General features: G+C 45.3%; 1 protein-coding gene and 3 long non-coding RNA genes across 7 annotated transcripts; 2 read left to right on the top strand and 2 right to left on the bottom strand.

Annotated features, from left to right (window-relative positions):
• Positions 1–3800: 3800 nt before the first annotated feature.
• LOC136791002 (uncharacterized) lies at positions 3801–95769 on the bottom strand. Its single transcript, XR_010832040.1, has 3 exons — positions 94836–95769; positions 41384–41627; positions 3801–4274 (listed from the first exon to the last, which is right to left on the bottom strand). It is a non-coding gene; the product is annotated as an uncharacterized lncRNA (long non-coding RNA).
• LOC106044062 (uncharacterized) lies at positions 45804–48852 on the top strand. Its single transcript, XR_001212102.3, has 3 exons — positions 45804–46035; positions 46328–46479; positions 47337–48852. It is a non-coding gene; the product is annotated as an uncharacterized lncRNA (long non-coding RNA).
• Positions 95770–97643: 1874 nt separating the features above from the next.
• Positions 97644–104115, top strand: OTX2 (orthodenticle homeobox 2). 4 transcript variants are annotated; one of them, XM_066998514.1, is made up of 5 exons: positions 97644–97780; positions 97975–98054; positions 101185–101402; positions 101781–101953; positions 103132–104115. In XM_066998514.1, the coding sequence occupies exons 3-5, from the start codon at positions 101306–101308 to the stop codon at positions 103750–103752; spliced, it is 891 nt and encodes a 296-aa protein (XP_066854615.1). In that variant the 5' UTR covers positions 97644–97780; positions 97975–98054; positions 101185–101305; the 3' UTR covers positions 103753–104115. The 4 variants fall into 4 exon arrangements, with proteins under 4 accessions (XP_066854615.1, XP_066854617.1, XP_066854616.1 ...); XM_066998516.1 differs by having other exon boundaries at positions 101802–101953; XM_066998515.1 differs by lacking the exons at positions 97644–97780; positions 97975–98054 and adding an exon at positions 100545–100618.
• A 25585-nt stretch (positions 104116–129700) lies between these two features.
• Positions 129701–140464, bottom strand: LOC106044005 (uncharacterized). The gene is made up of 4 exons (XR_010832044.1): positions 140285–140464; positions 139937–139987; positions 137760–137824; positions 129701–131491 (listed from the first exon to the last, which is right to left on the bottom strand). It is a non-coding gene; the product is annotated as an uncharacterized lncRNA (long non-coding RNA).
• Between the last annotated feature and the right edge of the window lie 3715 nt (positions 140465–144179).

Genomic DNA, 144179 nt, shown 5'->3' on the forward strand with positions numbered 1-144179 from the left:
TGTCTAATCTTTGTCATGTGCTCTTTGGCATCCAGATTCAGAGTAGCAACCACCCAGCGCTTTGATATTTATTCTGTGTCATTCGATCAGTTTGGGGGTTGGGGGGGCAGCCCTTTCCTCCCCCTTTTCTGCTCGGCAATGTGGTGGCAAATAGGCTGGATACAAGGAGCCAATCACAAAATTGCTGCTGGGAGGAAAGGAGGAAAAAAAAAAAAACAGAGACAACATATACAGCTATATTTTATTGAATGAACAGGGTGTTCAGCTGTGGACACATCCCTCTGATGACAAAGCCATGGAAACATTCACCTGCCACCCCTGCTCATTGCAGTGTCTCCTCGGATGCCACCCCAGCATGGTCCCCGCCAAGGCATGCGGTCAACCCCAGCCCTCGGCCAAAAACTTTTGCAGTCGTATCACAGGGCATGGTAATCTCCCGCATCCCATATCTGTAACCCAGAAGCCACCTCCCCCTAATATTTTACGTATTCCCGAAATTCGTTTGCAAGGGGGCAGGAGAGGAGATAACGGCGGTGAGTTGAGCCGAGTGGGAACTGCTGACTGACAAAGTGTGTAGTGCAGTACGGGTGCTTTCTGGCTCTCTAATTATCCTTTTCCTTCTTGACTCCAGTATCACATGTAGCCATGTGTAGAATCATAAAATAATTATGCAGTGTACAAGCTTTCTGGGAGCATGTACCACTGTTTTCCTAATTCTTTATCGCTCCCATTGATCGTGGCGTGTGTGCATTGATCCAAGTCGGCCATCTGGTTGGGGAAGATAAGCGTGCGAGTGTCTTTGCATTGCACTGTCACTCAGGGAGGGGGGTACATTTTGGCTGTAGGGAATTACAGGGGCAGGATTAGCCCTCTTCCTAGGAGTAAACTGAATTTTAAATGTAGTGTTGCAGCTGCATGGACCATGTTGCTAACTTCTGTTTTTGCCCATAGACTGGGTAGATTTTTATTAGTATTATTACTATTATTTCCTTCTCTTTCCTGCTCAGACTATATTTGGAGATAGATATATGGCTTGCATTAAATGGAGGGGAGAAAAGGGAAAAGGAGGAATGTCCTTCTCTGCACATATTAGGCTTGTGTGTGGCTGCTGTGTTACAGGATTTTTGAAATGGCAAAACCAGCTTTTAAATGCAGGTGAGAACCCACTGGATTGAATGCATTTCACAATAAGAATCATTGGTCCAAAAAAGGAAAAAAAAAAAGATGAAGTTATCAGCCTATGACAGGAAATTAGAGAGTGGATGTTAATCAGCTCTCTTAACTTCTACTAATCAAGACAAATAACCCTAATCATGCATTATCGGGATGTGTATGTATCAGCAACAAAACAATGGAGATTTTTTTTTTTGCTTCATTTATTTTTTCTTGCCTGCCAGCTTCCCCCCTAACAATGGCCGTATCCTGCAATCACTTCAACTTAGCTGCGATATTTTATCGAAATGGCCGTTGTGTGTGCGTGTGTGTGTGCTCACACCCCTGGTCGTCCTTTTGTAAACTGTGATCGTGGCCATTGTTGTCTCATATTCTGCAAATGTATGGAAGGTGCCTCAAAAGCCTTTCCCCTAAAATTGAACAATTCTGTCAAAAAAGATTAGTTCTATTTTGTCTGCTGCTTGCTGACTATTCATGAATGTAAAGAGAGAGGGCTTGGGTGTCATACTAAGTTGCTAAGGTGGCTGGCTTTCGGCTATTGACTTGAGGATACCAAACCAGAGCCTACAAAAGAGCAGCCAGAAGGAGAGGAGAGAACTGGTCTGCCATGTGTTTCAGCTATACCTTCTTTAGCTGCCCATTTATTTCTTTTGTTGCCACAACTTTTATTGTCATACAGTTGAAAAAAATGTTAGACACAGGCTTCAGGCTGCACCAAGCAGAAAAAAGGATTAGCATATCACTAGGATCATCTTACACTGAACCAAATTCTTTTCAGGATGTATAATTAGTGAATACAGTCTCTCCCCCCCCGCCTTTTTTTTTTTTTTTTTTTTGAGGGGGTGGGGGGAGCCTATGGATAGGGAAAAATAGCTCAGATCTCTGGGTAGGAAATGAGAAGAAAGGAAAAGAAAAAGTTCCCCAGTTTCAGGCAGGATTTTATGCAGGCTTTTTGCTGAAGTGAGACTCGTGTGTCAGGTTTAAGAAGCATTTTGCACAAACGTGGGAGTTGATGTTTAAGAAAACTACTTTTTTTTTGTACATGAGTGTTCACAGTCACCTTCCCAAGGGGACCAGGAGCAGGGCAATTGTTCACGGAGCTGGCCCCAAATGGGAGCAGCCGGGGGCGGGCAGGGGTTCTGTGCCCATGCTCTGTGACAAGGGCTTGGTATAAGACATGATGCCGAGGATGTATTACATTTTTCTCCCCGTGTGTGTTCACAGCTCCCTTCTGCCATCTGGGAACCGCATTTCTCCATGCACTACAACAAAAAACTGCTGCTTCTCCTAATGCTTGGACTTGGATTGCTCATAAAGCTGGGGTTGCTACTGAGCTGTAACTTATAGTGGTATGTGAATTTTTATAATAGGAGGGAGCTGGACAGTGGGATTAATAGTCATTTTTTTGAAAGGGAATAGGCCATTTTTGGTGATGGCAGAAATACGTGTGAACCGTGCAGCAGGACCATGTGCGGTGTGCTCCTTGTCTGCACAGAAATGGAAGAGCTCCCGGGTGCTCCTGATACCAATGGAAAAGGCATGGCTTTTGGCTGTTGTCTTGACAGTTCAACCCCCAGATTCTTGGCCCCAAAACTCACCAATTCACATCACATTTGCAGCACCGTGTGCTTACAAAATGTGCCTCTGGGTTGCGCTGCCAGGGGTAGAAGTGTGGCTCTGCATGAGGGTCAGGGTGAAGAGGTTGCATTCAGCTCTCTGCACCCATATCAAAGCTCCCGTGCAAGTCCCGGTCCATGCTACCTCCAAAGCTCAGCTACACCTTTGCAGTGAGCAATTTGGGGGTGCAGGAGGAGGCCACCTGAGGATGTTGTTTCCTGCTCCAGCCAGAGCAAAATTTGAAAGCAGCGTTGCCCTGGGGAGGGAACAGAGCTTCTCTTTCAGCTACAACGGCTGGTAATTTCACTGTGTTTAATCACGCCGCACGTTTGACATCATTGCCTTTTCAAACTGTTCAAACCAATTGTTCCACCAAAGTAGCAATTGGGCGTGAATATTCAGAAGCTGCTCTGGGGTGCTCGGTCATAATTGGTCACATCACTCACATGGTCTCCTTCTCATTCTGATTAGAAGAGGCTAGGAATTTGCTTCATGCGGATACTTAAACACCCACACATAAAAATCTCATTAAGCACCACTTTTTTTTTTTTTTTTTTCCTGGGGGTTACTACAGCCACTTGAACATTTGCAGTCGGAGGGCACCAAAGGGGAACAAATGAAAGGAGAAGTCAATTAAAATGGTGAACACAGGAAAAATGGTTTCTTTCTTCACCCGGTTCAGTCCCTGCTGTTGGCCCCGCTGAAACGGGGGATCGTGCACAGGTTTTGTGTTGGATGGAGGCAATGCAGTTCGCTGGAGCCAGGTGAAAGGGAGCAGTTTTAGGCTATAACCCCAGCTGCAGCTGTACCAATGTTTTCAGGGGTCCAGAGGTCCTCCTGGGAGATGGTCGTGGCAGCCCAGCTGGAGACATGAAGTTCAAGAGAGGGAGCATGATGAATACCAAGTATCCCTCAGTGGCTGTGTAACTCCAGCACCGTGGAGCTAAAATAATGTGATTAAGATCCAAGAAATATTTAGGAGAAATCATCAGTGGGTGGGTATCATCATTTATCATTTACATAAACTAATCATCATTTTATGACTGGTGAGTAACATAAATAGTGGGCATCCATTGCTCATCTCTGTGGACCTTCTCTTGACTTCAAAGGGAGGATTTTTGGTGAGGGATGTCTGCGGAGCAGACCGTCATGTCAAGCAGCCTTGTCAGGTGCTGTGGCTTATGATCTTAATTATGATCTGCTACATGTGAAATTATGAACATGAGCAACTTAAAATTAACCATTCATTTAGAGTACAAAATAAAAAGCCCAGTGTGATGTTCCTAGACCAGAAAACATTACTCCTGGTGGCCACTTCATTTAGGGAGTGGGAAATAACCCAAGATAGTCAGACGAATCCAAGAGTCTTGTTTTGAAAGACTGATGAACATTTTTGGGTAGCTCCTCACTGAAAAGTCAGGAGTGGCTCTTCGTACTGAACTCCGTGAGCTCCTTCCTGCTCCTTGCCTTCCAGCAAAACCTAACTGAAGGAGAAAAAAAAAAAGTAAAGAAAAATCAGATAAAACTAAGGACAGAAACTGCAGAAATATTGGGATGATTGTCATCTACCTCCTGTAATTTTGCAGCCCTGCTAAAAATGCAGTCAGCTGGCAAATGACCTAATTTACCAAGACCCAGGCTTAGCTCCGTGGTAGCACCTAATAAAAGCCAGGCTGCAGCAGTCACCTTGGAGAGGCTTGGTTGGGGCTTGGAGCTGTGCGTCCCTAAGCTTGCCTGTGAGCTGGAGCAGCCTGCGGGGCTGCCTCTGAAGCCTGCGGGATATATTTTCTGTAAATAAATGCTGTTTAATAAGTATTCTATGTGCATTTTGTTATTAGCTTGGTGCTATAGAGCCACGCAGACCCAACCTTGATTTATAAAGCTGTTAAAATGTTTGACCTTGTTTAAATAAAAGCCTCAAGGTTAATTACAACAAGCATTCTATAGACTCCCTCCCTTTTTCAGTTGCCCTAACGATTTGTGGGAGGAAAGGGTAATAAATTCTCGTCTTTTAAAAGTGGCTGCAGTGCAAAAGTGTAAGAGTTTGCTTTTCTGCCATTTTCATGTTTTACCACACTTTGATATGTGATATATTGAGCGATGAGCTGTCTCTTCCTAGGCAGCACTAGAAATGTGATATTTTTACCTAGAGTGTAACAAGAAGCAAGTGAGAAAGGAGAAAAAAAAAAGCAATTGTTGGGAATACAGAGTTGGAGCTTTGCTCCTGGATAGGATGTATTCATAATGAGGTAAACAAAGGGAATCTTGGTTTGTTTTTCTTTTTTTCTTTTTTTCCTTATTGCACTGGAAACAAATTTCACAAAATAAAAACCAATTTAAGTTTCTTTTAAAAGAACTAGGAAATATTCAGGAAAGTTAATTGAAGCACATTCAAATTACAATAAACACATACAGGCACAATTATCTTCTTTTGACTAGTGTGTGGCTTAGAGATGTTTTTATCTTTTGTTTATTGCACTATTAAAAATATGGAGAGGCACCAAGAAAGGGTAGATAGCCACCATATGGAATTACATATTTCCCCTATTTATATTTAAATAACTATCCATGAGAAATTATGCACAAATCATGCAATAATTCCCAACCAAAATGACTGTTTAGAAAATAAAAATTCTGAGGCACAATATTCTTTTCATATTAAATTGCCCATTTTCTGTACATCATATACTTTTATACAATACCAAAAAAAATGCTGCCTTACAGCCCAATACAATTTGTTCTCAATGCTAATGAAGATGGATAGAGGACATTGTAATACACTGTAGTAATTCATAAGCAGTGTGGGAAAACAAGACAGGCTCAGAAAGCTGGAGCATAATTTTTTGTTCCCATTTTCAGAGTGAATAGTGGTAATTTTAATAACCTGCTGGTTTGACAGATTTAATGATGTCGATTAACTTTTATTGCTCGATTCATGCCACGCTCACATTTGGGGTGAATATTTGCACTTGCAAAGTTTGAGTGGCTGTTTTGAGGCAGCAAAAGAGAAGCTCCTAACACCCCGTGGAGAACTTGGCAAGCCTGAAAGCCTTGTGCTTGGGATGCCACCCTCTCCCCAAAGAGGCACATTTCGAGCCCACGTCTCACTTTGCCACAGCATCGTCCCCCCTCGTTTGGGGACACAGGGGCCAGCTGCACACCAAAAGGCTCCTGAACCTCACAGGAATATTAACTGAATATTCAGTTAATAGGCTGAAATGTGACTTGATTTCTCCAGGTGCAACTTCTGATGAATTGGGCCTAAGCTGTGAATGCCCAGAGCACTTTCACTTGTGAAAAAGCCCCCCAGAAGGAAATATTTTATCAGCAAAATATCCAGCTGTAATTTATGCCTCCTTCAAAAAGGAAAACTATAAAATCTCTGGACTTTCTATAACAGGAGTGAAAACTTGCAAGTCAGCTAATGTGTCAGGTTGCTTACGTGCTCAAGACGTGTCAAATTGTGCTTGTCTGTCTGTCTGTCTGGTAATTCTTTTAATTTTTATAATTCATTCACATCTCCTACCCAAGTCCTTAAATTAATCAGGCTTCCCCAAGACCTGAAAATCAAAGGGAGGAGGAGGACAGGGAGCACAACTCCAAGGGACTCTGGCAGCTGCTGTGCACCCTGAAAAAATAACTCAAAATACCTGCAGGGTCTGCTCCTTTCCCCATAGCCACTGCACATACCTGATGATGGCCACAAGCATGAACCCGATCTGGAGGACAGCAGTGGTCACAGTAAAAATTTCTTTTAATTTCAGAGGATTTTAGGTTTTCTCTAAAAATTAATATAGTTTCAACTGTACATTAAGGCCCAAAGGGAACCTTGCATCAGAGCTGATTTACTGCAAGCATTTTATTTGTGTATATATGTACATACAGGTGTGTTTGTGTATCTTTTTTTATTTTTTCCTGCTGTGGTGCTGAGGCAGTGGTTTAATTTAGAGGAAACTCTTCCAAGAAATTTTTGGGTCTGTCAGGAATAGGCAAGAAAATTCAGAGAGTTCAATATGAGTTTTACGCCTCATTTTCTTTTTAAAATTTAGTTATATCTCCTCTTTGATACTGTCTCGTAGATCAAAAGGCTCATCTGCTGGGAAAACTCTACTTGTTTTCCAAGGGGTGCTTCTGGCTGGTATATGGGGAATCATAAGGAGTCCTTAGTATATTAGCACTAAGGAAAAGAGTTGTCAGTCCAGTAAAAGGTGGCTTTCATGGCTTGCTGCTGTCTGTCTTGTTCTTCTGGCAAAATACATCACTGTGCTCTGAAAAGTATGGCTGATAAAGGCTTCTGCTCCATGTTAAACTCTTAGTTTTCATCTTTTCCTTGTGCTTTAAGCTCTCGTTCATTTAATTCATGTTCTGCCTCTCCATTCATTCCCATCAGCTCAAACGTGAAGTCAGGCAGAAGCTAGGATCATCATTAAATACGTATGAGGTGCTGCAAGGAGGTCCTCCCCGGGGCACAACTGTGCTGCGTGCCACCTTTGGGAACAGGGCACAGCACGGATGTGTTACGCGGAAGGGTGCACAGAAAAATGAATTTCTGAACTCACCCCAATAGCTTGCCTTTGGCCTCACCAGAGTTGTTCTCTATGTCCATCTGTAAAAACACCACAGCCCTCTTTCCTCCCACATTTAATTAGCAATTATCAAGAGTGTCATTATGACCATGGTGGTATAAAGAGGTAAATGGAACAAGGTTGTCACAAAGGAATAACACCATTTAGAGAGCAACTGATAACAGTTTTCAGTTTTAAAAGTTGCCATGAAACACTAGGAATTATTTTAAGAGATGACACCACAAAATGCGCAAAAAAAAAAAAAAAAAAAAATTTGCCACAAGCTTTTAGACTTTATTTAGGGTATTTTCTATTTTGTTTTGGTTTATTACCTGTATTATTTAATTTGTATTTCAATAAAATCCAGAATCTTGTCTGCTGCAAAACTAATTTACTAGGGAAAGCATGTTTGGGTTGAAAAATTTGAACCAGCCTATACCAAATCTTGGGAAAAGTACAGTCAGTGTATTGCAGAATAAAACTATGCTTATGTTTTCATCTGCCTTTAATATCAATGAATGTCATGGGTGGAGAATTTCAGAGCTGAACAATGACAGTCCTGCCATGCAGCTGGATTCAGGCTGCATCTCTTCTCCTTCCTTCTCTCACATTGCCCACTAATGCTGATGATCCCATTACTGGTGGATGCAACGTAGTTTGGATGCAGCCTGAGCAAGTCTGAGTTCATTGCTTCACCTCTGTGTTCTTTGGTTTCTCCTGCGACCAACCAGGAGAACAATCTTACAGCACACCAGAAGCTCAGTGTAGCATCCACGGCTCATCTGGGAATGGCCCAGTGTGATGCTTTTGGTGACCTTCGGGTCACCTTTGGGTGTGAAAAAAGCTTGGTCTGAGCAACAGTCCTGGCCTTTTGGTTCTGGTTTCTGCACTACCTTCTGGCTAGAGAGCAGGCAAGGACAATTTGAGTGGGAGATGGTGATGGGGAACCTTCTCCTTCCCTCCACCATGGCAAGGACACAACAGCAGCATCTATAACACACTGCTCTTAACGTCTTTGCTAGGCACACCTTATAGCTCAGCTTGGGAAAACATACGGGAGACAAATGCTGTTGGCATGGCATTGGCATCGGAAGGGCATTGGCATCACTTCCAGAGTGGTAGTTTCCAAAGAACTCCATGTGAAAAGTTGTCCTCACCCTCTTTTGGACTGTGGTCCCCTGCCACACGAGAAGGGGATACGCCTGGTGCCATTCAGGCAGCGAAGGGACCAGGGCTGTCCTTTGGCACTGCCCACCAAACCTCCAACTGGGAAATGTGGCGGGACGAGCAGCCAGCATCCCTGCCATCCCCTTTCCATCCCAGCCCTGCAGGCGAGATACAACCTTCACGGGATTTATTTAGCAGTTTATTCTATTTAGCATTTACCTTTTTATTTTTCTTCCCCGGGTTGAATTTTCTCTGTTCATCCACAGCTCTGTTAGGGAAGGACCTGTGTGCGGTAATTTTTAATGTTTCCCTGAACAAAATTAAATCCAAGAATCTGCCCTGCAGGGCACAGAGCATCTCGTTGTCCTGTGTTTGGGCAATGCAGAGCACAGGGGGGCCCTGGCCTCCAGGCTGGTCAATACAAATAAATAATATGAAGCCCTGGAATGACTCATTTATCGGGAGCACACCTGCATAACCCATCCCACAGCTGTGGGGCTGGAAAGGCAAATAAAACAGCTGTAACCCAAGCCTGGAGGGTGCTGGGGACTCAGGGGAGGGAAGCTGTTCTTTCAAACTGTTTGTAACCCAAGGAAGAAAATCATCAGCCTATATGCCTTTCACAGCATTTGATGACAAAATGGTTTGTGGCTTAGCCATTGTTTGAGGGCCATTCCTCAAATTCCTTGTTTACTGTCAGCAGGGTGAGTTGTGGACTCTGTGACTTTAGCTGTTAATGGGCCTAAACACTTCTGCCAACAGATTAAGCTTTGCTGAAACATTAAGAAAATTGGCCCAAACAGAGGTAGGGAGGATTCTTGTTTAGCTGTTGTTTCATTTGCATGAGAATCATTGTCTCCAAACAATAGCATTTCCATATTGCCCAAAGAGCGGGCAATTGGGTGAAACTCATTCAATTTCTGTTAAATGACATAAATTGTTTGTTTGTTTGTTTCTAGAGAGAAGGAAAAAATGCTCATTTTCAGCTGCAAAGACGAGTAGATCAGAAGTGAAATCCAACCCCCAAATACCTCCAGCTCCTGAAGGACTGGCAGCTAGCAGGCTGGAATGATGCTGAAAGAAAACATGAAAATCAACAGTCGTAAGTGTGCTTAAACCAACTGCTGGCTGTGGGAAAAAATAATAAGCAAAATTTGTTCATTTGTCTTTTGTTCACTTCTTCATTGAAGAACAAGAACAAAAAAAAAAAGAGAGAGAGAGAGAGATGTGCTTTTGCTATGACTCACGCTGATGAATTTCCCAGGTGATCCATTTCCTCCTGTTGTTTCCATAAATGCTGCCCTACCAGGTACTGCCACTGCCTGAATTTCTCCTGCGTTCACTGTTCAGGAGAGGGTCAGTTTGGTGCTCAGGCAGCATGTTTTCTTTCTCTCTGTTGTTAAAAATAATAGCCTGGATTCTACTACTATTATTTGAATTATAGCAGCACCTGGAGTCATCAGCCAAGATTGCAGCCCCCTTGCAGGAGGCAACGGCCAAAAAAATAGCAAGGTGGCTCCCCAGCAAGCTCCCTGTCCCCATGGGCATGGCCAGCAGAGAAGGAGCACCGTGGGGACACAGAGGGGTGGCTCCAGGCCTCCACCAAGCCCAGGGCAGGGGGAAGAAAGGCTGGAAGCTGCCCCAAGGCCAGGCAAATCTTTGCCCCAGGTGAATGTTTGTGGTCAAACTGCATGCTCCAGGCCAACACCTACCATGTGTTGCTGTAAGGAAGGGTAGATCAGCTCGATGCCTTGGACCCAATTTTATCACTGATTAGCACCATGAGATTTACTTAAATCACCATCCGGCATTTCCTTGCTTTGGGAGATCCTGCTGTTTTCTTTATTTTCTTTTTCTTCTAGACCTAATGCTTTTGGCCATTGCTGCTGTTATTGGCAGTTACCTGTGGCTGCTTTAAATGCCACCGGATGCGAGGGGATGTTTACATTTCCCCAATTACATTGTCTTTGAACGGTTCTAAACTTGACTTTGATTAAACATGCTAATAACAAGAGAGGTTCCTTTTTTTTTTATGAATGTCACTTGCTTGAGTTGAAAAGACATGCTCTTAATACTTGCTTTTCATCTAAATCAAGAAAGCAACACTAAGCAAAAAAGTATTTAACTGTAGCATATAGGATTGTAAAGATGGTAATCAGGGACACTGGTAATTGAAGCTTTTGGGGGAGAACCTTTTTTCTGAATCCTTCAGTCTGTTTAATAGGATAAAATTAGCTTGAGTGGCTTGGTGTTTGAAGAGGTTATGATATAATTGGAGCTGCCTCCTGGGTTTGCTGCTGGACAAGGCGATCAGGTGGAGACATGGGAGGGCATGGGAACCTCTGAAGTACAAGACTCAGCTTCTGCCATACTAATTAGCCTAAATTAGCTATGCCAGTTTTCTGCTTGCTTTTGAATTTCCCTGATAATGCTTTTATCAGGAGTGTAAGAAAAGGAATATGAAAACGCGCACAAAGTTCACTGTGGAATGGCAAAAGCGGTGGCGACTGCCGACATAAGTCGCAGGCTTATTGCTGCAAGCTTCAAAAAAAAAAAAAAACGGGGAAAAAAAAGATTGAATAGTATTAGGAAATAACAAATGGATATCAAGTACAACCCCTAGGGATTTAGAAAGTACTATGGCTTGCGCTCTTGAACACGAAAGTTTACAAAGCATCTGTAAGAAATTGATTATCTTGAGGATTATATACATATTACTTTGAGGCCAAGCCCGCCCCCCAACACCCAGCTTTGCTCTTGAGTGTCTAACCCAAGGTGAAGGAGGCAGGTCCTCCTCGAGGCAGAACCAGCTCAGGCATCCCGTTTTGTGCTCCATCATCTGCAAGGCCTGGGAGAAGCTATTTGTATTTTGTTAGCTGTTGCCATTTTTAAATTTTCACTTCCGACCCCAATTAATCAACTTTAACCATGCAAAAAGATTTGCGGCGCGTTCAGTATAGCTTGCACAAATCTATTTTAATTGAAAATGTGCGAGGGTGAAAGAAAATAAGGAGGGCTTGTTGGTTTTCTTTCTATCCTGGAAGGGGTGGTTCTGTTGCCAGTGGACAAAGCAAGTCAGGAGAGCACTTCACGTTTGAAAGGTATCTTAGGATGCACTTTTACAGGCAAAGAGATCTCTATCCCTGGGGAAATCTTGAGGTTCTCGTGAGCTACAGATTTTTCCTTCACAAAAAGCACCAGCCTTGTTTTGGAAAGTTGTATGGGGCCAGCATTGCCCACGCCTCTAATTGCACTTGTAGATATTAGACACACATAAAGCTCAATCATCAATGACTCATTGCAGGAGCAAGCCTCATATCAGCAGTCTGCTCTGCTAATAACCACTGGGGTTGATGGGCTCTCAGAAGCCTCCAGTAGCTGGATGAGAGGGTGAAGAGAGGTCCCAGAAGGTCTTCTGGACTAGCTCTGAGGGCCTTCTAGTTCAAGAGCTCTCAGGCAGGAGTTATTTTATGTTTTCTATCAGCCCTTCTTCCATCCAGTGCCATTGACTTCTCCCCATAAGGATGTCCTAGGAAAGTTTTACAAAGAGCTGTGTGAATTTAGAATTGGATTCTGACCTCATTTGAAGAACAGAATTTGCAGGGCTTACCCATCTTTGGCTTGGTCACAGCTTTCCACCACATCTCTTGGATTATCTCAGAGACCATTAAACAGATCTGCAACAACTTCGTACTTCAAGATACAATGGGTAAGCTAGCAGAGTAGTGAGCTGGTCTGAGGGACGATTTGTATAGGGGTGACTTGTGCTCCAGAGCACAATTTCTAGAAAAACTAAATTTACTTAGATACAGTCTGCATCTCGGTACTAGAAAACCAACCTGAGGGCATTGCAATGTTACTGTTCATCACTGTCTGCTTTCCATGGAAAATCAATAGGGATATCAGGGTTTTAAAAGTCTGCTAAGCCATTTTATTGTATTTTACCTTATTCTTTCTGGGGAGGGAAGTGGTTGAGCTTGCATTTCCAGCCTCTGCTTGAAAGCAAATTTGAAGGACCTAAGAAAATAAGTTTGCTTCACTGTCTCCTTCATTCCCATGTACAGGATACTTGCAAGTGGGTCCCCCTCTTAGCTGGGGGATCTGATCAGTGCAAAATACTGTTCAGATTCTGCTTTTTTTGGTGGGCAATGAATCATTCAGGGAAAGAGATCGAATCTTGTCTTCTCCTCTTCAGACTCCCGCACTCTCACAGCACTTCTCCTGGCTTTTTATCAGGTGCAAACACCTGGGTCCTGTAAGCCCTTCAGCTCTGGCACACACACTTTATATATTCATTCGAGTGCCTGCACACAGACAAGTGTTCGAACAGCTTCATCTCCATCCCTGCAGGCCCCAAGGCACAACGCTGGGTATTGCCTGTTCAGCTCCTCCACGTGCTGTACTGAGGTCTGGATCTTGCAAATGCCTCTTCACAGGAATAACATTACTCCTGTGACCAAGTCATCTCAACACAGATCTTGCAGTAGTGGATTTATATCAGTCCACTCAGTATCTTTACATTCACAGGGTTTTCTTGGCTTATTGGCTACTCCAACTGCAGAATAAATACAGTGAAATTGTTTTTAAAATCACCTCATTCCAAAATACAGGTTCTTAAGCTTGCTGCTCTAAACTCCACAAGGAAAGTATTCTGCTCTTGCAAAGTATTATGCTTAGATTAGAGCTTTGAGAGTTGAGAGGACTTGTTTTTAATTAGAGAAATCAGAACCAGGAGCTCTTCTGCCAGACTCTCCTCTTTGGAGCACTAGCCTGGTCTGATAGAAATATTTAATAGGTAGGAACCATGAGGCAAACTCCCAAATGAAAGCTGAAGAAGGGACCTCAAGATGTCCTTGAAACCAGTGAAGAATTTCTCCCTGACTTCATGGGGCACAGAATCGAGCGTAGCCCGAGTCCAGACATTGTTTTTCTGCAGCTAGCCACAGTTCCTGTTCAGAAAGGACATCCTGTCCCACAGAGATGTGCAGCATGGAAAAAACATTCTACTGGTTAAAGGAATGGACCAAACACCCATCAGAGCCAGCACAGAGCCTTTCAGCAGTCCCAATGGAAGAGGAGTCAGTGCCCAGACCCCTGACCACACTAATTTCTGCTGCAGATCTAGGAAAAATGTGGCTGAGCATAATGCAGAGCTGACCCAGTCTCACACCTATTTGAACACAGGGGGTTTTTGCTCTGTCCATGGCACAAAAGGGTTTGGCTCTTCAGCACTTTACTCTTGCACTTGCCCAGGAGAGACATGAGCTGCAGAGCACGAACCAGCTCTTCTGGCGAGCTCCCCTTCTGTGTTGGCAGTGCCTCCAGCTCCTCTGACAAGAGAAAAACATTTTTGCTGTGATTTGAGGACCTCTTCTTGCTTGTCCTTGCAATGACTTCTGCAAGGCAGATCTGCTTCTGTTCAGACAATGTGATACACAACCAAGTAATAGTCACTTCAGCAGTTTTTATCTACCTGTAACCTGAAGGCAAATCAAAATCACCCCCCAAACCTGGCAGCTGGGTCACCTGCATGAGGTCTGATCTGCAAAGAACATGCCTTTGCCTGGGATGTCCCAGGAGCATGATGATGTCAAGTAAGGATTTTTCTGGAAAACAGGAGAAAAAAAAAAAAAAGGGAAAAAAAAGTCAACACATTTCAGGCTAATAACACCCACACTCTTTGAAACCAGTCCTGAAGACCAGACTGTAGCTGCAGAAGGGCAGGAGATAGGGCTCTGCCTGGCAGCCACAGCAGCTTCCCTTCCTCCTGGAGGAGATGTCCCAGACCTCGCCTTCTCTCAACCACCCACAAGAAACAGCCAGATGAAGCTAGTTTCCATTTTACACAAGGTGTCTGCTGGCTCATGCCCCTGGCTGCTCAATATCATTCCACCCAAGGCCTTTGAGAGACAGAGGTGATGCATCACCCTGCTGCAAAATGTTCCCTGCTCCTTCCAGGAGCAAGGGGTTTCATTCACAGTGCACCAAACCTACTGGGTTGGGGGGAGAAAAACCCCTTCTGCTTAAAGCAATTCCCCCAGGTCTCTGAGGAGTCAGCCACAGCAGTCCCAAAGTGTCTGCTGTACCCCAGAAGCTTTCAGCTGAGCATAGCAGAGGGAGGGCTGTCTCAGGGAGCGCTGGTGACGAGAGTCTCTCTTTGGCTCCATCAGGCAATCCTGCAAACAAGTCATGTCTCACAGAAGAGGAAAAATCTATTTTAGAGCTCTCTCTTTTTCTGTGTGGGTGCTTATCTCTGGTCACTGCTGTTCACCACGTAGAGAAGTCTCTGTGGCACGCATTTCTAAGAGTGCAAACTGTCTAAAATTAGCTGTTTAAAATAAGAGACTGTATAGTTCTCCAGGGAGGGGCATTCATCCTCCAAAGGAAACTGTCAAGGATTGTTCAGGATTACTCTCCAGCTGTTCAGAACTGCTGCATCCTTTTAAATTATAATGTCAACGTGTCGCAAATAATATGGAATGACAATGTCTAATTTCTGTCCTATGAGAAATGAAAAGGAAGGAAAATTGCTAGCATACTAGATACATAGCAGATTTCAGAGATCATGTAACCTTTCTAGGTGGCTGTAGGAGAATAATTAGTCAAAATATTAACGGAAATGTAATTTTCTAGCTAGCCTCTGCAATCTAGAGGCTTTACATTATGAATTCCAGGCAAACACTCTCCAGAATGGATTGTGTCATCTCTGGGGCCAAGGGATGCAGCAACTTCTCCACTGACTGGACTCTTCATGTCAAGTAGCTGTGGGGTTTTTTTCTCCCAGAAATGTTTGTTCTGGTTCCACCAGCGCTGCTGGCTTTGAGGAAGGAATTTCAATGCCAAATTGCAAGGGCATGTAAGGGGCCAGGCCAACGTCATAGTTATTCCTGTCTTAACACTCATGAGCAGCCTGCAGTGAACTTGTTCCAAAAAAACGGGATTGAAATAGCCAAATGATGGAAATAGCCAGCCTGACTACGTGGGTATACAACTGAAAGCCACAAGGTTATAGCAGTTCATGTGCAACTTTCACCATGCACATGCATATACGCTATCCAAATTTTAAAGTAGATCATCAAAAGGAGATAGATTTTTAACAGACACATTTTTTACCTATTTGAGGTAATTTTAGCTCTGAGGACTGTAGAAGGCACCTATTTGGGTTATATTTGGGTAGCAGTGACTTTCTAATGCGTGGTAAATCATGAAGCTGTGGTAAAGTGATTGCTTCAATCAGATGCCTACATCCAGAATTTAAATATTCTCATAAGCTTTCAGGGTGGCTGGCTATAAAATACAAACTATGCAATATAAACAAGAAGTGTCCCAAGGTATACATTTTAATGCTCAGATTCCATATGGCACTGTATATTTTTCATGTTAAGTTAAAAAAGTACATGAAACAGAAAGAATCCAACATTTTACATTCCCTTGCAACAGGAAGCTATTTTGATAAAACCTACAAATGATCTGTATTGATATTATTCTTTCCTTTCTTTTTTTTTTTTTTTTTTTGTTTTGTAAACTTAATTTGAATTTAGAAAGTCTCTAAATGATAATTGAATCACAAGTCTGGATTAGGATTCTAGCAGCAACACTTGACTTGGTCAAAATCACTGTTATGAAGAGATGCAATTTTTACACAGTACTTCACATTGATTAAGTAATGTGTGAAAATGGAAAAAAAGTGTTCGAATCTTAATCATAGTAATTTGCATGAAATAAAAGTCTCTGTCAAGGGAATGCACATTATAATAACTCCTGGGTGTTTTGGTTGCATCAGTGAGCAAAGAAGTTGTATGCTTTTTTTTGTCCTAATACACAAGAATTTCCTCTATTTTTAGTGTACCTTTGATTATTCTAGAATTTAGCAATGTGTCATTGTAGTTAGTGAGGGACTCTGAGACAAACGGGTGTTTTAAGAAAAGCCAAAGTTTACAGATGACTGATAATGTATATACCCGAATTAATACAGAAACATAAAGCAGTATGTTGTAAACATGGGAACTCTGTTTGAAGCTAATTAAGGCTCATTTGGTTTTGACCTGCATCAAACAATAGCACTAAATCAGAAAAGCAGATGCATTTTGGAAGCTACTGAACTGAAGAACCTTATCTGGAGCCCAGTGGAGTCAGCAGAGACCTTCTCGCTGACTTCAGTCAATCAAACCTCAGAAATGTTTGAGTCTGTTTGCACAAATTGGTCTGAAGTAGAAAGGGGTTTTAGATGTGGTCCCCGGCCCATTGCATGCGCACATCAATACTGCTAAATGCCGTGATGGTGTCACTGTTATCTGTTATTGAAGCAGACCCGAGATCTCAGGAGCATTTCTCTGGGCCAGTGTGACCATTGTGCAATCTGTTCTTATTTTAAAGAGCTGCTATTTCAAAAATCAATGAGCATCAGCTACTAATTACAGAAAATCTATGTCTTGTCCCTTCAGCAGGTTTTACATTTTTCCCATTTGTCATAGTAGCTTTGCTATGGATTGACAGCATGGTTTCATAGCAATAACCCATAGCCACTGCCACCCCCCAGGCTCCTTTTGCATTCACCCCAGGGTAGACTTTGCCATGCAGAGTTTCTGGTAATGATCTTTACCGTACCAGATCTCAGCCCCCACACTGACCTTGCAATCAAATTGGTGCTGTGTGTTCTAAGAATGTTTTTTTTTCTTAAAAAAAAAAAAAAAAAAAAAAGAGGCAAGCTTTCATTCGTTATTGAAGACACTTCTCATGTTGAAGCTCATTTTCTCCAGAAGCATGGTTTGGGGTATGGGATACATCTGTTATGAATGAGCATTTGAGATCTGAGACTCCTTCTCCACCTACCAATGATCACAGAATGGGACAGGGACTCCTAGACATTTATGAACGCTCAGGATAACACCTTCCTTACAACTTAACAGAGAACATAACAACTGGTTCAGATGCTCCTGGTCAAGGAACTGAGTTTTCTAGGCATGAGTTTTTGCTATTCCCTCTCTCATTTCATCAAGTTTTGCTTACAATGGGGGACAGACTCAAAGACCCCTTGAGGGCCTTTTTTTTTTTTTTTTTTGAGGCACATTGTATCCATTGAGACCCACCCACAGAAGTTGGTGTGATATCTCTGCATTATATCAAGAGGGATATTCAGTTATCCCCAGCCACAACATCATTTGGATAATTGCTTCTTGCAGGGGATCGAGTCAGGTAAGGGGGAAGAAAGTGCTGAACAACTAAGCTTGGAGACGAAATGTAGGCAGAAGTTTATCTCTCATTGCTGAAGCTGCCAGTAAAGCTAGGCCCAGGAGGGGGGTTTGTTTAGGATTTATTCTGGGGGAGAAAGGCCCTGCTGTCTTCAGAGTGAGATGAGATCAAGTTCTGTTTTCAATACCTCTTACATGTTACAGATGCCGGCCAGGAGATTTTTTACATCAAAATAAAGGCATGGATGGGCCTGCACTTATAAGAGAGTTGGCATTCCTACAACAAGCATGTAGGTTGATAAGGATTTTCTTTATTCTTTTCAAAAATAACCTTTCCTGTGAAATGCACGCTAAATAACATTATTGGTTACACAGAGAAATCACATGAAAGGCTGTATTACAATAATGAAGAAAAAAGATTCTGAGACCAGAGCAACAGCAAAGGTACTCAGCGCCTCCTTGGCTTGAGGTGCTACTTCTCTGCACAACTGATGTTTTAAAACCTTGTGTTTTTTTTTTTTGCAAAATCCTATTTGCAGGGAAACTTTGTGCACAAAAAAGCACACACTGGGTGCGACACTGGGATCATTTGTTGTTTTCACCAGGAACATCCAATGCTTGGGGGCCTTCTTGATGTGTGGGAGGTGTGTTGTAGTGACGGGGCCATCTCAATTTATGGGATAAGGAGAATGGTAACACACCATCCTCTATCTCTCCTCATTTGAGAACATGCCCCATATTGTATGCTATTAATGGGGAGGTGGTAGCTGTTGTCATATCCCTAGCCCTACAAGCACACCACTGGCGTTTTACCGAAGGGAAGCCAAACCTACCGCTCTCTTAAAACATCCTAAGGAAAACAGAAGAAGGAATTCATAAGAAATAATCCTATTAATTACGGCCCATATCCTGGTCCCTGTGCACAGCCTGGAGAAACACTGTGTGTGTGAGGGAGTGGAGGCAGCAGACGGGAGGGGAACACAGCCCCTCCTTGGCTCCAACCTCCCCAGCTCCGCTCTTCCCACCATGTTCGTGGCAGCTCCCACCAAGTGTCACCCACCCTCACAGCCAGCCCTGGGTTGTCCCCGTGGAAACGTGGCCATGAGCACGTGAGGAATCACAGTGACAAAATATTGGTTCTTCTTCCCAAGGCAGTGATGAACGTGTCCTTAGGGAGACGGGCTGATACAATCTGTGCTTTCCTACTCTTATATTCTGTGTTTTGTTAACACTACTGAATTAACAGGAGCCCTGAACAGTGTCCAAGGACCTTGTGGGTGGATTTTAAGGTCAGTTTGGAGAAATATATATCAGGAACGGTTAGCTAGCACTAACCCTGCCCTAAGGCAGGGGATGAAAGAGGTGGCCTAATGAAATCCCCCTGGTCCTGCATCTTGGTCTCCCTGGTTTTGAGCATTAAGATACTTCCCCTATAAACAGAGGGAGATACCACCAAGAGCCTGTGATTATTGTTGTGATGACCTCTGGGCTGGCTGCCCTCTTGGAGTTATGGCTTTGCTTCTTCCTGTACATTGTCAGGAACTGTGGACCACAAAATGCTTGTGCACCAGAGATGCTCTTAGATAAAATAGGTGTTAAAATGTTTTAAAACTGGCTAGGACTCACTCTACAACTGCGCCCCAAAGCCTAAAGAGGGGGAAAGACTTTCTCAGCAGAGAGTCCTCTGCTGTGGAAATGAAACCTCCTAGCAGCCCATCAAAACTCATGCCAGTACAAGATGCCTCAGTTTCGCTGTGTTTGCAAAAACAATGCTGACCTGTGCCTTCTCCATCCACTATTTTTTAATCTGTGGTCCAGTTTTAACCAAATTGATGGATGTGCACTAGATCTTAGGCATACTCAGTCCTTACAAAGATTGTGTAATTTGCCAATTAGGACTGTCCATGGGGAATGCAAACGGGAGCCTCAGTGGAAAAGTGACCAAATGGGAAAGGGACCAAGGACATGGGGGACCAATCTGCAGGAATCCCAACTTCATTCCCTAGATCCCAGGCTGAGGGAAGAGCTTCTTTAAATGGCTTTCCTTTAATTGCATGGAATTTCCACGAGTCCTGATTTGTTGGCAGCTGGATTTAGCTCAGAGAGTGATCTTTAACCATTTTGAACCATTTCCATGCAAGGAAATCATGGTCTTTAGATTCCCAGATCTGCAGTGCTGCCCTGCTATGGTTGCGTGTATTGCAGGAAGAGCACAAGAGCAATCCCTGTAATAAATAAATTACCCAGAGAATTTAAAGTCAGAGTGGCTATAGAAAAGGAGAAATACATCTTCCCTGTGCATAAATACAGACATGCTGTGAGAGCAGCCACACCTGCGTGGACATATATATGAGCAGCAATACATGCCCATGGCATAAAGAACAGCAGACAGAGTGCTGGTGATACTTGGCTTTTCGGTTTATATTTAGGAGAGCTGCATGTCTCATTCATAGCATCCATCTTTCTTTTCATACTCAATTTTTTCTTCTTTATACTAATCCACAGATTCCTCCCTTTGCTAAACCAGGAATCTGAGGCACATCCCTGGAGAATTGCTTGAGTCTTGGATCCTCAAGCAAATTCAAGCTGTAGTTTGCCGCAAGGGCAATGTTATCCCTACAGAGCTTTTAGCAGCATGCCTTCTAACCCTGTTTAAGCAGCTTCGTTTTTAAGTGATGCAGCTAGTGGTATTAAGATATTCCGAACCATCATTAGTTCTATTTACTGAGCCTTTAGATGTGTGAATCACTGCAAACATCTGGAATGAACAGGTGGAATTCAACCGCACTTACTGTACATTTCTGTTTTAATGGTGTTTGGCTTCTCTTTTAATTGAACACCGATTCTTCCTAGAGACCCAAATGTTACTACAGGCATATATGAATTTAATTTAATTGGCAATGAGTTAAAAATGATTATTTCAGAGGAATTTTTGATGTTAACTAATGAGGCATCATATTCAATACATATTCTTGCCATTTTAGCCTGCCTCCCAGAGGAAGCAGAGGCAATGCAATTGCATTGTCTGTCTGTCAGGTTGCCCTAGAAGCTTTCGACCTTGTAGGTGAGCAAGTTGGGGCCGGGGTGCAGTGGATCCTCTTCTTGCATGTGGGCACAGGGTGCAGCTGAGCTGGGGTGAAACCCACGCCGGGTCAGCCTTCCCTCCGACCAGCCCCGCTCTCTCCCAGGCAGCTCCCCTAAAAATCTCTGCCTCCTGCCTGCCCTCCCAACTCTCCTCCTTTCAGCTGCCCACAGGGCAGTCTCAAGGCTGTTTCACAAACTGATGCTGCCATTTTGCTGCAGGCACCATGCTGCTGAGCACCACTGAGGGGGCTGAGGCACTGAGGAGGTCTGTGCCATTCTCCAGGCAGCCCATGCCCCCAGGGAACCAAGTCTGCATCTTTGCAGAGACCACAGGGGTTGGGAAAACCTGGTGCCTGAATTACAGGTCTCAAATGAGTGGCTAAAACCAGCAGGGCTGGCCCCATCCTAATCCACAACAGTATTTTCTGGTCTCAGGACACCTTTTCTTCCACAACTGTTTCAGTTGTTTGAAGCTTTTTGGCAGAGACTTGAGCCTGATGTTTCTTCCAAGGTGAAAGCCCTGATCCCGTGTCCATTGGTCCCACCAGGCTGAACTCAGAATAAATAATCCAAAACAGAGATGACCCGGTCTTCAAAATGTCATCTCAGATTCATTCATTTTTACCAGTTGTAATAATTTTGATTCCTACAGAAATAAGTTATGATATAAGTATAATAACTAGCAAATTATGAGAACTTCAGGCTCAAGTCCCTGCCAAAGTCCCTCCACTGCCTCTTCCCCTGCACAATAGCAATGTTGGGCTACTCAGCACAGCCTGATAGATGTGTATGATGGCCAAAAGCCTACTTTTGAAGGCAGGATTTGGAGGGGAAGGGGAAGGATGAGAAATGCAGCCATTACACCAGCATTTTATAACATCCATCCTGTAAAATTATCATTAGATGGGTAGCGCATGCGATGAAGCAGCCAGGAGGGTGCTGTCTGTCCTGCTGATGGGATGTTAGACACAACCTATGGGAATCTTCCTCCTGTTTGCAGTGTGCCTATTAATATCAAGCCCTCGGAAGTGCCGTGACACCTGATTAATTCATCGTACTAAGTTACCTTCAGATCTTCAGCTGAACAGTGCATGAGATGCAAAATATGAATCGCCGATGTGATAACAAGTTCAGATGCAAGGGGAAAAACATGAATCTCTGGCCTCTTTGCTTGGCTGGATTTTCACTGTTCAGTGAAAATCACCCATATGTGCTGAAGAACATACAAGTTTTCTCCCTGCAGATGACTCGCTTGAGTCATTTTTGGCATTCAGAGGAAACAATTATTTTTTCATGAATATTTCTTATCCTTATCATTGATTTTTATTTTTTATTTATTTATTTATTTTTGAATTAAATTGCCAGGTTTGCCACTTAGAATCATTTGGAATTCTGATTCTAAAAAGGATTTTTTTTCACCCCTGCATACATAGTTCAGTTACTACTTCATGTATTGAGTTAATAACAGCCCCAGTTCACAGTTCCAGTTTGTTGCCTCACTTTGGCCAAAGGATTAAACTGCGGTGTCTCACACTGAGCACAGAAATAACTCACCAGTGGTCTTCAGAATTGGGCCCATCTTAGTTTCTCCTTGACATCTGCAGACTCAATTGTTTATTTGAAATAAATGACACTTCTAGGCTGGGTTGGGAGACCTCTAGCTCCAAGCCAGTAGTTTGGCAGTCAGCACACTCAGCAGGCTGGGGAGACCCCAGTTTGTGTCTTTCTGCTGCCTAAATCAAGCTGAGGATTTGAGCCTGCAGGTTTCATGAGAAACTTCTGAAGGTGAAATCAAGAAAACCATCACATTCCCCAAGCTGGCTGCCAGGCAGATGTGAGCAGTCCCCCAGCACCCACACCTGCTCCCACACACGTCGGTGCTCCCCCAGCAGCCTGGCCGGGGAGGTATTTTTGTGTTTGCACAAAAAAAGGCGAGCAATTACCAGGCCACACCTCCGCACACAACTTCTCATGCCTCTAAAGTTTCTAAAACTCCCGAGAGTATCAAGTATCAGGTTCCCCAAATCCTTGCTGCTCAGGAGGGAGGCGTTGCATGAGCTGCAGGGATTTTGGTCCCAGGTTGACAGAGCTGGGCTGCTGTGGGCTATACACTACTTCTGTACCATCATGACATTCATGCCTCTCTTTTTGCCCTTTTGCCTTGCTTTTCAAGACCATCTATATGTTTAAGGCCATTAATTATGGTGCCTTTTTCCCGAATTTTCAGTGTAATGCCATGTCAGGGCTCAATTCCTATATTTATATATTTATTTATTCATTTTTACCCATGTTTTAACACAAATGGTGTCCTTTCCTAGTAATAGCGATTGGCATCTGGTTTTCCATTTCCCTGAACCCAGCAGTGTTGCTGCTCCAAGACTCATCTGGTTGGAAACATATAGATGGCAAACATTTACATTCAGCACATCTAACATCATCAGGGACTTAAACCCACAACAGTGGCGATGCAGACAGATAGATATTTAGTCACATCAAAGCTTTTTGCTAATTGCAGACACTTCATTCTTGTTTAATGTTTCGTGTGCAAGATTAGTTGGTTGATTTAATTGGTTCAGCAAAACTTATGTTTTAAGGCAAAACATTAGTTAAAACATAATGTATTCCCTCATGGAAAATTCCCATAAAACTGAACACATCAGAAGTCAGTTTGTGCTTTGTAATTCTGTATTCAGTTCTGTAGTCAGTCTGTCTTCAGAATTGGATAGAAAACTCCACTTTCCTACTGAATCATTTGCCATTTAATAGTAATCCAGCAAGGTATTAGATCTTGCAGGATTTTTATACATGCAAAAAAACATAGGGTACAGTTATAATTGTCCTTTACAGTCTGTTTTAGTTGGGTTTGTAATATATGAATGGGTTTGTAATAGAAGAGGAACAAAAGGAGCAAAAAGTAATTGCAGGTTGAAATTTTTATAATTCTTATTTGTGTACAACCAGACCTCCATATCGACATGAATATATTGAATTTATGCACAATGTTCATGTGTGTCTGTGTGATGTGGCATGTGTAGCATAAACATTTACACGTGTATATGTCTCTTCATATATTTATGCTCACAAACAAGCTAAGGCCTGTTAGTGCAGGAAGTTAACTTAGAGTTATGCAGACACCTCTCAGTGAGTCACTATTTCACCAGAAAATACCCCAAATCCTTCCCCAGCCCTTGGGCAGCAGCCCAGCAGCGGTGCTGCCCAACTTGCCACCAATTCAAGGATCTGAATTTCAGGCCTGGCTCCCACACAAAAGGGGATGAGCAATTCAACCCCAGCACAGGAGCTAATCACAAGCAATGAAACCACGGCATAGATGCCAAAAAACATTTAAAGATCTCTGATACGATTATTTTTACTGAAAAGCTCCAAGAGGTTTAGAACTCAGTTTGCTGCTAAGGGAACATTTTTGACGCCCAAACCCTCTGTATGTTTGCATGTATATATATGAATATTAAAATGTTACGCACAAGGACCACCAAAAGTTTGTTTAGCTTGAAATTAGAGATTTGTTTTGCTGAGAATTTAGTCTCTTGATACTTGGCTGATCTCTTTGTACTGGCTTTTATCTTAATTGCTTTCTAAACTATAATTATGGTGCCACATCCACACTGCTATAACACCACTGTAGTATAAGTTGAGTGTGTTTCTATTATAACTTCCATTTCTTTTTTTTTTTCTTTTCAGTGCAGATCTAAAATTTATGTACTTCAGCCATGAAAATTAGCAAACAATCCTAAGTCGGGAAGAAAATCCTTTTTTACAGTATTTGATAAAATAAAATAGTTCGCTGAATATTAAATTAGAGGCAAAAATAATTAATGTAGTTCTCTCAAATGCTGCTGGAGTAAAAGAGGAAAAACGTACCATTTAAATATCCAGCTGAAATTTTGTATGCTATTACCCCATAAATAGAGATTCATGCATAGGAGCATTTTAATGTGTATATACCAAAGCCATATTGACACTGCAGACTATCATCACTCCTTAAGGAAATGTCATGGGCTTTCCTTTCTTATTTGAACTAGCGGTGAATTTATAATTCTTTCAACCGGTTGGTTTTAATAATGTATCGCTCTGTTATTCGCGCTTTATCCTTTCTCTAAATACCTATTTGAAGACTAAACCATATCAATCCATTAGGCCAGTAACACAGCCCAGCTTTTAAAAAGTCCACGCAGGGCTGCTAACGCGGTGTCCTATCAGCGCTAATCCCCCTCTCGGCAGAAACATTTGTTCTTTTTCTTTCATTGGAGGCTAACATTTGAGGGAAAGAAAAACACGAGCTGCTGTTTTGTGGCATCCCTTTCTCCACGCAAACATGCACAAATAACATTAGGACTGTGACCGGCGTGGATGAAAGCGGCAGGCAGCACATTTCACCTGCCCTGCTTCATCCTCGGTTATTAATCCCGCGGGTGCGTGCACCATACGATTGCTGCCGAAGTCTCGGGGTAAACTGAGGTTTATCCAGCTATGGAGCTGGGCAGGGGGCTTCTGGCCACTGTAGCGTGGTCTGAAGAGCTGTGTGTAATGTTCTGTGCAACACTCCGTGCAGTGTGGGACCTGGCGCTGAGCAGATCCTCTATGTGCAAGCCCACTTAATATCGCATTTCCACGGTGAATGTGCTCCTGCCACAATTTTACTGAAAAAAGGAGATCTGTTGGGCTCGTGTCCACTTAGGGGCCAGATCAGTTCTAAGCGAACAAAAGCTTATTATTTTTATTTTTATTATCGCACTAATTTAACGTTGTCCTAAGAGGTCCCAAGGTTATAGGCAAGCTCCCTGTTAGAGTTTTTTTTGCAAAAAACATGTTAAAAAGGAACGACAATAAATATTACAGGCCACACAAGTGAATGGGAAATCTCTTGTTGCACATGGTCTGTTCAGAGTGAAATGAGAACAAATACATCACCCTCGTGTTTTCCTTCCAGCAGAAAATTACTCTGAGCAGCTTCTAACTCTCCCAGCCATTATTTTCTGTTCCTTATAAAAACAATTTGATTTTCGGAAAAAAAGGGAAAGGTGCCTTCCCTGCAAGCACGGGTCTCAGCAGAGCAAAAACAAAACCCTGGCCCCCCATGGCTGGAGCCACTTGCCCCAACTCCTCGCGGTACCGCGCTGGCAGATGACGGAGATCTGAAACCTTTACAACAACATATTTCTTGAAAGCGCCGTCGCTCCATAACTCTCCCAGCCATTTCCAGCCCCGCGATATTTCCCCCCGCCGCCACCTCCTTTGTGCTCCATTCAAGGTTTTCTGAAGTGAGACAATCTTTCCCATTTTTTTTGTCTTCTGTCTGCATCAAAGTTAGGACTTTGTTAGGGATTCTTGCTATCGGCATCTGTTACCTCTTTTTCTCAGGGGCTAAGGAGGAGGCTGCTGTATGGCTGAAAAAGGCTCTCATTCAGCCTGCAATTGCTTCTCTTTGCTTCCCTGTCACACTGTCAACCTCAATCAGAACGCAATGAAAGTGATACAGAAGCAAAGCTTTGCTGCCTCCTCCTAGAACAAAGAGCGTCCCATAGCCTAGTACAGATTTCACATCCAATTTAACTCTTTGGAAAAGGATTTCAGGAAATACATAGTCAAGAGTTGAAAAAATGGAGTTGGGTCTACTATAAAGGCTAAAAGTATTATCCTGGCTTAGATAAGCTACAAAGATAGGTTGATACTATTTTCTAGCATAAACCACATTAGCTGGCATTACACATTGAGCTTTCTTTACTCGTTAAGTTGCAAGGAGATTTGAGAGGAATTTAGCAGCTACATAAAATGACTCTTTCATGATTCTAGCTTTAACAGTCATTTTAGTTGTACAAGGTGCATGAATAGCAAGGACCTAAATCATGTTGTTTAACAAATCTGGTATTAGAGGGTTAGTCTCAGTTTACTTATTAAGAATTTAGTTGAGTAAAGGATTTTAGGACTCAGTTCTTTGTGTGGATGACAATGAAACAGGCCAGGACTTGTATTTTTGGGAACCTAAATCAGCTACACATGTTTGAACTATGCTTTCGGGCCTAGAGTTGCTGTTCTGCATCAAGAATATTTTTCTGTTTGGATTCGCACTTCTGAAAATAAGCCTCATTGGGTAGGTCATAGAGTAAAGAGGTATTTCACCAGGTTATCTCAAGGCACTATTTCTCAAATTTACAATAAGCTTGGGGTCGGTCCATCAACTCCCCTTTGCCTTCAAACACAGTCTCAAGAGCAAAGATAAACTTTTTTTTTTCTTTTTTTCCACTGGTCCTACTGGGAAAAAAAAAAAAAAAAAAGGATGAATTGTTACTTCAATGCATTTTTCATCCTTAAAAATGGGCTTTCTTTAGAGAGGCAAAGTCCACACTAAACATGTATTACCAATTTCTGCCAGGCAGTTCTTTCTAGCAGACAACCTTGATCAGCGTGCTTCAGCATAATAACCCAGCTGCTAATAACACAGTCCAGAGCAACTTTTAATGAACTCACAGAAAAAGAAAAAAAAAAAAAAGAAAAGAAGAAGAAAAAAAAGGAAAAAAAAAACTTTCCTAGCTAATGAAACATTTTGCTGCACAAAGGTAGGAAGGGGAAGCTGCCTTTTTAGATTTCTGTATACAAACAGCCCAGTGTGTTCTCTGATTCAGCAGCTCTGCAATCAGTAAAATGTTTAAGGAATGCTGACATCTCTTCTCTGAATAACTGAGACAGGTTTCATACATTATGATTTTGATGGAAATGCCTCTCAAACAGCTTCTAAAAGTCATCTTGCTAGGAGAGAACACATCTCTTTAGAAATTCCCCATGAACAAGAGATGATTACAAGGAAGCAGTATGACAGACACCAACATTTCATCTCTGCATACAATTATGGTACAAATTAGAAATGCTATTATGTTAGTGCTCCATAATTAAGTAAGCAATTAAAAACAAAAACAGTTCATTAACGAATTGTCATAGCTGTGCAGACAAGTGCCCAGCAAGGTCATGATAGGCAATTGCCTGAGACAACTAAATGCTGGGAGTGAGCGGCAGAAATCTGAGCACAATGACATTTGTGGGGTAGAACTCGCATATTTTGCAAATTACTTTCACTTAGGCAGCATGAGATATATGAGAATATTTGTCATTATTCCTTGAGAGAGCTCAGTAAAAATCCAAATAGAGATCGTTTCAGAAAGTTACAAGAGCAACTGGTAATAAACCTTTTTCCCTACTAATTGTACACTATCTGGGGAGGAAGACCCTCAGGAAGCTGAAATGAATATGAGCCTGTTTTTCACCATACCTCATTGTTATCTTATGATTATCTGATAATTTAATAGATTTATCTGCTTTGCTCTATTAAAAAAAATGTTCCTCTGGATATTAAATTCATTAGCTCGTTGAATAAATGTAGTCGATAGGGTTGTAGGGTCTGATTTTTTAACCTTCTGCAACATCAGCATAATATTTTCTCTCATCTACATCAGATTTATTCTCCAATTCCTTTTAAAAATATTTTTAGCTATGTCAACAAAGGGACTTAAAAAAAGCCCTATCACTGCTAAGTAGATTTGGTAAAGAAGGACAATAAAACAGCGAAACAGTTAATCGCCGTGCTAATTATTTGTCCTATTTTTCTTAATACAAATTAAATGTTTCACTTGGTTAATGACAAGTTTGATCAAACAGTTTCATAAACTGATGGATTGACTTTGAAATGAATTCAGGGGGAAAAAAATGACATGATGCAGATTTGGCAGAGGGCCGTCTCTAGTGGGAACAGATGCCCAACAAATTTGGCGACTAGTTTTGTTCTCTTCTATCTGTTGCAGTTCACAATCCTAATGAATGTTATGTTTAAATAACATGAATAAAGATAAAGTGAAAATGAATTCAACTCCAGTTTGAGCAGCAGAATAGAAATGAGCAAACTGTATTATCTTCTGCCACCTAATCTGGGTTGAATTTCCTCTGTATCTTTTTTTGTTTGTTGAAGAATCCTTTTCTTGAGTCTCCTTGGCCATTGACAAGGTCTTTTGAGATGAATATGAAAAGATAGATTTAAAGGTTAAGGCCAGGGTCAGATGGTTGCAGATGTTTTGTGAGAGATTGTTCGGTTCAGTTGTGGTACTTCTCCTGACTAAGGTATTTCAAACAGGCAGAGTCATGGCCAGCAACTGTCAGTGAATTCTGTTTGTTTCACAAATGATCCGTGCAAACACAAACACAGATGAGATGAAGTGTTTGGAGGTTTGGCGTTGTATTTTTTTTTTTTTCCTGAAGGCAGGCAATGGTTTGGGTGTATTTTTTTCCCCAAAGAGTCGCCTGCGTCCAGAGCCCTTGCTGGTGTTTTGTTTCTGGGGAGAAAGGGAGGGGCGATGCCCAGCTACCCATTCGCACATCTGTGAAGATGCATTTAGAAATGTGCTGCCTGCTTCTGAAATTAGTTCAGCAGAGATGCTGGGCTGCCCCAGCCGAGGTAGGAAGAGAAGGTACAGAAAAGATGCACAGAGGCTAAACCCTCCCAAACTTCACTCAGGTGAGAAAATGCTGATTGCCCACAATTGCACCATCAGAGAAAAAATACTGCACTAAGGGATGCTGATTTGTAACTGTCACAAAGGAAAAAAATAATAATAATTAAAAGAAAAGCTCTATAATGATTTATTTTGATCAGCGGTGCTGAGCTATATTCCTGTGAGACCACGGCTCTTACTCAGCAGAGCTCCCAGTGAAGTCGGGGGGGATCTGTGCTAGGATCCTGAGCCACCCATCCGACACTTGGGTGCTACACAAATAGCTGGGTTTTGCCTGCTCTGAAAGTGAAGGCCTACCTGTTTGCTACAGGGTTTAAAATGAATTCTTCAAGAAAGCATAAAGGCTTCTGTAATACTCGAGGACTAAAATTCTCCCTCCATATCATCGAGTTCTTGTCACTTCAACAGCAGCCGTGTAATAATAAAGATTATTTTGAAACAAAACCAATTGATTACCTCCTTGAATTTCTTCTGGAGGCTGATCTTTCCTGCCCTAAAAAAAAAAATCAGTTCTATTTCTATTTCAGCTGCCTGATGCAGAAGAGAAAGGGAAGTTAGAGTATCAAAAGGTTGTTTTCTCAACACCTTCTTATAATATACTGTATGTTGCAACAGGTTTTAAGCCCAGCCCTGCCAGCCCTGCTTGTCTGCACAACACAGGCAGTGGTTCCTGGGACAAACCTGTGCCACACTGGGCAGCTGCTCTCCTTTTCTCCAAGCTGCTAAGATGGATTGAATATCCACGTGGTTTCAGTATATGTTCCTAGCATGTCCATGGCCAGTGCATATTTCCAGTAAAGTAAATATACTGAGGATATGCCTCCCTTTAACAGGGTATCTCCTGGCTTGCCAGATTGGAAATTAAAATTCTGCTGTCTGTAACGCTCCCCTTTTCCTTTGGGCACAACCCCACCTGGGATGTGAAATACAAGTTTTTGTGCTTTTACTTGATTAAATACTGTTGCACAGCCTCTGTGTAGAAGTGGAACATCATTTGAAGTAGGGTTGATTTCTTTTTTTTCTGCTGTGCTAGATTCATAAAATGTATGTTTTTTAATCTGTAGCTCAAGTAGTCAACCGCTTGAAAAAAAACGTCACTGACAGTTGTGGGTTTTATGCAAGTGCCAGCATTAAATAGCATTATTTAAATTTGCTTCTAAATACTTGTTTGATAAGTAGGGATATGGATGATTTATTCATATCATAATTTACTAAAGCATGTTAGCTGGTGGATTTTTTTTTCCTAATTTCTACCCCACTGTCACTCTGTTTTTATATATGTTAGTTTAAAAAGATTTGCCCAACATAAATAAGAACAATTACAGAATTACAGAGCAGGATTACTTCTGAGGGGGAAAAAAAAAAAAAAACACACAACTTGTATTCTCAGTGGCTATTCTATTTGACTTCATCATTAAGAAAAGTATTCAGAGTGTCTAAGGGGTGAAGAGTGGAGGAGTGTGTTTTCTTTTCGATATGATAGCTGCATTCAAGTTATTCTTTCCTTTACAATAGATTTTACCTAGCTTTATCTTCATAGGAAGCTGCTTTCAGTTGAAAAGCAGAAGTGAATAGGAGTGTCATGACATAGGATTAACAGTACAACCGGATAGTAAATCAAATGTTTGAGATGAAAAAATGTAGAATGTGACATGCATCAGGAGAATGAACCGGCAGCATTTTCGGAGACGAGTGAAAAGATAATATATAATTATCTGTGGAGGTTCTTGAGACCTGTACTTTAATTCAACTTCCAGAAACACACAGCCCATTTTAACCAGTCAATCTCTGTAATGAATCTAATCACAATGTAAAACATTCCCAGGAACTGTGGGCCTTGCAGAGTGCTAATTACAGACGAAACTAGTCTAAGCCTTTAAAAAAAAAAAAAAAAAAAAAGGGATATAAAGAAGGAAATCCACAGTGTTTAACTGGACCTCCAATTCCAATTCAGGGTGAGTAATGCAATTAAAAGAGATCCAACAAGTGCCAGAATTAAAAAATGAGCAAAATTAAGATTTCAAGTTTTATATATTATATTATTAGACAACTGCTTAATACCCTTGCAGAAACCAGAAATGATGACCTCTTGCTTTGATCAACAATATCTACCAGAAAATATATATTGCCAACAGATCCTTCTGCTACACGGTGCTGCTCTCTCAGTAATGAACCTCCACCAAAGATAAATACATTTGGACGTGTATTTGATCTTGCTATATGATTTGAATGCATTTGCAATTCTGTACTTATGGTTTAAATTCACTGTAGAGAGCAACTTGCAATACTTTTAACAGGCTCTAATCTCTCTGGTTTCAGTTTGAGACCAAGAGGCATTTCATATCATCAGCAGTGGATTTATATTGTATGCTTAGAAAATAGAAATGGATTTCCAGGGGGGTTTATTTATCAATATCTAGTCTTTATAGGAAACATTAGTTTGCATAGGAAAAGGGGTTAAAAGGAGGTTTAAATTATGTCTCTAATATTTCCTGAAAACTTTGTACAAAAATATTCTATGCCACAAAAGCCCATTAAATATTCAAACTTTAATATACATTCCTCAGTAACAAATGTACAGTTAGATAACACATAAAGAATTGTGAATGACTAATTATATTTTGCATATTTACAGCAAAGACAATTAGCAAATAGCTTTTATATGCAAAATAAATGAAAAAGTAATTAAGATGCACTAACTAGAGCAGCAATATCAAGTCTGTTGTCTTGTGATTCATTCCTAACAAACATAATAATTATGCATTCATTGTCATATAATTAAAACAGCTCTGTCCTTTAGAAAACTGGTTATTTACTGTATAATAACCTGAAGAGTGGCAGAAGTTCCTCATAATGGTGAGAAGGATAATTAAATATTTCTTCCCGGTGTCTGCTCACTCAGTAGAGTTTATTATCTTAAACTTGTGGGAGAAAACATTTCCCCGGTGGTTCCAAGCCCTCTCCCAAGCTCACCTACTGACCGCTTGGGAAAGTTGTGCCTTTGCCATTCCCTTATCCCAAACCAACTGGTCCAAACCTCCACGAGTGCTGCCGAAGTGGGCACGGTATTACAACCCACCCCAGGATGAGAAAGCTCAAGGGTCCAACCTCAGGAGGATGGGGATGCTCTGGTTGGCATCTCTGGGCTGTGACCTTGGTTGAACTTCTCTGGTGTCACTGCCGGAGGTGGCCACGTGTTCCTTTTTGTGCACGTGAACATCCCCTGGCCTGATCATGCCGTGCTCTGTGCCTGGAGGCACCAGCAGACCTCCGTCCTTGCAGGACCGGGGCCGCATTCACACCCCTCAGCTCCCAGCGTTGGGGCACCCCTGCTCTCCCTGTCTCTTCCTAACTCCTTTCATTCCCCAGCTCCTATTAGATCTGAGTAAAATATAATAAATCGTCCAGCCTCAACTGGAACCGTTAATCACTACACAACACAGCAATAATATCCAGTACTGTAAGCTGTCTTTATAATACTAAAATCATCAACCACTCTTTTTTTTTTTTTTTTTGTCTGAAAATTCCTTTTTTTCCTGTAAACCTCAACTGCAGAACCCGCCGAGCTGCAGTGGAGGGAGAGCAAAGTAATTGCTTGGCTGCACGTACAGCTGGCCTGGGTCAGTAATCGGATTTCAAGGGACTTGGTAGGTAAGGAGCAGGGCAAAGGGAGCCAGTCACCAACAGGAGCTGGGACGGACGGACGTGCTGCCAGACAGACTCCATCCTCCTCTCAGAGCCCTTGATGCTGGGCTCTTGCTCTTGTCCCAGCCACTTTCCCCCATTCCTCGCAATGTTTCTCTAACAGACAGCATTTTCTCTTCTTGCTTGGGCAAATGCAGGTGTTTCTCTGGTGGAGGGGCACGGCAGGAGCAGGAGGGTCCCCACCAGCCTCCTGTGGCCCCACACAGAGGAAGCCGGGGTGGGTTTCACTGCCTGCAGTCCCCGCTCACCTCAGCCCATTGCTAGGAGTATTTGGGGAAACCTGATACTCGCCCCGAAGGGACTGAGATGCAAAATGCACAGAAAGAAAGGAAGAAAAGGACCACAGCTCCTGGACATACACTGGAGATAACACCGAGGTTTTCGCCTCTGCCAAGAGGGTGACTTTTGCACATAATTCCCAATACTCCAGCGGAAAAATGTTAAAGTCCTTACAGGCTTTGTTACTCAATCCATTTACTCAGACATCCCCACCTGCTTGTTTCCACGTCGGGAAGCAGTGGGACTTCACCTGTCTTGAATAGAGGGACCCCGCGCTGCACTCCTGCAGCACGAGGGATTTCTTTTAAGGGAATTACACATCTTTCTAAGCTCCAGTCCCAAGGAGGTCCCCGTTGCACCCTGTTTATAATTCAGCCCTTAGAACACAGAAGGGGGATGGGGCGTATTCTGTATTACTTCCTACAGAGCAAATCTTTGCTGGGCAGAGATTTCAGCACGTTTGGGCCGTGCTTACACTCCCTAAGGCTGACCTGGTGCTTAGGTGCATTCCTCAGTGGTTCTGTCTTTCTCCTTTACCCCCTTCCTGCTGATGCTGAGCACCCAAGGTTTCCTCTCCTCTTGCACAGCCAATGCCTAGCCCACTGCCTGAGTCTGAGCAAGGATGGAGGGGAAATACATGTTAGTATGGGCAACACAGTTGAGTCCCCCTCGAGATATGACCCATTTTCCCCCCTTAACCCTTGCCATAGACAGTGCTGTAAACCATCTCTACCATGTGTGGAGGAACAGGGACCATTAGCCACCCTCTAAGGAGCATTAGCCATCCTATAGGGAGCAACAGCCACCCTATAGGGAGTATTAGCCATCCTATAGGGAGCATTAGCCATCCTATAGGGAGTATTAACTATCCTACAAGGAGCGTGAGCTCCAAGAGCCTGCAAGGTGTCAGGGCAGAGCAGCTCTGTGCCCAGCTCTGTGCAGAGCTGTCAGGAAAAGAGATTTAACCTCCCTCTGTCCCTGTTTACCCAAAGTAAGAAGATTGCAAGGCTTAGCTAATGTTTGTAAGTGCCTGAGGGTTCTTATATGCTAGGCGCTATGTACATGCAAGTGTATTATAATGCATGTCATAAGTAGAATTAATAAGCCATAATGTATTAATTTATAGGTAGCACGCACTCCTGCATGATGGCCTTTCTAGCTGCTTCTTTACATCTAGCTGCTTTTGCATACAGAAAATGACTCCTGAGTTAAAATCCGGTTAAGAAAAAAGAATATAGTCCATCACTCCTGGATAGTGAGTCAGTAAATATCACTTATATAAGATGAGTCACCAGTAAGAGCTTTGATAAAAACAGGTGTTAGGGAAAGGGCAGAAAGACAGATGTGACACACGCACTCATTGCAGAAGCTGTACTTCTCTTTCTGGAAATCTGGCCTTGATTTGGGGCACTTCTATTTTCTGCATGCCCATCTGAAATTCTGGGGATCCCAGCAGCAGCTGGGCACAGAACCCGAAGGGGGGACTTTTTACCTCAAAGCTTTGATGAAGAGCAACCTGAGCCCCCAGGAAAGAGCGAGGAGGTCCTCTGCGGCCTTATGTGAAGTCAGGGCACAAGCCCAAAGCCTTTTAAGCATTCCTGACCATAGAGGCATCAATGTGTTTTAAATACCTGGAGAAGGGGAAATATGGGCAAAGCAGGCTTGTAATGCAGTAGTGGCTGCACCTGGACCCCTTAAGTGAGGGGTGGCACTGGAGGAAGCCTGTTGCAGCCTGTTACCTGCTGCAGGAAGCAGGCTGGATGCCCTAGGATTTGCCAGTGGCCCAGATTCAGGCAGGTGGTGACGTCCAAGCACGACTTCAAGTGCTGGAGGAGCCTGTGGAGAGCCTGGGGACCTCGCTGGTGCTGACAAAGACAAGTGCACGTGCTTGAAGACCTTCTCCAAGAGGAGCCAAGAGGCCAAGCCGCCAAGACATGAGTGCTCACCCTTGCACTGATGTGTTTTGCATGTGCAATTCACTCCCAAATGCAGAGCTACTGAGGCTGACCTGCTACCTCTACCCCAGCAATGAGCAAAGAGGATGCAGCAAGGCCAGCTCCAGCTTTTTCTTCGATCTCGGCTTGAAGGCAGGAAAGGGGAATGGTTTCTTTTACCTTTCCAAGGTGCCGCACCTCCAGCACCTCGCCTTCTGCTGCAGAAGCCACCCCAGCCACGTCCCCCCCAGGCATGATCTCAGCAAGGCAATGGGCCAGCAGCTGGGTTTGAACAGAGCAGCCTCGCAAGGGGGGAGGAAAAGGTGTGCTTACGTGGAAGGGAATGAATGTTCTCGGGCAGGGGTGGGAGGCAAAGGAATAAAACGCTCTCTTTCTCTCGCTCTGCGTCAAAGAAAGAGAGTAAATAAAATTCCAGCAGCTACAAGCTGGCTACATTATGCTGTCATAATCCAGAAATGAACATTGATTCTGAAGAAGTCGCTTCTTCAAACTTTAACGCAACAATTAAGTATTCCATTGTCATGGCTCAATTAAATGGTATGGCCTGAGAAAATTGGGGATTGTAAAGTGAGGATGGAATGTGCTTTGATCCTCTTTCCAGGGTTATTGTTTCATTAATAAATGAACATGTCATTTGTCTCACCAGAGGGAGCTCCTGCCCTCCAGGCTTTTTCCCTTTTTTGTTCAGGTTTTATAAAGATGAATTTCCAGTGCTCTGAAATACCATGGATTAGTAGTTAAGCCTGACAGCACTTCGGGGAGTAGTGGGCTTAAAGTGCCTCACACAGGTCTCCAAAGCACTTGTTTACTAATAGAGGAAATCAGCGACCGTCTGCAGCTGCTGATATCGCATTACCATTTGGAAAGACAGTAGCTGAGATAACAAATCACACAGTTTTAATAATTACTCCTGCATTCCAGTTTTTTGTTTCCTGCGTAACTGCAAAGGCTGGATTTCTTCCAAATAAACAGATAAAAACAGTATGGAACTTTTATCTTTTAATGATAATGACAACACATCATGTTTCACTAAAAGTTTCCTGCTGAATTTTTTTCTGATTTCTAGAGTTTCAATAAAATGTAATTATACTTTATAATTCCACTCTTTTAATCTTCACTTCAAAAACTATTCACGGTTAGCAAGTTTGCTAGGCATGGAGAGTGGGTGAGAAGCGGGAGTGGACGTCCCCCACATCGGGCTGCTCAGAAATTCTGTCTTGGGGTAAACCTGTCAGGAAACAGCGCAAACCAAGCTGCTTTGCATTCAGATTAATACCTAGTTTAATTTGAATAGAAAATAGCTCCATTTATGTGGTTATTAAGGAAAAGTAGCAAAACCATTTGGCAGTGAATGGATGTTTAAGCTAGGGTACACTTGCAACCTATGCCTTTATAATTCTTGTTTCTTTTTTCTTCTTCTTTTTTAATCCTGAAGGGGATATACTTTGGTATCAGGATGCTTTCCTATCAAGGCATTAAAACAAAGCAATACCTATAAAATCCAACTGGTTAATATGTAGGGAGTCAGAAAGTTCCCATTACCCCAACACCAAATTAGATTTCAGGGGTTTTGTTCAAGTAAATCTTCACATCTTGTCCTTTGCTCTGTTCAGAGAAATGCCAGCAATTTCATTAAGAACTTCTGCTGCTAAATGATTTCATGGAGTTGTTTAGGAGGGCAGAGAAGAGGAGGAGGAGAGGAATGCCACAATTATACCTTCCTCTTCCAGCTCAGAAGGGCCAGACTTAAAGGTAAGGTAAACTTTTCTCACAGCTTTTAGTTTGCTTACCATCAGCCCATGTTCCACTGGGTGATTAAAGAAAGCTTTTTTAAAGCATTACTTCAGAATGATCTTAATTGGTGCAAGGTTGAGCCCTTTCTAGGAGGGGAGGGAAAAGGTTGAATAGCCTTTTCAAGTCACATGAAAGTTTCTAGGATGAATGTACGATAATTAGATTAATAAGTAGCTTAATTTATCACAGCTAAGGATTTCAACAGCCACACATTAGAGCAAGAAAAAAAAGATTAGTGTGGTTCCAGTTTGTAAAAAATTGTACTGAAACTTGATTAACCTTAAATACAAAGTGCCTTTCTTTTTGTGTGTAAATTCAGTAGTTAAGGGGGGGAAAAAACACTAAAATAATCAGAAAAGTCTTGTTCCATTCCTTTGTGTTTGCTGGCTAATGAGAGATATCGGGGCTGTACAAAACAACTTTTCCCTGCGAGGTTATGCTTCCCAGAATGTGGATTTACATGAAATCTGCAATCCCTGTGCCCGTTGTGGACCCTGAGGATCTGCGAGAGGTGTGAGACAGTACATACAGGGGTGGAAAATACCTCTAGCATCAGCCTTTTTAATTTTAAAATAAAAGGAAATGAAGCAGCAAGAAAACAGGTGAAATAGATATTCTGTCCGAATGCGAAGTTATATTCACCTTGGTGCTGGCAATGAAAAGGCAACGGCACGGAGCTATGGAAAACAACTGTAGCCAAAGCTAAGGCTGAGTACGCAATTACCAACGCCAATTAGCCGTGCAGGATTCACCCACGCCTCCGAAAGAAGGCATTGCTTGGGTCATGCTCGCTGTTACCAGCCCAAAACCACACGTGGCAGAGGCAGGAGCGAGTCCACCCTGCTCTCCCTGCCACCGCCGCTGCTCCCGATGGGGCCATCTCCTGACGGGCAGCGAGCCCCGCTGCGCTTTTCGCCGTCCCCATCCGCGCCGAGGTCGCTTTTGGCGCTGTCGTTATTTAGCAGAGCTCACGTCAGGTTGCATTAACCCACCCCCCCGGCGGACAAAACTTCCCCCTTGTTTTTTTGGGAAGGCACCGGCAGCGCAGCCAGCAGCACCCGCCGACGGGCCTGGAGGTCAGGGTATGGCTCCTGTCACCGCTCACAGCCGTCGTCACTTGGAGGAGGCCCTGATGCAAGCCCAGCGGTAGCGAGCTGCCTTGCCTCTGTGCTCGTGACTCCCCGCGCTGAATCCCTCTTTGAAACAGGATGATAAGGGGAAGGTTTGTTCCTCCTCTAGGAAACCGCGAATGAAACGACTCGGAGCCTAAAAAAAATAATAAGGCTGTAATGAAACGAGAAAGGAGGACGGCTTCTTTTAATTTTATCTCGCACTTAAGAGATGCCTGTGAGTGCTAATGAAAGGGAGGGAGCGGCGAGTGTAATTACAGCCCAGATAGCGCGTATTGCACGCGCTGTAATGTCTGAAAGGTTAGCTCCAGCAAAGAGAGATCATCCAAATCAAAGTGGCTGAGGGCACTCGTGCATCAGCCTGTTTGATAAGATTGATAACTGCAACCAGTAGCTTAGGAGAATCGATTTCCACCGCCGGAGATCTCCCCGGATGCTCTCATGCTTTCTTCTGTTTATATGAAAGTGAAGCTTTAAAGATGCTTTATCATCTAATGGCAAATATGACACAGAGTTACAAACAGCATCTTTTTTTTTAATCTCAGAATGGAAAATTTAATCGGGGCAGTGATTTGCTTTAATTATGTATATTGAACAAATCTGAAGAGATGAGAAGAAACTTCTTTTGCAGCCCACTGAATCCAAGTGCTTGCCTGTAATCTAAAATGGATATCTAATTATTGTTTAACATTATTTATTTAGGAGGAGTTACGACCTCTAATTTGCCTTTAAATGATTAATTTAGTGTTTAAATAAAGCTCCTTTTATTTAATAGTGTTTTCTTTAACCAATCTTCACTAATGTCAATAAATTCTTTGTTTAACCTTCTTAAAGGAAACATTTTCTCAGCTCTGAGACAATTACGAATTGCCAAAACCCATATAGAAGAAAGAGCTAAGTAATTATCTAACACTACTGCGGTGTGCTTAAGAAGAGAATATTCCACACCAGCAACATAAAGCAGGAGAGGGGAAACAAGCTCGTCTGAGCACCGAGCTCCCCACCCATGGGAGCAGAGCACCCTGCTGCTCCCTCACCGTGCAGGACCATGGTGGCGAGCTCAGACAAAGGGCAAGGGACAATCGGTCACTGCCCCGAAGCTCGGCTCCATTGCTCTCAATACAATGTGTCTGCGGAGCTGGGAAGATCACAGGTAGTGCAAATGAAGGAAAGTGGGTGTCCAGGAGGCCAGGCAGTGGCAGGAGGCAAGGAATGGGGGAGAGGAAGGAGACACAGGGCTTCTAGCAGGAGCCAGACGAAACAAAAAAGCCAAGAGTGGGAGAAAGTGGTGAGAAGCCACAAGGAGCAAGGTTACAGAGGGTGCAGAGATTGGAATAAAAGACTAAAATCCAGGGTGTGTGAGAGGTTCATGGGACCGCAAAAGCATTGAGGTTGTTAGAGGCATCCAGGAGCAGCCTTTCCCACCTCCTGCTCGGGTAGGGAGGCTACAGCAGGCTGCCCAGGACTGCCTCCAGTCTGGTTTTGAAGATCTCCACGGATGGAAACTCCACAACCTCTCTGGGCAGCACGATCCAGTGGTCAACCACCCACACGGCAAATAACTGTTTTCTTACTGATTTTTCTGTGCTCGTGGATGGGATAAGTTCCCAGTCTTTGACTTGTTAGATTACTGACCCAAAAGCTCACCGTGGGACCAAGGAATGTCCCCTGCAAGTGAATGCATGGCAGGCTCACTGTTATAGTGGGAGCACTGCCTGAAGCTGCTCAGGAGCTGTGGGCAGCACTGGGGTGGAAAGCCCTGTCTCTTCCAGGTGTGCTCTGGAGAAATGCCCTGTGTGGGAAAAGAAAGGATGGACAGATGGGCCACAAACTGGGAAGAGGAAAAAAATGTAGAAAACTCTCAAAAGAGAGCAATAAATACTAGGAGAAGCCGTGAGTCCTAGCCAAGCATCAGGAGCATAGCTACAGGAGGGACTGGAAGAAATGTAGGGCCTTTCCTTAACCACACTGATAATCACCTGGAGCTCAAATGAAGGAGGTCTGAACAAGAGCTATGATAATTTCTAACTTGGGAAACATTCTGCCTAGATTAAAAGGGTCTTCCCATTCAAAGCTGTACTCTTCCTACAGCAAAAGCAGCAGCAAAGCACGGATTTTTCTGTGCAATTACTCCTTCCAGGTCCTGTGAAGATCCCAGGTAGAAGAAGCGGAAGAAGTGCCCAGGTCTGAATGGTGAGGGCTGAGCAACAGAGCTGAGGGCAGCATGAAAGCCCCAGCATTGCAGATGTACGTGGAAGAAGGAAAGGAAAATGGCTGTGTAATAAGCATCAGTAGGAGCTCCTGGGATAGAGAAAGGAGAAAGAAAGATTGGGAGGGGAGTCTGGTGATCAAAAGACTGTATCTAAATGGTCCAAGAAGGGAGTTGAGAACAAGATTATCTGTACAATTCTTACTTCAGGGCTCCTGCAAGGTGTACTGGGGCAGGCTGGGGCAGGCTGGGGCAGGCCCCAGGTCAGGCAGGCCCCAGGCCCCAGGGGTGAGCTCATGGCTCCATACTGGTGGTAATGTGCCCACCAGTATGTGGTGGCAGCACATATACATGTATATGTGCTGACACTACTCTGGAGTCCAGGAGGAGCAAAGCTACCTTGGTGGGGCTTGAAGCTCAGCAAGCATTAGGTGTCCATGGCTTCTTGTCCTTTTTCTGCTTTGGGAGAGGGTGGGAGCCTGGGAGCAGTATGATGGCACTGGCTCTCTGCCTGCCAGAGACAAAGGAGTCCCCCAGGGGTGTCAGCACTGCTGCTCCCAGCACCTGAACACACCCTGCAGGTCCCTTCTCTTGCTCAGTTTCTCCCTTATCTGCTGTAAAATATTCCCCTTTGGTTTCTTCTATTCTTAACACTGGCAGAAATCTTCTGATTATTTTCTGAAGTTTTAAAGTAAGAGTTTCAAATTGTTTCCCAACAGTATAACCAAGACCTGATCCAAGTTGTAGATGGCTAAAACACATGAAATCTCTACCCCCTGATCCTTAGCTCGTTACAGTACAAACCTAGGTTGACTCACTGGGATTGCCAATTTGCCAGGGATTAGGTAAGAGGAATATCCGTGCTCAGCTTCTTCCTTCTCTTGTCCTGACACTTGTTGTACCCCACCCCTGGAAACTCAGAGCATCTGAGGCCACACAGCAACAGAGTCCAGCCGAAGCCATCAACACAACCAGGAATCTCTTTCAACACTCACCCGCACGCTGACCTCCATGTAAGTGATGAGACTGGGGACCCCCGAGCTCCCTCCCAAAGCCAGCAGAGTTGGGTGAGCTGCTGCCTTAGCATCCCCTCAACATTGGGCCAGCACATCTGGGACAAAGAAGAGTTGACTCTTGCCTTCAGCTTCGCGCCTGGTTCTCCATGTGGTCTTCTTTTCCCAGTGAATGCTGCTGCACACCAGTCCCGATGTTCAAAGAGGGACAAGGCTCCCACAGCCCCTGTGTGAAAGATGAATGAAAGGACAGTGAGAAACTATGACTCTTAAAATCTCCAGACTATGACCCACCATGAAATGTTGGCCCTGCCACACAACAGGAAAGAAAGCATAATCTCAGCTGGATTAGAGGTAAATGAGCAGATGTGGTTGCCCTCAGGCAGCTTGAGGACACACCATCTCCTTCTGGACATGGTGTGTTAAAGACAGACCTTCTTTAAAATAACTATTTACCTTCAGGCTGCTAACTCCGTGAACAGCCAGCTGCTCAAGAAATGGCTGGTTAAATGGAGGTCAAGAAGTGCCTGGTTAAAAGGTCCTGCCCCAACTTCCATGCAGCACGGCCAAGTCCCTTGGGACTTCCTTGGTAGCACGACATACAGAGCTGACCTGCAGTACTCATTCCTCCACTCGAGTCCTCCTGGTTTTAGAGACAACATGGCTTGCCCCAGTGGACATGGGAGGAATTTTCCCAAGAAACACCCAAAAATGTCTGCTGTGATGTAAAGAAAGCAAGTCATCTCTGCCAGCCTATGTACAGTCATCAAATAGAGATGGGATGCATCCAACCTTTTATTATTATTATTTAAAAACCAAGGCATTGTGCCTTCTTTTTTAATTTCAAAGAGTTTAGAATAAAGCAAAAGATTCCCTGCACCAACCACCTCTTTGCACAGCACTTTCAGCTGCTGGAGAGCCTCACTAACCTGAACTAAGTGAAAACTTACAAATGAAAATAAATTATAAACTGCCGGTTAGCAAAGAACTTACTTTGCTTTTTCCCTGCTGCTTGCTTTTCATCAGTCCTGCAGAATTCCCCCAGCTTGCAGCGCAGGCCAGTATTACCCCCCTACAGGAATGGGTGATATTGTTTGGTGAATGAATAAAATATCAGGTCAAAAGTGTCTTGTTTTTCTGTATCTTCATTATCTCCTACATCCTCCTGAACTAGTGTGTAGCTTGTGTCTGGGATGGTGTTTTTCCTTACTGGTTATTCACTGTTTGGCTTGTACGAGCAGCTACTACCTGGGAACCCTGGCCATAGGTTAAGGTTGAAGTTGTTTGACCTTGTGCAAACATCAAATAGAAAAAAATACTCCAGAATGAGTTCAGAGTTTTGCCAGATTTTGTTTTTCCCTGAGCATCTTTCCTTGCTAGACCTTTCATACAAATGTTAAATCTGAAGCAGGGAATGGTTCAGTTGAGAAAACATATTTTTTCCCTTTTTTCCTTTCATCTTACATCATTATTTAAAGTAACAACATTATGATTTTTGCTGTGGGGCTGCAAATTGATGTAGATTATGGTAGTCAACTTCTACAGTAAAATGCAGAACCTGTAGCTTTTTTTTGGGGGGGGAGCCAATTCTGGCAATGGGAGAGGAAGATATGGTAGAATATTTTTTAATAGATGGCCTTTCTAAAGATGAGCAAGATGCCTTAAGAATTGTAACCACTCTCACTAGAAGAGGTGTACAAGCATCCTTTGTTTCAAACCCCGATTTATTCTCTCCTTTTCCTGTGAAGGCAGGTAATCTCAGATTATTTACCAGCGTCTCATTTCCACCTCACAAAAACAACCCTCAGAGACAGAAAAAAATACTCTCCGTGATGCTGTTTTTGTTTTGCATGTGTTTATTTTCATCTTAACATTAATTGCCCCATAACGTCTGCTTGGTTTTATCAATTAGCTTTTGCAGTGGGAAAATATTTTAGCGCCTAATACATCGTAATGATTTTTTTCCCTATTTGCCGAGGGGGTTATTAATAAATGTCCCCACTGGGGTTAGAACTCTGGTGCTCTGGTGTTTGCTTTAGGGGAAATGAGGGATTGGAGGAAAATCCTAACCAAACGGAGCTGTAATTAGAGGGAAAGCAGCTGCAATTAGAACTATATGTTAGACTACACCCACTGCACGTGGGGACAAACCTCCCCTTGACTCGGGCAGGGGTGGCAGCAGAACCTCTGCCATGGCAGAAAGGGGAAGGCTGTGGGTTTTCCTTCACTCCCAGCTGTTTCACCGAAGACTCAAACCGTGCACTCAGCATATTCTCTCCAAGGAAGGCTTTTTCAGTGGAGGAAATCTGGCCTGGCAAAAACCAACGGCAGACTCCTCCAGGCTGGGATTTCACCCTGATCCCTCGCTCCTCGCTATTTATTTAGCCTGAACCGCTGCCACCAGCGCTGCTGGACTCTCTGGTGAGCTGCCAGCGGAGCAGGTCCTTCAAACGCCGCAGCTCGGTGCCCATCAGACACTCGCGTGATTCCCTGCCGAGCCCTCTCCTGCGGCTGCAGATACTCCGGGGCTGGATGGGGAAGCCTGGAAGACCTCATTCTCCTCCCTGCTGCCTCAACGGGCTTTGTTCACCGAAACGAGGACCAGACGCCGCCGTCCCTTTGGCTTTTCTGGCTGTTACGAATCTACATTCATCATCGCCGGGAAATGAAGCAGCTAACAGGCTGTCCTAGCAAAATCCAATCTTGTCATAAGATACGGGTTTCTGGAAAGCCAAACTGGAAGAAGTTGTGCAGCCTGAGGGGAATTCAGGCTGAGCTAAAATATCCGCGCTTGATTTTATCAATTAGCCAAACAACACTTTTAACATTAACCACTTTCATATACCAAGGACACATACGGAATAAAAAAATGCAACAGATGTGCAATGTTGCTTAATATGGCTTGTAGCCTAATTCATCTCATTGCAGAAATCTGTAATTCTCATGGTTTCGTTTCTGAACACCAGCTACTGTTGTAACCTGTTGTCCTTCCCTGATTTTTTTTTTTTGGTAAAAAAAAAAAAACACACCAAAACAATTACTATTATAGCACTATTAGCTTTAAGGATTTACAGCTTTACTTCTTTCACAGCAGAGCTCAGAAATAATATAATTTGCTCTGGGAAAACCTGGCCACGTCCTTACAAACCTCTATAGGGCACCTTGTTTTGGGGCTCTCTATAGGTGCTCCAGATAGCTATTTGTAGGAAAAGGGTTGCTGCCAGCATCAGCTGGCTGGCTACGGAGAACCATGTTTGAGTGAAGCCTCCAACCCATCACACCCTCAGAAATTAGCAGTGAGGTGCAAGGACTTGCCACACTCCCTTCTTCCACCACCTACATGGGATAGAGGAGGATTTTAGTCCATCAGCAAGCTGCATCTACAAGAAAGAAGATCTTGCCAAGCCCCCAAAAGATGCAAGCTCATCCCTGCAGCTGTTTGAGCACCCGAAAAGTCACCTAGGAGAGGATGGGGCAGGTTGTTCCCTCTGAACAGGGACAGCAGCTCCTCCAGACCCTGAATCTCTGTGTTTTGACCAGAAGGAGAGCTCTGGTGGACCTTGGGACTACCAGTTTTCCAGCGTGGTAGAACAGAATGAGTAATCTAGAGATTCTTTGTGTTGCAAAACTCTCTGAGAACCTAGCAAAGCAAAGCAAAGACGATGTTTCTACCGACTTCACAAGGGCTCGGGCTCTGCTTGTATCTACTCTGATCCTTGGCCAGGCATTCACCACAACTAAGTATTTATTCAAAAGCAGAACCTTTCTGAATTACTGTGAAACTTCTCATTCTTAAGACGTCTGACCATTTGGTTTCTTTTATTCCTTCCTTAACCTTTATGTGCATATGCAATCACATCTCCCCACGTATACCTCTAATCACACACACATTATGTGCACCCTCTGTACGAGTATTACAGATCTTTAACACTCAGAAAAAAGCTTATTATTTATTTGAAATGTTGTTTTAAAGGAATATGCATTATACTAGGGAAGTAATGGCATATGTCTATGCATACACACCAACAGAAACACGTGTATTAGCAGATCTATCTATAGCATATATACACACACACAAGACAAACTTGAGATGCTCGTTAGCTAAACACAGAGGTCAGTGCTGCACCCTTTCCTCCCTGTGCTTAGGGGTGTAAAATACAGCCCTGGCTTTTAGAGCCACTTGTATTATCCCAACAGCACCCGAAACAGCACTACCTTGTGTGCCTCTGCTTTGACACAGACGTTAATTTTCACTTGCAGCTGTGGCAATTAGAAAGTGTACTTAATAGAGTGTCATGTTAATTGTTGCAGAGTTAACCAATTTCTCCATTTAATTGTCAATTGATTAACCTATTGAAATGGTAAGTGACTCAGTTTCCTTCCAGAACAAACAGCAGCCACATATTGTAGCTTCATCCAGCTGGAGGGGGTACTCTGTGATTTGCTCAGACTCAATGTGCTGGTATTTTTCTACACCTCCCTGAGCTTTTAATTAGATGAACCAATTTTACATGTATTTGTCTGCTGGAAAGGTTATCTGTGCTGGAGCTGACCTGCAGAGACAAGGTTGAGCCTAGCGGTCTTAATAGAAAAGGTTTTCAGCTATGACTGCTGTACTTGATTGCATTGTAATGGTAATTAACTTGAGACTTTGCCTCCCTCAATGTTTTTTTGTAGCTTTAACTATGCAATGAGATGTTTCCTCTGTCATATATATGCACTTATTAAGCTCTCATTGGATTCTAATATGCATGCAAATAGTCAAGAGTTTCTTAAGGCTAACACTACGCTATGTAGATTGTAGTGCCATTAAGTCACTACAAAGATGTAGCCTGCAGCAAACTTATAAGGCTTTTTTTTTTTTTTTCCTGTGAGTATATGCGAGGGCTTGATTTTTCATTTTTTTTGCTTTCCTTAAACCTAAAGGAGGAAGAATTCCCTCTACGTACTTCTGTTCCTTTTTATCTGGAGGATACTCCATGCAAGAGCACATTTTAATGCTGTTTCCTTCCAGAACGAGCCTAAAACTGTGCTCTAAAAGGAAGATTGCGACATTCTTAATTCAGTTTTTCAAGTCGGTTTGTAATCCATCCCCACCCCTACTCCTTTTTCTGCGCGGCTCGTTTGAAAGCCCTCGGTATCTCCTGTGTTTCTGCATGTTCTTTTACAGTACGGCACTGTCATTTAATTACGAGACAATCCACCACAACTGAGCAAGCATTTTCATCATTGATAATGTTGGTAGCAGGCAACTGAGACAAAATGATTACAAACCTATGTTGCGCTCAATAGTCCTTTAGAGGATTTCTCTCTTAATAGCGCTGGCTCATTCATGTTTGGTTCAGTACATTTGTTCTTTAAAAAAGGCATAGATTAGAAGAGTTTCAGGGTAGGTTAATAACTCAACTGAAAATGGCTGCTTGCATTGTCAAAGTCTGTTCCTGCAGTTGCCTGGTGCTTTCTTCAGTTCTTCCACACTGCAGCTTTGGCCCAGTTGGTAAACAGCTTAAGTCCAGACATCTTTTCATTCTCTGCGCAGAGGATTGAAATAAAAATGCATATAAGTGGCGACTGACTGGCGCTGGCCTGACAATAGCCTGTAACATTATGCAAGGGTATTTACATAGGAATAAGGCCTTGGTAAAGAAGACAGGGGCAATTAATGACTAGGGCCACACATATAAGGAAAGTTTGTCCAATCCTTTCTTCAATAAAGATCTTTTGTAAAGTGCTATGGAAACTCATGGAGGCCCCCAAACAGATTAGGAGAGGGACTTTTGTGGTGTGGGTGTTTTTCCTTTTTTTTTTTTTTTTTTAAACCTGAAGTTAAAAGGGCCAAATTTTGTAAAGGTAAAATGTAATTCTTCTGCAGTTTAGAATTTTTTCCATTGTAATCCCCTCACACTTCCCCCCCCCCCTTTTTTTTTTTCCACAGGAATTGGTTTCGTGTGGTTACATTCATAGGAAAAAGCGTGGAAAAAAAAAAGAAAGAAAGGGAACGGTGTGCCTCAGCTGGGGAGCGTGGTGGAGGCAGACAGCTCGGAAGAGACCTGTCGCAACGCTTGACTCCTTCTGCTCGTGCAGGTTTGGCACTTAAGCTAATTTGTAAGCATTTAGGGCCGGACTCTGATCTCCCTCCTGCCACAGCCGCTCCACAGAGGCTGGCGAGCGCTTCCCGGCAGACGTGAGGTGGGGAACCCTGCCGGCTGGATTTGGCCCCGTCTCCGCTGTTTTGTGCTGCTGGGTGTGGGTGTAATTCTGACAAAGCGAGGTGCCGAAGGTGGAGCATCTTCAGCAGTGGCACTGCACAGCCACAGGGATTAACCCCAAGGCCTCATCCTGCCAGACGGGATGCTCTCCCCGAGGCTGGCAGGCAGGGGAGGGCTTTCAGTACTTTCCTGTGCCTCCTGCAGGGCTCAGCTTGAGGCTTGCAGACACCAACAATGAGCCCATTTCCCTGGAGACACCAGCCCATGTCCCTCCAGGGCAAAGCTGGCACAAAAGCCGCAGCTGATGGTGCCTCGCCAGGGACATGAGTGGCTGTGTTGGCACATTGTGGAGCATTGTGGACACCCATTGTTGGGTCTGAAGCCGTCGTGGCAGGCCAGCTGATGGGGCAGAGCTCCTGGGAACCTCTTCATCGATGCTGTGCCATCCTTTGGGGTCTCCTTTCCTTCTCAAGAACTCCAAGCTGCTGCCCTCTACATCTCACCTGCCCCCCTGTAGACCTTCTTTTCCTTGGTGGTCATGGCACATCTGTTGATGGCAGTTTGAGTACGCCCACACCGGTTGAGCAGTTTCACTTCCAGGATCACACATTGGTGTTCAAAGACTTTACCCTTATTGTGATGACTGATGGAGGACCCCCTGGTTGGGCTGATGCTGAAACATTTTAAACGTGTTCTCCAGAAAGCTGTAGGTTTCCATCATGAAAGTAGAGCAGGGATCCTGCTCTTAAACCCATCGCATATGTTCAAGAAATCAAACATTTGGTGGACATCAATGAGGAAAGCCCCAGTGATGACTCTGCCAAGTTTTAAGCTGTCTATTGATCTACTCACTGAATGCTTTTCCTCTTAGAGATTTTTTATAGCAGAATATAACTCAAAGAAGAGAAAAGTGCACTTCCTGGGAGCCCGTCATGTCGCTTTCTTAAATCAAAATGATTTATAAGATCAACTCTTCCATGGGAATTAATTCCTATAACACTTGCTGGACATTGAAGGGGGGGAACAAATGTTAATAACACAAGTGTGTGGTTCCTATGAGAGAAGTGTGCATGAAACAGAGGATGTGAATCTGCTTCAGCCCCAGAAAGCTACAGAAATCAATGCTTCATTCAAGGCTATTGATCAGTACTAAATTAATTAGACTTCAAGGCTTATGGCAGTTGATAAGACAACTTGTTAATTTAGTCAATGATAGTGTTTTCCCTAAAGCAGCAAATACCCTCTTTCTCAGAAAAGACATTTCTAGCACTTGCTACCCGACTTTCCCCCCTCCCCCTTTTATTAAAAAAAAAAAATCACTTTACATTTAAATTAAGATAAGAATTGGACGGGGGAGATACTTCCATTTACCCCTATTTGCCTTCTTTTGCTCTAACGTCGGAGCAGGGTGTTGATAACATCTGATGTAATTTAATAGGACGGCAGCATAACATTTAGCTTCTTCGACCCCGGCCCATTGACAGCGATGTTCATTTGGGAAAGCTGCTGGGGGGAGGAGGAGGAGGAGGGAGCAGACCCACTTTTTTCTAACCGCGTTTTTAAAATGGCAAGCCCAGGGCTTCTGCTTCCCAGGCAAGAAGGATGCTTGTTGCTGCTGACAAAGGCACGGGCGCTGCCGGTGCTGCAAGCCGTGAATGCGACGAAGGTATCCCAGAATACCCCGGACACCGGGCCGTACTTCCTGCTGGCTGGGAAGGACAAAAGGACAAAGCCGAAGGAGTGCCGGGGTCCCACCACCAGCTCTTGGAGGCACCAGTCTGCCACCAGCAGCACTCCAACCCTCGGAGAATGCTAATAAGCCACTGAAGAGCTCGGCTTTCCTGCCATAATTCTATAGCGCCGTCGAGGACCCCATAGTGTTCACTAAATAAAGACAACTAATTGAGAATTTTTTGCACATTTTGCTCAGTGGACTTGTTGTTCAGGCAGTTTGTTGGGGAGAATGTCCCCCTACTGACAACAGGGGCCGATTGTTTTGGCAGCCGCCGGGTTAGCGCGAGTTCCTGGCTCTGAGGCTGACTTTCCAAGTATGACAAAAATGTTTAATTTTGCATTTTTTTTTTTTTTAATTATGTGGCTGGGAATTATTTTGGCTTCATGGAGAATAGGCTGTCCGGTGTTCATGTTTATAAAAAAAAAATGCTGGCAGAATTTCTCAGAATGAAACCTTTGGTCTTTCTTTCTCTTTTCCCCCCTCACTCTCTCTTTTTTCCCCCCTCTCTCTCTCCTTTTTTTTTTTTTTGAACTGTATTTTCTGTGGTGAGGCCTACATTTTTGTGTCTGCAGGTGACACTTTGATTGAAACTAAAATTAATAAATCAGCTGAAAAGCTCACACCTACAGCTCACAGCAGGGCCTTGAAAACACGGTTATAAAGGGAGCTTTATGCCCTTGTGTAAAGAAGGAATAAATTACAGAAGCACTTGTTGCCCTTGGACTCAATTTTGCTTTGCAGCCTGGTATCTTATTTTTGGAGCTTATTGTTAATCAACAGGTTCCTTGTAGGTTTAGCAGGTGACTTTGCTATTAATCTCCTATTTGACCGCTATAGCATATTAATGAGGTAGGCTTCTGGATGTGGCTATGTCTCCAGCACGAGGAATTAGTTTAAAAGGTGCACTCTTTACTCAATTGCCCACAGTTAACGATGCTGCAGCCCAAATGCAAAGTAGCATTTTCTACAGCTTGTGTAGCATTAAGAGTGTTTTACTAACATTATGTTCCTAACTGTGCTTTTCTTCTGTTGTATACTTATTTCTTCTCCATGGAGGGCTATTATCAGGCTTACTGGTCCTTCCTTCTCTTTATGTTTTTGGGGGCTTTCTTCATTTTGTATTCCCCTAACAAAATAAAGAAATTATATATAAATGACAAAATGATATCCTTCCTTATTAATGTGCACCTTGGTTTTAATTAAACAATTTTGGAGTGCTTTGGAGGTAACGCTGGATTTAAATGAAATACTCAGCTCAACATTTCTCTTCAAAACTAGCTTAATAAATATCATTATAAAGTGCAGGAATTCAACCAGCCCCATTTCACCTTGTATTTTGGGTCTGATTTAAGCTTGGAGTGAGGATACCTATAGGGGTAGTTTAAGAACATAAAGAAAAGCCGAGGATTTAAGTCTTAAATTTGTAATTACAAGGATCTGCCGAAATACATAATATTATGAGTCGGGCTACAAAACACCCTGGTGGAAACAACAGATTTGTTGTAATACAGTAATTTCCACATTCCAAGGAACGTGCTCTGCCACAGACGGTTATTACCGGTGTTCCCTTTCATAACTTTCAGACGTGTGGTCTACCTCCCAAACAGACACATTTTCCTATTTAAATCAGCACTGCCAGGCTTATGCATGCAGATTCCCAGCATTTTTTTTTTAACAAGGACTCTTACACGCAACTGCATATTTGTGTCAGGTTAGATGTCAGCCTGGAGTTTTAGCCTGAACCGTAAATCTGTCTTTTATAGATTAAAGTCAAAGTTATCCAGTTACTTTAGCTTGGTATTTCGGTATTCCTTTTCTTTCTTCTTTTTTAATTGGGGTGTATATGTTTAAAAATAATGGGAGGAGAAACAAAATCTGCCAGTGAGTGTATTTAAGAGCAAGCAGTGCAGGTATTGCTTACACCTTTACCACAGCAGCAGGGGCAGGGTGCTGCTCCCCTCTGCCTCTCACAAAAGCACCTGTGGAAGGAGATATGCAGCCCACACTCCAAGTCACATTAAAATTCATATTTAATTTTTCAGTAATTAATGTCAATTTACACGGAAGCCTTTGCAGTGGGGTCTATGCCTCCCTGAAATGCTGCACTGGATTGAAGCATCCCAGGGGCAGCCAGACATCACTAGAGGCTTTGGGGAAAAGTCTGGGGGGACAAATTATGGGGGAACCATGAAGTTCATCTGCAGACCTCGCCTTGGAGCAGGTAGGATGACCGATCAGGGTGCAGTAGCCAGAAACATGCTCACCAGCCTGGATGTGCCCCAGAGGCACTCCCAAGGCAGGGCGCATCCAGCTCCAGCCATCCTTCCATGTGTCCCCAGGCAGAGTGACGCTGCGGGACATCCATAACCCAACCGCCTCGCTCCTTAAAGCCAGCGTGGGATCTTCCCTACCTCAGGCCAACTATTTCACAAACCTCGCTTGGAAGGAAAAAAAAAAATGTTTTTCATCTCTAAGAATTTACACAGAAACAGCCACTGACTTTAGTTTTCTTCACACTTTTTTTTTTTTTTAAGGGATGGATCACCATTAAAACTATTTTTTGGAGGTTTTTTAGAGATTTTGCAATGCAGTCCTGTTTACCAGGGTTCAAGGAAGAGTGAATTTTTTTTACTGCTCAGGCATAGACCCTATAAATCAGAATTTTTCATTAAAACACTGGCAAGACCTTCACTGAAGTGGTGCGAGCAAGGGCTGCTCTAATGCCTATTTCTAAGCAGGAACAGTTAATGTAACACTGTTTGGGAGCCCTTCCCCTCCCCAGCCCCCATCTCCCCCAACTACTTACAGCACAAGGAGGTTTGAGCTTATTTTGTCTTTTCACAACTTAGCAAGATCAGACACATTTCTGCAATGCATATGCAGATTTTACCTCTTGTTACTTTCTCTAATGAGCTTTCACTTAATCAATTTGACAGTAGCCTTTCTTCCTTTTTGCTTCGCATCCACTAGGAAAGTATTCAGGAAAAAGTGTTAACAGTTTCAAGGGGTATTAGCAAAATGAAATGGTGGCACAGCCAAATTTAGGAAGATCGCAAGAGTGTTTTACGGAAGGAAAAAAAAAAAGTTAAAACCAGGGATGTGGATTTAACAAGAATGTTTGTCTAGGAAATGAGCAGGACTGCAGACATCGCTCTTATTTCCCTGCAAATAATTTTAAAAGATGGTAATAATGAGGAGGGAAATCCTGATTTTATGTAATTGTGTGGTTATAGAAATGAGCACTTTCTCTGATAATAGGTAACCCTCATGAAAATAAAAATACCCTCTGTAATGAGCAATTGGGTGGTGGCCCTAGCTACAGCCAGCCATCAGGACAGGGATGCTGGAGGTCCCTGTGACCTGCAAAGCCCTGGAAGGGATCTGGGGAGCCCCATGCATCATACACAGACGGGTTATCAAAGCCAGTTGGGTATTTGATCCCATGTGGGCTGGGCTGGAGGGCAATTTGGGGCAGAAACCCCTCTGAGGGGTGTCGGGGTGGGATGGGAGGGAGGCAGCAGGGGTGCCTGGGGACCAGCGCTGCCTGGGATGGCAGGGGGATGCTGCACCCTGGTGTCAGCAGGGGGTGAGAAGCAAAACCAAGCTGGGGAATCGCCCCCAGGGTGGAAATGTTGGAGCTGGGTGAGTCAGCGCTTACACACTCAATGTCAGCACTAAGCTATGTCATCGCTGAGGACATCTCTTAGGCATTAAATTCATAATAGCGGGGTGACCAAGGACTGCTGACACATCCTTACGCATCCTCGCTGACAAGGGGTGTGAAGCTTTAGCCAGGGCTTTCAGAGTCACAGCCTGCATGGGCAGAAGGAAAGGTTCATGGGCAAGTGGTTTGGAGCTCCCTGCCATTAATGAGCCCCCTGCAGCCTGCTGGCCAGGTCTGGTTGTCCAAGAAATGTCCAGAGCCCAATTCCTGCTAACCAGTCCCTTCATGTGGCACCACCAAGTCACTGGAGAAATGCCAGCCCAAGGGATCGCAGCCCAGCTCGTGGGATCAGGCCACGTGCAGGGAGTGGGACTGCACCTAAGGAAAAGGTTTTCCTTTGTTTTCACGGGAGATTGGTGTCCTATGTGATGGAAGGTGCAGCCTTCATTCATGGGCCTCCATCCCTGGGTACTGACAACACTGGTGCTCCTCGGCTGAAAAACTCACCCCAAATCATCACTGAGATGGGCAAAGAAATATAAAATAGTATTGCCGTGTGGAAAATCTCATTTGAACTGAAAATAAAATCTACATTAGATTTGAATTAATCTTAGCAGGGAATTAAACCTCATGGGAAGTCCTTTGCTGAACAGAGCCACGGTTATGTGATATAACTTCCCAGGTGTGAGCTATGGTCGTGGCTGGGGGACATGTCTAAGGACATGAGGGACCTGATCCTGCTTCTCATGGTGGCACAGGTCTCCTGAACAACCTCAGATGAGTCTCTTAGCATCCCTTCCTCACCTGAAAATAAAGACAACGGGGTTTTCCTGCCCTGCTGAGATGCACAATCAAATGTGGAAACAGTGATATGGTCTGGTTCTACAAAAATGGGAACTGCAGAGGTGCCTGAGACATTGTCTGGAAATACCAAAAGGGAGCTTGTGTTGGGTGTGATGTCTGAAACCAGTGAGATATGAAAGGACAGCGCCTACATTTGTTCTCTGCAGGCAGCCCTCTCCCTCTAGCTGATGTTCTGGTTCTGTTCTCAGATGGACTCCTCCCTGCACTCCCAAGACACAAAAAGACCTCTTTTCCACCCAACAGCAACCAGCTCCACCATGAGACAAGTGACAACCAAATCCAGAAAAATGTGAATTTCCCACCCCGTGAGACAAGGCTGCTAGCACCGTTTTGAGAGGAAACCATCACAAAAATGTGGCTGCCATCAGCTGACACTGAATCTACTTTTCAACATCATTGCATGCAAACTGTTGAATTATGGCCCAATAAATGCTCCAAGTGCCTGCTTCAGTAAGCAGAGTGCTAATGGCACTGCTCTTCCATATTTTGATGTTGTTTTGCCTGGTTATAAGCTAAGGGTGGTGTTCAGACGTGTCCTTATGGGAAGGAACAACACAGCCTCGTGGAGCTCAACCTTGCTCGACCACAGAGCCAAGGGAGACACACGGAGCCCAGAGAGGCTTTAGCTGGGCTTTGCTTCCCTGGCACTGTTTCCATCCTGAAACAGGGCTCCTCGCTGCTGTGGAGTCAGAGTATCTGCTCCAACATGACTTTTCCAAAATCACCTCTTTCGCATTTTTTATTATTTTCTTATTTTTAAGCCAGGGTCCAAAACCTTTAAATCAGAGGCAATTTTGTTTTCCTAGCTGTCAGCAATATTTTGGCTATTTTAAGAATGTAGGACAGGGTTAAGGATTAGTACCAGCATTTCTTTTCTGTGTATCAGAGCTGCTTAGCAGTAATTAATTAGGACATTGGGTTTTGTACTCTTGGTTCAGGTCATTTGCCTATGAGCAGCTCAAGCCTTTTACAAAGGCACGCTGCATATGTTTCTGGGTACCTTTTTGAGAGAAGATTTAAATTGGCCAGATGAATAATACTTTGCTACAAGTGTTTTGCCCTAGGCAAAAAAGGTTTTCTTCATATTATCATTGCCCGGAGCTGGAATCCTCAAGCTTGATGTGACTGGTGTTATACTGTCACATGGCAATGATGTAAGAACAGGAGCTCTCTGTGTCAGACAAATCTGGATTTAGGGGAATTATAGCAGATGTTGCAAAATGGCAACAGTTTAGCAAGTTCCTTTCATCCCGCAGTTGGGAGGCAGGTCCACAAAGTACCCCCAGACAGCGAAGAATGTTATCTTTGATCCCTTTCACTCCAGGGCAAGGAGGCTCCACCCGTCAAGGGATGCAGCGGGGCTGGAAATGAAAATAAATTTACAGTAGCTGTTTGTTTTGCAATATGGAAATCGGCCATTATTTATTCATGCTGTTTGCCCAGACATGTATAAAAGATTTTATCGGGGGTACCGTGTATTGTGCGCTATAAACAGATTAGGGCATTCAATATTAAGATTAATGGCACGGAAAAACACTTGGAAATTCATGCACGGTTAGTTTATGAGACTTACAGATCCTCTCCACCACATGTACATGCACAGCATCACAGTCATATCTTCGTGCCAAGGAAATGATTTTATAAAAGCAAAAGTTCTGTATTACATTATCCAACAATTAGGATTTTTTAGTATAGATTAATGGAAGAAACTGGAGATGCCTCTATTTATCTGCTCCTCCTTCGTTGTGTAAACAACTCATTTACACCTATGCACAAACCCCAACACATGATGACGGCGTGACAGACCCAGTTGATGACCCTGTTGAGTAAGCACCGCCTGAAGTGAACAAAATGTGCCAGTGGAGGATGAATGGTAATTCTTTTCAGGAGTTTAAATCTGATTGGAATTTGGTCTGAATTTGCAAGATTTTTCCTAAATCGGCCAGTTCATTAAAAAAAAAAAAAATCTATTTGGTGACAGGTACAAAACCACCCCAGCTTTTGATTAGGTTTTAAATAAAAAAATTAAAATAAAAAATCCTTCTTACCACTTGACAGCAGCAAAGGCTCAGCCATGTATGGCACGGACGCTGCTCATACCCCTCCGATGGAGCACAGCCTCCTGCCCAACATGCTCATGGCCACAGGATGCTACCCAAAGCCACCTCACCCCCACATCTTCAAGCAGTCCTTTCCCATTCCTACCTCCATTCAGGAGCTGAAATGGTGGGTTTCCAGCACATGCGTGGCAGCAAGTGTTTTGTACTGAGGTTTCCCTTGCCTGAACATGTAATAATTGTTTTTAAAGAGTAGGATTCCAGGTGGACTCATTCAGGAAGGTATTTGAGGGCATGCTTTGAGTATTGGAGTTGCGTCACTGTGCATCAGGTCACATACAAGTTTAAAATGTGCCTATCCTTTCATTTCTGCATGAACTCTTGTCTAGCCCTGCTTATGGAGCACTCTGCCTCACCCACACAGGAGGAACAGTGGAGAAGACAGTGTCAGTCTTCTGATGAACCATTTCCATGAGTGCCTGCGGTTCTGTGGCTCCCCAACATGTGAGATGTGAGTAGGACCAAGCTGACAGGCAGCCGTGGTGTCCACCAACCACATTGGTGGCCTTTTGGTACCATCTTGGGGAAAGCATCCCCAGGAAGTTCTGCCCATATGAGAACAAAAAGGTTCTTTTCCACCTTCAGCCCAGTTTGTATGCCCCAAAACAGAGACCTGCAGCAGCCATGCCAGGGTAATACCAACACCCTCTTGTCTCTTTTGCCCTGTTGGCCTGCACCCAGGGGTGTCTCCTACCCTGGTCCTCCAAGCCAAAGCAGTGTTTGCAAGGACAGGTCCTGACTTTTGTCACTCCAGGGGAATACTTGCCCATGTCTGTCCTCCAAACTGCTCACGTAGGCACATCTTCCCACAGGGAGCACTAAAGCCCATTCCTTCAGCTCCTAATCCATGCACTTAGCGAACCCCATTTGGCTGGAGGCCCTCGGGGTGACCTTGCAACAACATATTGCCCCCCTGCCTCTTCTACATCTCCCAAACCTTCCCCCTGTAGAACCAAAACCCTACAAGAGAAAGGCTGCAGTGAACACTTGGCCAAGCACAACAGAGCTTGGATTAGCCGAAGCCTGTAATTGTTGCCGCCGTGCCAATATCACTTGCAGCAGCTCAACACCGCAGTCATGGAACAGCCAAAATTCACTCCAGCACGCCACAGTCATAGCACAAAAATGGTTGCACCACCTATGACCCCGGTCTCACATGTTGGGAAGCATGGTACATGAGGAAAGCACAGGATCAGCAGACATTCCCATTCAGGATGCCTAATCTTGTCTACACTCAAAATGGTACTGGCTAAAATTGGTTTTCAATTGATTTAAGTTCACTGGCACAAAGCCCCATGTAGACATTCTTAAATGGGTTTAAAAATGGCTTATCAATTTAGCTTAAGACACTTAGTAGCTAAACTAAGCTAAATCGGCATAAGCCAGGTTTAAATTGATTTATGATGTCCACAAAGAGTTTTGCACTGGTTTAACTAAATTGCTTTAAAAACACACCACCACTTTAGCCATCAAAAGTGAGTGCCTATGAGTGTAAGGATTTAGGGTAAATGTCTTTAAAAGTGAGGAGCTTATGCCCCTTTTCCCTAAACAGACTTAGTCTTTTAGAAATCAGAAACAGTCCTTTGTCAATGCTACTCCCAAGTGCCAAAAAAAGGGAAAGGGTCAGATCCTCCGTGGAGTAAATTAGGGAGATAGCCCATTTTGCATCAGCTGGAGAAAAGCCAAGCCATGCCTTAAATTTTTAAAGAGAAAGCAGAATTGTCTGCAATCTAGGTTCGATCTGGGGCTTGTGCTATTTTATTCTGCCAGTTTTTTTTTCTTTACCTCCTCAGGCATAGCAGTTACCTACGATGCAGATATATTCCCAAAATCACACCACCTTTCACAGCACCCGGCAGTGGCTACCCCACTTATGCTGATGTGCACAGACGGAGTTTGGAAGATATTTCAGTGCTAGCAGCCACATCTGTTGTTTTCTTGCTTAATGATTTGTAGTTAGCCAAAATAATGGAAAACAGGCAGACCTTTTTAATGTTGGCTTGCTTGACATGAGCCTATCTGAGTCAAAATGTTTATTCTGCGTTGCTCCCACTAGCTCTGGAAATTCATGTATCTATATGTATTTGCGTGTTTTGCTTGACTAGGCACAAATTATGCTCTCAACTGGAAATATCACAAGTGTAAATAATTTGGAGATGTAAGTGTCTGAGTGAAACTCATGTAAAAGCTATTTGTTTTATGGATTTTGATCTCCAAAGTTTAAAATATGAGCAAACTTTTCATTAAGGGTTTTGCCATTTGTTTGAACACTCCTGTAGTAATTGGAAATGCAACAATTGTTTAAAAGTGGCATTGTCCATGAAAAGATTTAGTGAGGGATGAAGAAATTTCTTGAACCTAAAGACATAATCTGGTGATCCAATTCTCCCCACTGTGTCCATTCCCGTGAAACTCCATTTACTTTCTCCTCTCCGTCACCAGCTCCCCGCATCCCACCTAGCCAATCCTCTAGGTTTCCCACATTGTTTCCCCTTTTGTCTTTTCAGTCCAAACAGAAGAACAACAGACAAGGTTTCGAAGGGCAGGGAGCATCAGGGGCTGGAAGAGAATGGCTAAGATGAGGGTCAGAGTCCTAGCCCTACTGCCAACAGTTACCAGGGTTTGTGCTGCCTGGCTGGGCAGTGTTCAAAGACTTTGCTGGGCTTTGTTCCACTGTGTAGGGATTAGGCCTGGCGGTCTGAGAATTTGCCTTCTAATTAAAAAGGATAAAAGATAGAAGTAGCATTAGACTAAAACATAGCAGTGATACTTCACAGGCTTTTTTTTTTTTTCCTTTTTTTTTCTTAGTCACAAGACAACGCACGAAGTTGTCAGGTTGTTTTATTTCTTTTGTTTTCTTTGTGTATTAAAAAAAAATCATAAAAAAGACAGGGGAGGGGAGGAGGAAAAGTTTTGAAACTCTTCCCAGCTGTTCCATATGGTGAGTGAAGGCTGAATTTTGTGCACGACTTCTGTGCTCTCTGCGGCAATTTTCCTAGCTGCCTCTTGCATTTATTGACGAGGATTACCCCAGCTCCCGATCCCATTCTTTAATGCTGTACCAAAAGGTGAGGGAATTCCCCACGTCATTCTCCCTGGCCAAAGGGGTCTGTAGGAAACCTGAATTTCTTCTTACACAGCATCCCCTTTTATTCCTTTCTCTTAGCACTTTTTAGGCATACTCAAGAGCAGATACGAACCCTCCCCAAATTAACTGGGACATATTATTTTACCCGTGCAATGTGAAATATGCCAGGGGCTGCATCCAGGCAGCCATTGATTACAAAACCCATTTAATCACGCTTAAAAATCATGCGTTTTGGGAAGGAACTCAAGGCCAAATCCCCGCAAGCTGCTACTCGTGTGAGTAATCCTGTCTCCTGCAAAAGCCCTTTTCGGGGCAGCCGCCAGCATCCAGCCCCACGCAGGACGCCGAGGACGGGCGTAAATCCAGGGTCTGCCAGCGCGACAAGGGCTGCTGGAAGAAATCCCTGCCGGGTACAACTCCATCTGCCTCCAAACATCGTCCCGGGCTCTATGGATGCGCCCTCGGCACCAGCCGGTGCGCGGGGCGGCTGCGAGGACACTGCTGTCACCCTGCGAGAGGAGCCGAGGTGAGCGGTTGCGTAAGGGCCGCTGATGGGATTATATAAATTGCTTTTCAGAAGGGGAAAAAAAAAAAAGAGGCGGTAGGAGTTTCGTGGAAGACTTCAGAAGCTTTCAAAGCGGCAGAGCTCGGATTGCACACGAGGATAAAGGAATGCCCTTTTGTTCCCACACATCTCCTGTTACGTCACGAGGAGCTGAGTTTCTTCTGAATTTGGGCTGAATTTGCATGTGGTAAATAATTTGGAAGAGACAACAGACTGGGTGAAAATAATTCACGGCAGAGAGTTGTTGCACTTCATAATACAGGATCCTGATGGCAAAGCATTTCTAACAGGAAAGCATTTTCATTCATTATATTTTTGCACGAGTTTTCTTTCCTCCAAGATCATATTTACCCCATGCAATAATGTGAGAAGCAGGGAGAAGACTTGCAGCATTGCTTGGGCAAACATGTTGTTGTCTTCAACAAAAATAAGCACTGTTTGACTGCTGTGAGTTAGCCTGAAAGCAATACTAATGTGGCAAATTATCCCATTGATTTTAGGCAGGGTTCTTCATTGATTTTTGCTTAAAAAACTGGTAGTATGATACAGCCCAGTGTGGCTAACTTCTTAATACCAGTGCACTTGTAAAAGGTTACAAACAGGCTTGTGTCCCTGCAATTCTGCTCAGTTTTAGGGACATGGAAATTTAACAAAATCTGCATGCTGCCTTCCAGATACCAGCATTTGAAACGAGACCAGATCTTCTTTGGTGGATTTGGAAGCACACAGGTTCAATGTCCCCCCAGGACGACATTCCCTGCTCCATCCAGGCCTGCGGCCGGCTCCTCACTGCCTCCTCCCCAGCGAGGAGATGCAGGATCAGGCCACGCTTCGGTGCCGCGAGACCTCTGGTATCGATTTATGCGCTGAACGCTGCTGCAGAGAGGCCAGAGTAAAGGCGAAGGTCTGCTCCTGTCTTGTGCCCCAGAAGATGGGTGACGACTGGGAGGGGGCTCCCAGCTCACCCCATTTTGGGGGTCAGTCAGGGGAGCTCAGCTGGCTTTTTCAGCTGGTTTTGCTGCGAGGAGCAGGGATGAAAACCCCTCGGAGGTTTTATGCTCCGCGCATCCCCTTAAAACAATTTCGGGAAAGGATTTTACCATTCATCTTCCATAGGACAAGGGAAAAGATGCAGGGCATAAAGAGGAATTTTTTATTATTTAAACGGGGAATCAGAAAAACAATTTTTATTTCCAAAGTGTGCTAAAAGCACTGAGCACACTCTGGTTCTGCTGGAAGCCCTAAGGGACGTGTGCGCACGAGGGCTTTCCCTGTTCTCGTCCTTTATTCACCGAGGGAAGGAGATGATCCAAGGGGGCTTTATATTTGAAAGAACACTCCTAATATTTGCATTATTGTCAACGAAAATATTTTTAAAGGCCAAACGAATATTCATTTATATTTATTTGCTTAATCTAATGATCTGTTGTGATTCTCCCTTTCATCTATTCTTCCCTTGATGAGTGTGTGGCGCTCCCATTAAGATTAATAGCGGTTTCACATGCACAGTCAGGGGAGATTAGACCCCTGCCCCGGCCTCCTGCCAGCCCCATGTATGTCTTTGGATTCAAGCTCCGAACCCTCACTGATGTCAGTGAAAGCACCATGTGTAGAGAAAGGCCCGATCCTGCCGGGGGCTGAGCATCCCCCCGGCCAGCTGAGGCATTCAGAAGCGGCGGGGCACGGCGTCTCCCAAAACACATTTATTATGCTGCGAGTCCCGGCTGCCTGGGGAGCATATGTTTATGTGGGGTTACTGTTTATGTGAGCACGAGGGTGATTTTAGGGCAGAACAGCCTAGAAGAGCATATGGGGACGAGGGTGGGGTGCACTGGAGCTCTTTTCCAGCAAAATAAGACCCATAAAAATTGCCCCTGAATGCACATATCAGCATCCTTCTGCGCAAAGTTGTCTCTACGCACAGAAAATAATCTGGGGGACCACTTCTCTTCTTTCTGACCATACAATGTGAAATACCTCTGCCATCACACAGACTGGCCAAGAGATAAATGTGAGCCACCTGGTTTTAAAAATTAAGTATAATAAATCGTGCTTCTCTGCTGTGCGGGGTCTGCTCCAAAGCCCTGGCATGAGAGACCTCCTGTCGGCTTCAGTGGGATTCGGAGCAGGGCTTTTCTTCCAGCGGCATGAGAAATGCTTTTGTTGCAAGCTGGGATCCCAGTCTTGCCAGCGTTTGTGCCTGTAAGAGGCAAAAAAGCTTTTGAATAGTCCTGGTGCAAAAAGCTGCTCCCAGGTGCAGGGTTTGCAGCACCTGAGCAGACGAGGTTTGTGCTGTGCAGGGGGTCCAATTTAAGAAAACACACGTGGTTTTCTGTTGCTGCCCGCTGCATTTGCAACATCTTTCCTTTTGCAGGAGTTTACCAATATATCCTATTACGTCCTGACCTCATCAGAATAAGCATGCCGTGCTCATACTGCGGAAGACCTTCTCCTCCCATTTCTGTGGTGCATGGTAATTCCAGGAAAAGTCAATGATGTGGCCTCGTGCCTCAGTTTCCCCAGGCACAGAATGAGTGTGACAAGACCTTTGGCTTTCCAGCAGTACCATAACTCATAAGTGAAACGTGTATAAAGCTTTTTTGAGGCAAAAAGGCACAAAGGGCATTTATAAAGCTGTTTGTCAGACTACTTCCAACATTTGTCTGAACTATCTAATAGTAATACTTACTAATTTTTACTAATAATAATTTTTGTAGTCTTTAACAGAAGCATCTTTATGGGGATTCTGCAAGACTAGGGCACTCTTTCTGCCCCAACTTATAAGCAGCCCCCAAGGACTGAGTAGCGCCAAGATCCAGCCTAAGCAACGTGACCGAAGTCAGACGCGCAGAGCCAAAAAGTGAGCAGAAGTCAGAGGCTAGCATGGAAACTGCTATGCCATCTGTCCTCTCTGCTTGCTCGAAAGACACTTCGCAATTAGGGTATGACTGAGTATATGACATTGTTTTCCTGCACTGCATTCAGGCTCCGTTCTCGCCTGGTGTAATGAACTCATTATTGATCTGTGGGGCTTCCCCTTCAAGCTGCTGTACCTTTCACAGCCCATAGCCTACATTCGGGCTATAAAATGGATATTCGTGTCATGCTATCTATATCACAATATCTGTCATATGTTATGATACACTGGATAACCATCTTCTGCCAATATTTACAGGTAGCTTTCAAAGTAAACATTTCAATAGCTCCTATTTAAATATGACTATAGCTGTTTACAGTATCAGACATGGCATCTGTTTGATCGATTGGATAGATATGGGTAAATGATGAATATGCCCATCTACCTAATGCCTTCCAAAACATTTGTATGGCAGTATTTCTTATTTTGGATTTTCTCATAAGTAATAATAATAATAATAAAGTGCATTTAATTGCTGCAATTTATGGTCATGGCTCCTGAGATGTTTTAATAAGAGAAAACAATCCGTAGAATTTCAGTTATTTCAGTAAACACTTGGAACGGGTACTTTAATCTCTCCAAGATCATCGTCCTTGTTCTAAGTACAAGTTCCTAAAAAGCCTGTGTTGTGATTTGCTTTTATTTTCATTTTTGGCTTAAGCAGTAGGCTTGAAAGTGGCAGCTCTGAAAGCAGATTTCTTTATCCAGAAGCCAGTTTGGAGAGCGTCCACACAGGCTGCTATTCTAAGGCACCATTTCGAAGACTGCCATCTCTACGATGGCATATGAGATGTAATTTAGTCTCTGTGTTAATTTAGCCCAGGGTCTCTCCTGAACAGAGAAGACCGCCGTGCCAGATTGTGTTAAACTGGGGATGGCGCTTTTGTGATACGGACAACTGTCTACCAGGGATTGAGCTGAGACCACCAAACTACTTTCATTTAGATTCTCAATTTAGTCTTGAACCAAGGTCAGAAGGTAAATAGCCAGGGCTTTATCTTCCCAGCCAAGCTCCTGGTAGAGGGTCTCTTTGAAGTGGAGTGTGATCACTGGCGGTTTCAGAACTAATGTCCAAGACAGTGATGTATAATACATTTGCTTCCATTTCACATCTGCTGGTATGATGGCAGGTTAATTTAAGTACGGTTTCCCAACAAAGGAGTGTTTCTGCCCAGTTGTAGTCTTGAAAAAAACAATCTGAAATTAACTCAAAATGCCCTTTTGACACCCCCAAATACATACGTGGCTTTTTTCTTTGTTTAGTGGTGGGTTTTGTTTTTTTATTATTTATTTTTTATTTTCATTTTTTCTACTACTTTGAATGTCCATTGCTTTGGGTCTGATCCTGCTCTTATTGGAGTCAATGGCACCATTCACATTTGCTTCAATAAGTAAGGCGCTTTGACGATGCTCCTTATGTACTTGTGGCTGCACACCACTACGTGGTCAGAGGGAAGGAGATTTCTATTTGCAGGGGGCAAATTTTCTGCCATGACACAACGATAGTGGAGTTGGATGGACCCACTCCTCATGCAGATCCTGCACTCTCTACTTAAGCCAGTCAAGCCAAAAACCTTGTGCAAAGGGATGCATTTATGTGTACCTGGTGATGCTAGTTTCAGACATCCATGATATATCTGTGTTGGCCCATTCACTTGTACCAATGTATTTTTATTTCTTTAAGGATCTGGGTTCAAAACACTGAATATTCCAGCAAGATTTATTCCCAGATCAGCTCCCTAATCCAAGTCACATCATTGCCACCCAAAAATCATTGCCAGCACAGGTACATATCTGTGTGGGAAGCAGTGAAGAGCTGAACGGAAGGGAGGATGGCCACCAAATACCCTTCCTCTTCCAACTATGCTGCAAAACTCCTACAGACTGATTCCCCTCCCCAGTCGTATGCCACAAGAACCACACTTCATGTAGCTCCCCATCACAGCAATGAATCTGTCCTCCTGCTTGATGCCACTTGCACCAGATGTTGCTGCATCTGGTCCGGGAGGTCCCCAAGCAGGAGCAGACCATGTCACTGGGCTGCGTCTCAAGCTGGGGCAGCGGGGAGGCTTTGTACACTTCCCTGGCACCGAAAATACCTGTAGGGTTATTTCCCACACTCACAAAAAGCATCTTGGAAATGTCTACCCTGTGGTGGGATGCCATACCAAGGAGAAGAGCCCACGTCCAGCCAAGCAATGGCTCCAGGAACATGGAAAATGGAGCAAAGGAAAGGTGAGCAGGAGGTACCTTCAGGAAAGGTCATCACCCATGTGCAGGGAGGACACCAGGTGGCTGCAACCCATGTTTTTCCTGCAAAGGGCTGTGGCAGAGCGTAGCTGCTCAGTGCCACTGTCTCAGAGCAAGCTGCTGCTTATCAGCCATGTGCCTGCCCAGCTCCCACCTCAGGCTGGTTCTCTGCACCAGCACCCCAAGGTGGACGATCAGGGTTTGTGTGAAAGGGAACGGGAACCACTACCATTTCTACCTTTCATATTAGTGTTTTGAGCCAGGAAGGGCTGCTGCAGAAGTGGACTTTTATCAAAATATCCCTTTTTCATCAAAGGTTTTCACTGAATACACCTGAAGTGTTTGTTTCATGCCACAATTTCTTGATTAAAATAGAGCCAGATTTCACCTCACTGGGTCTGAAGTTTTATGGCTAGCCAAGATGTGGACTGGAAAGGAAACAAAGCCCTGCAAACTCCAGCTAGTGTGCCCAGGAGCAGATGTATGCCAGGCAGCACCCACGCTCCCCAGCACCCAGACACTGACAAGCAATTCCTGACACCACGTGGCAGGACGTTTCACCACATTTAAGCACAGTAGGCTGAAGTTTTACTTTCCCTTATTAATAACGGTGAATGCATTGTAAGGGATGGATAAAACGTGTTTCTGTCCAGATGCATCCAAAAAATTGGCAATTCTGCAATAGACAGCAAAACCACAGAAAAACAAGGCTGAGAAGCACATTAAGAAGCCATCTTGTCCATTCCTCTGCCCCAGGGCAGGGTCACCTGTATTTTTCAGGCTGATGTTTGTCTAACACGCGGTAAAAAGCCCTCACAACCCCTGCAGGCAGTCTGTCCCAGCACTGAACTATCTCTATGCATGGAAAGTTCTTCTTAATGTCTAAGCTCCACCTCAGGGCTGCACCTGATGACCTTTCCTCCTTGCCCTAACCCCTCGGACATGGAGAGCAGACTCAGCAGCCTCGCAACAGCTCTGGACACGTTTGACAACTGCTGTCATCTCACCTCTTCTTTCGTGACTCTGCTCCAAGCTAAACTTGCCAAGATTTTTCCCATTCTGACCCTCTGCTCCAGTGTGGCTGTGGTTCTTCACCCATAACCTCACTCTCTTCCATCCGCACCCAGCAGAGCAAAGGCTGATCCCTGATGTCTCCATGTGGAACAATCTCTTCTTTTGACAGTAGTTATTGATAACCTGTTTCTGGTGAGATAATCTGATATTGGTTTCTGGTGAGATAATCTGGCCAAATCATACCCAAATTACAGAATTTTCCTTTAAAGATTATTCTACTGTTTTGCACCTCTTCCTTCTTGACAAATCTGCTTTGACTATCAGGATTGTGCACGATCTGTGTTGCTTATTATTTATATCATAGTATGATCAGTTCCACCCCGTGACTTAGACATATAAGAAAAGACATCCCTGCTAAAAAAAAATGCACGATCCCCATCTTAGGAAAACTCCTGACAGTAGCAGAAAATAAATGCAGAGGAAGGACTGATCCATGATTATAAAAGGCCTACATTTCAGTCTCATCAGCGCTAGGACTTGCCAGAGTGGTCTTAGAAAAATCATCTCCTTCTGGGGAAGATTTGCACCCCTTCTTTTGGGGTCACCAGGACAGGCGCATATGATGCTGCTTGGGAAAACGGAAAAGTTCTCTCTCCCTCAGGTGCTCTGAACGTCCCTGCTTCTACCCAGAAACTATACGGGGGACTTAAGCTAGGTGCCTACAACAGGCAGTGTGCGTACAGCCTGCGACATCCCTGGTGGGAATTCCCCATCTGTAACAAAGAAGGCAATTTCTGCCTAACAGTTGGCTGCGAGGGAAGAATTAATAAGCTGAAGAAGACGAGGCACTCCGATAAACAACCGGACACCGTGAAGGGCTGTGCCGGGTCACCGCTCTCCAGCTGGGGGTAGCAATCCCGCAGACCCTCCAGCGCACTGGGAGCACGTGTTTGACCAGACCCCTGACCACCCAGCCGCCCCCTTCCTTGGGGTGCCAAGGCTTGTCACATCTCGTGGCTGTCATCCCCAAAAAGACGGATGTTGAAGTCACGGCATGTCTACGCTGTGGTGCAGAGCCACCCAAGCTGGCTTCATGCCTGCTAGCTGCAGCAGGGGAAGGAGAAGGCTGTCAAACAGCTTATTAATGAAGCAAAGCCACTTCCACAGTCCAATTAATATGCCCGCATAAATTTGGCATAAATAGCTTTTTCACCACCCATCATTAGAAGGTCCTTGCCTAGGTGGTACTGGAGATGACAGGGAGAAGCAGGCCCAGATGGCCCTTGACTGGAAGATAGATAATGGGATCCAGTACCTAAAAACTGAAGTTAGACTGATTGAGCCTTATTTTGTCTGTCAGAATTTCCTCCTGGATGGCTCTTGGCTCTCAGAAGCACCAGGCCAGCAAACACTTCCAGGCTCTGGATCTGGGGTGGGAATGGCCCATTAAGATAAAGAAGAAATTGGGAAGTAATTACTGACCAGAAGAAATGGCCAAGCATTGCAGTGGAGTCTCCACTGACGGAGATTTTCAGCTCAAGAACGGGTACTCATCCAAGTGAGATTCTCCAATCCAAACATGCATTAATCCACAGACATCCCCTGAAGTGCATGAAACAGCAAGGCAGATTAGACCAGCACCGTTTGTCCCTCTGGCTTTTAAATCTGTGACTCCCCATCTACCCAGGCCCCACACAGCTTCCTTCTCCACAACACGTAGCACCAGCCTAGCACACGCACGTACCAATCCTCTTCCACAAGAACCATAAAAAGATGCAGACCACCCAAAAATGCATGTTTGTGCCTACCATTTCAAAACGCAGCCATCTGATGGCATCCGCAGACCAGATTAGGCATTTTGGCCGCCCATAGCAAAAGAAAAGTGAAATGGGATCCAAAATAGCCATCTTGTTCCATGGAGAGTGGTCAGCACCAGCCAGGAGGGAATATCTGCCAGTAAGAAGATGCTCAGGACCCTCCTCTGGGCTCCAGGAGACATCAGCTCACAAGCCATATCTCTCTCCTCTGGGCTCAGAGAACCAGGTGCCCTTTTTACAGCCAAAAAAAGAAGATACGGGTTCAAAAATCTGGGTTCAAAAGATAGCAGCGTGGTGCTTATATAAACTGCACAGCTTGGTTTTTAAGGAGCCCAAGGACGTGGCTTTGCTCTCCTCAGCCTGAACCTCTCCTGTGCCCTCCCAGTGTCCCAGAGGTTTCAGCAAGGCTGTGCTGGGGACTCTCACCATCCGCCCATGGAAACTGGGACCCTGTGTGTGGACGGGACTGCAGAAACCCCCCAGTAAGAGGCAAAACCACCCTCTGATCACAGCTGAGCACAGGCACTTGAGAAGAAAGCTCTAAAAACCTGGTGGTGGACCCTTCCAGTGCTCTCACACGGCCCATGAAACACCATGCCACCTCTTTACTTTGGACCCTGTCAGTTTTGAATGCAGCAGTGCCTGGTGGTGGTGGGCACTGGTGGTGATGGCAGTGGACTGAGTGAGGATGCCGTGGCTTCCCACTGAGACACACGAACCCACCCCACCTTGTGGTGCAAGCACAGCTGATAGGAGAGCAGATGGATATTGGTTTAACTGTTCTGTGTCAAGTAGGAATGTCGGTCCACACCAGATGAAGAGCTGTCCTTAAATTTTGGTACAGATGAACATGGACCAAGTCAGAGCCAAACAAACTTGATTCTTCCAATCCAGATCCCACACAAACCAAACCAGTGGTATGGCTCTTACTGAGGATCAGACTGACCCAAACCCTGCGAGTTGCACAACTCTCAAAAAGGCTGCTGCTAAATCCAAACTGTGAAATTGGGACTTGGCCCTAGACCAAGCCAACGGCTTGGTTGGACTGGGAAAAATAAAAAATTAAAAAAAAAAATTAGACATTGAGAAATGAGTAGCCTGCTCCTTTTCTACAGAAATCTTTTCCAAGATGTCAGTCTCAGTCAAGTGTCCCAAGCTTTTCAAATCTTTATCACTTGGTATAAAATAATAACATATACCAAAAAAAAAAAAAAAAAAGTAAGAAGAAGAAATGGAAGAGTAGTGCCCTAAAATATATAAAGGACTTTTACAAATGGTACACAGAAAGCTTTCTTTGGTGGAAAGGGCAGATTTATAGTGAAGCACTTGGAACCAGTCTTGTGCACCATCTCTCTCTCTAAAATTCAGTCCTCATGTATTTCTTCTCTTCCCCGCCTGCCTCTGTGTTCCTCCCACCCGTCAAGAAAAATTTGGAAATCCCATGAAAGTGAACTCTCTGAAGTTGCAGTATGAGTCCTGTTATGCAGCCAGTTCAACAGACACACACACACACACACACAAAGGAAGCCATGGGAATTTCTTCAGAAATTCAGCAGCGCTGGTGCCACACAGTCACTGGGATGCAAAGATACAGCAGAACTACGGTACATCATCCAGGCACTTTTTTAAACGTGCCTGGAAGAGATGGCAGGGATTTCTCTAAACAGTGTTGAATTTAAATCTGAGACACAAGGTTTGGTGAAAAGGATTGCTATTTTTAATACCCACAGTTTTCTTGTGCGATTCCAGCTCTCTAAGACCCTAAGACCTTTAAATTCCATCTAGTGTCTATCACATGCCATTGAATTGGCATGTTTGCAAATTGCATGCAGTGAGATCCTTCCATACCAGCAGCTCTGTCTCAGATTCCCCACCATCCCTGCCAAACTAGTATTGCCTGCACATTTTTTTCATCTTTTCATTGAGTTCTGTGTGTCAGCCAACACATTCTTTAGAATAGGCTTCAGTAGGCATGGTAACTGGTTCCTGGTTGCAAGCTGCCTTATGCATTTGCTCCCGTTTCTTTCTGGATAATTTCCCCCCCTCCTTCTTAGGTGAGGACTTAAAACGTGTTTAGCGTTATCCGTTCCATCTGTTGTGTTTGCGATAAATAACCTAGATATAATAAAAAGTCCTAATTGAGGTAGTGATGCGGTGAATAAGCAAAGCTTGTTCATCGGGACTGGGAATCTGGACTGTTGATAGCTGCAGGTACCTCGGGGCTGCTCAGCCTGACTGCTATGTTGACTTTGTCTAATTGCAGGGGAGGAGCTAGAAAAGCAGTGAAGGGCAGTGGCACACACAGCAGGATAGCTGAAAAATACTGGCATAGCCACGCAGAGCTAAACAAACTGACTGACAAAGCTCTTGGCGTATTATTAAAAAATCTGGCAAAATGCTCATCTCTTGACAAAAATGTAGAAAGACTAGTAATGCATAACTTTATCCCATGTTGGATTTTAAAGTGGCTAATGCCAAGTTGTCTGTCAAAATTAATAGGGCATTGCTTCTTCTTATAGAATAGGAAAAAGAGAGAGATTGCACATACATTTTATTCATTTATTCATCTCTAACAAAAATGATGTATCTGCTAAAAATTTATTTAGGGAGGGCTTTGGTAGATGCTAATGTTAATTCTGAAGAAGCAATACTTGAGCAGCGACACTAGCTTATACTTACTGGAGTTAACGGATAAAACCTCCCAGTAATATCAGAAAAAGCCTGCTATCATCTCAAGCTGCAGTGCGAGGAACTTTCAGCCCACTCTGAAAAGCCCACACTGTTACCGATATACATCTCTGCCCAGATGCATATTTTTTGCTTTTCTGGTGATTTTCATTAAATCCAACAATTTCATTTTAAAATGTGCTGCTTTGGTAGAACCGCATTGACGCGCAGGGTCTTCACAGACACTAATCCACAAACAGATTTGTTTACTCTCCACCCTAGTTAAACTTGCACTGCTTTACTGATTGCATGAGATTTTGCCTCTGTTGTTTAAACCATTGAGAGCTGACACCTGGGCTTTGGGACTGCATCTCCTGGAATCTTCTGTGCTTTTTTTTTTTTTTTTTTTTTTAAGAAGAAATTGCACGGACCTTCTCTGAGCATCAGCTCCATTGTACAAACATTCTCACCCAGTTAAAAAATATAAAGAATTCTTTTCTAAGTTGCTTTGCTATCTTTCACCTGGTGGATTACAAGTCCTGCAAATTTCTGAAGGCTCCCCCTTTCCATACAAAACGCATGAGTGCCAATACTGTCCTTCCTGCTCTGCATAAATGGCCACAGCAGCCTGTGCTTCTGCTCGTGGTTCAGGGCACCAGAGCTCCATCCAGAGCACAGACCACCATGAAACCAAAAAAAACCAACAGGGTCCTTGCAATTTAAAATGAAGACACAGCTGGCTTCCTTTCTGATTCAAGGGATTTCTGCATAGCCTGAGCACAATATTATAAGATGCTACTGAAAATAGCCTGCTGCATTTGGGTAATTTCAGGAGAGACAAAAGTCAGCAAGCTATTTTATTAGCACAGACAAATAAAGAAAAGGCATTCCCTGGCTTAAGAAGATGATAGGGGTGGGAACTAGGTAGTCTTAAATGTCCCTTCCAAAACGAGTCAGTCTATGATAGTCCAAATGGTGCTGAATTTTATTTTAATTTTTTTTTTTTATAGTAGGCTGGGACCGTCATGCACATCTATTGCAAAACTACAGGGGACTCGCTGGTCAGCACTGATGCATCTATGGGGTGCATCCACTTTGTACCCACTACCCATATACAGGCAAATATGGCACATTTTGTTGTGTTAGCGAGGTCTGGGCTTCGTCCTTTCCCAAGGAGTTCAGTAAATGTTTTTGGACTGTCCTCACAGCAGAGCTGAAGAATACATTTGAAAGCACAAGTATTTTCAACAGGTAAGGAAAAACATCCTGCACCCACAGCACCTCTGGGAGCCAGCAGCAATGCAACCCCCTGTGCATGACAAAGCATTCGTGGGGCTCACACCTTGCAGATGCTTGGAGCCACCGTACGCAATTCAGCATTTTAAACATCCCCCCCAGCACAGGCACACTGATGCTGGGTGTTTGTAGGAGAGCTGCTGCCTCTCCTTGCTGGCGAGTCACCCCCGGAGGAGTGTGAGTAAACGTTGACACTCGTTGGAAAAAAAAAAAAAAAAGGGGGGATCGTGCAAATGTTCTTCAAAGGCTGATGGAATAAACATGTAAATACAAGATGGGCTGATTTCCTACTGTTCATGTTTGCTCACTGTGAACATTTGGTTCACTTGGCTTTCCTCATTATTTCAGCTGGGGAAAGTCACTATATGAATTAATAGCAGATTTCCCTGCTGAAAATAAATGTTTACCAGTTATTTTTTTTCCTTTTGGCAGAGACCAGGCTTTTTTGTCTGACTGCCTCCTTTTTGGCCTGCACATCCCTGAGGTGTGTAATTAAAGTGAGGGAATTTGCACATAGTGCTTTAGGGGCTTAATGAATAGAAAACACAGGATATTTCATTGATTTGGTGCACACGATATTGTCAGAATGTACAATTCCTTTGTAAATGGCAAAAAGAGAGCCACAATAATATATGTGCACCCAACCCTGTGTGCAAAAAAAATAAAAGAATAAAAATTTTAAAAATATATTAAACAAAAATAGAAGAACTGTATCTGTTTCCAAATCCTAATATAAAATACATTCAAAAGAGCAATTCAGATTAAAACAGAATAGGCAGGAACTTCAACATGGTTCAGAATTAACAATCAAGCTATACTTTCCCAAGATATAATTTCACTTAGAGTAGGTGTGAAAATCTTTGAAAAATTCATTATACAGAGCCACATGTGAAAATAAGATTTGTGTTCATAAAAGATTCTTCAGCTGCTCTTAAAAACATAAAAAGTATGTTAAATAGCATGTGTGTATAATGTATAAACAGCATGCAATGTGTGCAGGGAGTAGGCATCTGTGGTATGTCTCACCTGTTCTGTGGATTGTGGGTTGAAATAATGCCCTGTGAGTTGGGACAGGAGGCAACATGGGAAAATAAACTCCTAGTTTCTGGAGAGGACCTCTAACAAATTCACGGTGTAGAACTGTCATGACGGTCACATCAATATAAATACTTTTTCCCCCTACAAAAAGAAAAAGGTATGGACCCTTTGGACCAGGTGGAGAGGTACAGAGAGCAAGAAGCACACACCATAGCTACAGCTTTCCATTTGGCCCAACTCAACCCAACCCAGCTAGCTTCTGCCCCAGCAGATGATGAAGCACAAGGAATACATTTCCAGCAGTCCCTGCCATGTCTCCAAGTACAGTACCATCTCTGACATCAAGGCAGAAAACAACTGAAGAAGACCATCTGCATCTCCTGAGCACCAACGAGAACATCCCATACTTCCTATACACTATTTCTGTAGGTTGTGAATACCAGAAGTCTGGCCAAGAATCTGCACAAGTGCCAAAACAGAAATAACCCGAGTGCAAGGAGCAAAAGAGGTTCACCAGTCCCCAGTTCAGCAGAGCGCAGTGCTAGCCTGCCTAGGACTGAAGGCCCAAGGCAAAAGCTGATGCTGTGATCCTCTGCTTAACAGATGGATGGTGACATGCTGGAACAGATTATCTGGTGAGACAGTGCAATTTCCAGCACTGGAGGTCTCTGAGGTATCTTGCAGCCCTATTGCTCAATGAATCTATAATTCATCATTTCATGAGTGAGTCAAGACACTCCCTCAACTCTCAAAACAGCATGCAAAGGACAAATTGCTCTTTTTGCATCTCTTCCCACTAAGCAGAAGGGAAAATAAGACATGGGGTGAGAATGCAGAGAGGAAGGAGAGAGTTCAGCATCTCCCCACACCCCTATTCTGTCCATGCTATAAAGCTTTGTACGTGCTTATTCACATCCAAAAATGCATGTGAGAAAATAATTTTTCTCTTCTTTCCTTTGACCCTTCTGATATCTTCTTCACAGCAGAAGATTAAGTTCAATTTCAAGAATCCATTGGAGAAGAAATGCATGTAGAATTGAAAAAGAAGTATTTTATCATTAAAAGAAGACATCCCAGGGCGTGTTGGGGGATACCAGCAGAGAGAGGCTGTTTTCTTGGGACCTCAGACCTCATCTTCCCTGAATTTCCAGCTCTGTCTGGCACACTTGAAAAAAAAGCAGCTAATTCAAACAGTTTATTTCAGGCTAGTATGATTATTACACTGCTTTTCTATAACTGGCAGGATTGTGCAACGGGGATTGTGAATTATCTGAACTTCAGGCTACTTATTCTAACTGTAAAGGACCTTCCCAACCTTCTCTCATTCTCAGCCCACCAGTATGATGGCTTCATCAGCACAAAGCTATCAAAATGGCTTCATCATTTAAACCAGATCTAACATTACTTAGAGCCCAAAGCAACAGCAGGATCTACTTGTGACAATGCTGTTTGGAAACTGTTAAATAAATTAATAATTAATTCATTGGCATCTCATCCTATTATTTCTCTGATCTGGGAGGACAGAAGCAAAACTCAAGTGCATCATCCTAGCTTTCTGTGGACATCCATCTCTGTCTCACAGCTGCCTGCTCAGCAGATCCACAAAGGCCAGCCAAAGTCGAGGCAAGGTCAGTCACGTTGGGTCCTCAGTACTGCCACATTCACTGTCAGCCACTTGCTAAAGAGCAGGGCATTTCCAAAACAAGCCTTTGTGTTATGAGGTCAGTATATCTGATACCAGTTTTGGGGCTGCCTTTTTAATTTAAAAAGAATAAGAAGAGAAAACAGCGCAAGAACACTCAAAGAACATCAGCAAGCACAATATCGCACGTGTAGAGCTGGGAGGGAGGAGTCTATTCAGCTACATTAACTCTCTCCAGCTGCAAGTGTTTCTTTGCCTGGTGGCCATGCAGCAACGTTTGTAGGATGTGAGGACTGCTTAAGGAAGGTGGATTCAGCTGGCACCCCAAGGACGGAGTTAGCAATGCTCTTCAACAGTCAGTGCACACAGAAACTTTGCCATTTATATATAATGGTTATGTGACATTCCCTGATCTTAAAATAACAAAGCATTTTAATCACAGAGACTTTGACCTTTTGGTCAAGTGGAACACTTGCTATTTAATTTCTTTACTTTTCATACAACACATTAGATCCTCCCTGTAAAGTAGCTCGGGAGACTGCTCAGCAGAGAAAGGCTGATTTTGTGGTAAAGCAACCACACACAGTACGGTTCAGTTCACATCCGTGTACAGCCCTGCTGGCTGAATTCAGACTACTGGGCACCCACACTCCGAAGTTTGCCTAAAGATTAATTTATGTATTTTTTCATCTTGCTTCTTCCAGCCAGTGGCACCAAGTGGCACCAAGCAGTCAGATTTTGAGGACCAAAAGTAGGAATAAGACCAAGAAAGCGCATCCCATGATCGCACATGAGAGGTAGTTTGCACAGATGTATGATCTCAGTTGATTCAGGAAGGCAGGGCAGACGTGCTAACAGCCCTAATTGCACCCCCCTCTAATCCCAGGCTGCATTTGGGACCTGCTGAGGTTCACGCACCTTTATAAGTCCCACACACAAACAGCAGAAGAAATCTGTCAGATCGGCTGAGCCTCTCCAGATAGCACATTCCTACATTTGCCTACCCGCCAGGAAAGAATATGATTTATATTTCTTCACACGTGGTCATTGAATGTTGTCAAGCACCATTAGAGTGACAGTAATGAAATGGGGTTTTGCAGAAAATCCCCATGACACCAGCAGCAGACACAAAGACTGGAGGAACTACCTCCCACTCTGCCTGCAGGAGAATGACACCACAGCCTGCTGCATCCCAAATCAGAGATGTGGTCCTCGGGCTAGAGGAATTCCTCTAAATGGGCATTGCTATCAGGTTGCTCATCCTTCCAGGAGATGGTCTCCAGGAGCTGACCATCATAGCTACACGGACTCATCTGCGTGCAAATGGCCACGGCAGCTCTGGTGACAGCATCGTGGCAGCTCTGATGGCCATGCAGCTCTGCTGACAGTGGGGGGAAAGAGATGTGGGGTGGCGTGTTGGAGGCAAGGGTGTCCCCTTCAAAGTCCTCCTATCTCCCACCCAAAGTGCTCACATTTATCCACACCACACTTAAAGCTTTCCTGCAAATCTACCTCACCCCTTCCCAATATGATCAGCAGGAAAAAATTGCTCACCCATTGGAAGCAGTACTGAAATTCTCATTCAGGGCTCAGTCTTTTCCAAATGAACCTCTCCAGCTGCTGGGTCATGATGGAATTAGTCTTTTTTACTCTACAGCCAGGACATCTGACCAGGGGGGAGAAGAGAAAAGGGACATTCATTCTGGTGGTCACTAAAAATCATACTGGGAATCAATAAATAGTACCTCTTTTCTAACCAAAATCGTGCAGTGTTGTATTAATGTCATCACATACAGCTTAGAAATAAGTTATTTCTGGCCTGCCCTGGTGCCCTCAAAGAAATGCCGACACCAGATATCTTCAGAAGGCTGTCAAGGAAAAGGCCTTTGTGCCAGTCACGTACCCCTAGCTGCCACCATGCTAATCAGGCAGCAGGGTGACCAGACACAGCCTCACCTCCCTTCCAGCCTCGTCTTTCATGGTCTCATAAGAACACCTGAGCAGAATTAAGGGAGGCCATGCTCCCCAGCGTGTAGATGTGAACAGCCAGGGGAGCCTGAATGCTTCTGTGGAAGGGGCTGACTCTCTTCATCTCAAACCAGCACAGGTCTGGTCCCTAGAGATACTCTAAAAATCCTAGTGAACATAAATGGGCTGAAGACATAGGTTTGTAACTCCCCTCCTCTCTCATTTTATGCTGTTTAACTCGCTACAAACTTCGCTCCCCTCCCTGCTCCAGTACAGCGCCCAGCAGCACGAGGCCCTCCGGGTAGGAAGCCTTCCCACCTCGCTCGCAGCCAAGAAGCGGGAATTTAAAGGCAGTGTGCCTCGGGACTTGCACAAACCACTGCCTGCTCCTCAACTTTCAGCCTTCCCCTCTTCCCCCCACACCCCCCCCCCTTTTCCCGGGGCTCTCATTGCAAGCTGATCATGTTCCTGGATACCGCAGGTCATGGTCTTCCCACAGCCCCAGGAGCTGCAACCTGCTGCGGCCTGCAGTGCCAGGAGGCAGCCAGCTCCCTCCCTCCCTCCCTCCCTCCCGAGTGACAACTCTTTGTGCTTTGCAGTTTTGTTTTTCAGCATTTTCCTCAAGGGTCCAGGCCCTGCAGGTTTTTCCTGTGAGGGCAGAAGCTGCCGGTCATGTAAGCACCAAACTTAAATTCACCGAGCTTCAGCTTTTCCCCTTCTGCTCATTTCGGGATGGCTCATGAGGAACTGGGAAGCATTTGAGGCTAGGTTTTAAAACCGAGCTACTGAGCAGAGACTGCCAAATTTCAGCCCACAGCAAATTCTTAGAACCGAGCTGTAACCCTTCAAAACGGAGACTGCTAACATATGGTTGTGTCAGTGGGAGCTTCTGTAATGCAATTTATTGTTGTGTAGGCTCTTTCAAGCTACTAAACATGAAAGGTAAAAGGAACATTTACTCTTCGATGGGAGTTTAATCTTAGATTTACCTCATTTGAAACAAAACAATCATTTGCATCTCTAATACATAAGCAAGCACCTGTAAAGAGTGCTTGCAAATAGAGACATTTTGTTTCTGTCATTACGTCCTTTGTTCCTGACCGGGGGTTTTGCCTAAGAAAGGGCAGCAGAATTCAGTCCTCCAGAAGACAGCATGCACAAACCCCACTGATATCACTAGAAAACAGTGATAAATAAAGGAAAGGGCTCTCATGAAGTGGAACAGATATTCACAGCTAACATGAGGCTTGTGCGAGGTTCATTCTGTTGCATGCATATATAATATACGATTTAATTCCTGCATGCTTTGCCTTCCATGCCCTTTTTATATCTAAGCATTACAGCGTATGGTTAAGGCTTCAAACAGAAGTAATCTCCTGTTGAAGTGAAAGTGCTTGATCCTGCACAAGCAATAAAAGATAAAGCTATTCCACACGATGGTGAAGTGTGCTCACAACTCAGCCTCCTCTCCACAGCTTAAGCAAAGGGATGCCCAGTGGTGCATGATCCTTTTGTGCGGCCCACTCCAGCCCAATCAAATCGGCATGATGAGCTCCCTGACACCACAAAGCACCTCTTCTAAAGAAGGATGCCTACAGATTTTCGGAGTTGAGGGTGTTTCAAGACAAGTCCCTTTACTTGGTTTAGGCTGGGTCTAGCGAGATGACAAGTGCTGTGTCCTAGGCCCAGTCAGATACCTGTGCAAGGCCCACCTTCAAGCCTGGCCACAGAGCTAGGAGTTTCCTTGTAGGAAAAGATATAGGGGGAGCTCAACACTTTTTTTTTTTTTTTTCCCCTCTCATGTAATTTCCAACTACAGAGGTTGGAATCCCTGTAATCACTCATCAGACCATAATTCAAGAACATGATCTCAGGCTCTGACCTAGCGGTGTCCCCAGCTCAATTTCTTGGTCTGAACCCAGGATGCAAGTACCTACAAGACTTCATCTTGTCATAAAGTCTTTTGCTCCTCTTGAGGGGTTCTGAGTTAAGACCCAGATTGCAGAAAGCATTATGGGTATGTCTTTTTTTCCACCAGGGCAATTAATTCAACTTGAAATTTCACTCAGGCTAACACACTGAAATATAGCTCAGGTATTCATCTATATGAATGAACAAGACACTTCTATGGCTCTGAAGTGGGTCATACAGAAGCACATATGCCACAGATTAAAGACTAAAAATTAGGAAAATGTAGATGTATTTTAATAACTTTAGGAAATGGAAATGGTCCTATTTTCTTTCTATTATGTGATGAGTCTGAAACCTATCAATTGACTTCACATAACGTCAATGTTAATTTTCAGAGCTGAATCTTTTAGCAGAAATTCCTATCCAATATGCATACTGAGGATCTCCACATGGCTCCTCAATATCACGCAGGTGAACCAGCTCCAGCTTCCATCTACAGAGGACCACCAACTCTATTGCTTCTATAATATACATGATCATCTCCAGCTAACATCATGAGATATTAAAAATTGCCTTTTTTTTTTCTGATAGTTTGCTTTGCTGTCCTCTAACTATGAAGCAATGAGTGCCCTGGTTACTATAAAAGTCATGCACACATGTCTTCTGCCAGCATGGTGTCATGTCTTCTGTCAGTCTGTTATTTAGTACTCAGTGTTCCTATTATCTTCAAACTGGCTCTGGATCTGTTCCAAAGATTGCAATGTTATTCATGGAAACTTTGGTGGAGGGTACACAGCCTGCTTGAGCAATAGGTTGAAACAATGCAGTTTCGGGGTGGGGGGAGATATGGGGATTGGTCTTTTGGAGGGCAAAGACACAGGGGGTTCATATCTATATGTGCCAATTCTCAATCTGAGAGTCCATGTTAATCTGTCTGGATAAAAAGAATTCTACATGGTGAGGAAAATGTGAAGCACTGATATATGGAAAGAGGGAATTTGCTCTCCTATACAGGAATCTCCAGGAGAACTCCCAGTCAGATTAAGTCCCTTCTCTGCTTTGGTTATTTGCCAATTTATTACCATCTCTGCTTTTCCAAACAAACAAATAAACAGAGCAGAAACCTGAGACGTATCCGTATCCAGCTTTGAGATGAGACATTAGCAAAACTTTCATAAATGATCATTTTCCAGAGCTAATTTGGCTACTTCTTTGTCTTCCCAAATCCTGTCACTCTAAATCAATGTAAGAACTACCCTCTCTGGACTGCTCAGTTTTACTACTACCCGAATTATTCAAGCATATTATCAGAGTTCTAGCCAAGAATACCTTGTGGTCTGATGTAAAGTCTTGTTTTCCTTGATTAAACCTCCATTTCCTATATTTGCTAGAACAAGCAATTGAATACTTTATTAGAAAGAGTATGATTTATTTTTGTTAGTTAATATATTTGCTTCATGGCAGAGCCTCAGGGGATGAATATTTTATTTCACTGACAGCCCTAAAGGGACAGCACTTATAAAGTCTGATCTCAGCCTATTCTAGAAGTCTGCAAGCAGCATTTTGCAGTGCAGAGGCAAATTTTCAGATGCTAAGAAAACTTCTGTTCATGAAAAACAACAACAACACATAATTTTCACCCTTATACTTTAGTATTGCAGTTTTGATATCTGACTTTGTGTCTGAATCCGTCCTTTTCTGTGGATAATCAGTGTTGTCAATGCAATAACAAATCCAGAGAGCACATATGCTTGCCTTGGGGAATCACGATGATAGTTTTTGCATCAGCCAGGAAAACTTTGCATGGATTTATCTGCATAGTGTGAAGACAGGTAGGAGCACTTGGCCCAGGCACATGCAGGCTGCAGGACCAGTATTGCAGAAAAGGCAGCGTGCAGGCAGTGAGCACAGATTCGGGCTGGGCTGGGAACCTGCTGAAAGTATCTGTCCTCTACCTGAGTCCTGTTTCTTTTTTCCCAGACCCATAGCTGTAATGAAGGGAGACTGTGAGGCTTTTTTTCTGATCAGCACCCACTACACACAGATGACCTTATCCTGCCACTCTGCACAGCCTGCATTCACTCTCAGTCCCTCGCTACCAACAGAGGCCCAACATTTTCTTTGAAACAGATCATCTGGATGCCTGTTTCAATAGGACTATTCGTTTACCTCAGCCTGAGCAGTCTGGGCCTTGACTCATTCAGTATTGGGGCTATTAGCAATAAAAGAGTAAACTGAATTGGTGTGTAATGTAGTGATATTGATGCCACATTAAATTTCCAACGAGATCAGGACCCTGCTGAGCTGGGTGTGACATAAACACAGTGTAGGACTCACTCCATACTATGGAAAGCTTAAAGAGTAGGAAATCAAAGCACACAAAGGGTAGGATGGAAATGCATCCAGGGCCACACAAAGGTTCAATAACAAAATCAGAAGAAAATCCACAATTTTGTGCCTTCCCTGCTGAAGGACCTAGAATCACTCTATGAACAAAGAACATGTAGGAAAAAAAAATAATAAAGTTAAAATGGATATAAAAATTGATCCTATTTAGATTGAACCAGCATGTTCATCGTTGCACTGTCTGAGCCATGGATCCAACCATGGAGCAGATGGGCAATACAGTATCTCCCATGACCCACTGCATGGAGAAGTAGTGTAGTCCCAAACCTCTCTAAACTGTGTGCACAAACTTCTGCTGCCTGCTATCTCTGAAATCAGACCTGGATTCAAAATGCACAGCTTCTGCTTGTCTTTTCTTCCCAGGAACTTACTGTAAGGGTAGAGGCAGTGTATTTAACAAAGCTGTTATGCAGTTTACTGATTGTGATTATTCAAGGCAAATGCTTTGAAGTAACAGCTTAGTGCAGAGTGACAGTAAACAAGATGTAGAGATATACCTAGATGAGAAGAAGAATAAATGGCAATTAGAATTGATATTCTAGATGTAGGAAATGCCAGTGAGACCTCAATCTCCAGCAATGACACTCTGCATTCATATTGCTATGTACCTTCAAGATCTCCGGGATGCATTATAAATGTCAATTAGACATCACTGAACCCCCAAATGGCACGTGAATATTAGCCTAATTATTGCATAGCTGCAGCAACTGAAGAACAAAGAGATGGAGGACCCCATGTAGACCTCCAGTTCTAGTGCTTAGGGTTCACCTACAGCCTCATCTAAGTTCCAATTGATGAAGAGCAATTCAGACCAACTCCTGTCTTCCAACACAGTGAATGTGGAGGAGTTGGAGGCAGTGTCCACACAGGCCACTATAAGATTACGTTTGATAGTGTTACCTCCCCTTCTATTCATTGCACTGGGAACTAAGGACTAGCAATCCTGGACAATGTGGGGCTGAACTGTTCCTCGCAGTCCTGAATAACATGCAGCTGTGTCCACCTTAGGTATGGGTACCCATGGGGGTACCTGAGTCCAGGTCCGAAGGATTTGCTCAGAAACAGAGCCCAGATGGACCCAGGAACAGCTGCTTTGGGTCTGAAGGAGAAGGTAAATGTGCAAGTTACGCACCCAGTACTTCTCTCAAAGCCCATGTGGGATGCAAATCCTCACCGGAAGCACAGAGATCCCTGAAAGGTGTCCTAGGAGATGTGCCACTTTGTGAACTCATCACCTGAGCACAAACTGAGGAATAGTCAGCAGAATTGTAATGCTCTCTGCTACTTTCTTGTAGCTCCTCTTACTCACATCAGTTGAACCTCATTGCTGTTAGTTTTCAATAGTCACGACAATGACTATACTGACTTTAATTTTCTGACTTCCATAAATCTGCCTTCTTGGCCCCAAGACACATAGGCTGTAATAGGGGAAACCCTTAGGGGAAGCTAGTGCAACTCCACTGATTTTGGTGGTGGAGGTTGCATAGAGACCGTGAAATGTCTCCAAGCAAACTCTAAGGGTTAAACACAAACATAAGCAGACAGTGCTATGGCTTGTCCAGGCAGCTGCCACTCACTGTCATAGAACTGCCAGCTTTTGCTGCAAATACCGCAGCCTACTTAACCCGTGTAAATTATATGATTTCATCCAGAAATTTCCTCTGTAAACAGCCAGAGATGAACAAGGAGGTGGTCAGTATGGCAAAACAACAGCCTGCCTTCAGGGTGCCAGAGGCTCCTTCCTAGCACTGCAGTGAGTGACAGCCTGTAAAATATTGTAGAGTTAAGACTCACCCCAATATTAACTTTCTCACTTATATTTCCTCTTGAGCATTCCTGCATCTGAAGTCTGTGAAATGCCACTGTTCCAAGGGGCAAACCAAAGAATTATGACTTATCATGAATACTATACACAGAACATTGCTCTCTTTTTTTTCCTTTTGTTCTTTCCAAAATCTATTTTTTAGAAAAATTATTAAAACTAATTGCGTTATTTAATCCCATCACATAAAATCCTCCAGTGTTTCATTAATCAATGTAATCAAGCCAATCAAAATAGATAAAGGAGATCTTTTAGCAGGCTTTGATGAGATTTTATCAAAATCTCACTGCGTATTGTAAAGCCTTAGCATCCTCAGAAGCAAACTAACTGTGGAATGTGGAAGCTTTGTCAAGCAGGCACTAATAAAGCAGATGATGCTTGGACCATTTTAAGAGGCTCTCCATATTAAACTAATAACAGCGATGGTTTTGTATTATATTAAAAAAATATAAAAGCAAATGGAAGTTGCATTCATTTTATCTACAGGAAGAGATTGCTATGTAAGCAATCACATTTTTAAGTAATGAAGAAGATACATGTCTGTGAGTCAGCAGACCATAAAGCCAGAATACTACAAGGAAAATGCAATGGGTAATGCAAAGGTTATATCAGAACAGCTGTGAGTGAAGAGCCTTATTAAAAGCACAAACCATTTCCTTTTAAATGCGGTACTCTTACTCCACATCTGAATCATAAATAAATATCAATCAACAAGCTGTGCCTTGTGCAATATTTCTGCTGTGTCTTTCCTTCCCTCTTCAGGTCATAGCTCCCATTCTTCCTGCTTTTGCATTGACGAGTCAGGAATATGAGCTATTAAATCACTACCTCAAGAATGGAAATAAAAAGGGTGCTGATTTAATGCAGCACCACACAAGCAGGACATGTGTATAGTAGGTAGATACTACAGTAGAAACACAGACTGCGTTACCAGATTGAGTAAATGCCTTCCCATATACCTTGGCTAGAAGAGATACAGTCAGAATCCCACCTAATGGACTTCAGTGAACAAAGTATAAAATGCCATCTTTATTAGCTTCCCAGACACAGCAGTTACAGAAGCAGATACTACTCCACAAATGTAAAGTCTAGCCAACACATAAAATCCTAAATTCTTGGATTAAATGATCCCTATCTGATCTAGATCTATAAACCGATGCAAGGCTGCTGCCCCTGGCAGGAAGTCCTCTCCTACCACTGGATTTCTAGTAGTAGTAGTAGCAGAGATGGTGTTGACAGACTCTCGGGCACCTTGTTGACAGAAATAGTGTTTACTTGCTCAGAGACCTCCAGTTCACAAAGTACAGGTCATCCCTGAAATTCAGTGGGTGTGGTGGTTCACCACAAATACTGTGCTGCCCTCCAGGCCTCATCCTGCCTGGCCCATTTCTTGTGTGCCTGAACCAGCTGTGGGGTAAGGAGACACCAATTGACACCCAGGAGTTAGGTGCAACGCTCCTTAGGATCTGATGTCCCAGGAAACCTCAGGCACTTCCTCGCTTGGCTCGGTCCAACCTGGCAGAAGAGACCCCAAAAACCTGACAATCCAAGGAATTTGAGGAGCCAAAGTAACCAGCCTGACAATTAGCACCCACATCGCCTGTGAAGCAGAGAGTTGATAAATGGGCACTGACATCTCTTACAGCTACCTCTACTCTTGCTCCCACTGGAAGTTTTGCTGCTTTTTTCCATTTTGAAGACTCTTTGGGACTGAGCTGCAGCTTTCCCACCTCCCCTTTGTGCTCTGAGGCTACAACATGGAGACAGGCAACAGGTAGAGGCCAACCCTGGCCATTTTCACAATGACCTCAGCATTTTGGAAGGCACTGTTAGAACCTAACAATGTCAGGAGTAACATTATTATTATTTCCAGTAGAAATAATGAAGGAGGATGATCTTGGTTTTCATTTGAAATCAGGCAACCTGGCACCACTTGATTGCTTAGAAAGCCACTGGATGGAGATCGTAGGTAGCAACCCAACAGCAGCAAGGTCTAATGAATGCTGTAATTTTACCTTCTGTTGTGCTTTCATTTCAATTCCGTCACAAATAATTTTGAATGGAATTAAGCTCATCTCCCTCACAAGTAGACTGGGTTTTTTTCCTTCTTGCTTTTCTTCCCTGTGTTTATCCAAGCACCCAACCAAGAGCTCAATTCCAAAATGAAGCCAGGACCGAGAGAAGGAAAACGTGTTAGTGGCAGAAGTAACTGAGCTCACCGTAGTCTGTAAAAACCAAAATTGGAGGCCATGGTGGAGCATCTGTATGCACCTGCACCCTGGTCCACCTGTCTTTGGTAGCAACGGGATCGCTCTGTACTCAGAGGAGTGTCTGCTGCTAGCTGGACATGATATGCCTAATGTGCTCACTTTAAAATAAAGCCAGAGTTTTGCTTTGAGAGAGTGTTATATTTTCTCTTGAACTCAACCTTGTGTTACCAGACCTCATCCGTAATCCCCCTGGTACCAAAAAGTCACTTCACATTAGCTGAAAGCGGAGCTTTCTAGTTACGGATGCGCAAGGTCAAACTATTCTCAAAATCTTTTCTGGCAAGTTAAGACACAAAAATATTCACTGGAAAAATCACTATAGTTCTACTGAAGTGAATGGCATGCCATCAGCAGAGGATGTGGCTTATTCATTACAGACATTATAACCTGCAGATGAATTTATTATCTTAACTATTTAATTAACCAATAGAACTAGCCGTGTTCTTCCTACTGCCATCAGAAGGAAAAGATTCATTTAATCACAGCATTCAATGATTGGAATAATAAACCTGGAAATCTAGAGGCTGTGGGTGGGGGCTTCCCAATGTCCCAACTTCATCTTACTTTGTTCATTCCATCAGAATGGTTGAATGTCCGTCAGGATGCTGAAGGACAGTCTGGGTTACTCTGCCCTCACCTTAGCTGTGTTTCTGTGATATACATGCTTTTGAGGGCAAATAAATCCATAGGCTACACCCCACAACTGGAAGTCTCCACTTGCTCATGCTTCCCCATGGTCTGTGCTATGGTTGAGCAAGTTTATTGTTATTCACCCCACAAACCATCACTCACTCCTATGCAGAATGATGACCAAAAAAGGACGTTTCTGAGAATTTAAAGCTGTCTCTCGGGATGCTCTGTTAGCAAAACCACGCCTGGCATTTTTATGTAGTAGTCTTTTTATGAACAGCTGATCAATCAAAAGATCTTCTAATTTACTCTTTTTGCAAAAAGCTTTGCCTGTTAACACTGGGGAAGGCAAAATTTCTCCCTTGTTGCACTGTCAGCAAGGCAACTGCAGGTGGTAGTGATTTCTAGAGCATCGGGATAGATGCTTCCAGATGCTGGCACCTGAGGCTTGCTCTGAGCAGGGGAGATCCTGTTCTGCACACACCTTTTCCCTCCACAATTCACCATTCCACCAGTGAAACAAAGATAGCAGAACCCATGGAAGTCAGAGAGAATAAAAGTGTATAAACATGATGCAAAGCTGCTCATATTAAAGCAATTAAGGAATTAAGGTTTGTCAAAGCATGTGAGGAGTACTAAGCAATTATTTTATTTCTTGACAGACAGAAAATCTGAGTATCATGCTATCCAAAACTATGTATGGTTGTGGACAAAATCTGGAAAATAAAACATTCTTAATTCATTTGGATGTTTTTAAGGAAGATTTTATTTTGAAAATGCCATGTGCTTTCTTTCACTACTTCTAAATTAAAGTTTTATTTTTCATTTTGAAATAGAATTTTCCTATCAAAAACAGAGTAAAAAAAAAAAAAAAGGTGCTTAAAAGAATAGCATAACCTGATAATAAAAAGTCCAGCTCCAGAGTAGATGACTGGGTTGGAACTGGATGAGTTCTCTAAGAAATACCCTAAAATGAGTGCATTTGGGGAGAAGATTGGGCTAAAAACTTCTCTGTGGTTCTGCAGAGAGCAGGTTATGCCAGTTATGAGCCAGGCGAGCACTCAGGGAAGAATTTGCATGCAGAGACATTCCCAGGTCGGCCAAGCAATTTATGAGGAGCCAACCTGCAGGTTTGGCCGCCTTACATGGGGAGGGGGGAGGAAGGAAGAGAGAGGGAGAGCAATGGGTTTAAAGGCTGGAAATTACAGAAAGGAAAGGCAAGTGTAAAAATTTCTTTCGCCATACTCAAAGGAAACACAGAGTAATTAATGTGCAAACTGACATTTGATGGATTTATAAATGTTCCTTCGGGACAAACACTTGAAAGTATTTGATCCGCACTGTGATATTTTTATTGGTTTTAGTAAGTTTGGAATCCAGCCTCTCCTTCCCTCTCCCAAACCACACACACACAAAAATTGGACCTCAGACGAGGACAAAACTGGTGCCACTTCCACAGCCACAGCCGCCGGGGTCACTGAGACACCAACTGCATGGCTCTTTTTTGCTTTCACCAGCAGGAAACTGGCAATGTTAGAGCACAATGGGATTTCAGAGAAAGGCGAAAACTGCCAAAGTCTTTAATTCATATAGGCCAAATTATCCTATGTGCTGGGGCTGGTGTTAATGAATTAAGATACCCATGCTCTTGCTCAGGATGCCGCTGCTTTTTAGAGACCTGGGGATGCAAGTCTCCAAGGGGGTTGTGCCACCTCTAGCAAATCTAGGCACATCTGACAATATTCTCCATCTTTTTAAAAGTGAGAACTTTCTGAGGTATAAGTCTGTGATTTCTTGGTTCCCAGCAAGGGAACCAGCTCGCCTAAACAAAACTGGTTCTAATTAAGGCAAGCGGTCAAATTAGGCCCCTGAAATTGTATGGTCTTATACTTGCAGCAGAGCTCCGTCAAAGTCAGGGAGCTTTTGGTGCACTGAGGGCAAAAGCAACCCTTTGGGAATGTTTCTGGTGCTTGCTATCGGAATGTGCACTTTGCACTCTTGATCTGCCTCAGATGTGTAGCCACATGAGATTTTACACGTCCCTCAGTTAAACCTGAGCAAAATTTAACACTCTGGGACATCCTGCAGATCTGTCCGTTTGCCCATTTCTCCATGGGTCTCAAAACCACAGAAATGGTGCTTCACCAAGCACAGCACAAGTGTCTTCTGAAATTCCTTCCCTGGGAGATGCTGTGAGTGTTACTTGGATTTTCAAGATGTAAAAAAGATGTTTTGGCACTAGACTGCTCTTCCCACAACCTCTTTGCTTGGCCTTAACTTATAGGACAATTCCTCCCTTGCAAAAAAGTCATAATGCAGCCCTATAGCATCCAGGTATGGTGTGAATTCATTTGTTAGCACTGGCAAGGTATTCAAATGATAGATTAATTTTGTAACAAAACATAGCTATATTATTTGATAATGTATAGAGTAACATTTGATAATGTATAGAGTTTCATTCAGCATGAAGGTCTCTTACCAGCTCACTCATAAACACCCAATTACTGAACATCCTTTTTTTTTTTTTTTTAACATTTATAATATCCTTGTCTACATTTCTCCAAGTTTCCCAGCTGCACTTCTCAAAACCATGCATCACATTTTGACTTTTCCGCTTGAGCTTGGTCATTCCTTCAAGTTTTTGAGTCATGTGCAATTTTGACAAAATGGCCACCTTTGAAGCCAAAATCCGCACATGTCCAAGGCAGGGTGCTACAATGTGAAAGCCATCCTTGTGGGAGCATAGAGACTCATTTCTCTCAGAAATATTTGTCCACAAAATAAAGCCCACTTGGGCTGCAGATTTAGCTCTAATTTAGTGTGTTAAAAGTTCCCTCTTCCATCGGTAAGAATTGTACGTCTCACACTGGAGAGCTTTTCTGAATGACAAGCATGTGGCCTTTATATTAGCTCTTTTTTTTTTTTCTAATAGGCTTTATATAATAACTCCTTTAACAATCCAAGCACAGAAGTAGAAACTAGCTACAGTGCAACAGGATGTCCCGAAAATAAAATATTTTGTCAAAAAAATGTCCTCCAGTTGAAAAATTCTTATCTATGTGAAAGGAATTCACCTTCTTCCTTTTGTTCTACTTCTTTAGTTTAAAAAAAAAAAAAACAAAACTGTAAGTTAAGGGGAGATGGGCAATTATACAGCATGGTCTGCATTTCTTAGCAATGCATTTGTAAAAAATGTCGGAATGTCGCATTTCAATAAAATATTTAAATTGCTTACATAGCCTGCAAATGTCTGTTCTAGGCAGACTAGAGAAAGAGCTGCAACTCATTCTGAATTTCTCATCAGATATCAAATGTGGATTTTTGGCCTGAATAGATTAACTGGCAGCAATTGCCCTAAATATGGAGCTGTGGAAACCTGCTCACCACTGCTCCAGAGCCGGGCTCTGCCCCTTCTCCCCAGCTCCTCTCCAGCAGGATGAACCCTGCGAGATGGAGCAGAGAGCATCAGCATGGCTCTGCCCCTCGCACGGCATGGACCCCTCTCAAGAACCCATCCCTGTCCCAATCCTAGCAGTAGCTTCTAGGAAATTACCTGCCTGCTGCATCTGCTCTCCCGCCTGCACCTCATCCTGATGGTGCTGGGTTTTCACGTAGGAGGAGAACTTGAGGACTTGGAGGGTTTTTTCCAGGTCACACCCAGAGCACAAAATGCTCCACAGGCAGACACTGGCACGGTTTAGGGTGGCCAAGGTGAGAGCCCTCAGAAAGGGCTCTGCTCTCAGGGGATAGGTTGTCAGCACCCCCCAAACTCAGGGCCCGCCGGGTGTTTGAGGTCACCGCATTAATTCAAGATGCCCTGGAGACCGAGGCAGCCACATCACCAGTGCTAAAACCAGGCACCAAAAAATGATCACAAGGAGTCTGGGAAAAAAAACACAGGCCAGGTTGTGATATTTACAGGTGCCTACATTTCAGCTGTGGACCTAAAAAGCTTTAAAGGAGGCTTCACCATGCACCAGGAGGCAGCTGAAGAGCTGAGCATCACAGGGTAGAGCAGCTCAAGCTGCACATATGGCTTTGTTGCCTAAATACAGGTGTCCCGTGCCACCTGAGATGTCCCTGGTGTCCCAGCTGGCCTCCGCAAGCCCTATGCCAGACATAGCGGTGCTGTGTGGGTCTTGGGGACCCCCCCTCAGGTGGCAGCCACATCCAGGGAAAGGAACCAGAGCTGGGGGTACCCGGGGCAGGGCTCAGGAGTGATGTAAAATATACCTGAAAGGCATTTCTGCTCCCAAGGGAAGAACCTCATCGCAGCGCTTATCAGTGAGCACGCACAAAAGGATGGTTTTTTCTTAGTGACCTGTCGGTATCGAATGTACCTGCACCATTGATATGAAAATAAACACGTCCAGGGCAAAACTGGGTGCATCTGGTACAAGTTCCTGCTTCTTAGAGAGAATGTAAAGACAGAGACACGCACCAGCCTGCCACCAACCTCCCCATTACAGGGACAGCCTTCCTTCGGAGAGAAATTATTGGACAACCAGCCCCTAGCACTGCCATCCCCGGACAGTAAAGCAAAATCTCCAGAACCTCCTGATGCCAGAAATCCCTTCGCTAGCTGCCGGCCGAGTAGGCGAGGGGGAGATGCAGTGCATGGGGGAGCGGAGATGAGAAGGAGGAGGTGGGCACAGGGCCGTCCCCGGGGACTCGCGTCCTCCCGTCCCATTAAGCCCGCGGGCAGATCAGCCGGGGCTGCGGGAGCAGGCAGCGGGGGGAGATGAAAGGCTCCTGGAAGGAATCAGGTGCAGAGGGTGGGCAGATGCTGCTAAAGAGCAAAGAGACGCGGCCAGGCTCATTTGTCTGGAAGGGAACCAGCAGGAACTTTCTTTTTATCTCCAATTGCGGATGTTAGGGCAGTTCCTAAAGGCCACAGCCACTTTGGACCCCACCGCTCCCGCGTGGGGAGGGAAGCTGCGTTGTGTTTCATTCTGCAGGTAGAAAACCCCCTGTCCGGGGTGGCTGTGGACCCCCTATCTCCCACGGGAACCCATCGGGCTCTGCCTCTCCCAGCCAAAACCCAACCGGGCACCGTCGTGTCCGTTTGTCCAGCCGGTGGCTGAACACAGCCCCGTGCTTCTGGCCCTCTCCGCCTGCCTGAGCCATGGCCGGATCCGGCCCTGCCCCAGCCCGAGGTTTGGCCACGCTCCACCTCGCCCGCGTGGGGCTTAGCGGGGCACCCCTCGGCCAGGCAGGGTGAGCGGGGCACGGCCCCCGTCTGTCTGTCTGTCTGTCTGTCTGCCCGGGGATTAGCCTGGTCCCACCTGGGCTGCCCCCAGCTCTGCTCACCGGGATGCGTGGGCAGCTGTCCGTCCGTCTGTCCGTCTGGCTGGCTGGGGGAGACGGATGGGCACTGCTCTGCCCTTCCTACCGCTATGTCTGTCCGTCTGTCTGTCTGTCTGGGGGAGACAGATGCCCTTCCTACCTTTATGTCTGTCTGTCTGGGACAGATGGATGGGCACAGCAGTGCCATCCTATGCCCTATGCCCATCCCGTGTCCACATCCGTCTGTCTGTCTGGGAGGGCAGCCACCCACAGCCACTCCTGTCCACGAGGGGATGCCGGCCACGGTCCTGTCCGTCTGCCTGGTGGGGGGGCCTGGAACAGGCCCCCGCACCCCCCGGCGGTGATGCAAAGCCACCCGAGGCCGAATGGGCAGGATGAGGCCCGGGGGCCTCCCGCATTGTGCTCCCAGCATCCCGGGAGGGACAGCAGGCAGGGCACACACACACAAAAAAATAGTAATAAAATAATAATACACCTTCAGGTCCCCACAGCCAGGCTGCAACGCACCCCCCTCCAAATTAAAAAAAAAAAAAAAAAGTGAAAAAAAAGTGAAACAAATGTGCAACAAGGGGGGATTGATCATTGTTTCTTTCCTTTTTTTTTTTTTTCCTTTTTCTTTTTTTTTGATGGGGAAACTGCGCTGCTGTGATTTAATTCTTGTATTTGCGGTTACCGAATGAACTTTCCTTCCGAGGGAGGGGACTTTGTGTAAGCGGGGAGCGGCGCGCACCGCCCCGCGCCCCCAGCCCCAGCCGCGAGCACGGAGCCGGGCTCCGGGTACCGGGCGGCCCCGGGCAGCCTCCGGCCCACTCCTAGGGCGAGAAAAAGGAAAATATAAAATAAAAATAAATAAATAAAAAGAATAAATAGAAAGGAAAAACAAAGACAAAAAACTTAACAGCCAGCGCTCGGCGTAAATACACTTCAGGGGCACACCGAGCAAATGAAAGTTTAATTTTTTTTTTTCCGCCCCAAATTGGTGCCTGAAGGGCAGGTGTCGCTTCGGCGACCGGCCGGGTTTGGCAGCTTTGGGATCGTGCCGGGGGCCCCGAGCTGTCCCCGGGCTGGGGGGCACGGATTCGTTTGCAGACCTCGGTTTTAGCGCTGCCCCCGCTCCGCACCGCCGCGCTCCCGCCCGTCCTGCGCTCGGCTGCTCCCGAAGTCCCCTCCGAGAGCAACTTCTTGGGGCCGTGCATCCCCCAAAAAGCACCGGGAAGGGGGGCAGAGGCCCGGCGGAGCGGGGGGGACGAGCCTCGCACCCCTCAGGTACGGGCGCTGGCGCTGACATTGATGTAACTACATTAGAGTTAATGGCAGCAGCCTGCTCCTCATTATTAATTGTCTTTGTGTTTGGATAAAGTATGTAATCTTCTCCTCAACCACACCATTAAAATAGGTTGCCTTTTCAATTAAGAACTGTCTTGAGCGCAGCAGTCAATTTTCCTAATGAAGATGCATTATATTTTCACTTTTTTTTTTTTTTTTTAATAATGGGAAAATCCCACGTTTTCATTAGGCGTGATTACGGAGAAAGTACAAGAGGGGGGTTTGTCTAAACTAAATGTGGCCCGTGTAGTGTATTAAATACCAGGCTTTTAAATAAATTGAAATTTCATACAGATAAGACGCGAGGTTGGGGTACAAATACGGTCAGATTCGCTTCCTTCAGATTAAAAAAATGCGGGGTCCATTCTTTCAAACGCACTTATCAGATAGAAAATCATGATTAAAACTACTACAGTCGACTCTTAGCCGCAATTACTCGGGTAAACTTTTCGCTCAGCCTAGTTTGCCTACATTAAACCTGAGGATGATGCTTTAAAATAGACTTGCGCTTTCTGCTAATGTGCAGCTTTGGGGAACAAATAGCACAGTTTAATCATGCAGAAACACACGGGAGCCAGAATCGTCTCACAATTAATTTACCAAAATAAACCCGAAGCTGCCTGCATTGTTTAATATTTAGCTTCCACTCCCCTCCTACCCCTGGAGAAAAAACAGCCCTAGTTCTTTAGAAAGGAGGAAGGTTTGGGGAGCTTTTAGGGACTTGGGGTTTTTCTTCCTTTCTCTTTGCATTGGAAAATAAATATTCCATAGCGTGAAGGCAAAGGGTTAAATTTTACATAATGGAAAACACTTTAAAAAAAAAAAAAGAAAAGAAAGTAAAGAGGGAAAAAAAAAAGCCGAGGGGAAAAAAAAAAAAAAAAAGAAAGTGTGCTATTTGTGAGGCTGACAGGCTGCAAGGGGACGGGGTCTGGATTTCCCCGCAGTGTTGTACTTGTGGGATCTTTGTTACCGGACACACAGCCACTCGCGGGCACACAAACCAGAGGAAAATACCATCACCGACACGCAGTCCGGGAAGGGGGGAAATTAGCTGTAGGCTGCGGAGCTGTTTTTTTTAAAGTTTGCGATATAGAAACCCGCCCAGCAATGACTGCCTGCAAAGGAAAATGAAGTTAAGCACAGGAGTAATTTCTTATTCACATGGTAACAACAACAGTTGGTTTCTGATCTTTTGCGAGCTTTCTGCATTGGGGCTTTGTTTGGTTGGGGGGGCTGCTCTGGGGGTTTGGGGGGCATTTTCCTAATGAACATTTGTTTCTCCACCAGCCAGCGGCTAAAGAAGATCTGCAAAGAATGGCAAAGAAGATTTTCGATTAAAACCTTAGCCCATCTCCACGGATTACTTTATATCGATTCTTATATATATGGCTGCAATTGATGGGCTCTAATTAAAAATCCAAAGGGGGGAAAAAAGTTCTTTCTGGGGCTCAATAAAAGGAGCTTTTCATATACGGGAAATAAAGGTTGTAAAAGGTTACAAACGAAAGACTAGTTTAAAGCTTCTCTGAGGTTTTCTTTTCTTCTTTCTTACAAAACCCTTTTTCTGGCTCTTTCTCTCCCTGCCCCCCTCCCCCCGACCCCTTCATTTCTCCCAAGTTTGCCAACACGCGAGATACTGGACGGGAACCGTTATTTTAATATCTGGCTCGGGGAGCTATAATCTGATTGCTGTAGGAAGCTGCTCATCAAGGTAACTTCGTGGCCTGGAGAGGGGAAGAAAAAAAAAAAAAAAAAAAGATGCAAACTGGCAGAATTAGAGCCAGTTTGGTGGGCACACGGACACACAGCGGCACGGACAGATCCACGGCCCCGTTCCCACGCGCGTACCCCACGCACCCCCCGGCGCAGCCACCCCAAAGACTTTTTATAATTATTATTTTGCATTAGTGCTGGTGGTTTATTTCTCTCTATAATTTTTGGGGGGGGGGGGGTGGGGGGTCCTCTCCACCCCCCCTTCACACAAGACCTTCCTCCAGGTGCAGGCGCTGACCTCCCTTTCCCCGCTCCCGGGCATCATTTTTGGGAGCTGCCTGGCCCCGAGAGGAGCTGCGCGAATCGCGGATCGCCCCCGATCGCCTCCGCCATCCCCTCCTCTCCTCCCCCCGGCCCTCCCCACTCAAATTATGAAACTTGGTTTCATCTAGGCGAGGATGCTGCCTTATTTCTTTTTTTTTCTTTTTCTTTTTTTCCCCAGGAAAACAAACCCAAACACCCCCCTTCCCAAAGGAGATGCCGGCTCTGCCATGCCTCTCCCAGGCGCTTGGAAGAAGGGGGGGGGGATTTTTTTTTCCTTTTTTTTTTTTTTTTTAGCATTCCGGCATTTTTAAACGAATCCGACCCTTTTTCGAAGTTGCACGGCTTTGCCGAGGGCTCTGGGATTGCACCCCGAAAAGGGAAATTTGGGAGGGGGGGAGTGTCGAAAGAGAGAAAAAAAAAAATCCCGCAATTGAATTGCAGATAAACTCCCAGGAAAGTACGGAATGTTTTAACGAGACACAAATCCGATGAGGGGAAAAGCTTAAAAGTGCGTAGCATGCATCGCTTTGCGGAGCCGATCGGAGATGCAAAGATGACAAATAATAAATCGGCTCGGTCTGGGAGGGGGGGGGGGGGTCGCTTTCCTTCCTCAACTTTTCGCCCAACCTGCACAAACGCCTCGGTTCCCTGTCAGCACACCCAGCCGCAGCGCGATCAGCCTGGTGGGCAACACACACGGCAACCAAAAAAAAAAAAAACCTCGCAAAACGCTCGCGTTAGTAAAGAGGAGTTGGAAATTACACCGGAGGAAGGAGAGAGAGAGAGAGAAGGAGACCAGAGAGACACAGCTATGCAGAGAGAGAAAAAGGAATGGATCTGTAACCCGGTTGGCATCGGAAGTTGGAGAACTTACTGAGAAGCAGAAGTTAGAGTTTCTTTTCATCCCAGAAGCAGATTTTGGTTCTCTGAGCACAAAGTTCTGAGAGTGCAAATCACACAGATCCACTCACTCCCCGTTAGCCCGGGCTAGTCTGGCTCTCTGGGACCGTACCTGCTCTGAAACGCTTTCCAAATGGACCAGAAGAGATTGGAAAGTTTTGGTTTTTCTTTAAAAAAAAAGAAAAAAAAAGAAAAAATATCAAAATAATAATAAAAAAACAAAAACCCCTAGATCCTACAGCTGCAACATTTTTTTTTTTTGGTGCAACTTTTCCACGAGCTGCAGAAGGCTGGAGGCAGAGGCAGCTGCAAAGTGTGTGCAGGATTGCTCCAGGAAGAAGGTTCCCCCTTTTTCCCCCTCTCAGATCCAATCTTTGCGAGAGCCATTCCGACACATTGCTAAGCTAAAGGGAAATTCTCTTTGATAAAGCGGTGTTCCCAGCTTCTGGGTTTTAAAACCTAAATCTATATTCAAATCTGGCTGAAGGTGTGTTCTGGGATTTATGAAAGCCTCTTAAAGGGGTAAATTTACCAAACCGTGACAAAATCATCACAATCTTACTTTAGACATCTGAAGTGGATGAGAATTTTAAAGAGACCCTTGTTTATTTAAGTAACGCTGTCCAGCTCTGCCACTTGTTTTCTTGGCAGAGGGAATTAGCCCGGGCTGCTGGGGCCGGGGGGAGCCGGGGAAGGCCGGGGCTGTGCCGATGCCCCCCGGCAGCAGCGGGTGGCGATGCCCGCTACCCTCCCTGCGCTCCCGGCCACCTTCCCAGGCACCGGCAGCGATGCTTCTGCCTTGCTCAGCCCTCCTGGCGGCCTCAGCCCGGCTTCTTCCAGCCCCCGAGCACCCCCTTTTCTTTTTTTTCCTTTTTCTTTTTTTTTTTTTTTTCTCCTCGTCTGTTCCCTCCTCCCCCCCCCTTCCCTTTTATTTTTAATCGATTTCGAAAATACCCTCCTGGTCAGGATACACGGCAACGAATTATCTCCCTCATTCTTCCAAGGTGGATTAAGGTTATTAAATAATATGTGGGGGCGGGAGGCGATGGCAAAAGGGGGGGGGGGGCGGTGGGGAGGGTTGAATCGGGATATTTATTACTGTTGCTCTGCTACAGGAGAGGCTGAGGGGCCGTGCCGACATGCGGGGAGGTGAGAGGGAAGGATTTTCCCGGCGCGGATTTCTGCGCAAGTGTGGCAAGGGGGGGAACAAGGGAGGGGGGGATTGCAATGGGGCAGGGGGCTGCAGCCGCCCCTCGCCACCCTCCCCCACCCTAAAATTAAAAAAAAAAAAAATAGAAAAACAAACCCAAAAGAAAGCCAACAAACGAAAAGCCCCTAAAAAGTCTCACGGCTCTGAGAAAAAGGGGGAAAAAAAAGACCCCAAGGACTGCAGGCGCAGCGCAGCGGAGGGCAGGGGGAGCGGCGCCGGGGGGTGTCGGGGGGGTCGGGGGGCCGGGGTCTTGCAGCCCCCAGCCGGGCCGCCCCCGGGCACCAACTTTCCGCGAAGTCTGGCAAAAAAAGGAAAAAAAAAAAAAAAAAGCGTCCAAAGTGTGGGAGCGGCTCCGCCGGGCTGCGGCTGCTTTTGTGCGAGGGGTTATTTTTGTTTGTTGGTTTGTTTGTTTGTTTTAATTTCCCCTCCTCTCTCCTCCCTCCTTCCCTTCGCCCCCCTCCTTCCTCCTCCTCCTCCTCTCTGGGAGGAAAAAAATAAATACAGAAACAAAACCCCAAAACCCAACAACCCAACCCCGAGCATCCCAAACCTGCTCCTGCAAAGCGCCAGCTCGGGCTGCACCGGCAGCGGTCGGTGGTTGCGCTAAGTCCAAGGACAACCACATTTGATTGCACACAGCCAGCCAGGCTCGGAGAGAGCCACAAAGAGGCGAATTAATTGCTATAACTTCATTAACATAGGTCACCCCGTTAAAACGAGGGAGCCGCTGCGTTGTCCCCTTACTGTCACAAGTGAGGAAAGTGCGCACAGAGCCGGGCTGACCGCTCCTTCCCCGAGCTTCCCCTGATCCTGCCTTGTCCCCAAGCTTCATTTTCGGGTTTCTTTTACCCGGGAGAAGTTGGGCAGGGACGGATGCTTGCGAGAGGCTCGGCTGGGCTCGGCTCGGCAGGGGGGAGCCCCCCAGCCCCCCTCCGCTGCACCGAGTTTATTCCTACGAAAATGTTTCCACGTCCATATTTGCAAAAGGCAACGCAGCGCTGCTGCAGAAGTCTCGTCCTGCACCACCAGCCATCTCTATATATCTTAAATGTAGGCTTATAGACATGTGGGTGCGGTAGGGCCCGGGGGGGCCGGAGCTGGGGCACCCCCTTACCCCACTCCCCCTACCCCTGGGCAGGTTTCCCCTACAGCTTTCCCCTCTCCCAGCTCCGCTCTGCTCAGCCGAGGCTCCACGCCGCCCCCCCGCAACGTTTACTTATATATTTTAATATCTTTTGTTGTTATTATTACCCCCCCAACCCTCCGCTTTTTATCGTGTCCCCCCCCCCTTCTTCCCCATCCCCGGGCAATAGGCTAACGCGAGCCGTGCTTAACGTCCATCACCTTAATTTGGACAATGACTTCACGCGCTGCGCTCCATAATGTATATTTTTAAACCGAGCAGGTTCTTTTAATGTATATTCTCGTGTCATTTTGGTGGCTGTTATTTCTCGCTTGATTGTCCCCCCGGTACAGCAGCGGCCTGTTTTTTCCTCCCCCTGTTGTGTGTTTTTATTATTTTCCCCCTGGCTTAGATGTGTCAATCACTCTCTCCCTGCCATTGGTTGGAGAGTTTGCGTCAAAAAGTTGCCAGAGAGGCGCTTTCTCAGCAAAGCTCCCCGAGAGAGGTAGAGACCTCAGCTCCAACGCACCCCGCCACTATTATAAAAAATAAAATCACTTGACCAGCTCCGGCACCGGCCAGCTCTGTATGTACCGAGCCCAGACCCCGAGCATCCCCGCATCCCTCTCCCGCACCGTCCCCTCCCCTTTCTCCCCCATTTATTCTTCTTTTTCAAACATTTTTTTTTTTCCTCCCCCCCCAACCCCCCCCCCTTCCGATGTCGTGGGCATGTGCATGCGGCGAGCTCTCTAACCTCCCGCTTTGTGCTTTCTCTCCCAGCTCAGCCCGAGCCCTGAATTTGGCGAGGACCCGGCCGGCACCGCTCGCCCCTCGCCCCCCACCCTGCCCGAGGCTCGCAGGTAAGTCGGACCCGCTCGCCTCTTCCCCCCGGGAGCGGAGGGGCAAGGCTCGGGGGGGGGGGCATTTTGCCGAAATACAGCGGGAGGATGGGGAAAATTATTACTGCTATTATTTTTATTATTTTTTTTAAGAGTGTGTGAAGGGGGCAGCGGCGTTGGGAGAGGGAGGCTGCCCGGGAGAGCTGCGGGGATGCTCCGGGGAGGCCGGGCCGGGCCGGGCCGGGTGGAGGGAGGCTGCTCCGGAGACAGGGGATGATGCAAAATGCAAAAGGGGCCGAATCCGGGAGCGGAGGAGACGGTCCGGAGCTTCCCACGGCTCCCGTCTCCCGTGGGCAGGCGGAGGTCGGGCTCGCTGCTCTGCGGGCAGCGTTTCCTCGCCGCGGTTTCCTCGGGTGTTTTATTTTCCCCGGCCTGATCCTTTGGCCTTTCGTTATTCCCCGGCACCGAGGTGAACTTGGAAAATTAGAAATAACCGGGGGGAAATTTCCCCCCCTCCCGGCTGCCGCCCCGGACCCCCCCAACCTTGCGCCCAAGCACCCGCGGCAGCCGGGGAGAGAAACGGGCAGCGCGTTTTGGGCCGGAGCTTCGGGCGGGGGAAAAGGACGGCAGGAATTGCACCCAGCTCGGAGAAGGGCTGGAGGTGTTTCCCACCTCCCCGATTTTATTATTTTGATTATTATTGTTATCATCGGCCGTGGGAACGCGCTTCCCCAAGGCAGCGCCGGGGCGCAAGGCGCCCTTGCTCCGTGCCCCGGGCTCCATCCCCCGGCTCGCACCGCACCGACAAAGAGTCGGGAAAGTCCTTGTGCACCGGCACAAGTTTCGTTAGAGCACAAAACCTCCTCCGCCTGCCAAGATTGATTTGGATTTCGGATCCCCCGAGAAGTTGAGAGTTATTATTTATTCCTTTAAAAAGGGGAAGAAAAAAAAAAAGATGCAAATCCAGTAAAAGGATAAATAAAAATAAGAAATCAAAGGCGGTTAGGAAGGCGATCGGGTGGCGGTGGGGAGGCAGAGATGGGTCAAAAGGCTCGGCGGCCCCCGGCAGACCCTTTCGTTTGGCCGCTCCGGAGCGGGGCCGGGGCCGCGGAGCTGCGCGCAGGAACCGGGGGCGAAGCGCGGAGCCGGGGGGGCCCTTCCCCGGCACCCCCTCAGCGGGGGAAAAAAAAAAATAAAAAAATCCCGTGCTGGGAAACGCCAACCCCAAATCCTCCCTTTGGGGGAAAAAAATTTACAAATAGGATAAAATAAATGTAAGAAACGCGGTGGAAGCGAGCTCTTGGGAGGGGGAAAGGCAAAGCAAAAGAAATTCCCCGTCCTGTCTCAGCACCGCGCCCCCCTCTCCTCCCTGCCCGGGGATGGAGCCGTGGCTGCCCGGGCCTCATCCTGCCCTCCCGGCCGCGGCTCGCTGCCTTGCATTAATCAGCCCGGGCCATCAGCGGGGCTGGGGCCGGTGGCCCGTAATTAGGGAGCGTGTGCCGCCCGGATTATCTCGTTAGTTTATCAAGAAAACATTTATTATAATTAATTCTCGGACGGGGTAATTATTATTGAGCGAGGGCAGAGCAACTGGTAGCCGGGATCTTTTGCGGAGCGAGGGGGGAGGAGGGGGAAAGGTGACAGATTGCGGAGCGGAGCCGTTGCTCCCCGCTTGCGCGGCCGCGGACGAGCGGCTCCGCGGGTGGCTGCGCCGGGCCGGCTCCTGGCCGCGCTGCGCCGCCTTTACGCGGATGGAGAATTGGGGAGGGAGAAGGGGGACGCTCGTTTTTTAATTTTTTTTTAGCGTTTTAAATTTTACGGGGTTCGTTTGCTCGTTTTCAAACGCGCCCCGAAACCACTTTTGCTCGCCCGCGCAACCGGTGGCCACCAAACTGGCGGCTCCGGGGAGGGTGCGGAGCGGGGGACCCCCCCCGGCAAAGCGGATCCTCTTCGTGCCCCCCTCCCCGGGCACGGTGTTAAAAGCGGGGCCCGGCTCCTTGCCCCCGTTGAGCGAGGCCGAGCCGCGCAAGATGCGCGCCCGCGGAGCCGCTCGGCACAGCCGGGGACGGCGATGGGGGTGCGGGGGGGGGGGGGGTGCCGGAGCCCCCCGGCATCTCTCAGCCCTCCCGGAGCTGCGGCTCCGCTCCCCTGGCCGCTCTTTACCAAAACACCGAGTTTTGCGGGGTTTGGGGCAAAAAGTTGCGCTCGACTCCCTTTTTTTCCGACGGCCCCCGCGCGTGGAGGGAAAGGCGAGATTCGGCGAAAAAAAAAATTTTAAATCCACTTTTTCCACGGGGACCAACCTTAACCCTTTCAGGAGCCGGGGGGTGGCCCCCGTCGGGTATTTTTTTGTGCTGGGGGCCCCCCAGTCCCGCTTCGGAGCCCCCCCGGGGTGACCGCAGCCGGGGGGGAGCCGCTGGCCGCCCCCGGGCCGCTCGGCGAGGTGTTTGTTTAGCTCCAGCCCCGTCATCAAGAGTTTCTTGAAAGCCTAATAAATCTGTTACTTGCCTCCAAATCTAATTACCCGGAGTACTAATTAGGTGCAAATGGCCGGTGGAAATTACTGCAGGCGTGGACTGATGGCGGTAGAGCAGAAAAGTTTGGCTCTGCCCGAGCGGGCATTTGAGCTCTGAAATGCAGCATCGTCGGGGGGAAGGGCAGGGGGGGAGGCTTGAATGTTGCCCAAACCTGGGATAATTAAAGTCCTTGCAAGAGACTAGGGGAGAGATAGGTTTCTTGAATTGTTTCTTTGTTTCTCACCCTTGGGCTTTGTTATCTGCATTATTTATTTAGCCGAGGGGTTCTTTGTGTCTGCGAATGGCCCCAATCAAGTTTTGCTTGAGACAATTAGCTGGTGCCCGGCCGGGAATCCTATGCAAATGCCCCGGGCAGCCGTACAATGCGGGCAGTTGAAGGCATGGGGGGTTTTGTTCGGGCAGTAATTACTGGATGGGACTTGCTCCCCCCCCCTCCCCTCCCTGCCTGCCTTTTTGGGGAGGGATGCGTTTATCTGCTCAGTCTCTCCCGGCTCCCAAATCCGGCTGGGGGCCGGTTTAAGAGCTGGAGGATCGGCGGGGGAAGGCAGCGGGGATAAAAGCCGGGGGGCAGCCACCTCCCTGACCACCCCCCCCCCCCCTTCTCCCCTCCGCAGGCACCTGGCGGCCCCCCCCGGCCGACGGCACCCCCAGGCACCGCCCGGGGCAGGCAGGGCGCTCGGGCGGCTCCCCCTCGCCCGGATTTCGGCCAACTCTCCTCCCCGCTACAACTTTAGCATGATGTCTTATCTTAAGCAACCACCTTATGCAGTCAATGGCCTGAGTCTCACAACCTCGGGCATGGATTTGCTGCACCCGTCCGTCGGTTATCCCGGTAAGCCACGTTTTTTCTCCCCTCCCCCCCCGGTTCCCCCTTTTCCCTCTGCCCCGCGGATTTCCCCCAGCAGAAGCCGCCGGGGACCGCGGTGCCGTGGGGTCCCCCTTTCTCCCTTCCCTTTTCACTTTTATTTTTTATTTTTTATTTTTTTTTTACCCTTTATAACCTTTCCATGGGGTTGCAAAAAGGGGCCACCCCGCTGCTGGAGGTGGGGGGCAGCCTCTTGCAGGGAGGGTTGGGGAGGAGGCACCGGGATCGCCGCAAGGATGCGGCTGGGGGCTGGCTGCGGGTCACCAGGGAGAGCGGGCGGGGATGGGGCAGGGGGGGTGTCCCTGGGGGGTCCCCCGGGAGCTGAGCACACTGAGTGACAGCCAGGGCTCTCGGCTCCTTTCGCAGCCACCCCCCGAAAGCAGCGGCGGGAGCGCACCACCTTCACCCGGGCGCAGCTGGACGTGCTGGAGGCCCTTTTTGCCAAGACCCGCTACCCCGACATCTTCATGCGGGAGGAGGTGGCGTTGAAAATCAACCTGCCCGAGTCCAGAGTGCAGGTAGGAACGGGGGGGCCCTGTCTGCTTCCCCCCGCCACCTTCAGTCTCCCTGAGACCCCAGCCCTTTGGGGCTGCTTTAGGGGATGGGGCCAGCCCCATCGAGCCCCCTGAGGGACGCTCACATATGGGTGAGGGTGTTTGGGGGGGGGGGGGTCAGAGTGGTGATTTGCCCCTTCTGGGTTGCAGCCTGGCCTCCCCTTCCTCGCTGAGCTCTGGGGGGTTGGTGCAGAGCCCTCGGCCTTCCTGGGCTGGGGTGGTCTCCCCAACATCCCTATCCTCTGCACCTTGCTTTGGCCACAGGCCCATGTAGAGGCCACAAAGCATCCCCAGGCACCCCCGCATCCTTGGTGCAGGGCTGGGGTTCCCTTTCACGCCAGTGAAAGACCGGAAAGCTTCCTTTGCTTTTGGAGGGGTTTTGGAGAGGGGAGGCCTTGGGACCCCTCTGCTGAGGCTGGGCTGTGCCAATCCAGACACCACCCTGGTGGTGCTGCTGTGGGGCAGGAGGGGGGCCCGAGGACCCGTGCTGCCCCTGACATGGATCCAGGACACCCTTCAGTCGGGGTAGGGCAGCTGCTATGCTGCCCATGCCCCCCACCTCCCTGTGAGGATGGCTCTGGTCACAGAGCCGCCTGGGGCTGTGTCCCTGCAGAGCATGGCCATGGGGACCAGGACCCCCCTCCCCATGCTCAACCCCAGCCTTTTCCCCACAGCTCCCTGCTAGGAGAGGTTGAGGTGGGTTGGGGGCCACCCCTGTTTGGGGGTGGAGAGCAGAGAGCCTGTTTAGGGGTAAATGAGACATCTGCAACTGCCCCCCCAAACCCCTGCCTCAGTTCCCCTAATTGTTCCCCCCCCTTTGCTCTATTGTTTTGGATCTCAGGCTTCAACAGGCCTTAAATGGTGATTTCTGGGGGTCCCCGGCTGGCAAACTGCAAAAAGGGAGTGTCCTCCTCTGCTTCCCCCAAAAGTGACCACATTAAGCAGTTTGGTTTGCCCGTTTCCCCTCATTATTACTGCTAATGATCTCGGGGAGGGGGAGCGTTGCATAGCCCCGCTGGCCGGGGAGCGCTCCCCGTGCCCTGTCTCCAGCGCCGGCTCTCAGCCCTGGGGTACCTGCGTGTCCCTAAGGTGAGGCTTTTCTCCATCCCTCCATCCTCCCCTCCCTCTCTCCTGGTCTCCAGGTGTGGTTCAAAAACCGCCGGGCCAAGTGCCGGCAGCAGCAGCAGCAGCAGCAGAACGGGGGCCAGAACAAGGTGCGGCCGGCCAAAAAGAAGAACTCGCCGGCCCGGGAAGTGAGCTCGGAGAGCGGGACCAGCGGGCAGTTCACGCCCCCCTCCAGCACCTCGGTCCCCACCATTTCCAGCAGCAGCGCCCCCGTGTCCATCTGGAGCCCGGCGTCCATCTCCCCGCTCTCCGACCCCCTGTCCACCTCTTCCTCCTGCATGCAGAGGTCCTACCCCATGACCTACACCCAGGCCTCAGGTTACAGCCAAGGATACGCTGGCTCGACCTCCTATTTCGGAGGGATGGACTGTGGATCTTATTTGACCCCTATGCACCACCAGCTGCCCGGACCTGGGGCCACCCTGAGTCCCATGGGTGCCAACGCGGTCACCAGCCACCTCAACCAGTCTCCGGCCTCCCTCTCCACCCAGGGCTACGGAGCCTCCAGTTTGGGCTTTAACTCGACCACCGATTGCTTGGATTATAAAGACCAAACCGCCTCCTGGAAGTTAAACTTCAATGCTGACTGCTTGGATTATAAAGACCAGACATCCTCATGGAAGTTCCAGGTTTTGTGAAGGCCCGCGGGGAACCTTTGTGATCATACGAGAAACCGCGACGAGAACGAACACGCTGGGCCGAACGCTCCAGTTTTAGTCAGGTCTTGGTTAAATTAAAGAGAAAATAACTAAAACGGACAAATGGACAAACAAACGAACAAAAAACCGACGACGACAACAGCAACAAAAGAGGGACAGTGCTGGTGTGACCACGTTCAGACTCATCTCCTGCTCAGACGCTCTGGAAAAGGAATAACAAAGAGGAAAACGGAGGAGGAAGGCCTTAAACGGACAGATCATCTAGTGAGCAGAAAACAGACAGACCAATCTGTGTTCTTTATAGTTTTAGGCAAATTGTTGGGTTTCTTTGTTTGGAAGAGGTGGGAGATCGTTCCACCTATGGGCCAGTTTAAAAAAAAAAAAAGTCTAGGTTTTTATTTCTTTTTTGTGTGTGCGTGGAAAGATCCTTCACCCAGAGGTTTCCAATGTGTTAGCCAACCCTTGGTTAAAATATTCGGAATGGACAGCATCTCTCTCTTTCTCTTTTTCTCCCTCTTTCTCTCCCTCCCTCCCTCTTTCTCTCTTGAGCTCATTCAACTGTTTCATGCCCAACTTGCTCAAGTTGGCACCGAGAGAACTTGGTTCAGGGCTGTGTGGGTTGTGTGACTGATTGTCCTAGCTGCACTACTTTATTTAAAGAAAAAAAAATAATGTTCATAAGGAGTCAATATGTAGTTTTTAAGAGACAATCAGTGTGTGTCTTATATAAATGGTACATCTGTGGTTTTTAATCTGTGCTAGACTTCAAAACTGTGATCTCCTGTATTGTATGCAACTACGAACTCCGCACCAGCGGGAGTTCTGCTGTGATTTAAATAGGTTATAATTATAAGTGAAATTCAGAGCAACTGAGTTACCTATTATCATCTTTTTAAAAATACAAAAAAAAAAAATATATTAGAAAAAAAAACACAAAAAAAAACATGATCGCCTTTCACCAGAGGTGAACTGCACTGAAACTTTTTACAACAAACTGTCTTTGAATGAAAGAGAAAAGACCGAAAAAAACCACCCAAGGACATTAAGCTCCTCTGGAGTTCACTTGCTGCTGGCCACGCTGGCGGTAGCCTTCAAATCAAACAGGACTTCGGGCAGTTGCTCTGACCTGGACGAATTTAAACCGAGAAATTCATTGTCGTTTATGCTTGCAGATGTTAAATGAGAAAAAAAAAAAAAGATATATATGCATAAACCTTTTTTTCCTGGATTTGGCAGATATGTATAATTATATTAAAATGGTTCTAGCACACTCGATGGTTGTCTTCCATTTCCATCACGCCCGCGAGGGCTGAGCAGGGCGATGCCGCGGGCTCCGCCTGGTTCCGTGGGCAGGGGGAAGAAATCCACCTGGGGATTTCTTTGTGGGCAGTGAAAGAAGCAAAATGAAAAGTTATATTTATTTATTGATTGATTTTGAAAGGGGAAAAAAACCACAACAGGCATTTCCAACCTATACCTTTTCCCAAATCTCATCTTTTGGCGGAGGGATGGCATTTGTCAGTCGCGTTTAGGGAGGGCCCTGAATTTCTCAGGGTAATATGGGGGGAGAAGGGGACTGGGAGCATCGTGCAGGACTTGTGTCTGAGCTGAGGTCCTGGGGAAGGAGGGGGACTGCTTTTTAAGCTACAATTTCATGAGCCGAATCTGGAACAGACCCCAGCTGTCCCCGCTCTTGGTGGCTCTGTTTCTGTCCCTCCTTTACGTGTGCACATGGGACCGCATGAGCCCTGAAGCTGGCTTGGATTTAACGCAGCAAACAAATGAACCAGGGGAAAGAGAGAGGCAGGTGGAGGCAGCAGCCTGCTCCGTGCTCCTCTCCCCAGCGGGTTCCTGCCCATGAAGCTGCTTGGAGGCACCAGCATGCGGCACCGGTGGCCACCGTCACCTCACCGTGGTGCTCACGCAGTGCCGGGAGCGGGGAGCACGGTATCTCCTCATGGCCCTGAGCATCCCTTGGATTCACTTGCCCCTTGTGAGGTCCATGAAACACCCAAGGAGCCTCCTTCCTTTGGCTGCCTCTGTTTACATACTGCTGGGCCCCAAAACTGCCAGCAGTGTTTATCCCTTATGCCGAGCACCCTCCGGCGCTCAGCGAAGCAGCCAGCTATGGATGAAGGCGAGATGTCGTGCTGCTCGGCGTCCGGTTTTGTGCATTTTTATGGCTCTCATCTGGTTGAAGACATACAGGGGAGGCTCGGGAGGTGCCTCGGGATGGCTCCGGGTCCCCACCACCGGCAGCTCCCAGGCAGTGAGGCGTGAGGTTCCCATGCTCTGCTGACGTGGTGCGAGCCGATGGAGTTGAACCCCCCCAAAAAAAAAAAAATATTCAAGCAAAATACACTCCATAAAACCAAATCCTTGTTGAACTGGGGTGCTGCACCGCACCTGCCTGGAAAAGCTCTTTGTTTTGTGGGCTTTTGATTATTTTTTTTTAAGCCTCTTTAGAAGCACTTTTACCATTTTCCTTTTCCCATCTTATCTTTTGCTGTTCTTTCCTGAGTGGTTTCCTGTCTTTTAGGGATGAGCTCCTTCAGCTGGAGCTCACTTTTATCAGAAAAGCTAATTCGCACTAGGAATTTCTCTGGATTTTGCCCAGCGTTTTGCACTTTCCACATTGTCTCTACCTGTTTTCTGATTTTAATTTAAACGGGCGCTCACGTGGGCAAAGGGCAAAATCCCAAGGTGAGCCGGCAAATGCAATATATTATTTAAAGAATGTTTTAACTCCTTTTTCATTTTTAACGTTTTAGGTCTTCCTTCCAGCTAAATTTCTTTCCTCTGAACTGAGGATGCAGAAGGGGACTCTGGATCGAATACAATCACTAGGAAAGCCAGGGCACCTTGTCGGTTTAGTGTTGGGAAGCCAGATTTAGGGGCAAAGAGCTGATTAGCAGTGTGTTAGATTTGAGGTGCCCCCAACCCCCCGAAACTACATATTTAGGCAAATCATCTCCCTGTCTGCAAGGTGAAGTTTCCCACTGGAGGAAAAAAAAGACAGAAATTGAAATAAAAAATAAAAATAAAAAATAAAACAGTCAGGAATTATTGACTGCCCAGCCCTCAGCCAGGCAGCACTGACCCTGCCCCAGGCTCAGCTGGGGCAGAGCCCCAAAATAGGGACAGGTTTTGGGGTGATCACATTTTTGGAGGAGCCCGACATGCCCAGGGCTGCCAGTTTCCAAGGAGATGGGGGATAAATATGGCTAAATCTGGATTTAGGGACTCACAGCAGAGCTTCCCTGATGGGAACAGAGGGACACCCCCCCCCCCCAGAGCCCCCCCACAGCCTTGGGTCTGGGGGAGGAGAGCTGGAGGGAGGGTGAGGTTTGGGAGGTTTGGGGATGGGCTTGGGGTTGGGTCTGACTTTGGAAGGGTTGGGTCTGGCTTCGGGTTTGGCCTTGGTCTGGGTCCTGGACCCCATCCAGTTTTGGGGACTGAGAAGGGAGACGAGACACCAGAAGGACTCCCCACCTTTGCTGCCTTCCTCCTCTCCCTTTCTCAAGGAAAGGGGATGGATGAAGAGCCCTGATGCCTACCCCCCCATGCTGTCTGCATAGACATGCATGGAGCAAAACGGTGCATGTTTATAAATGCACATAGCACAAACACTGATATCAATGTGCACAGATACATGCATATAGCACAAACATGCACATAGAAATGCAACTCTAAGAAAGCAGATAGCACAAACACACACACCAATGAGTATTTACAAACCCATGTGGCACCAACCCCTAGTATAAATGCAGCTATTGATGGGTATCTATAAATGTCTATTGCCTAAATGCACCTAGCACTGTGGATATATACTGACAGGTATACAAGGGCACATAGCACAGATGGCTACAGCAATGCCCACAGCACCAGTGCCTGCAGGTTCAAACAGCTCTGCCTGTGCCAGGGGCTGTGCAGGGGCTGGGGGCTGGGGTCAGGGCACCGTGAGGGGCTGGGCTGGTGTGGGGACGTGCTGGGGGCTGGGGGAGAGAAAGGGAAGGGAATGAAGGGGAAATAGAGAATGAGAGAGAATGAGGGAAAGAGGAAAAAGGAAAAGGAAAAGGAAAAGGAAAAGGAAAAGGAAAAGGAAAAGGAAAAGGAAAAGGAAAAGGAAAAGGAAAAGGAAAAGGAAAAGGAAAAGGAAAAGGAAAAGGAAAAGGAAAAGGAAAAGGAAAAGGAAAAGGAAAAGGAAAAGGAAAAGGAAAAGGAAAAGGAAAAGGAAAAAGAAAAGGATAAAGAAAAGGAAAACGGAAAACGGAAATGGAAAACGGAAATGGAAAACGGAAAGGAATAAGATGGTAAAGAGGAAAGGAAAGGAAAGGAAAGGAAAGGAAAGGAAAGGAAAGGAAAGGAAAGGAAAGGAAAGGAAAGGAAAGGAAAGGAAAGGAAAGGAAAGGAAAGGAAAGGAAAGGAAAGGAAAGGAAAGGAAAGGAAAGGAAAGGAAAGGAAAGGAAAGGAAAGGAAAGGAAAGGAAAGGAAAGGAAAGGAAAGGAAAGGAAAGGAAAGGAAAGGAAAGGAAAGGAAAGGAAAGGAAAGGAAAGGAAAGGAAAGGAAAGGAAAGGAAAGGAAAGGAAAGGAAAGGAAAGGAAAGGAAAGGAAAGGAAAGGAAAGGAAAGGAAAGGAAAGGAATCAGAGCTGGCTGTCTCTCTGCTTCTACTAATGCTGTTGCACCTCTGCCCTGTGGCACAGAGGAGGGAGGTGATGGTGGGGGGAAAAGAGGTGGCAAACAGACAGATAGACATATAAACGCTGCACAAACTGTAAAAATCTGCTCTGAGAGTCAATTTTGACTTTTAGGCTCATGAACCATTAATAAAAATCTCCTTACACTGAAATGGCTCTCAAATGCCGTGATAGCGGATTACAAACTCCTAATGGAGATGCTGTATGACCAAATATTCTCTAAGCAGCAAGGTCTAACGTACCGGGGGTGGCTGGGCCACCTGATTATCAGCTTATCGGCAAATACTTCTTAGTGCAGGATGTGCCAAAAAGAAAGCATCTTCCTCGGCACAGTCCCTTCCCCGTTCTTCATTTAAACAGATTTGGGATAAGCATCATGTGGCCCGGGGACCATATGATGACCTGTGGCAACAAGAACCTGTGGCTCTAGCCTTGTCAACCCTCACAAACAGGGGTAAGGAGCCTGGTACTTATTCTGCTGTGGGTGCCGGTAAGAAGAGATGTTATATTTCTGCCAGAGCTGCTGTCATCTAGAAAATGCACGGCCTGAGCCTCCATGGGTACCCCTTGTCCTACGTGGGTCTGGGGCAAGGCGGGCCCAGTGGGGCCAGGCCCTCCTGCACCCTCATTTCCTTTAAAAGCAACAAATTGCAAACACTTTTGGGTCCAGATAAAAGTGGACTTTTAGCTGATCTATCTCCTGACACAGCTGTTAAAAGCAAAGTGTCCCTCTGTCCACCGTGCCCCAGCTGTGGAAAGACATGTAACCACACTCTGATGTGTCTCACTGATTTTTGGGGACCCTGTGGACCACAACAGCTCTTTCACAAGACGTTGGGCTGCAGGTTTGACCCCTCGGGATAATCAGGCTCCTCTGCAGCAGGGAAATACCCGGAGCCAGCTCCCAGGGAAGCCCGTCTGGGTGAGGGCATCGCCCCGGGGGCTGCAGAGCTGCTGAGGGGCTGCGAACGAGGAGGAACGAGATTAAAGTGCAAGGAGCTGCCAGGGTGTTTGCTCAGCGTCCCGAGGAGGAGGCACCGTGGGGTTGGCTTTATTTAACATTTTTATTAGCGACATGGAAGAGCATGCAGGCAGAATTGTTAAGCGCCGGAGCTGGCGAATGGAGAGAAGTGATAGAAAGAGGCAGCCAGAGGAAGGAAAATAGCAGGGCGGGATGGCAAAGGCTGAGCAAATGCATCTGGAGAGAGAAGCAGAGCCATTCAACATCCCTGCCAGAGGAAGGTGTTTGGAAAGCCAAGCCATGAATGGCCTGTGAGTGCTCTGCCTTCCTGATGGGCACGAGGTTGCAGGAGCTGGGTACTGGTGAAGGACGGTGAGAAGGGTGATGGAGTCCAAAGGGCTTCAGCCCTGGATCAGTGGGGGATGAGGGCAGCAAAATTGCCACTGGAACCCTGGAAATCCTGAAATCAGGTGGGAGAGGAGACCATTACTGAAATGACGTTGTCTGGTCCCAGGGCCAGGCTTTGAAACTGAATTTGGAGAATTAGGATGGGATCGGGAAGAACCATGAAAGCAACTCAAGGAGTGGGGAACCTCCCTGGGAGTGGGGTGTCTGGGAAAGTGTGTCAGTACTTGGAGCTACCCAGGAGAAGCTTGAGATGATGTGAGTAAATTTGGTGAGTACATCTGGCAAAGGCACCCAGGCTGACAAGTTAAAATTATATTAATCCACACTGGACATCAGAGATAAATAAAAATTAGCCACTGACACAAATTGCCTTAGGATATGGAAGATATGAAAGTTTTTTTTTCAAGTATTAAGGTCAAATAACTGGGTACTTTTCTGAAAGATAAGCGGGAGGTGTTTGCTGCTGTCCGTAATTACTTAAAATAGAGCACCCTTGCTGAAACCAGCCATGTTACTCTTGCTCTTTCAGGGCTATATGCAGGACTTCTGGGAGGATGGAGTACCCATCAGACAATTCCTCGGAAAATTTGCTTCTGAACCATCTCTGGACACGGCAAATCAAACACGGATGGTGCAGCAGAGGGCTGTGAGATGGGCACCAGAGACCAGGGGCCAGTGGTGTGGGTGTCCTGTCCTGCTGTGATTTGCGTTACAGCAGGACCTGGCGGCTTACCCAGGACACATCTGGCAGAAGGACAGCGTGCCGCCAGCATCCAGCCCTTCCCATGTGCATGGAAGAAGCCCTCTGCAGCTCAGTTTTTGGGAAATGCCTTGCAAGAATCTCCCGGAGCAGTTTGGGTCAGCCCTCCTTTGCTTCTGCTCTCGCTTTTTTCCTTGGCCACCCTCTCCCCTGCTGCAGGGAGCGGGGATGTGGTGCCAGCCTTTCCAGGTGTGCAAACTTCCCACCCCTTCTGGCAGAGAGCTCAGGGCACCGAGCAGGTACTGCCAGGGCTGAACTAAACTGCAAGAGGCTGCCAAAGCTCGCTTCTGTCTCCTGGCCTCCCACATCAGCGGGGAGAGAGGTGACTGCAGAAGGGGTTGCAGAGGGAGGGCTGTTACTTTCCCTGTGTTTTGGGGGGGGGTGCATTTCACTATTTTGGGTGTTTCCTATGCTCTAATGGGTCATCCAGGTCTGCTGCAAGTCTGCAACATTGCAAGGGCTGGTGGGCTGGTGCAAAATCAGTAATAAAGAGAGCGCTGGAGCAATTGGGGGTTGCTGGGAACAGCTATGCAGGTGCTGAGGTCTCTCTGTGGTATTACTCTGGCCCCTATATAACTGAGAGCAAAATTAGAGCTTCACTACATCTATTTAATTACTTGCATTGACACAACCCTATTAAAATAGTCCCCATATTACCGATTTCCCTGGTAAAATCCCAGTCTCTGCCATTGCATTTTCTACCTGGATGGCATCACTGGCTAGTGAGGGCCTACCAAGGCTCCCTCGCTGCCTTACTGTCGGGTCACACTGCAATAACCAAAGGCAAAAATCGCATCAGCAATACCAAAGGCAGAAACAGCAATGCCCTGCGGTCTGCCTTGGCCTGAGTGCTGGCTCTGTCTGTGCTGTGGCTGTGGTTGGGGTGTCGGGCTGATAAGCTGCCCCATTGGGCTGCAGGCGTCGTGCTTGCTGGGCTGGCGACGCAGCGTCACGGCCTGATAAGGGACCTTCCCCCAAATCGCTCTGCACAATGCCACACGTGGCCTCGTGTAGGTGGGCAGCATGAGATGAGCCCCACATCGATGGGCACGGGGCGAATCCACCCGCCGTGTCTGGCGCTCGGGCAGCGAGGAGACGAGGTGCTGCAAATGCACGAGGTGGGCTGAGCTGAGCGGGAGAGACAGAAATCATCTGCACGACCCCCCGGCAGCACCAAAAACGTGTAGGTGTCCTGATAACCAAGAGAATTCAGTGGTGCTCGTGGGCTCACACTGCGGATCTGGGAATCTATGACTGTAACTGTCCCCATTATTATTAGCACACTCTTTACTCACTCCACCGTTTATTAGAGAGTGATTAGATATTATACAGAGTCATATTACTTGTGGAGACCAGGCACGATGTGCTTATTTTTTATTTGCCTTCAAATCAGGGAAATCCACAAGCGGCTTTACTTCTAGACCCAGCCACGCTAGCCTGTTCTCGGCGCTTTAAAATTAAAGCAATCACAAGGCTGCCCTTAGGTTTCCAGTGACTTATGCGAGAAACCAAACACACGAGAACAAAAGGACAAATGAAAAACTGGGGTTTCAGGCTGGAATTTGTACCGCGAGCAACGTGATCGAGTCAACTTACTGTTCTTGTGTCAGGAGAGGAGAGGGAAGGGGCTGTCCTGATTAGATCTCATTTCCTACCTGTTTACTGTAGGCATTTGCATAATGATCACCCTGCAGAGTTGTTAGCATATTATAACACCGGTTCCTGAACCCGTTAAAACACAAAAACCACGCAGACTGCTGCTGTTTACAGCAAATCTCCTCCTGATTGCGTCCGAGCGGATGTGGCCAGCGCGTGGCCCCGACTACTTGAGATGGCTGCGAGCCTCTTCCAGATGTCGTCAGAGAGATAAACACAAAGTGCTTTATTTTCTGAAAGAAAAAAAAAAAAGAAAGAAAAAAAAGAAAAGAAAAAAAAAGAAAAAAAGAAAAAAAAAAGAAAAAAAAGAAAAAAAAGAAAAAAAGAAAGAAAAATCAGGGGGTTGGGAAGGGATCTAAAGGTCCTCCAGGGGTCATTTTCCATTTTAGTTCCTTGTTGGAGGAAAAGGACGTCTCCGACACCCCATATTCCTGGTCCAAGTGCTAAGATGGTGATAGCAGCCAATAGGTTTTGAAGCAGAAAAATAAGATGATAGACACGGCAGCTCAGCCCTCCCCAGACACTCACGTTCCTGAAGGATACGTGCTTCACCACAACTTTCACCCAAGCAGATCTTCATGTAGAGAATGACGATTTACAGACTGCAAACGTGGTGGGAAGCTGAGCTTATTTGTAAATCGTTTGCTTTCAGTGAGGACAGATGAGCGTGCCATTGTTTTGGAAGAGTTCCTTGTCAGCCGAATTACAAAAAGGCAGATAAAAGGGGAGGGACAAGGGGCAGACATGACCGTGCTGTTGCCAAAGGGTGGCAGAGGACTGCGAGGCCTGAGTACCCAAGCAGCCAGGTGTCAGCAAACAAACCCCGACGGGTTCGCCTTTCAGCAGACCCGCTCATCTTTTCGCTCTGACAAACAGGGCCACAACGTGGATCCTTACAGATCCCTCAGTTGCTCACAAAACTTACTCGATTTCTAATCCTACGAAGTGAAGCCAAGGTGCTCACAGACCACCTGAACCAGCTTGCTTCCACCTGTCCACTTTAAAGCACATTTTCCATTTCCTCACCCAACCGTTCATAGCAACATGGGGTAAAAGTGGGCTTCAGATGAAATAATATAGCAAAGAATCACTGGATATCCGTTGTCAGCTAAGTCTGGTTCAATCTTTTAATGATTTCTGGTACCCCACACTTCTCTAGATCGCTTACGAGAATACCACAGGGGTTGGTGCCAGAGCATGCCGGACTCGTGGTGTGCTACACATGTGGTGCTTGTCCCGTGTCTGCTCTTCTGGTTGTTTGCAGAAGGTTGTGAGGCAGGTTTAATGAGATTTCCTCTTCACAAATTCGCGTTGGTTGGTTCCTGTTAGACAACTTTCTGCATAAATAGAATTTTAAGTCTTCCAACAATTCGGGTTTGAAGGGACCTTTGCAGGGTTTTGTGTCCTTTAGCGAGGATGCCCTGGAACCTCAGCTTCCAGCCAGCTGCTGCAGCCTGGCATTGTCTCCTTGCACAGCCTGCTTCTAGCCTACCCTTATTCCACACCAAACATGTCCCCAGCGATCCTTCGTGTTGTCTGGAAGTCCTCTGGGAAAACTGTGGGGTGGCCTGGGGATTCCCATCACACAGCATCAGCCCAGGGACAGCAGAGGTGGTGTCAGTGCCTGTTGTACATGGGGTGGCCGTGCCTCATGGACGTCTGCCTCTTTGTTTCTACGTGGAGTCCTCAGTTCACGTTCCCCAGTAGTGTTGGCATTAAGTGACTGATCCCCAGAGCTCCTGTGGAGTGTTATTGCTGTTTGCCCTCGGTATCGCTCCCCGTGCTGTGGGCTTGGTTCTGCTGCTCAGCACCCTTGGACACGTCTCACAGGTCAGCCTGACCCCGATGAGGGACTCTGCAGCGTCTGCAAGGCAGCACCATGGTGCCAGAGTCCCCACCTCTGTAAAAAACACACCACTTCCAGCAGCCTGGGACCCACCTGCCCGCTTCCTTCTCTAATGATGAATGCTCTCCTCTCTATCTCCCTCTCTCTACCCCTGGGATCAGCCAGGCATCTCAGGCACATCTCATGTCCCCAGAGGCCAGCCGCTGCTGACACCACAACACCGTGCTTTCTCCCTGGCACCCGTTAGCAGGTGGCTCAATCCCAAAAAAAAGGGGGCAGCCCCTGGAAGCCGCTGCCTTTCTGCCACGAGGCCGTAGCTGCAGCGAGTGGCACAAGAGCCTGGCTCTCCTGCTGGAACCGCACTTCGCTCTCTCATTATGCAACTGCTGTATTTTAATAGAAACCCCTTTTTAGGCAGTTTCAAAAACAGTTGGTCTTTTTCTTTTCCTCCTTCTGTCAAATGACCAACTTAATAATTCACTAGTTGTGCTGGGATTAGCCACTTTGGGCCACACTCTGGATTTCTTATCTTTAATGTAGTTCTCGACGACATCTTCTGCACTTAATCCCCTGACAAAACTCCCTTTGATTCCCATGACAGTCGCTCACGGAGATCAAACGCAGAACGCTGCTCTGTCAGGTAGAGCTGGGCGAATAATTTGCGACAAATAATTTACCCACAGACTTTCTTCCTCATTTTCTCTGCGCAAATTGTCCATTTGGCTGAGGCTCGGGACTGCTGGTGGATTTGTTTCTGGCCGCACGAGTCTGAATTCAGTGCCTGGCTCACGAGGAAGAGCCTGCGAGTGCATTTCAAGAGCCTTGGTTGTGCTTTGACCTCGCTTGGCTCCAGCTTTGGTTTTTGGCAGTGCCAAGCCCATCCTGCCCCACGAATAAAATCAACACACGCCCCAATGTGCTCAGCGCTCCTGAGTCACCGTGCTGTGTTTCTGTGCAGGATCAGAGGAGCGTGACTTTGAGCTGAGCGCCACAGTGCAAATAATCTCTAATATCACCTTAAATCTCCTGTTCGGGGGATGTGCTCTAATGTATGCACCTGATACGAGTTTTATCACTTCCCCTCGCCAGAACAGTCTCCAAAAGCCAAGCGGAGGCTAGACGGGGATGTGCAGAGATAACGAGACCTGGTTTTCACATGGGATCTGCTCTAGCAGGGACGAGGAGCTACCCACGCTCCCAGCATCACTGCCCAGCACCATCTGCGCCCTACATCGCACAGCTGGGGACCGAACACACATCCCCTCTCTTTTCAGCTTTGCATCGCCACAGCCTCCATCCCAGTTTAACCATTTGACCGAACATTAATGGCATCTCCGGGTGTGTCACTTCAAGTATTTTAGGTAGAGAAAAGGTTAGGAATTAGAATTAATTAGGAATTAGCCATGAGAAAGTGCTGGTATAGACCAATTCGCACAATATTTGTAACTGTGATTTTGTAAACGAGAATGTTTGAACTTGCAGTTTGTGTCAACTTTACCTTTTTCCTTCCCCTTTTTTAATTAAATGCCTGTGACTCTCAAAAAGCACAAAGGTGGTAACTTTAAGGTCTCCATCTATTTTCCAAACAGCCCTGGTAACGCCTGCAGGGAGCAGAGAGCAGTGCTGCCTTACCAGGGCCCACAGAGACGCTTCATTAACCCAATTAAGCAGGTGGATGGAGAGGGTCTCTCTGATAATTTACACCTTACTAATGAAGTGTGTGACTCTTAATCTCCTCCAAACAAGATACACTCATGAAACACTGGTGCAAGGAAAGGGGAAATTAATTAGGTGAAAAAACTATGAGATTATAGTAGAGGGATTCCAATGAGGCAACAGTAACATGGCTGGTGATTCATTTGTGCCTGTCTTAAATTAATGGCTGAGCTGACAAGCAAATAAGACCCAGCATTGTTTTGGCTTAAAAGACATCCTCATCAGACCTAGCACGAGGCACCTGATTTTATGGCATGACACACCATTTTCTGAGCCCCAGCTGCCTGGACAGCCCTGGGAGAAACAAACCCAGTATGAGCAGAGCCTGGCCTCTTTTCTAAGACATCTAGAGGAGCTACTTATTCTATGCAAATATTTCCCATACAGTAATAACTTTGTGCCATAGAAATATCTGCCTGGCTGCCAAGCCTGTGTTTGGGCTGCAGTGAGGTGCTGGGGATGTGGTGGCTGGTCGCTAAGCAGGCATCCCACCAAGCTGAATGCTTAACATTTTCTTCAGCCCAGGGTAAAATAAAAGGATGATGTGAGCTGTTGCTTTGCCTGGTGCTACTTGAAAGGCCGGAGTCAAGCCCTTTATGACCCAGCTGCGGGTTGATTTCCTTTATCTGTGTGCGGTGCCATCGAGTGATGCTGTGCATCAGCCTTCATGGTAGAGATGAACTGGCTCGACCCATGGCCAGCGGACACCTTTGGCAGCCTGAGAGCTGGCTGCTCAAAGCAGCATGACTTCTCCTGGCCTCCAGTGGTGCTGGGAGACCCTTGCAGAGGTTCCTCTCCTACTTGGGTGCTGGTGGGTGCTGACCGAAAAATTGTGTGTAAACGTGACAGAGAATTTTTGTTCTTTTTGTCCTGAAAAGTCGCTTGGAAAGGCGCTGTTCATTCTGTGGTCATGCATGGTAACTGCCTCCAGGGAATGGGGTCTTCAATGTTTCGGAGTGAGAATGCTGCAGAAATGCATTTTATCAGTCAAATTCAACGTGTGGGTACTGAAAGGTTCCCAGAGTAGCAGATCTGAGCAGCTTTAACATTGGAAACTGTATTTTGTCCTAAAAAGAACTCGATGCGCCCAAGGATTTCAAAGCTTTTGGCAAACATGAATTAAAGCAGTAATTAATTAAGCTCTGCGGCACTCCTGTTTGATAAACAAGAGATACATTATGATCAGTTAGTATTGCCAACTGCAAACATTCACTAACTGTGAGTCCAGCTCCCCAAAATTATGAGATTGGCTTAAAAAATCATGAGATTAAAAACCAAAATTGTTGCATTTTCTTTATCCACCATCTGGCTTCTCAGCCTCTAGGGTAAACATGCCTCGTGTTTTCAACTACAAGGGCTAGCCACTTACTTAAAAACATGAAAACTGAGATTCTTGTGCTTCATAATGACTCCAACAGCTGAGGCTTTAGGAGAAAAAACTAAGAATCCTAAGACTCGTCACGAAATCAGAAGAATTTGCAATAATGATCACTTACAATGGAAAGGGTTTTGGCTCAGCAGCTATTTCTGAATTCAGCAACCCAGCACAGGAGCTGCTAGGCAAGGAACAACGAAGACTGACCCTCCTGGTCGAAATAGCAGGAGCATTTAGGTGGATGAAATACAATTACAGAGGCACGATGTCATGTAGCCCTTGCTGGAATTTAGCCAGGGCGTGACAGATAAACACATCAGTTCTTGTGAAAACTCTTCTGGGATTGTTAATTATTACAAATGATCGTTCCTGTCTCTCTGGAAGATGATTGCAGGCAATGCTTCAATGTCAGGCGCTGTCTGGGGGCAATAGCTTCGTACCAAGCCACGGATGTGAATGTCACCCCTGAAGCCCTGCTCCCCTGGATTCGCAGCCCTGACAGACAGTGTGTGTGTCGGGAAAATCCTGGCTCAGGCTGATCCGACTTAGCCCGTGAGACGGGGCCGTTTTGGTGGCAGGGCTGGCAGCCACCGCATTACTGTCTGGAGAAGAACTTATGCGGCAGTGGGAACGGCAAATTATCCAGAGGGAAAGTAGCTGCAGAAGGGCCGTGGCTGGCTGGAACCAGGAAAACAGATTTCAAACTAATGTAAACAGCTTGGATTTATCACCAGGCTTGCAGGTTCAAAAATAAATATCACCGTTTCTGTGGTTCAAAAGTTGGTTATTTTCTACCGACACTTCAAAAAATGTAGTTTTCCAGTGACCTTGGAAACCACTTTAAATACATTTTTCAGTAAGTTAAAAACCTGAAGTTAATAAAAGGGAATCAGGGAAAGAAAGAAAGTTTCAATTCTTTAAGCAGGTCTATTTGTCACAGAAGAGAAAATGAACTTGAGGCCACCTGAGCATCCAAGCACATGTATTTTAGAGAAAACTAGCTCTAATGTCTTCGCCGCAGCAGGATCCCCATACACGTCAAGAAGCCATTTTCTCCAAGGAGGAACATTACGCTGTGCTCAGGATAGACTCTGATCTTTGCACCTAAACCTATTTAAGCGATACTAGGGGCTTTTGTACTGCTATGAAATTACTCTGGGCCAGTGAGGGCACTCGCTGGCTGTGTACTCCCCTCTCTTCTGTGGAAATCGAAGTACAAACAGGTTGAAAAAAGCTACAGACAAATTCATGCAGCGAGCACCAGCTAGGGCTACTTAGAGAAAAGATACTGCCTCTGGCTTGGGAAGCTCAGTGCTGCAGGGAATAGAGGAGATAAGGAGGAGGGCTTGCCCTGGCTTTACATTTTTTCTCTAAGCATCTCTTGCTGACGACCTCTGGTGGCCTAGATGGACCTTCGGGCCAACTTGTGCGTGGTCACTTGTGTTCTCCAGGTGTATTTCCACCCTGCCCAGCCCAGAGGAGCATTTCCAGGAGAAGCTCCCAAACACAGGGGCTGAGGACAGGAGCAATGCTGGTGCAGAAGAGTATTGGTTAACACTGGAGCCACGGACCTCATGCTGCCGCCCTCTGTTTGGATCCAACTCCCTGCTTTTCAAGCAGTGTTTGTGTATTGAATAAAGCATTTCAAAGGGTTATGCTAAATAGGTGTCTGGGGCTCGCTAATTAATGTCAACATCCATAAATGCTGTGTGTCTCACTCTTGGATTGCCAATGCCCTGACTACAGACCGAGTATCTTATCAAGTTACTTGCTTTCTCCAAAAAGATGTACCGGCAGGTCATGTGTAGGTTAAATATGGCAGCTCTCTAACTACTCAGGAGCTACTTTATCCTGTGTGCAAACCTGGTTTATAAAGCTTATCAAGAAGAGAGGCTTGGTATCACAGTCTAGTACTCATAATTAATCCTGGAGACAGTGCGGATTTAGGTTCATTGGGGCTGACTTCAAATTAAAAAGTCACTATTAGCATGTGAAACAGACACCATATGTTACATATTAACACTGTAGATGTTACAGAATGTTGTGTATTTCTTTTTTTTTCAAGTCAGATAGCTATAGACATGCCCTTTCCAATGGAAGTTGGGTGATCTATCTATATTAGTCTTACTTTCCAGTGATCTCCATTATGGGTGGCAGCAGATGTCTTTACAGAGATCTCTACTGCCAGGTCTACTCATATGCACACATCCATACAGAGAAGTTCCTTATTTTTATAAGTTTTTACATTTTGATATATAAAATTATATTTGTAAGTGTATTTACATGCATATTATTGCATCTAAATTACAGTACTGATCAGTACACACATACACACTGATTAAAGAGAAATGGCAAGCATACAGAAAAACATGATACATTTACACCAACAAATAGAGAAATCTCTAAGTATCTGGTTTATATCTTTACAGCAGTATTTTTCTCTTGCTTTCTGTCAACATCTGTAGCTACCTTGATCTATGTACAAGTTGAAAATATAGAGGGAAATATTGCCTAAGAACATATTTGGCAGCAGCCTGTAAAAGCTCATTGTACTAGGAGTTAATACAATGTTCTCAGTGTCTTCAGTCATCTGAAATTTGAGTTTAAAGTTCTTGCACAATCACAGCCAACATAAAATGCAGCAGGAAATTGCCATTAGTCAAATGTGTTCGTCTAATCCTGCTGCAAAATGGAGCTTTTTCATTTCTATCCCGCCACGGGTTAGTTTGTGATTTCATATGTCAGATACATCAATTCTGCCAAGGAGAGGAGATGGGCAAGAACAAATTAAAAATATAGACTCCTTTGCTGCAGGGGAAGTTGAGAGGGCAGGTCTTTGTGGAGAACAGTAATAATGATCTCATTTAAGAGAGTTTCTGGGTCTGATTCTTTGCTGCCCTTCTTCATACTTAATTAGTCACTGGCAAATTGAGGGGCTAACCAGCAAATCCAAAGGAATATTCACTCTTCTCTGCTGAAATTGCATAGGGAGTGTGCAAGGAGGGAGACATCAGCCCACGTACTCCGACGCTTTAATGCCAAGAAAGAGCACCAGCTGGTTGCCAATGGGAAAACCTGCCATTTCTTTCACTCTTTCTGTCCTTGTCTTGTTTTGTTCCTGTCTCTCACTCTCTCCCACTTTCTTCTTTCTAATTCTCTCCCTTCATTTGCGCGACCACTGGGATAAATACAGCAACAGCCCCTCTTTTCCCAGAGACTCATTCTTGGGAGGATATTAGCGTGTGCCACACTCTGCTGCCGATTTGTCTTAAGGTAATTATTATTAATGGCTGTTGTTGTTTTTCCTGCAGAAACTGTAATATAGACCCTTTTGTATCATTGGCTGAAGCCTGTTGTTTCTGTAGGAAAAACAATAGGCCCGCAGATTAGGACTGCATATTATGGCTCTAGTAGCACAGCAGGCTTTTGGTATTGGTACCAATCCTATCAGTTCCTGGCATCCTTCCCCCTTTACTCCTGGTAATTAATCTTTTCATGAATGCTGTCACATTTAGAGCCATTTCATTAAGTTTCTGGTTCCTGCACTTAGGCAACTCACTGCATCCCTCACCTGCGCCAGCGGCTGGAGGGCCATGGAGAGGGGCGATGCCGGCAGTGGGTTCGCTCTCCCCGACCGTGCCTTCCTCGCTCTGGTAAACGTTCTCCCATAAATGAAGCCACGCAAGGATGACAGACAGGCAGCCGTGTGGTTCAGACAGCCCGAAAGGGCAAAATTGAGCCATCAAAAATTAGGAAAAGCCCCTATGAATGAAGGCAGGGGAATGTGATGCCTCTTTCCTTAACAGCCTGATAGGAAAGGGGTATGCACATTCTGCTGTGATGGTTTCACATAAAATAGCACAGATTTCTTCAAGCAAGGACAGCATTTTGCGACAATCACCTCCTCCAACCATATACCAACACTTTTCCTTCCTCCCGCTCAACAAATCTCCGACCCGCCTCCCCCAAATGCACCAACTTCAGACCTTTCTGTGAAGCAGGAGGCTTTCTAGAGGGAAACGAGGTTTAAAACCGCTTTTGCTGGTATTGCCCCAGACTGCTATTCCTGGTTTTGAAAGGGGAGCTGGGCCCGATGGCTGCAGACAGCGTGAAGCTGCTGCATGCATATTCGTAGGGTGCAGCAGCGGAGTGAGAGACAAAAGCTTGTATTCCCAGCCCAGCCTCAAGTGACCTTGTGCAACCCCTTAATTACTGCAATTACTTGCCTCCTGAGATGACATTATTAGGCCTTGCTCGGTATTAAGGGCTGTGAAGTTCACAGAATTATTCGTGCCGGTTGGTGAAAGAGCAGCGAGTAAAACACGGGGCCATCTTGTGGCTTCCAAACCAGCTCAGGGTCAAAAGGGGATGGCCGCTGGCAATCCTTGGAAACTCAAAGTTGGAGGTGTCTGGCCGTTTTGCATTTGGGGATGGGATTTTTGCAGCATGGCATCTGCACCGCTTCACCGGTGACGTGCAAAGAGCAGTGCTGCAACGCGGCTGCACCCAAGGATGTGTTAGCAGCGACAGAAAACAGCAGTTCCTCCCCCGGTAGTGTCCATCTGCTAAATTCTGTGCTTCTCTCCCAAATCAAACACGAACACTCCTAAATGGTAAAATACTAATAAAAAAAATAAATGCATTAGAACTGACAGCTGCAGGAGCCAATTTTTAGCGTTAGCAACACTAATTCAAAAAGCTGAAAAAAAAAAAAAAAAGAAAGCTGGGGCATTTTGCTGGTCCTTGAGAAAAAAAATAAAAAAGTAATAAATAATAATAATAAAAAAAAAACACCAGAAAGAACTGCAAAATTCACCCTGAGGCACAGAATAAGCATCAAGGATCTTAAATGAAGTATTTAGCTATTGAGGAAACGACAGCAAGTGTAAACAGAAGACTAAATGGAAAAAATTAAACTGGCTTAACTGCAGTCTTTGCTACAATGAGAGCTGTAACTGCCTCTGCTGGGGGATGCTGGGATGGAGCAACAGCTCTCCTGTCTTGGTGTTCATACCCGGTGTGAAAACACGGCTGTCAATGAGCACCTTCTGCTTTTGTGGTCAGTTTTGACCCTGAGGATCCCATTTGGCTGCAGCAACACACAAGGATGCCAGCACTCGGCCCCGGCTGATCTGCGGAGGGCAGGAGGGTTGTTCCTGCTCCTGAGGATCTGCTCTCTGCCCGCAGCCCTGCACTGAGGTCTGCAGACATGGGGAGCCCCCAGGCAGCTCCTCCGCTCGGGATGTTGCTGCTGAACATGGATTTGCCCTCCAGTCCCAAATGGTGTGGCCAGGGAAGTGGTGGGAGGGAGGGAGCGTCAAGGGAGCTACGTGGAGGAGAGGGGTAGATTTGGCTTATCCACTGGGGCAGGCACATCGATCTGCCCGCAGCAGTTTTGGATACGAAAGGACAACAGAAAACCTCGTCTCCTTGATTTTCAAGTGGAAAGAGATGCCGTGACCAGGCAGACAAATAGGAGGGGAAAAGATGATGTCCGCTTTCAGCACAGGAGATTCAACACAGGCTGCACGGTGTGGGTTTTGGTGACCTTTACTCCTTTGTGAGTAATTGAACTACTGTATATGTGCAATATTGTGTTGAGCTCTTCTCCGCCACTGTAGTCCAAGGGGAAAACCTTGCCCTCCCTCCAAAATCTGCCTCGTAATTGCATTATGCTATATTGTTTTTTTTTTTTGCTTGATTGGCTGTTCTTTTTTTTTTTTTTTTATTTTCTTCTGTTTTATTGGTCCACTGACCTCTCTGTAACCAACCAGGTAAAATATTTCCATTATCTTCTCCTCAGAACATGGAAATCTTCAAAGAAGAGGTAGGAGAGGAGGTGAGCTCTCCTTGCCTCCTTTCCCTGCCCCTGCCTTTCCTTGGCTGTTCATCACAAAATGAGTCCACACGCCCATTGCATCATGGCATTGAGCCTGTTGTATGTTTTGCCTTCTCTTTTAAATTATTTCATGTTGCAAACCTGGCGATTATTTCATGCTGTTTAAACTATATTTGCAGTCTTTGATCAAATATAAGTAGACCGGAGCAAACTGCTGATAGAGTGAAGATATTGTTCTCCGTGTTTCTCCTTTTGCTTTGTTCATTACATTATGCGTGTAAGCTTGCATAAAATGTTCATTGTGGCAACGCGCCTTTGTTATTAATTCTTGTGGTGCCACATATTTTCAGGAAACCTAATTCATTCACAAATGGGGTGATTAGGTAATCTATGCCAGAGTGTTTGGGTGCATTTTACACACAACACGGACACGTACAACACACAATTACATGTACACCAAACACATACTTATCCATATAAATAGAAGGACCAAACAATCATGTCCTGTTTAAGCCTAGTTCAGCAAAACATATGTAGTTTAGCTTCCAGGGCCCATTCTCAAACTAAAATTTTGTTGACTGTGCTACCTGGAGACCTGGACACAACAGCAGAGAGATGCAACAACAGGTAGCAATAACCAGCCCAGGATTTTAAGGCAAGACACGTCTAACAACCCAGGATACCCCACACAACAAGTGTGTGATTCCTATTTCAGGAGTTAAATACTTGTGTCATGCAGCAAGGAGACAGGAGGTGAGAACTGATTTGTGGTGCCTGATCCCTAGTCTGGCTCCTACTTGCTCCGTTTATAAACCACATGCATCCGGACATGACCATGCTATACGGTTGTGCTTCTTTTCAGAAAGAACAGGTACCCAGTCCTACCAGTTGCCCATCTAGCCCAGATGGCCCCAGCCTTTTGGATCCATTTCCAGGATCCGCACAGCCAACACCTTCTCTACCAGGAACCCCAAGGGATATCCCTTTGTTAGCTTCCATAGCTGCTTCTATGCCTCTTACGAGGGGCTTTTTCATCCCTAAATAATTTTATTTCGATGTGTGGGGCAGCCAACACTCCATGATGGGTTCCAGTAACCTAGTTTGTACCTTGCAAGTTGTGTTCTGATATTTAAAAGCCCCAAACTCTTCCTTGGAAGGCATCTTCTCTTTCTAGCCTTGGTAAATAGAGTGTCCAATTGCAAAATGCTGATATTGTGCAGCATGGAAAAGGCTTTTTTCCCCCTGAGTTTTATTGTATACAATTGATTATACACCATTTTTCTCTCCTTCTGAAACCTGCACAATTGGACTCATGTTGCCAGAAGAACCTGCTGTTACCCAGCCCCGGGGAGAAGAAACAGAAAACAGGAAGAAAGCCATGTTTTAAAGCTCTTAAAAGTTTAAAAAAAAAAACCACATTCCTCTATAAAATGTATTGCAGATGTATATACCGGGGGCCTCCTGATTGTCACACAGCACTGGGGCCACCCCAGCAGTCTCTGTGAGCTTAGGTGTAACCACTTCCAGGCAGAGATAAGCTTGCTGCCCTCCCTCTCCCAGGACACCACTGCCTTTCAGACTCAGGATTGCAGCGTCTTTTTGCACAGCACAGCCTGCCAAGCTGAGGGCCACAATGTCCTTGAGTGAACCAGAAATACCTGGGAATTAAATGAAACTCAAGAAAGGGTTTCCTGAACCCCACCTTCCTGGAGGGTTTGACTCCTGGTCCGGAGGGTGGGGACGAACAGAGGAGTTCCAGCAGCAGAAGCGTGGCAGGAGGGAGAAAAGCAAGCTGGAGACATGCCCCAAAGATGACATTTTTGGCTGTTGTGGTCCAAGGCTTGGGCTTTTTTCCCTGGATGTGGCAGGCCTTGGGATGCCCTGGCTCTGCACAGGGAGCACACACGACATAAAATGCACACACACAGATACCTGCTTGTGGCTCTGCTCCTGGCTGGGCAGAGCTGGAGCCACCTCACCATCACGGCCCTTGTCTGCATCCTGCTGACACAAAGCTGCCAGGTGAACGATCCTCGCTGAGCATCGGGTGAGCCGAGTTTAACTGCAGAGCATTACGACTGGGGGGAATGGTTGGAGCCTCCACATTCTTCTTGGAGGAAAGGGGATAATGCTAAAGATACTATTAAAAAAAAATACAACCTTCCTCTCACTGACTTTATCAACACAAAAATAAGAGTATGTAGAAGAGGACCCATCATTTTTACTACAGGGGTTCAAAGACTGGATCAACATTTGGGTGGCTGTTATTGATTATTCCCCCTGAAAAAGGAGCTCAGCACAGGCAGTTTGCAGGACCCAAAGCAGCCTTCCAAACCCTGAGCGTTTTCAGGGTCAGAAGCCTCCCAGGTATCCTCTGCTCACAATTATTTATAAATACTCACGCACACATGTGCCCTAGCTGTGAGAATTTCCATGTCTAGGAGACCCCAGATCATCCTCCAGTCAAGATTACGCTTAAACACATACACACAGATTTTGCTGAAGGGAAAAAAATGGCGAAGATTTTCTCCATTTTTCCCACCAGACTATTATAGCTGATAAATCATTATGATTTCCTGAATTACCGGCATGTAGGATGGCATTACAACAGTCTTTGCCCATCTCAGTCTCACTCCCCGAGAACGTGAAAACACTTTATGTGACTTAGTTATTTTTCCAGTGACTGACAAATGCTTAGCGATTGAGAAGGAGCAATAAATACACGCTGCTGGTATATAGAGTAGCCTTCCGAAAAGGATTTCAGGGCCGAATCCTGGCTCTGTTTACACTGTGTAAATCAGGTGTAACTCCAGTAAAGCTAATAGACGTAGTCTGGTGTCAAACCCGCACGGATAAAAGGATCAGGCCCTCTAAGCTTTAAAGTTATGAGTCTTTTCAAACTGCAGATCTACTGTCAACATTTCAGTGATTACTTCCCTTTTTTTCCAACACACAAACATAAAATAGTAACAAGATTATCAGATTAAAGAGCCAAAGAACAGCCAGTTTATTATACTCTTGCGTCTAAAACGCTCCAATCTTATAGGTTTCCTTCCCACTCCACAGCTTGAGGGGGGAGATTGGTTTGTTTTTATTTGGTTTTAATTTTTTTTTTAATCACAGTCTAGTATAGCTATGTAAGAAAATAAACCATCCATAATATTAAGAACTGCACCATGTAGTCAGCAAGAAAAAAATATTCCCAACCCCCAAAGCAAGCATTCTGAGCATTTTAACTTAAAAAAAATAAATAAAATGTTTCATTCTTTCTGTCAGTCCGCATGAAGAAGCAATGACAGGACAAACAGAAAGAAAAGGACAGAGCTGTTTAAAGCTAAAAATGTGCAAATGCTGCATTCCTTCTAGGAGAGGCAAGAAACCCACTGCACCCCACCTTCGGTATAAATTATTTAAATCGGAGATGGTCTGCGCTAAGGGTCCTGAACAGATTGCATAACTGTTGCACAACTAATGTGTACAAGTGTGTCACTAATTTAATTTTAATTTTACTGTATGAGTTCGTATAAGATCCCCCAGCTGTCATGTGCTCATCATCTGTCACAGAACTATCACTAAGCCATGCTGGGCTAAGACAGGATTATAAACGATGAACTGCCATGTGCTCTAAATCTTCTTATTTGCCTAGCCTGGAAGGTATGCCCTGTAAAATTTGATTGGCAGGGCGCTCTGTTCTGTCGATTGACTTTGCAGGCCGCTCCTGTCGGCGCCTCGAGCAGCTCTCCGTGCCTCTGCCGCCCGTCACCCGCCGGCTGCGGCACGTGCCTGACCCCAGCCCCTCGCCGAGGCTCCTGCCCGCTCGCCCCGGTGGCACGTGCGGCTCCCGGGGGCATATGGCCGGCTAGTTGTGTGCAGAATAGGGTAACCGAAGCCAAGCAGCCCCGCGCTGTTATTACGGCAGATGGGGGAAGCGTGGCATTCAATATTAAGACAGATGCCACCTCCTTATTCCACCTGTCTGGAACTTGGACATGGGACAGAATGAACTGTCTGCCTAATAATTAAGGAGACAAAGGCTGCATTTATGAAGCTCAGCAGAGCACCGTAGCTGCGAAGCATGCACAGATATAACTGTCGGCTGTAACAATAAGGAAATGTAGACTACTGCTCATCAGATGTTTGGATACGTACGCGCAATTACAGTAGGAAACTGTACTGTTCCCAGCTGCTTTCGTAGCCTTTTATTTAGGCTGGTTGTGTATTAAATTAAACGGGAGGAACAAGTTGGCTGGCATTATTACTATTATAAATAACGCTGCAAAATTACAGTGAAGTTCCTTAAATAACAAAGCGCCTACCGTTCCCCCTAACAGTCGTTGCTGCTATTGTGCTGTGCCCTTTCTTGCAAATTTGCTCTTTGCTTCTCAGTAGTCAACTGTTTTTGTAACAGCCAGGGAGAAGAAAAACATTCTTTCCAGGACGGCTATTATTTTCACGTATTTTTACACAACAATTTGCCTCCTTTCTTTGGCGTTGTTAAAAAAATGATAACTGTGTAAAAAAGAAGGCCTGGCTTCTTGGCATTTATGCTATGTTACGTTTCTGTTATTTAATCCTACTTAATTTGGGACCAATTACTGTCGAACCCGCCGTGCTTTGTGACGGGAACGATTGTGCTGGAGAGGGCCTGATCCTCCCTGGGTGTGAGCCTGGGCTCGCCGTGGCCATGCTGGGTGCTTGCAGCAGGTCTCTGGCCCTCGCGTGTCCCCGTGTCCCCGGGGGGACACCGCAGGGACTGGGGCTGGGGTCTGACACCAGCGGAGGCTCAGAGACACGGGCTGGGTTTGGGTCTTGGCCCTCCTGAATGAGGTGAAATTAGGTGCTTGGATATAAACCGAGCAGGTGAGGGGGTGTTGGCTGGGCAACAACACTTCTCTGTGGCAGCAATATGCAATTAATGCCCGTGATCGAGAACCAAACGTGATCCGGGAGGTACGTTTAGTGTCTACTTAGCTACCTCCAGCCCTCTTTTAAATGGCCCGTACTGATGTGATCACGCCCATCCTTAAATCTTTCTAATTAATATTATTCTCTTTTGAATCAATGAATTCAAAGGCAGCTTAAAAATCATCTGTGTGTCTGTTCTGGGATTTATTTGTAAATGGCAATCAGAAAAAAGTTGAGTAAGTAGCAGAGAACGAAAATATAGAAGCAAGTATGAAGGGAATGTATACTGTGTATACATTATATACAAGATTAAGGACACGCAGAGTGCCCATTGTCTCAGCATGCCATGAAAGTGGGCTTTTATGTTTTTCTACACTTATTTGTGCATTCGCAATGGCACATATAGATTATCTTTATAAATAAAAACAAATAACTGAATTTTCAATGATAGATCACACGCAACACAATAAGCAGTTTGATCTTCACATTTATGTGCGTATATAGATACATACTCATTTCTAAACATATACATGCATATATTTACAGTATAATATGGTTATCTACACATCATAGATATATACAATATATATATTCAATTATATACACATATATGTATACACATATATTGTGTATACACATATATATATATATATACAGGCATGATGAACCTATTGAAATTCTGTGATAATACTCATAGATCGTTCTGCAACAATTTATCACAAACACATTTAAACCAAACAGCTCGTCCTCAGTAAAAAACAACAACCAGATGTATTCGATTCCCCAAAGCACAGGAATCACATGCAACAAATTGAAAAAAGTAATCAAAGCCCAAACTTTCTTTCTTTTTTTTTTTCTTTTTTTTTTTTTATTTTTTTGGGGGTAGAAAAGACAGCATTTAAAAAGACACAGATACATATTACAAGATGAGGATCAGTTTGAAAAGATCCCACAATATCTGTTACCAAGAGCTTTGTTAATCTTTAAAAACCTAGAATGATTATTTATATGGAGGCTGTGAATTAACTAGGTTTTAATAAATAGCTCACGGGCATGTGTGTTAAGATTGTGGTTTTTGTTTTTATATGTGTCTGGTTTTGGAAAAAAAAAAAAGAAAGAAAAAAGGAAGCTATTATTTGTTAATTTTTTCTGTAACAATTATTTCAAATTAAAAGCCCATCTGACGAAAGGCATATGGATGGAGAGGGGGTTCAGTCCTAATTGAACAGCCCAGGACTCGTGAGGTTAATTACAGATATTAACGCTGTTGTTCTTCAGCTTCTTGCCCTCATGAAGGCTCCAGCTTCCAAATGACCTGGCTCCAACAATAAGACTCTCTTTAGCCCATTAACTAATTGATAAAAATGTGAGTGTTTAGAATGAGTCTAATTAAATCACCGAGCCTTACAATTACGAGTCCATTTGGTAGCTGTCGGGAGATGGGTAACCTCAGCTGGCATTGTAGGCGAATAAAAGATAAAAATAAAAGGGAGCTTAACCAAAGATCATTTTGAAAGCTGTTCATTTGAAGACAAAGTACACATTTGCCTGAAATGTATACATACACCACTTCAGACTAGCACAGTGTCTTGAAAAGAAAATGGAGCGTTTAGCAATCATGATTTTTTTTTCCAGCGCATGCATGAAATTCTCTCTAGCCTGTGTGATGGAATGAGCTTCTTTTATAATCATTTCTGAGTTATGGGGAATAACTAGATGCTCTGGGAGCACCCAAATGGCTGATACCAGGTTCACCACTATTATTAACATTTTTTTCCCCACTCTTTCATTACAGCAAGCTCTCGGCAGATGACATCCCTAAGTCCCCATTCTGGTTGTGGCTGCTGCTCTAGGGACAGCCAACGGCTCTCAAAGGACTTCACAGGTGGAAAGGTTGGACAGAACAGGAGTCTGCAATATCAAGAGAGATGGAAGATGTGAACAGGAGTGATATGCACTGTCTCACGGGAGTATCAACCAGAATTGCCATTTGATAAATTCGAAACGAATGAAAGGATGGCTTTTTCAGTGTTAAGCTACTGAACTCATTGTCAAAGGAAGCTGAGGATGCTAAAAGTTTAAATCAAAAAGCTTCTTAACACATTGATGGAAGAAAAATCCACTCCTAAAGAGTGAGAAGACAAAGCTCATTAGGTCAGTGAGCTATGGAGATCGTGCTGTGGCCTCTGAAATACGGCCTGGGTGTGAACTGCACTTACAGCTTTCCTCGGCTTCCTGCACCTCTGTGGGGTGGGCGGCTGGGTCCACCAAAATGTATCTCTGCCCGGTGCTGAAACAGCCAGCTTAATGATTTACAAGTGCTTGTGCATCGAATGGGACTCCCTTCCCTTAGAGTTTGTTTTCCCATTATTTCCCAGCACATACATCTAAAAAAACAAAACTCAGTACGACAAACAAACCTCAAACACCTTTGTATGTCACTATGAATAAATCACACTGCTCGATGCCTGGCATGCCTCTTTGCTGACCATTAAAACGTTACTTACTGGGTGATATTGGGGGAGCTTGGAGGATGAACTGGTTAATGTGTGTGGTTTGATCAGAGAGAGCTACTCACAGCATTAAAACCAAATGCAGCGTGTAATTCACAGCTCTCAGATGTCCTCTACTGCAACTGCTTTCTGCACAAGCAGGGAAAATATCTGACCTCTGTTAGCAAGCAGGAGAAGCCACCTCCTCATCTTCCATTTTCATAGCCTTTCAAATCTTTCTCCTTTTTCCTTTTACGAGGAAACCTGGCTGTCCCCATCAAAGACAGGCATTCAACCTTCTCTTCGCTTTTCTGTTTCTGCTTCCATCTTTCTCACCATAATGTTCTTATTGTTAATGCTTTTGGGAGAATTCCGCTTGATTTCCTGGGCTTTGGGTTCAGGCCCCGCAGAGCAAGGGGTTGTCAGTGGAAATCCTGCACCAAGCAAGGCATCGGTCGTCAGGATCTGGGTCTGGGCTCAGATGGCATTTCAGGTGTTGCGACCAGGCAAGGCAGCAAGGCAGATTTGGATCTAGTCGGAGCTTAGTTCATTTCCGGCTTTATCGATATTTAACCAGCCTTGGATGCCGCCCAGGAGGGACTTGGCAGCCAGTTCAGAGCGCGGAGCACAGGTGTGATGTGCTCCTGCCAGTTTGCCTTGCTCAGAAGATGGGCAGCTGTGCTCGGCACTACACCACGCTTCCAAGCAGCCTTCCGGGGTAGCCCAAGGTAGGGCCTGCATCCTCAGATTAGCCTGGAAATGGCAGAGATGAAGATAACCATGCGAGGGTCCTGGAGAAAAGAGGGGATCTCTTGGGTAGCCCAAGATGAAAGAGAGCATTTCCAGACATTGCAGCTATTGGGATATTCGGGGCCAGGGGTACAGCACTTTACAAAAGACTTGGAGGAAAAAAAAAGGGACAGGGGTCTTTTAATAGACGGAGCAGGCACCGTTGTACAATTCTTCAAGACTGTCTCCATCTGCCAAGCAGCATAGCTTCTGCCTTGTCTGGATTGACCTCCAGCCAAATGGCTTTGATCCACAGCTCTGTCTCGGCCAGACCTGGAAAGAGGAGGGAAATGGCACAGACAGACAGGGGTAAGCGGGGCACGGAGCTGGGCACTGCCAGCGGGTGAGTCTATGGCCCAGAGAGCTTCTCCGCCCCTTTCCAAGGAATTCACATGTCTTCTGAGGAAGATAAATTGAAAGAGCAAGTCTGATGGGATGGGACAAGCTGGAAGTGGAGGAGGTTCTGGTCTAGCTTCTAACAGAATGGAGAGGCTGAGTCGAGGCCCCTTGAGCTCTCCTCCAGATGTCTGTGTATGCACTGACACCATGATATAAATCTCTGTGAAACTCAAGTAATTAGTAAGGAGGTTCTGGTAGTTAAAACCAAAAACACAGGGAATGGAGGTGGTTGAAAAATTCTGTATGTTCCATATTTTTCATCTGCTCCAAATTTCCACAGATTATTTTAGAGCAGAAATTCATCTTCTGATACAAATTCAAAAACATCATTTTTTGGAATGAGATTTTGTGCATGGATTGTGAGGGCCAGCAGAGGGAGGAAAGGACCATTCAGCCCATTGTGCACAGGCTGACATTTTCAGTCATTCCCCTTTTCCTCTGATGGTGAAGGCTATTTTAAAATGGAAAGAGAATCCTTGAAAGATACAAGATGTTGTAAACACACTTTTGTGAAAAGCCTTGCACAAAAGTGGAAAACAGGTGCACATGCATTAAAAAACAACAACCTACTCTAAGAGCTTATCGGAGCTAGGTAGTGAACTGCTGCAAGAATTGATGCCTCGGCTACCCCTCCTCTCTTCCTTTCCCTACCTCGGTGATGCCCTTCCCTTAAAGCTCTCGTGCCTCCCCCTGCAGCCCCTCCGTGCACCTCTCCCTCCTCCATACAGCTCCCGTGTAACAGCTGCTACCTGTTCTGCCAAATCACTCCTGCTCCAAAGAGCCACAGCTCCTGTGGCTGAAATAACAGCACTGCCGGGCAGAGGGCTGAGATAAAAGCCACTTTGCAATATGCTTTGTCCTAGGGTAGCTGAAGGGTGGCAGCTCGACTGGATTCAACTGCTGAGGATCATATGCAGTACTAAAGCACAGGTATGAACGACAAGGTATTAAAACAGAAAGAAACATAATTCAGCTCAGCCGCAGATTCAGATTTGCTAAGAAGACACCTTCTGCATAGTTAAAATCTCAGTGTTTTTCGTGCTAGTCAACCGAGCAAAAGGGACATAATACAGAAGATTGAAGAATGTGAATGTGCACAGAGGGGAGCAAAATCATTTAGAAAAGCCTGGAGTAATATCTGAAATGAAGTGTTACCATGCCAGTCACTTTTCTAAAGACAAAGAAACTACTTACAAATATAAAGTTCCAGTCCTGGGCACATATGGCATAACTGCAGGGTAATAAAGAAATGGCCCATTAAGGAATGAAATGCTTGTTTAGCATCTACCACGCCTGCTCTGTCTCAGGACTTATCATAATAATTGTTTGGTAACACACTAAAAATATTTGTATGCATTCCACCATAGGCCAAGGAGAATAAAGAGAATAGGTTTCAGTTTTAGACATAACAACACAGCCCTAAGAGTTAGGCAACAATGGGTGCGAGCCAATAACATGTTAGGTCTTTGATGGTTTTGAACTTCGAGATGTAAGGGCACAGATCAGACAGTGATATATTCTAGGGATTCTTGTACGTATTATCTGACAGAACTGATCAGGATGAGAAAATACCAAATGCAATGTTTACATACATTTAAAACCATGGTCCCACTAACTTTGAACTTGACAAAGTCAAGAAAATATTGAGAAAATCCTGTTCATGTACAGATGCAGCTTGATATAGCTATGGGAAGCAGATGAGCATATTCTGCATGCACAAACACACTTGCTTTAATGTACGTAGATTTTGAAAGTATGAAATCTTTTCCCAACAAGTCTGACACACTTTCTCCTGCTCTGTGCAAAAGATGAGAAGATCCAGTCAGACATTTGTACCCCAAAGAACCGCTGCAGGCATCTGCCCGTGCTTTAAGAAACACGGTCCCCTAGTTTTATCTTCTCCCCCCTACGACAAAACCTCATCCCAACGCACTGTTACAGTGGTTTGCTGCAGAATCTCTTTGTTCCCCTGCAGGCCAGCCCATCTGCCTCCGAGAATCTAGACTCGATCACAAATGTATTTTTAATGCACTGGTGAAATCATTCACTTAAAATTATCTCGTTTTCCCTTAGGAAATTTTCAATTAAATAAACACATAATAATTATTTCCTTTAATTACTCATCTCTGCTTACCTGGAGCTAGGGCACCTTTACCCTTTTACACATCAGAGAGCTGTCAGATTGATTAATGAGTATTTATTTGTTTCTTATTTTCAAAACACACCTATGTACTAGGGGCATTTCATGGAATACTGCTGGTGTCAAAGGGAAATTTTTCCCTAGAAGTTGACAGCACGGGCTCAGTTCCTCTGCAGTGCTGGGGAGCCTTTTCTAATGCAAACAAGCTAGCTGCAGCAGTTATGGTGAGCGTCTAGATGTGTTGTGCAATATCCAAGGCTTTCCCTCATTGTACCACACTTAACGAGTATCAGTATGGTTTGTCAGCAAGGCATATCCCCTGACTGGAGGATATAGAAGATGGGGTAAGGTTACTTCTTACAGCCATATTACCCCAAACAACCCACTAGCAATTCCCACGCACACCTATCCTACTTGCTGTCTCTGCTGAGACCACCTCGAGCAATGGGATGGGAGAATACGTTTCCTGAGAACCTCCAGCACTAGGGAGGTCTAATTCAGTTCTCAAGCTCTACAGCCAGCTGTTCCCAAGCCCCTGCTAACCTGTAAAGTTAGTGCTGGAGTGCAAGAGCTTTTATAAATATCTCCATGCCTGAATGGTCTAATGGCAGAACCTCTGGGCAGCCTCGTCTCAAAATACTAAAGGCAGAGATGAGCACAGCAAGCATTATATGAGAGAGAAAAGGTCATGTGCACCTTCTTAGCCATGAAGGATGTGGTCCTGAACCCACTACCCCAAGCATCTGTCAGCCCAGATCCTTGCAAGTGACAGGCAGCCCCAGCCCTGCCCAAACATCAATGAAGTTCTGCTGTTTCTGTCCCTCCTCACATCCCCACAGATCTTCCCACAGCTCCTCAAACCTGCTGATTTTGCCTTGGAGAGCAGCATGCAGCCAGCCAGCTGGGATGGAAACAAGAAAGGCGATGGACAGTACCTCTTAAGTTAGCATCAATATGACCAATAAACTAAATTATTTTAAATGAAACCATGAATTTCAAACTGAAACTCCCACTCCCAGCCCTTCAAGCCTTGCCTGGTCTCACCTGCCTCCTTCCAAGCTCCCACCCAGACCCTGTTAAGCTGCACTTGTAAAATTGAATATTGATGCCCTAAGGAGGAGGGCAAATAAAATCGATCTCTGTTACACTGCTGAGCAGCCTCAAGCACTAGTGAAGCAGGGAAAGACTTTGTGACTTTTACCTCCCACAGAATCCCCTCAGGCAGGAAGGAAACCAGGTTGGGCTGTTTGTTCTTTAAATCTCAGTTCCATGTGGTGCAGCCATGTAGAGAGCCTTCTTGTACCAAAGGAAATAGATAATATTTTAAATCTCCTAAATATCACGAGACCTTCAACTGTATCCTAAAATACTCCATATTTGCTTCCTTGGAAACGCAGCCCTGATGCAAATTTTCTGAGGCACTGAACTGGGGGACTGTACCTATACCATGGGGCTAAATACACCTTCCTATATCGGTCTTGTAGTTGAGCACTTTCTTGAGATGTCTTGTTAGAATTGAGTCCCAACTTATTTTTATTTTTATTTTTTTGCAGAAGTGTAGGTTTCTTTTCCAATGATCACAAATAACCAACCTCTTAAAAACAACCCTCCCACCAAAAAGGTCAAAATGCGTCTCTGCAGTCAGTTTATTCTTTTTTTCGCCAAGTTATTTGACTGTGCTCTTTCCACAATAGCCTCAGCCTTCACTAAAATAAGGTTCCTTAAACTGTTCTTCCAGTGGAAGACGTCGTGCAAATCTACATGTGAACAGAAAGTTCTGGCAGAGGACAAAAAAGATCAGCATCCTCTGCAACAACCAGCAATCAGGTTACAGGTATACTATGAAAAATGAAACATGGCGTAAACAAAAGATTTTACAAATAACCCTTCAATAAACATGACTAAACTGCTCACATGTGTGAAGCTAGTCATGTACATATACATTTGCAGGATCAGGGCTTACAGAACCAGGACACAGGGGGAGTTAGAAGATAATTATCCAAAGAGACCTACAATAAATATCTGTGGGCCAAACAGCACCATATGTACTGTATATTGATTTGATAGTAAAGGGATTACTTGAGTGATAGTGTCTATTCTGTATATTATTAAAATACAACAGATGGGAAATTGGCATGCCATGTAAAATACAAAATTCAATATTCACCCAAGTGGGCTGATAAATTACCATAAACCATTTATGAATATCCCTCAACCATGAAGCCTAATAATAAAATAAAATTAAAAAATAGAACTCTCAGCCCAGCTCTATCAAATGGCAGAGACAGAGGCATCCTCTGGAATAAGGACCCTGGTCTGCTTTCCAAACTGATCCTAGGCTGTGTCTTCTTCTGCAGATGGTCCCATCAGACCCAATACAAGGTACATTACTACTAACGATAAAAGAGGGAGTCTTTGATTCCATCCTGAAGAAGAATATTAATCATGAGAGAGGTTGGCATGAACTGGGGTGTTTAAAGAAATAAATCGGAAGATACATGGTAGTAATACATATTTTATTACACTGTTTTTCATGACCAGTGAGTAAAAAAGGAAAACTGAAACCGTTTGATTGGGCAAGAATGGGAAGAAGATTTGATTGTGCTAGACAAAGACATCAGCATATTGAAAGCACCATGACTACAGGATTCATGCAGAACATTTCACCTAAGGCAGCCAATACAGCACAGTCCTCTCTGATCACCCCTCAATTTGCTGAAAAGACTACTAAACAGAGACTTCAAAAAATAACCTCTAGCAGGGCATAGCATCATTCTCAGCCTTCTTTCTAAGCAGACTGCTGTTTTACGTTGGCCGTGATGTGGACAGCAGCAGTCACGTATGTGTTTGGACATCGGGCATATTAGGAATATCAGAAGGAAAAAGATTAGAAACAAGCCTCCAGTCCCCAGTGCCCCATGGGTCTGAAGTGCCTCTTTTCACATTCCTCCAGACAGGGGGATCTCCATGCACACGGAAACGAACAGTGGCCTGCTTTGAATCCCACATGCATGGATCATACAATAAGTAAGAATTAAAGCAACTGAAGTGTCTGGAAGCCCCAAAGGAGGTTGTTTTCTGATCAAAGAAAACTTTTAGCTTGGTCCATGTGGGGAGTTTTTTTCCTCCAGTGAGAACAGATTTGGTACTGGGGACTCAGGGAGAGAAGGGGAGCTTGAGGGTTGCAGTTTCATTTCTGCAAGAATCAACCTCAGTAATTCTGGCTAGGAAGTAGATGGAAACATATCTCTACCCAGATGATAGCATTCAGCATGGTCCAGTCAGTAAAAAGGAATTTGTCTCACAGAGAAGAGCTCATACAAGACCTTAAGCGGGCAGCCAAAATGATGCATGAAAATTAGGAAGGGATGAATATCCTCTGTCTTCCTTCTGTTAGTTTAGATGACTGATAGACTCTTTCGTCTAGACTGAATTATTGCACATTCCTGATAAACCTGTCTGTAAGCTGTTAAGAGTATTGACAGGAAGTTAGCCAACATGGCACCATCTGGACCAGGTCTAGCCACTCTCCTTGACCACAGCTAGTGATGACCATGCCTGTCATTTTCAGAGTTATTAATCAGAAAAGGAAAAATGACCCCACCTCACATTTCTACCAGTGAATTGTTCTAGAAGTAAAAATATAGTGGCAGAGTAAGTGAAAAGCTGAAGATCTCACAAGACCTCACTCTCCAGAAAAGAGAGAAATTCTTTTTTGAATTTCGGAAATTCTGCATGTTTTTTCTCCAGTATAACTCTGATGAATTCTTCCTTTTGTGCATGTGTGTGTGTGTGTGTGTGAGAAATATAGTTGCATCCAAAAAAAGGCATCTAGACAAAAGAATGCTTATTTTAAGTGTCTTTGCTGAAAAAAAAATAAAATAAAAAAAATTAAAGGCTTGCTTTCAGCCATAGCAACATTTTCGGAATGAAGCAGAAATAAATCAAAAGGAATTTATAGTTAGGGGATTAATCCTTAAACGAGGCACAAAAATAAATTACCTGATTTTTAATATTTCTTAGCATCCATCAGCTTCTTTCAGCTTTCTCCTTGAAAGAAAGGCCACCTGTTAGAACACCAAGATATGGATTTATCTATCAGTCTTTGGAAAAGACGCACTCATTTCTGCTCTTCAAAGATGAATTCAGTATTGTACATCTCTGCACTTTACTCTGCTCTACCTGTAAACTGGCACAGCTAGAATAAGTCCCACATATATGAATACGATTCCTCTGCTAAACTCACTGCATCCCTAGGATATAAACCTCTCTGTTATTAAATTCCAAGAATTTAGAGGATGGCTAGACTGGAAGGCTAGAATTGCCTTCCTGGTTTTATCACTGACTTCATCTGTTAACCAGAATATTTTCTCTCTTTAGCTTTCTATTTAGTTTCCTATGCTTTTTCTTGCCTATGGAGACCACAGTCCTTGAGGATTTCTTATTTACAGACTTTGACACCTCTATGTGCCAGGCTCCACTGAGGCCATAAGTCATGTCATATGACAAATAATAACTGCACAGCTCACTATCAGTATGTGTCCTAACTTCTTCATAGGAGATATGGGAAAGAATCGTGGAATCACAGAATCACAGGATGGTTTGGGTTGGCAGGGATCTCACAGCCCATCTAACTCCAGCCCCTACCATGGGCAGGGACCCCTGCCCCCAGCCCGGGCTGCCCCCAGCCCCATCCAGCCTGGCCTTGGGCACTGCCAGGGATGGGGCAGCCACAGCTCCTCGGGGCGGCCTGCGCCAGGGCCTCACGGCCCTCATAGTGAAGAATTTCTTCCTTATATCTAAGCTAAACCTACAGTCTTTCAGTTTAAAGCCATCAACCCTTGTCCTATCACTGCACCCCCTGACACAGAGCCCCTCCCCAGCTGTCCTGGAGCCCCCTTTAGGCCCTGTCAGGCCGCTGTGAGGTCTCCCCGGAGCCTTCCCTTCTCCAGGCCAAACATCCCCAGCTCCCTCAGCCTGTCCCCACAGCAGAGGTGCTGCAGCCCTCTGAGAGTCCTTGTGGCCTCTTCTGGACCCACCTGAATGCAGGGCTCCAGGTGGGGTCTCACAAGAGCAGAGCAGAGGGGGACAATCCCCTCCCTCGCCCTGCTGGCCACTCTTCTTTTGATGCAGCCCAGGGTACATGTGGCTTCCTGGGCTGCAAGCACACGTTGCCAGCTCATGGTCAGCTTCTCATCCACCTGTACCCTGGGTCCTTCTCCTCAGGGCTGCTCTCAGTCCATTCTCTGCCCAGCCTGTGCTTGGGACTGCCCCGGCCCAGCTGCAGGACCTTGCACTTGGCCTTGTTGAAGCTCATGAGGTTTGCACAGGCCCACCCCTCAGGCCTGCCTAGGTCCCTCTGGATGGCATCCATTCTCTCCAGCATGTCAACCGCACCACACAGCTTGGTGGCATTGGCAAATGTGCTGAGGGTGCACTCAATTTCACTGTCCACATCACCAACAAAGTTGTTAAACAGTACCAGCCCCAATACTAACCCCTGAGAAATGGAAAAGGAGGGGAAAGGTGCATATGTCCTTCCATGGTTGTGCATGAAGGTTGTCACGGAAGCAGAGGAAACAGCTGAAGACATCCAAAGTCATCTCTTGAATCCAGCCCTTGTGATACCAGTGCTGAGCAGAGCTGTGATTCAGAGCATTTCATTTGAACTCGAATACCTCACAAATGTGAACTAGACTTCACAGCAGCTTCTCAGGTGTATCCTGACATTTTTTCCTTCTTTTCTTCTTTGCCTAGCGTACAAAATCACTGGATTATCAACACACAACACCTCAAGACACCCTCCTAAATCCATAGTAGATGAGTGTCCTGACTTTCAAGATCTTGCAGCTGTCCCTGTTGATCCTGCTTAGTCTAAGGTAAAAAGCTCCATGAAGCTCCTCTGTTTCCATTTTAGACATTGACTTGAACTTTGAGACTGCTGGGACATAAGCTGAAGATATGTCTTTTTTCTTGGCAATGGGCATGATGTATAGACAAGAGTAGCCGCTTGCACACTGCTGATCTCAGTTTTGCTTCTATGGTTGTGAGAATGGGAATCTGGCCCATTCTCCATCCTTTCTGAGGGAATGTCATCCATGCTCTGGTCACTACATTATCCTGCCAAGACTATGCCATCTTTCTTTACAAATAAAGGCTGTGATATTCCATACTCTTACCTGCCATGCAATCTGGGTCTTTTTCCTCCTCCCAAGAACAGTAACTTCTACCTGAAACATTCAATTTGCATGCAGAAGTCTGATCACACAAATACAGGTTTGTCTTTGTTACTTTGCCATTTGCTTTACAAATGACACAAGCAATGTTGCTTTTGTAGTTGCATAGGTTTTTGCACCCCAAAGTGGCAGTGCACTAATGTGTCATTTCTATAATTAAGAAATACAGAGTGATTCAGTAGCAAAGAGAAAAGAAGACAGAAAGAAAGAGAAGCCCCCTGCAACATAATTGGTCACTGCTATGAATCTGTACTCAGGGGACGGATAGCACGACCAGAGGTAATAGCTTACACACGTATTCTTGAGCTGTGCAATAGATGGAAAAGTGTCCCAGATGGATTGGGCAGGGGCTTAGTTCCGGGATTATGATGAGACAGTGGGTAATTATTGAGTGGCATTGCCTCAGCGCTGATTATATCTGCAAGCTTGTTCCTTTCCTTCAGAGGAAAGCATTGATAAAGATAAACCATGCTGCTCTATGTCCTTCATGTAGCACAAAACAACACATTTCAATCTAACAGGATCAGGTCTCCACTTTGATCACAATCTGTTACCTAGATGTCTTTGCAAATTAATCAGCCCTGCTTGTTTAGCTCCAGTCAGTTTGTACTACTAAATTAATAAATGTACTAGGAGCAACAGAATACATAATTAAATTCTACAGTTTAATCTCCACATAACAATTTTGACCTTAGTCTGGGGCCTCTGTTATAGCCAGCAACACATTGAATAGACACAGACCTTGCAATGCAGCTTACACTAACAATCTACCTTGAACGATTACTCAGGGGCATCACAATCAAGAGCTACTAAAATCAGAGAAAGCAGGATGCACAATTAAGAAAACAAAATTGTAGCCAAAGCTTCTGGCTATATAAAATAAAAGGGAGCTAATGCAGCATAGGCATATGTCTACCTCGAAAAATATAGGAAGATACTCTGCCTTGGTTCAGTTAACCAGGAAAAGTCAGTCTGTACTTCCAGCATTTGTGTCAAATGCAAAGCAAAGCAGCTTGAATTTCTGCGATTTCCAGAAGAGCAGAGGACAGCTAATGTTCTTCCCAAGAACACTTGCAAACTTTTGAGAAGAACAGACCATGCCACGAAGAGGATTTCTGCAGCAGCCTTGTCGAAAGCAACATCACTGAATTATTAATGCTGTTTGGAGTATTTATATACAGCAGACACCCTTCTCCCACATTACATGCAACTTACGTTAAAATCTGTCATCTTGCCCACTAGTAGATACATGCCTTCCCATGTGGAAACTCAGTGCTTTCTGGCAGGAGCTGTCAAGGGCTTTGTTCTACATATCTACACATCCGCATCAGCTGCAGATTACCCAGAAAAGATCAAAGACGCCTAATGTAAAGGGAAGAGAGAGGTAACCGTTGAAGACAAACAGACAAAACTCCCAGCTTGTTGGGTAAATGCTCTTTTAGGTCTTGGCTTTACATTGCCATGTTCTGTTGTCAGTGTTGTTTACTTGCAGCGGCATGGGTTTATCTCCAGGCTCTTCAGGGCACGAGTGGTATTTTCTGCCTTTGCCAAGTCTCCACACAGCTCCATGGACTCCAGCTAGAGACTCCCAACACCGGTTTAGTAAACCAGCCCCAGATGTTTTCTTCCAGAACACAGGAAACACCTTGATGGTCACTAAACAAGAAACAGAGCCGGTAAGGCACACTTTCAAAGTTTACTTAGCTTGACGCATCTCCCAGGACACCTGATTAGCACTAAGAGCTTGCTGTAGGCAGTCTCTGAAGCTTCTTCTACATAGGAACGTACAATGGGAGCATATATAAAGTTACTGCGTGTCCTGAAAACCCTGATCTCGATTCCCACTCAATGGACATCACAACAGCTAGATTTTCCTATATCCACACCAAAACCTAGCTGATTACTTTGAATGAGATTAATTACCATTGAGTCCCTTCTTTCCAGTGACTTTCCTTGCATCTTTCTGAGGTTTCTTAGCTAAATAATCAAATAAGTCACAGACTATGCTGCAATGTGTTGATCATGTCAGGTATTTCCTTGTTGACTTTTTGTTTTGAGCAGTAACATGCTGCATAATTACTAGCAGGTATGCACACACAATAGCGAGACACACTGGATTAAGCTCCATCATGGACCCCCAGTACCCGTGCTTAACTTGCCTGCCTTGAGGAGAAAGATCAAGGGTCCCCCAGACAAAGAGGGGTTCCTGACTGCCACACGTTCAACACACTGGGCTCTAACATAAAGGCACTGGTGAAGAATTAGAAAATCTCATAGCCTGATTCAAAATCAGCCTAATTCATCTGAACCAGTCGGTTTTCACTGTTCATTTTGGGTACAGCAGACTGCAGACACCAATGATGTGATCCTACCGCAGTTGGGCCAGATCCTCAGTCACTATATAATGGATTACTAGAAAATGCTCCTGTTATACAGAGCTGTGATGCAAATAATAAACTAAAACATTTGCTTTAAAAGCCAACACATTTGAAGAAATAAAAGCAGAACACCAATGAAAATATCTGTCAATAATTGTATTTGTGTATTTCCTTTAAAATACTTGGATTTAAAACCAGCTAGCTGCCTTAATGCTCTGTGATTGGACATAGTATCAGAAGCTTAAAAAACAGTTTGGCAGCCAATGTTTAGTGGACCACATGAGTGGTAAAACATACCGACTGAGCTTGCTCTCTAATACCTTGACTGTGGTAGCTGGCACTAGAAACCTCTAAAGAATGGAAGGTAAATAGCAATATTATTCACATATCTGTAAACGAATTCAATGTGATTGATCCAAGTGTGAGGAACACTCAAAGAATTCAAAATAATTTCACCTTGGTGGTCAAACTCTCAAACTATATGGAATAATGGCATGGGATGGCGTAGAATTATAGCTGGCAGTGCATGTTCCTCTTAACCTTGCAAATTCTTCCCCCTCACCTCTGCTGGCAAGATGTAGAGTCTCTGCGCATTCACAGTAAAAAGCCTCTGGCCAAAGACCATGCATACATTTTTTCACAGTTTATGGCACAAGCTCATTTACTATTTACCTCTTTGTGCTTCTCCAGTACTCACCAAGGATTTGATGTAACTCACTCAAATGGTGAAATGGGTGAACTAGAAACTTGCTGAGTCAGGTACATTTATTTCTGGAAGAAGAAGTTCCCAGCCCATCACAGGATCACATCAGTCTTGATCTGATGGAAACACAAGAGATGTAGTAGCACGTGTAGAGGGCAGACTCAAAATTAATCATCTACAGAAGCACAGGAAGCACAATGCATGAGAGATTGGCAACACACCAAGCTGAAAGGTAACTGAGAACCAGGGTAAACCACTACCGTTAGGCTTACCATAAAGCTTGTCTTTGTCTGGGTGGGACAGAGGGAACAATCCTCCAGCCCTGCAGATCTTGAGAGGTGTTTTGGATGGATGGATCCATCACACAGACTAACTTCCACACATCTCAAACCTTCCCCCCTGCAGTCAGTGTCTCTCCTATATCCATCGAGGCTGTATATTGGTATGATAAGTGAGGCACAGAGTGGTACCATATCACACTAACACGCTTACAGCCCTTACTACAGAGAAGTATAGACAAGCACTATATCCAAGACTCAGGTCTCTTGGCAGATGCTTCTATCATTATCAAACCCAGTACTTAATATACTTATGTCATTTTTAATGTGTGCTCGCTGTAAAGCAACACAAACTATGCTCCTCTTTACACTTCATATATATATGCAATATCTATTTTATTTATTAAAACAACATTATACATTATAGGAGAGCAACCATATATATTTTGTTTTAAACATCTATTAAAATGACATTCTTATAACTAATTTATTAATTATTTATTTTATTAGTGATGTATGTTAGATGTTATTGCTACTGACTGGTAACAAGACAATCATTTAAATTTTCACATTTATTAAGAAGGAAGAAGAAATGCAAAAAAGGCAGCAGCACAAAAATTTACATTCATAAAGAACAATAAATGGACAGACTTTTTGCACTGAAACGACAATATAGGCAATCAGCCTGGTTCACCATTTATATCAATTATAAATTTAAAGATTGACTGGAATATGGAAATCTCTGGTGGCCAAGGGTATTAAAAATATTATGCAGAACTGTCATGCACTGCTTTTAAAAAATAAACTCCAAACCTGTGCGTAATGTT

Source organism: Anser cygnoides, chromosome 5, assembly GCF_040182565.1.
Source record: "Anser cygnoides isolate HZ-2024a breed goose chromosome 5, Taihu_goose_T2T_genome, whole genome shotgun sequence".
Lineage (NCBI taxonomy): Eukaryota > Metazoa > Chordata > Aves > Anseriformes > Anatidae > Anser > Anser cygnoides.

Coding starts and splice junctions, on each gene's coding strand:
- OTX2 (XM_066998514.1), top strand. CDS start 101,306: ATGATGTCTTATCTTAAGCAACCACCTTATGCAGTCAATGGCCTGAGT. Junction 101,403..101,780: donor CCCGTCCGTCGGTTATCCCG/GTAAGCCACGTT, acceptor AGTGACAGCCAG/GGCTCTCGGCTCCTTTCGCA. Junction 101,954..103,131: donor TGCCCGAGTCCAGAGTGCAG/GTAGGAACGGGG, acceptor CCTGGTCTCCAG/GTGTGGTTCAAAAACCGCCG.